Source organism: Amblyomma americanum, chromosome 4 (assembly GCF_052857255.1).
Source record: "Amblyomma americanum isolate KBUSLIRL-KWMA chromosome 4, ASM5285725v1, whole genome shotgun sequence".
Lineage (NCBI taxonomy): Eukaryota > Metazoa > Arthropoda > Arachnida > Ixodida > Ixodidae > Amblyomma > Amblyomma americanum.
The window spans coordinates 175,015,700-175,141,832 of NC_135500.1; the positions used below are offsets into that span (position 1 = coordinate 175,015,700).

The window sequence follows — 126,133 nt, forward strand, 5'->3', positions numbered from 1 at the left end:
TGTTTTATAAAAATAACTTTGTCAGGATTTGTGTAATTTGAACTCCTTGTCCCCCATTAATTGCAATTGTGTCATGCAGCTATTGCTTTTAAGTAATGACTCCATAACGCCTGCTAGGCGTGCACACTGCCAGTGGCGGCATGTGGCGGGGGGGGGGGGGGGGGCATCTTCCGGTATCTGTCTAAACACTCTTAAATGGCTATGTTTCTGTTCTTTAGGTTACTTTAGTTGTTTTCTGCATTTTCGACCGGGCCTTGTGCCATTCGCCACTGAAGTTGTCCTTGATCATTCCTGTGTGACGAGTAAGTGTTTTCACATGCTGGGAAGGTGTTTGCATCAGTTGATTGGTTTTTCTAGTTATCCCTGCAATGGTTTAGTATCTTAAAATAGTAGTTCGCCAGTTGCCATTTTAAATCTTCACTGCTTTTCCTACTCACATCAGTGCATACTTTTAAATGCTCACACAATATTTAAATGCTCACACAATCTTTTCATACTGTGAATCGCCACATTCATCCATGTCTCCTTGAAAACACTTTTTTCTCTTGATAAGTGTGCATTGCTTTGTCCAAAAAGCAAATTTAAGGGCATTTGTTTTTATGGCCCTGCTAATACGAAGATGCAAATATATATTCACTAAGTCTGTTATTCATACACTCGTTTAGAGAGGAGAGGGTGACGCGTCGCCGACCGCACTGGGGGCAGCTGATTCTAGTGACGCCACTGCACACCTAAGCACTCAAGGCTCCTCTATCGCGTGCCTAGTGCCATTCTGCGTGGGGAGTCTGAAAGGGGAACCCTTCTCCATGTGCCTCGTGGTCGTGTAGACTTACTATATTTGAAAATTTCACGCGGAGATGAGTAGCTGCGGCACCTCAAGGGAGCGGCTTGCCCTCCGTTTATAGACACTTGGGAGACAGCCACTTAGCAAAGCGCGATCCGATTCCATGGGGAGCCACTGCGCATGTGCAGATCGCCCAGACGACGCCACAAGGCGCCGGCCAGCTGTTAAAGCGTGCCTGCCCCGTCAGGACCAATCAGCGCGTGCACACTGGCGGCGTGCGGAAGCGGATCGAGGTATGCTAAATCTGTACTGAAGCACGCCGCCGTGCCAGTTACAGAGTGCACACTCCACGAGTAGAGAGGCTGCAGGCACCTGGCAGGTACAGACAGAGCTTGGTGCCATGCTCTGTTGCCTCGAGCATGCGCAGACCGGCTGCGGCATAGGTGCAGAAGCACACACTCTCAGAGAGAGGGGTACGCTGGACCAAAACCACATTCAGATTAAATCAAATGCTTAAATATTCGATAATGAAATATTCGCACATGCCTAGACTTAAAGGGCCCCAAATAGAACTGGTGCCCACCAGTTCACCTTCACTTCACCTTCAGTGTCGTTCTTGCCCAGGAGTCATGACCATGCAACTTGCCAGTGCAAGCACTGGCCAAGTGGACATAGAAAGTAGATGCAACCCATCATGGAGGATATTTATTTTCTTGTAAAAAAAATACTGTTTGACCACGATATAACCTTTCATACCTATGTACAGGAAAATGACAATGGTTCCTGCGTTATGTAAATGGCTAAAACAGCTGAAAGGTAGCAAGCATTGGCACCCAATTGTGCTGGCCTGGGCATCAGTGCCTAAGCATCAGGTGGATGAGGCAGGAATTAAAAGGCTAAAAAATAAATGCCACTGAAAAGGCTGCGAAAGCCATTCAGCAACAGATCACACATGCACTTCAGTTGCTGGCACTCAATAAAATCATGTTTCGCCACTAAGAATACGAGACACGTCATCATGACACTTCACGTTCTAGATGAAAATTGCACGCCATGTAAGGCTTTCAGTGATGGAGCGGAAGATACATGCAGGGAAGCACTTTGTTCACAACACACTTGATGGAGTCCGAGTTAGAATGGAAGTGTCGGTGAAGGCTTCCGATTTGCAACACAGTGGAACCTGCAAGATAAAAAAAGAGGTGCTGGTGTTATTTTGACAAGTCTCGAAACAATGGACACAATATGCTCAGTGGAGTACTTATAACGCAATGCAATTCATCGAGAGTACTTAGTTCTATACTCCAGAATGCCTGCTGCCAATTTTGTAGCAGAAACTAGACTAGGCTAGTCAGCAGCGCATTTCAGGTGGTCCGTGCTAGTCACTTCTGCACATGCGGCATAACCATGGCAACCAGCTGTGCGAGTCTGAGGTGTTTGACGCGCAGTCTCCGCGTGCGACGTCATCACTTAGCAGCGCACAGTCTCCGCGCACGACGTCATCACTTAGCTATGCGCCTCACTGCGCATGCGCTATGCTCTTAGCAACGGGGCCGCGGTGGAGGATATAAGCCGTGCAGCAGCCGCTCGCCTTGAGAGAAGGCGCAATGGAAGAGCAAGACGCAGCTGGAGGAAGGTGAAGACACTTGGCGAAACGTTCTTCACATACCTCGGGCGTCTCCTGACACGCGCTTAGCTCTCTGCGCTTCATTCTTACTTAGGAGGGCAGCCTCACGCCAGGCAATGACTTCACGGTCAGTAGAAGCAGCTTCCCGTAGGCTCTGAAGATGCCACTTGCTGTACACGCGGCCGCCAGCCGCGTCTTCTTCCATTGAGTCTTCTCCCAAGGTGAGCGGCCGCTCCGCGGCTTATATCCTCAGTTGCGTTGCAGCTGCTAAGAGCATATTGTATGCACCCTTCCCTTTCTCAAAATCAGCAGCGTCTAGAACGTTGTCAGTGTCAACGAACACAATGAACGCCGACAGCCTTCGCTTTGTATATCCTGGATTAGCTAAGCTCTTCCACATTCAATTTTTAATAGGCTTTGAGGTAACAGTATGGCTTTTGCGGCATAACAATACCCAGCGTTAGCAAACACCATAAAACTGGTGAATAACTTTCAACTGGCAACGTAGATAATATTTAATTATTCAAGCCAGACACCTGGTTGTAATCAGAGGCGTGTAGGTGCTGTGGCTGAACAAACTTCAGCCATTCGTCACGTAATTTGAAAATGCTGCACCCGCACTGAGCGCTCAGCGACGTTTAGCAAATCTCGTCACTCAGTGGTGCACGTACCACATGACCTTCTCTGCCACATCTCTGCTAGTGCATCGAGTTATTTTGTTTGAATAGTAGTTTTGGAAGTGAAGCAATTACACCTATTTACACGACTGTAAGTCGACTCGAATTCGACCACCTGGAATTCTTTAACATGCGCTGACATCGCACAGCACACGAGCCTCTAGAATTTCATCTCCATCGAATTTCGACCGCCGTGGCCAGGATCAATCCCGCGTCTATCGGATCAGCAGCCGAGCTGCCATAAGCACTGGGCCACTGCAGCGACTGCACTCTGAAAGGGTTCACTTACTTTGGAGATTTGAACTTCTCATGCACTGCCTGCTGAGGACGGCTGGGTGCATTGCAGAAGCTGCTGTACAGAGAGTGGATGCACTCCCGAAAGCTGCTCACTTCGTAGCCGGAGTAGTCAACCAGGTCCTGGCCCTGCAGGAAGTGGCACAATGGATGCAACTGACGGACAAAGACCTTTCTGCACTGGGAGGAGAGTGCTGCCATTAAGAGCTACAAATGATAGCACACCAGGTTGAAAGCAGTGTATTTGTGCCCACACAGTGCTGTGCAAGTTTTAAGGGGGGACACTGGTCTTTGGGATCAAAAAATGACCCAAAAATCAAAATGACATTTTTGGAGCCTATAGCTATTCTTCAACTCTACCAGTTTTCTCCTCCAGGAAATTTATATTTTGACCATAAAATTAAATTTAGATCACTGTGTGGGCTCAATTTGTGCAGGAGCAGGCGATTTAACACCATGAAAATTTTGGACACCTGGCTGTCTTAGTACGTCAATACCTGAACGTCTAAGACAGATAGACACGTCATACTGTTTGCTAAGGGAAGCTGAAGACGCAATATATGCAATAATTGAAGCACAATTGTTCAATCACGCTTCAAGAATTTATAATTTTGAAAAGTTTATCTATGCATGATATTCACACTTTTGAGTGCTACTGTTCTAAGTGCTGTAAAATTACTAATGAGGGTGAAATGAAAAAACGCTCTTTACTCGCCATACTATGTAGCCACGGGTTAAAATTTTTTATTGAGCCATTTTTTGTACAGAGGTCCTAATAAAAAACTAACTAAAATTAATTAGCTTAGAAACTAATGAATTAATTAAAAAGCAGTTCCATACTTGAAAGCAGTATAAAAAACTGAGCAAGGTGACAGTTTCATTAGGATTGGACTAAAAATAAGGAAAATAGGTCTAAGATCAGTGTACCCCTTAAGGGGTCAAGGCCTTTTCCATTTTAGAGCAGTTCTGCGTCGATGCTCCCGACAATGTGCATGCAATAACACTGAAGGAAAGGTGAAAAATAGTCAATGTCACGCAGTTATCTCAAAAGCAGGCGACCATTGCCCATTCTTGCACTAAACAAAATTTACTCTGATGCGAACAGTTCTTGCAAGTTTTTTTGCGAACAATTGACAATTGGAACTTAATTTAATTCAAGCATTTTTTCGGTCCCTTGAAGCTGAAATTTTTTCCAAGCTACATATTTGCCAACCTTTGGATGGCAACTATTTTTATTTTCGGTACATGCTCATTAGAGTAAATGTTCACACTTTAGAATTTGAAATTATATTCACCTTAGAGAAATTATGTCTACTGAGAGATGGTAAATGGGTACCGGTAAACTGGTATTGGAACTGTATGTATAAAAACGCATTGTCCAAATTGAAAGTTTCCAAGGTTCCTACGGCCAATCTGCAGAGTGGCTACGGCTTTTCCGCTCAAGGCCATAGTGTTGCAAGGCCAAGCAAGGAGCCACCCCAAGCACCAGGACTGTACGAGTCAACCATGCGCAGTTCACAAAAATTTGGATTTGTCACTTTCTGTGCACATTTCACTAAATGAAACTTTGCCCTGCAAGGCTTAACTGTGCAAACAACAGGGCACCATCACTGAAGGAGAGCATAAAAGTGACAAGAAATTGCTACTAGCGAAGAGAGTACAGTGGATGCAGTAACTCACCCATGGATGCCTGCCAAATGTGTGGTTGGCCAAGCAGAGTGCAGCACCAGCAATCACGCTGGGGATGTACTGGAGGTAGGGTTCATCTTCCAAGAGGGAGAGTTCACAGAGGTACTGCAGGAACAAGGGTGCATGCTGAATTCAGGGCAGCAAAATGTGGCGCAACATTGAAGTGGATGAAATGGTAATGAACGGTTTGCCTGAATACATATTTCGCCATACTTCAGCAGAAAGCATACAACTGAGTGGCCAAAGAGCTACGAACTATGAAAAGAAAGTGACAACGGCAGCGTTAGACAGGGAGAGAACAGAGTAGGTTAGGCCGGAAACAAGAGTTAAATACTATATCATACGTGGAAAAACAAGCAATCATTAAGAACATTAAAGAAAAGTAAGGATAAAAGCATTGACGTTTACTAGGCCACTACAGGTGTCTTGGTCATAACGGGATGAGAATTTCATCGGCTGTTTCTTAAAAAAGAAATAAAGGACACATAGGCAGGACAAGCAACATTGGGAGCAGACAGCCGATGGTCCCTTAGGGTTATGAAGTGGATTCCAGCAGAAGGTGAATGCAGTAGAAGCCGGCAGAGAGCAAGGTGGGCAGATGAGATGAAGTTGCGGGGATAGGGTGGGTGGAGGTGGCATAGGACAGGGCTAACTAAAGACCGATAGGGAGGTCTCTTTCCTGCAGTGGTCATAATTGGGCAAGACACTACAGTAGAATCTCAATGATGCGAATGGCTATGAGGGACGCCATAGTGGAGGACTCCGGATTTAGACCACCTAGGACCTGCCATTCTTTAATGTGCGCTGATATTGCACGGGCACCGTTTGTGTTTCGCCTCCGTCGAATTGTGGCTGCCGCAGCCAGGATAGCACCCGCGACCTTCGTATCAGCAGCCAAATGCCAAAGCCACTGAGACACAGCAGCAGATACAGAAAACTGATCCATTTGCCATCTTGCTGCTTGTGGTGTGCATCTTATGACTAGCAATTGCTAGCTGCATGGTACTATAGTCTGATACAACTCAAGAATGAATGGCCAAATGCCCCTCAGAGTAGCCCCTCCAGCATCTCAATCCGCCTCTAGCCTTGACCAATCCCTTCGAACCTGCTATAGTCAGATGCAACTGAAAGATGCAGCGGCTTTTTGGTTCGCATGATCCTGCTAGCGTGACAAAGCAGGGAGCGGCGCCACGATGGACAAAGGGGTCTATCCCCGACCATAGAGTGAAGGGATTATCCCCTTTCATCTACCATTCCCTGCTTGTCACGCCAGCAGGGTCTCTAGCATCGGCCAACACCACTGGCTGAAAGGGGGTCCTCCGACAGGGAAAAGCCGTTGGGTTCTTAAGTTGTATACGACAACAGCGTGAAATTGCTGTGGTGGCAGATGAAAGGGGAATAACCAAATCTCGACGCCATTGGCTGGAGTGCCTCCTTAGAGGGGAATCTGCCGCTTTGCTCGAGTTTTATCAGACTAGTCGCCACAACTAGCAATTGCGCAGCATGCGGAGCGCTGGCTCAGTCCTCAGGATGCGTATTGCACAACTGGCGATGGTATGTTCATGATGAGAGGGCGATGCGTAGTGCTTACAGGTGTGGTAAGGGTGCGCATCATTTGTAGTTGTGCTTTGTATACAATACACTTTGGCCAAGGAATTTTACAAATCCTTATTGTACCAAAATTTGCATCAGCCGCAATCGTGTCATCGAGATTCTACTATATTACGCGAAAGAATGGAACACTCCTGCTTGTGCCTGACATGCATGTACCTGACCGAGGAAGGTGACTGTGTCTGGACACTTGTTGACTCCAGCAAACCGCTGCAGAAAGTAGTAGACTGTGGGGGCAGCAATGTCAAATGTAAGCACTTTCAGGACCACTTGCTCCATCCGCAGAACTTGCTTCTTGGTGTAAGTGTCATCAGTGATGTACACAAATTCGCAGACTTCTGGGGGATAAATCTCCTCAAATTTTCTGCAATTCACATGAGAAAAAAAAAGCAATGGGATGGGAGAGGTAGTTAGAGGGGGCACAACAGGAACCTACTTATGTTACTAGTGCAGTAGCAATTGTGCTCGTCACATTTGCTGCTCTTACTATGCTAAACAAAGCTTTGGATAGAAGAAAGCATTGCATGTATAGAACACAGGTGCAGTACCAATACAGCCAATACACAAGCACGCCACATCTACATTAAATATTGTTACGGTACGCAGTAGCCAAGCCGTTTCGTTTCTGCTGCTGAACTAACCTCGTAATAATATTACAGCAGCATGAACAGTCAGTGTAGTTATGTCAACATATTACACTATATTTACTTTGGCTCTAGTCATAAACGTAGCTTAGAAAATGGTAGCCAATAAAGTAGCTGGACATTAGCCACTTGTTTGAAATTGTGCCCATCTGCTAAGGTGACTCACCAGCTATCAGTGAAGTAGCCAGAAATTTTGTTCAAGGGCGAAGGGGGGGGGGGGGGGGGGGGGCTCATAGAATTTGTGGAAGGATCAAACGAAACAGTAACAACTGCATTGCCATTGACAATGCCATTGTGTATTAGATAACACTACGAACTGTCTAGACAAGTGAAATATGTACTTTTTAAAATAAAAGAATGTACTTGTATGCCTTAAAAAACGTGGCAGGCATGATTACAAAACAAAGCTGAGAAGGGGACAAGACACAGGAGAGAAGCTAACAGGATGAGCTCGTCCTATCTGCTTCTCTTCTGTGTCTTGTCCCCTGCTCAGTTTTATGTCTTGTAACCATGTCAAACCAACTATCCCCTTATTCTTCACTCATGACAGACATAACTGATACCAATGCTTCCATGTTTTAGTATTTAATAAGTAAAGAAAATAGCACACGAAGTCTAGAACTATATCTGTCCGGAACCAGCAAAGCAGTGCATGCCGCTGATATGAAAAATGTAAAGGCCATGAAATTAGCAAGCAGAGGACAAATATTTTTATGAATGTTTGTCGTTCAAGAAAATGGGGGCTTCGCTGGGGAAGCCTCAGGGAAAAGTCTCATTGACGCTGTCCGTCGTTCCAGTGTACTGCGCAGCAGCAGCTGTCACCGGTCATGTATTGCGAGTAATTGCACCGAAATTTTAGCCGCAACAGCGAGCCATCGATAGGCCATTGAAAGTTTGTGCTAGGATGGGGCCCCTTGCGTTACATGACTCCAGGTGCATGGGCGTTGCCACGAATTCCAACCCGAGTTAGCAATGTTCATGCCAAAAGACATTAGTCTGAAAAATACACTGTAGGTGACAAAATCCAGAATGACCGGCGCCGGTGGTTGTTTTGGTCAACGGTGCGCGACAATTCGAAAAAATTTCGGAGGGGGCCTGAAGCCCCATAAGCTCGCCTTAGCAATCAAACTCTTGTCAGGCCTTACCCTAACGAAAATTAGGAAGTACTTTGTACATATTTTAGCACAAGCCGCTGGTGTGCTCGTGCATGAACCCAAGAAACATATCTTCCCTGGAACGGGATAAAAATATTTCGAATGCCAAAGCGCTGCATAATATTTTGGCCGCACCTGTGCAGGTGCGGCCAAACTAGGCTTCTGTTGCCATCACATCGTTGATTAGATGCATGTGTGTTTACTACATCAGGTGCAATGCAGTGAATGCGCTGCTTGTTAGCGCTGCCTACATCTGCAATCAAAAAGTATAAAGTTTCTTGTGTGGAGCATAAAATAAATGCTTTGCCAGCAGTCTAATTATTACACAATACACTTGTCATAAGCTTGATTAAATGCACTCTTATTGCTGACAACATGCAGTCTCTTTCTAGTGCCCGAGACCACTCGGCCACAGAACTAGCGTGGAGTAACACACATGCCTCTACTTTTTCACACGGACTACTTTCACACCTTTCACAGCGCTGCATTTGATGTATGAAACGAAGTATAGCACCAGTTGCTACCTTGATTTCAAAGAACATGAAAAACAATGAAAATAAAGCACATGCCATATCAATGGCACCCGACGTCCACAACGCATATACGCAGTCTTGCAGATATCACCAGTGGTAATTGCACTGTTCTGGCGCGTGTTGCACCCTACAAGTAAAAAGACTGAATCCAGTCCAAGTTCCAAGAAGCACTAAAAGCATGGATGTGATGGCACCAAAAAGAAGAGCATTTGCTGTGCCATTCTAAGTGTGTCTAAGCGAGCAAAAAGGCTGGATCAGTCTTTTTGCTGAATGGAAAGTGAGCCCTTGCAGATGTACGCACCCAGCAGAGAGAATAACAGTGAAGATGCTGAAGGCAATGACAAGTCTCAACGTAGAAAGAACACTTTTTTTGCTCGAACAACACAAAGCATACTGACCATGCCGTGACTGGTTCTTGACTGAAGCACGACAGACTATAGTTGGGAGTGTTTATAGTCTATGATGATGCAAGTTTTCTCAGCTGATCGTTGCGTGCACATACATTTTATGCGCACGTCTGGCGCCTGTGGACTATGTACCCAAGTATAACAGTCCTGCCTTAGCAGACAAAGTAAAGGAAATGCTCAGAGAAAAGAAGATATACACTGGGTGTGGACTGGATACCAGAAATTGTGGTAGCTGATGAGTGTCCTGTGTTTTCTATGTCCTCATCCTCTTTGCCGGTGCGAAGTTTCAGTGATGTTCGCTTGAGCATACTGCTCAACAGCTAAGCACAAGAGCGAGCGCCTGATGCTTTTTGCAAAAGCCTACAGCTGCAAGTGCCCGTGCATACCTGCAAGGATACAAGTGGAGTGCCTTGAACCAGTCCAAAACCAAGGCTGGCCAATAACAATGGGCAAAAAGGCATTGTGGCTAGAGGAAAAATCAATGGAGGGACACACCATTATGCACAAGTAGATGCAAAGAACACCCAGTAAAGTGCTGAGAGGAGAGGCCATGACAGACAAAGAACTTCAGCTCGGTACAGAATCAATGCTGTACTGTTTCACAGGAGTTTAACAATGTCGAGAAAGCTGCAGATCAAGCTTACGCAGCAATCAGGAGTGAGGCTGTGCCAACAAGTTGCAGCTTGGTGCGCTGCACTGACATGCTGGAGAGGAAGCGGTCCACATAGGAAACCGCAAGAAAGAGGGTTTCCTCATGCAGCTTGTATTCCTCAGCCACTTCAACAAGCCAGTCCACGAGGATTGTGCGCATTGTGGATGTGATGTCTGGCTGTTTCCGCATGTAGCCTGGCGTGGGAACCAGCTTCACCTGGAAGCAGAGGCATAGGAGTTGAGCTGTAAATGGAAGAGGCAGCCGAAGCACACGTGGAAGTAAGTGTCTCGGGAACAATAGTAAAAAAAAAAAACAGGAAGGGGAGGAGGGAGCTGTACACCTCCTCCATGCTGCAACATCACGAAGATGCGGAGGTGCTGATGTTAGCAGAGACTTTCGCACGGTAGGCAAAACAGGTTCCGCTCGGCCATGCCTACCGTAGCGTCCGTAGCCACCGGTAGAACGGCGTGGCTGCATCGTGCCCATGCACTGCAGAAACAGCGTGTATTGGCCAGCTGCGTCACTTTGGCATCCGAGCAGTAGCATAAAGAGGAAAATTAAATCAGCTTCGATAAGTTTTTCACAGATAAATACTGCAATAGGCCACCATATAAAGAAAGCTCAGTCTAGGCCTCGATCAACGTCGCCAGACTACAAAGGAGTCATAGCGGGGAAGATGTTGCGCTCACTTGCATATACAGCATGGTACACTTAAAACAGCGCAAGGAAAAAAAAAATCAGCAAATTCAGCTGCGCTGGTAATTACCACCCGGAGCCGTTTTGATGTGCATGTTATGGTCACTATTCACGTTACGGCAGCCGGTTCACTCGCAACCAAGGAATACGTTCTTGTTGATATCGCAGCATATTATAGCGTGTGGAATTTATACGAACACATAATGAAGCGTTCTTCGCATTTATTTGCTTGGGACTATTTACGGACGGCAGAATTATATTTGATTCATGTACAGAGGTCAGCTAAATTGTGTCAACCTTGCACGGTTACGTTTGTTTAAAACAGCGCACTTTAACGTGTGTGAAAAGCCACGTAAGTGCATTTAGCTTTTCATTGCATGTTGTGTCATAAGCTGTTCCATGAGGTTGAGCGTGACTGCAAGCTTGTCTGTAAGAAAACACCAGTGGGTGGGAATTGTCTGAGCTGCAGCGTTATTTGGTCTTCGTTTTTGTCATCGTATGAGAATGGTGGGCAAAGGATACTGTAAAGCACGCGGAAACAAATTGCGAGCAGGCTTTGCCGAGTCCAGTGCATGTAGTTTTGCAGGCGAGTGGTATTGTGCAATCTAAGCCGCTGTGTCTTTCAAACACCTGCGTTGCTCTGCAACAGATTCGTCAACTAACAGAAACTGTTGGGTGAAACACTGAGACGAGATACTGGGGATTAAGCTATTAAGCGCAGCGCTATAACTAGCAATGCACTGCAAGGCAGGTGTGTCAACAGACGGTGACAGTTCGTCTGCTCGGCTCAGACAATATCAGTGCTTCTCACTACTGTCCCAAGGCAAGATCATGCTGGCTAGTACAGCGAGTCAAAGACTGGCGATTTTATTCAATGTCTAGGGTAGAAATCAACGGCAGCAACGCTTTGTTTGCCACCAACAATGCTCAGTGCCGAGCTATTTCCCAGAGCACATTGTATGTGGTCAAAGAGAGCCCGTGTACTTCCGAGTGAAATTACCAAGTTCAATGCATGAACCACTCTTGTGCATAGAAAACCACCTACAAGCCTTGAAAACCCAAGCTCAAGACCTCCCCGTGATGCCTGCTCTGTGGTTTCTTGCCTACCGCGAGCTGCTAGCGACTGCTGCGCCACCTCATTTGTTTGCAAACATGCAGGAGGTCTATAAATAAGTAGCACTGACATCACATTGGCCACACTGTTTGTGAACCAGCAGCATGGTGAAAGCTTGTCCATCTGTCTAATCCACACACCAGGTGCCTTAGCATGCTATGCATGGCTGCACATCAAAGCACCCTTATGGTTACAAGCAAGCTGTCTACAGTGGAAGTCAAGGGGAGCTCCAAAAGTCATAGGCAATGAAGCAAATGCTCACGGCTACTACTGTGGACCAAAACTGACATGACCCGTTTGTACAGGATCCTTAAGTGGCATTTAATGAGGGCAAAATAGGACCAGTGGCCAGCACCAAAAGCTGCTTGTCCAGTGACTACTACTGGGCTAGTGTTGAACAAAGCTGTTAACATATATGTGTTGTGGCTCACAAAGATCAAGGTTTGGTTTTATAGTGTTTAATACCTGTGCTACACGGGCGTTTCGAATGCCTTCCAAACGAATGTCATTCGACTCGACTGCCAAACCTGCGCTGCTACACGACGTTTTGGACGGCATTCGGTTCACATGACATTCGAGTCGACGGAGCTCCGCAGAGACATTCGAGATTTTGGAATGCCTTCGAGGCGCAAGCGCGACTACTCTCTACCGCACCGTCCTCGCGCCATAGGTGGCAGCATAAGTTTTGAAGAGCAAATACGTTCGTTAAACGATGAAATTCTAAATAATATTTATATACACTACACGGATCTTTTCCAGAAGTTTAGTTAGCAAGCAAATATTTACCGCATACTCTGGAACCCATCGTAGGAAAGAAAGGCAGCCATTTTGGCCCTGTACCAGTTTTTTTCACTTTGTGCTGTTGCTTTTGCTGTCTTGTCTTTTTATTTTGTGTGCGTGCGTGTCTGTGTGTACATTTTAAGTGAGCTTTTTTTTTTTATTCAGTGAAGTTTATTACACTTTTTCGTTTTTTGCGACACACGCAGGAGATAGAGCCCAATGTAGCCAACAGACCGCACACAAAAAATGGCAGGGCTATGGGCTTGGGCCTCTGTTAGAACAGAGGTGTTTAATAATGAATAAATAGTAAAATTTATTAGAAATGACATTACTTTTGAAAGTAGCAATTTTATAGCGGACTGTAACTATACAAATTGTTGCTGCTATATTTGTTTAAAACAAAACTTGACAGCAGCAGCGCCCCTGTGGCTTGGCGGCAGAATACTGAAGCTTTCGAATGCTTTTGGAATAGTCGTGTAGCACCGCATGGGTCTGTTCAGTCCGAATGCCATTCGAAGTTTCAAATGCCGTTCGACTCAAATGTCATTTCAACGTACCCGTGTAGCAGAGGTATAACATCCCGAACTGACTTTGGCTATGAGGGAGAGACTCCGTAGTGGAGGGCACCGTATCGACCACCTGGGGTTCTTTAACGTGTACTGACATCGCACACTACACGGGGCTCTAGCATTTCGTCTATCGAAATGAGACCCCTGCGGCTGGGATCGAACCCGTGTCTTTCGGGTCAGCAGCCGAGCACCATAACCACTGAGCCACCGCGGCGGCTCACGAAGATCAAAGAGCAAGAATGAGCCAACTTTGCAGAGCTGTGGTGGAGCTGTTTGCATTTCATTAGGGTGGCTGGCACCAAGTGAAAGTATGAAGACGTCAAAGTGAGGCCATCTAGCAACTGCAGCTAGAAGAAAGCAGGAAGTGAAACTTGCCTCTTGTTGCCGCAGGTAATTGTAGACATCCTGTGCATATTCCTCGCTGGACTCTTGTTCCCGAACATGTGAGTAGCACATGGGCTCTAGAGTATGCAGGGATGTGTCCAGGACCATGGGAGATTCTCCTGTGGTTCAAAGAAGCCAGGAGATGGCAGCCACGCTCTCGTGTAGTGGTGTGAAATGCTTGCAGGCAACGTTCACGTGCAGCGCGGCGACTCACCTGGCCCTTCGCATTCCATGCGGCTGTCGGGCGACACAGGAGCCGCTGTGGCGCCGGCGGGAGCCGCGGGGAGTGCGAGGCACAGGGGTTCCTTCGTGGCAGCTGCCGCCACGACCACCGGACTGGCTGGTGCGAACTTTTTTTCGGAGGCATCGCAAGAAGAGTCGTCGGTAAAAATCTCGAAACGCCCAAGCGGGCGAGAGTTCTCGGTATTCGATGCTCCTAGTCGTGCCGACCTCCGGGTGGCCTTTGGTTGCTGCAGCCATGAATGGAAAACCGCAATTAGGCAATAAGCAACGCACTTTGTTTAAAAGCAAACGTCCAGTGCTGCAGGTGCACATCTGAAATTGCTATTCGCCTATATTCAGCAGAACACGAGCACTGGCGCCCCATTTGCGGCAGTCGGGACTAAAATGCACGGAGGAGGAGGGATTATGAACGGAAAATAAAGTTATGACGACAATGAACTATTTGACACTGAGCCTTAAACAGAAAAGGAACGGTCGTATTTTGGTGAGCAACATCAGGACCACCTGATTCTGGCAGTGTCAACTCCGTGATTCTACTCAAAAGCTCGCCGCGACGACAGTTCCGCCGCTAAAGCAGCAAATAATCAAATACTGAAGCTACATTGGCAGCCAGGTAAGTGACAGGTAAGTGAAACGAGTAGCAGGCGGCGGTGCATCGCTCAATACGGGAAATAATTCGATCCGCCACCAAGGCTTGCGAGTCCACGCCGCGCGCACATATCTATATATATTACCGTGAGCAAGAAAGTGCGAATAAATCGCAATTTTGGAACGAACAGATGCACTTAGCTGGCCGTCTCACGATATCCAGAAAGCTGCAAATGCACATGTCTTGAAAGGAAAACGAAGCGACAGCATAACTAATAACGTCCCAACAAAGACGACGGTCAGCGCTAACTACAAATTTTAACTACAAGTGACTCATAAGCACCACAGAAAATGTCAGCAACACGACCGGAGATTAGAAAAAATTAAGTCGACCCCGCAACACATGTGCGACTAACAATAGTCGCCGAACAGCACTAGCGCCGGCACATCGCCATACCTGTTTGGCACAGTCTCGCTTGGGCAACGGCTTGTTCTCCAGCGCTTTGTTTGTCTGGATGCAGCCCAGCGCCTGTCGCCTGGGAGCAGCTTGGGCGGCCTGCACAGAGGCGTCACCGGCTTTTGCGGTTGGCTTGGACCGCAAGTTAAAAGGCCTCGAGTTTTCGTCAGCGTAGCCAACGGTCGTGGTCGCGTTACGCCTCGCCATGTTTGAAGTGCTTCCTGGGGGCCAAGCTCGTTTCTTCGTGTCGACGGTACGCTAGTCGGAAGTCTTCAGTGGGCGTTGTCTTGCGGTTTCATGTGGCGGGCTACTTGTCGGGCGGTCGTTGGCTGCCGAAATTCCAAAGGCTGGTTTATCGGCCCCAAAAGACGACCGCTGTCTCAATACCGCAGCCACCGGCGAATGGCCGACCCACAGCTGAGTGCGCGAACGTTAAATCGTTAAATTCCCCGCGACGCAATTATTCTGGACGAATAGGCCAATCGCATTTCCGCTCTTTGTCACGTGAATTTTGCGTCACAACTTTGTGTTGTGCGCGTTTTTTGACCGCAGCGCCCTTTGCGGATTGGGCAAGCAGCATTTTGTGCAGGAACCCATTTTTTTTTTAGAGCGATGTTTATTAAACTTGTAATTTAATGAAGTGCGAGTAATCTAAATAAAATTTTGCATAACAGGGTTCAAAGATTGTACTCATTATGTGAAAATGTCAACAGCTTTTCTCAAAAACAACGTTGGTCTAGATGGATGGATGATAATGGCTTTATCCTTAGTGTCGGACGGCAGCTTTTGCCACCTAGCCAATGTCATCCCCCCCCCCCCCCCACCCACCCCAATCTCCTCACGTTAATTTTTTTTTCTCTCCAGTGCGCGTTAAACATCCCCAGGTGGTCGAAATTATTCCGGAGCCCTCCACTACGGCACCTCTTATTCCTTTCTTCTTTCACTCCCTCCTTTATGCCTTTCCTTACGGCGCGGTTCAGGTGTCCAACGATATATGAGACAGACACTGCACCATTTCCTTTCCCCAAAAACCAATTATTATTATTTCAGCTTTCCCTTTTGAAGTGCCTAATTTGACGATCTTTTTCGCAAATTCACCCCTCCCTTAACTTCACGAGGGTGTTGTTGCGGGCTAGTTGGTTTAAAGGGAACAGCGCAAACACAGGACGGAAAGAGGAACGTACAATACAGCGCCTGTGTTGTATGTTGCTCTCTACGTCCTCTGTTTGCGCTGTTCCCTTTTAAGCAGTTTTACCCTCGACTTCCTCCACAAATCATCTAACCTTCCCTTAGTTAAAGTAGAGTGAACTAGAAGTTAAAGCAACGCTTTTCTCATCCATTCGTCCGTCCGCGCATTCTTTGCGTCCAGTGTCCAGATCTGTCTCCTTTACCTCCTTTCCCACACTAGTATATTACTGAGCCCCATCGCCTTCGAGAGGGTAGAGTGTACTAGAATGTTTTAGTACACCCTAGAGAGGGCCCACGAGCTATGTAAACCCTATCCCTAATCCCTGCCCTCTTTGTCGTATGACAAATAAAGGCTTGTTCCTCTTCCCTCACCTGTAGGTACTCAGCCGTTAGATTTCGGGCTCTGTTCATCCATTTTGTATTGATACTTTTCATGCATCGATACTTGTATGCCTTTTTTTTGCTCACTTTCTTTCCTCCATTTTGGTTATTCTGATCGTATTGCAGTTCGTTAATTTCCTCTCTAACTTGGAACGACGACCAGCCCATGTCCCCCTGTACTCCCTCATTCGACGTGTTCCCATTTTCATCCAAGGCTATAACCTGCCTACACTTTTTTGTCTGATTTCTAGGCATGATTGTGCTCCTGATTTCATGCACAGGAACCTCATACAGATTATAGTTCCATAGTGCTCTATGCTTCATAATTATGTCTGAATTCGTTTCCTCTTTGTCCCTCATAATCCTTTCGTGCTCTTCCAGATGTTTTTTCCTTTATTTAGCCGTACACCTAGATACTTCTATAGTTCTTCACATGGTCAATATTAGTGTCTTGTATTTCTAGTGGGTCTCCACTTTCATCATTATGTACCATTATCCCAGACTTCTCTCTACAGAAATGTAGTCCCAACTTTTCCCCTCCCCTCCGCATATCTTGACTAGTTTCCCCAACCTATCCCGCTTGTCTGCTAGCAGTGCAATGTCGTCCACATAAATCAGTCCGGCTAGCAATTGATTAACTTTCTGGCCTCTGCATATTGCTCACATCGACTCCTACCTTACTATCCTCTAACCTCTTTTCCATTTGACTCATGTTTATCATGAAAAGTAGGGGTGATACTGGACAGCCCTGCCTTAGCCTACTTTTAATTTTAGCTGGTTTTGTAGTTTCTCCCTCCCATGTTGCCACAACCTCATCATCTGTATATACACGTAGTAGAAACAACCATGTTTCTATCTAAACCATATCCTTTCAACTGGCCCCAAAGCTTTTCCTAATTCAAACTGTCATATACCCTTAATGTCTAAAAACGCTATCCATTGTGGCCTCAGACTTTCCTCTGCTATCTCCATACACTGAGTTATAACAAATAGACCATTCTCTAACCTTCTGTCCTTTCGGAAACCATTCTGTAGCTCTCCTAAGATCTCTTTATATTCTGCCTGTTCTTCCATTCTCATTTGTACCATCTGCATTGCTAGCCTATATATAACTGACGTAACCGTAATTGGTGAGTAGGATTTAATGTTGTCCTTGCTTCCCTTGTTTGTATATTAGTCTCATCCCCTATTATTTTTTCAATGATCTGTTCTAATTTCGATTTGCTTTTTTGGCCTAGCATGCTAATCAATCTCATTAGTATGCCATCTGATCCTGTTGTTGTTCCTATGGGAACCTTGCTTTCCATTCTGTCCCACCATTCCCTTGCAGTCATCTTCCCAGGCTCTTCCTCCCCCGCCCTCCTGTAGTCATTGCTCTCCTTTATTTCATTCATCTTAGGCTCTGCAAATGTTGCTTCGATTGTTTATCTGATATATTCCTGTGCTTCCTCTCCTCTTTTCCCCTCCTGTGTGGTCAGTGAACCTTGCACCCCCTCTATCCTCTTTCCCTGTAACCTTATGTGCTCCCAAAACCTCTTTGCAGCATTTCATTTTTTTTTCCGCTTATCTCAGTCATACACCGGACCGACCGCTGCATTTCCTGTTTTTGGCATGAAGTAATGCCAATGCCTCCCTTTTCTTCTCAAGGTATTTTTTTTCAATGTTTTATGGGGGTTTAACGTCCCAAAGCGACTCAGGCTATGAGGGATGCCGTAGTGGAGGGCTCCGGAAATTTCGACCACCTAGGGTTCTTTAACGTGCACTGACATCGCACAGTACATGGGCCTCTAGAATTTCGCCTCCATCGAAATTCGACCCCTGCGACCAGGATTGAACCTGCGTCTTTCGGGTCAGCAGCCGAGCGCCATAGCCACTCAGCCACCGCGGCGGCCCTCTCAAGGTATTTATCCCATTTGAATCCACTTCACCTGGTGTGGCCCACCTTTTCTTTGCCAATTTCTGTTCTCTAGATGCCTTTTCCTTCTTGCTATGGCTGCCTTAACTTCTCTGTCCTACCAGCTTTTTGGTTTTTGTTTCCCCCTCTTCGTTCCCTAATTGATTTGGCACTTCTCTAGCTCCCTTGGTGAAAACGAGCACTGCCGATGCAATGTATAACCCATACAGCATGGCATTTGGCCCAAAAGTTTGTTCCTTTGGCTGCGTTGGTATCGTAGCAGTGAGCTGCTGTAGTTGTGAGCTGCAGCGGTGACTCAGCGGTTATGGTGCTTGGCTGCTGACCTGAAAGACGTGGGTTCAATTCTGGCTGTGGCAGTCGAATTTGGATGGAGGCGAAATGGTAGAGGCCCGTGTGCTGTGCGATGCCAGTGCAGTTATCCAGAGTCCTCCACTACGGCATCCCTCATAGCATACGAGTCACTTTGGGACATTAAACTCCATAAAACCAAATCAAGTCAGTTTTCATGGCTGTGCCATCATGGTAGTTCTTTCCTTCCTCGATGGATAGCAACAACCACATAGTTAATACTACACTAAAGAAACACTGTCATGAAACTTTCAGATATGCTTGTTCTTCTATGACATTGAGGGGTACAGCTGCAATGCAGAAATTGTTACACTTTCGCCACGGGAATGGTGGCCCGCTAAATGTTGCCAGTTGTAAATGATTGAATAGAGTCACCGCAAAGCTTCCAGAGACTCTGTGGTCAAGTACCTAGGAGCGCGACACATGTGGAGGAGGGTTGCAGCATTTCCAGAGGGCTTTAATACAAAGTCACTTGCGTGATTAAATTCTGCCTCCAATAGTACAAGCACCAAGATAGATGTTCAGCCTTTGTCAAAAGAGCCCACAGGTTTGCTTCAAAGTCTACTAGTGGGGCTCTCATAGCATCTGTGGAAGTCCTCACCTGCGAAAGGGAGCAGGACCAGAGTTCCACTTACATTCAAGATTTGCAATGCTAGGGATCCATAATGAGCGACATAGCATGGCCGAGAATCAAACCCCATTAGGATCAACTTTTGACAACGGTTCAGCTTAGCCTACTTGCCCGGGAAGTGCTTGCTGTTCCTTGTACACCTTTCTCTACAGCTGAAATTGTACGCACCCACTAGAATAAGTTCACCTACAGTAACACCCACAAAGCCTCTGAAAGAATTTAGCTGAACAGTGAAAATTTATTCACAGTCCACAAACCTGCAACACGCTGCAAAACTTGTCCCCCTCTTCCTTTGAAGCAGCATGTGAGGCGCGATATCACGATGAATGCAACACTGCACAGTGCAGCTTGGTAGCAGTGGTGCAGTACTCTTTTAATACACTGACGGATAATTCAGACAACAATACCCAATGTAAACATAGGAACAGTGAATGGTGTAATAAGTGAGATCAAAACGCATATATAAAATTGCTCCCCAGGATAGGTCTGAGTAAACAGCACGTGCAAAAAAAATTTGCGACGCCAAAATGTTTTATAACGTATACATACAAGAGCATGGTGCTTATTATGGAGTTATCCAAAATAAATCATTGCAGGGTTTGGCTCAAATTTATAGATGTGAAAAAACTTAGTTTCGAGTAGAGGGATACATCTGCAAGACAGGTGAAGAAAAATGGGTGTGCTTCCACATTCTAACCACTTCAAGCTGTGATATGAGTTCACACATTCACTTCAGCTCTTCATTTCATGATAAACTTCCAGTAAATAAGGGCTCCTAGGATGCATATCTCGATAACGATAATCATGATCAGAATCATTTTGTTGGTCATGACGCGCCTATACATGGTGCGCAATATCTTGCGACTAGTCGAGAGGTTCTGATCAGTCTCTTCGAGCCGCTCTTTGGTGCGCACAAGAGACTCCCTTTGAGTGCGCAGCTCTTCGGCTACAGCTGTCCCGATCTGGTCGGTTTCGGCGGCCACTTGAAACGTTCTCGCCAGGCTGTCCGTAGTTCGGTCCAAAGTTTCGTTCATCTGCAGAAGTCTGCTTCGTTGAGGATCACCGGCGCCGAAATCTCCCAAAACACTGGACGGGCTCAACAGGTCTTGTCTCGCAATGGTGACGTGCGTGACACCACCGGCCAGAGACGCTGCAGTCTTGTTTATGTCGTCCAGTTCCGAGCGATATTTTCGCGTCTTGGAATTCATGTGCACACGATACGGGTTCGGCGCCGCCCTAGCCTCATGCTCTAGCTCTTGCAGAACGCCGCTAGCTTGGTCCACTTTGCGCTGCACTTCACGAAGAAGAGACTTCTTGCTCTCGCCGATGCCGCCCCGTCCTTTGGCACTTTCCAGTTTGCGTCGTATTTCTTCCATTAGTGCCACAAAGTCCTCTTCGAGGTCCTCGAACTTTTCTGAGGACATTGCTAACCTCGTAGGCTTGAGCGAGGCCAAACGAAAAGGATAGGTACAACTCAGAACCACAGCCTACCATGCGATCACACAACACTCGCACCGAAAACACACCCAACGCAGGTCCTGTGACTATCCATGGCAATTAGCTTGCAATCAGTCGCATCATAAGTCAAGCCAAGTCAATTTAGCTAAAAAAAAATAACAATCAAATGTTTAGTCGGCTTAGCGCTCTTGAATGAACAGCATGCTGCTGCCCAGAAATACGTAATAAACACTTGAATTTATGAAACATTAATCTTACACTCTCGCCAACCGCTACTGAATGTTTCTTGTGTCAAAAATGTGTGCACAGTTTGCGCTTAAAAAAATAAAAACCACATCCAAAATAAGTCATATTCATACGCTATACCATATTCATAAGCGGAGTTTCTAGCGGTGAAACTGCAATAGTTATTTGCAAAAGATGCGCATATTTTGGAATGATTTTGGATGGCGTTTAAAAACGCACAGATCACTGATCTCCACTAGTCACGTGACAAAACGCAGAAAAGCAGCTGCTGCCATCTATCTCCAGCTGGTAGGCGCAAGCAAAACATCAACCTCCAGTGTTTCAGCAAAAGTGGATTGAGTTGTCGATCGTTGGGCGAAGTTGTGCCGCAGTCAGCTGAACGCCAGGACAGAAGCTGTCTGCACCTTGCCAGCATTTGTGATGACGCTTTTCAAGGATTCCTAGCCGCGCGATAATAGTCATACGTGTAGCTGCTTAAACCACTTAAAAGTTCCACCGTGGAGGAAACTGCACAGAACGAGAAGAGCGACCGATGGCTGCATCTCCAGAATCAAATATGGCAGATTTTGATGCAATCTACGAGGAAGACGACGATGAGGAACGGGCCAATGAAGACTCGCTCGTCAGCCTCGTGCCAGAGCCCGTGGTCATCAGAGGCGCGGGCAACATGACAGTGTGAGTAGCAGCCGAGTGTGATGCGCGGCTCTGATGGCTGCGCTCACAAAGAAAGACCCCCCACGGGGCGCGCGCTAAGAGAGCTGCCGTGACGAGGCGTTTCGGGCTTCATTGTCTTGAGAGTTTTTGGAAATCCACACGCTGTCGTCTCAGGTGGCGGGATGTAAACGCTTGTTCCGCGGTTCACTTTATCGTAGCTGTAGCGGAACTGAAGGGATGTCACTGTCGTGGTGGATATTAGGCTCAGGCACGCCTTGCCTACTCTAACCACGATCTGCATAAAAAGCAGCGCTCGGCACGATAGCAGAGAGAGAGATTTCACCGAATGATGAGAGATGAACAGAACGCATGATAGAACGCCTCGTGCTCCCCAAGCTTATACAGTTCTCGCCGTCTTCGATAACATGCAGCGTGCGCTCACATTTAATAGAGCCACATTTAATAGAGACGGGGCCCACATTTAATAGAGAATTCCCTGGATTCCTTCAGTTAAGCTTTGCGATATACAGGTTCCAGCGCTTTCGCCGTGTCTGTATGCATTGTTTGCCGCCTTCGGACTGACGTCACCTACCAGATCCATTTACCCATTTCACGTGTTGTTATTGATCAGCTGATTCAGCCGCTCGACATTTTTGTCTCGCGACAAGCCTATGTGCTGGCGGGCCTAAACCGGGCTGCTTCTGAACTAGACAGGACGGCATATCCAACGCGTTGCCGTGCGCAGCTTGTGCAGTCGCTACGCAGCCTACTGGCTCGAAGCGTAGTGGCGAACGCGTTACGATCGAGTGCGCGGTTTTACTGCTGTTGTTTTAACGATGTCTGCGTGCTCTGTTTACGCACGTTCCGCAGATTTGGACTCAGCAACAAGTTCGACACGGAGTTCCCGCCCACACTGTCAGCCAAGGTAAACAGTGGAAACGGCTGCTCTGTTTTTTCTGCGCGTACTTAGAGCCGGTATTTCTTCGCAAGGGCTTTCACGTTGTGAGTAATATCGACTACGAACACCCGTTGGCCGTCACGACTTAGTTAAGGTTACGCCTTTGGCTTTTACCACCCATTTCAGTGCATTTTTTTGCTGCAATTTTCTTGCAATACTTTTTCTTCATTCCACGTAAATGCCATTTGGGTGTTCATGTGCGCTGTCGACTACTGCCTAAGGCCATAAAGCAAAGCTGGCAGCATTTTGAAATAAATATACAGCGTTAGCAAAAAGTAATTGGGTCATGGTGCATTTATCTGCACTGGTCGTGTGCCTGTAAATGGAGCATAAAAAGGGCCTTGTGAGGCATATTGTAGCTGCATGGCATCTGCTGCTTTATTATGTGTAGTGAGTTCTCTGACTTGTCATGGCACTAGTTAGGCAAAAGTAAGTTGCTTAGTCAGTTGGTATGAGCTGACACAAAAAAGCTTGTGGCAAGGAAGTGTAGAACGAGAACAAGCAGGTTCACACACTTGCCACTGGGCTCTCAACTGATTTATTAAGCATCGCTACCTTATAATGCATGCACAGGTGGCTTGCATTGCTGCTGGAAACTAAACAGCAGCATACTCTTTGTTCTGACAACGGGACTTGTGGTAGCTTAGTGGCATCTAAACACGTTTGGTGTTTTGGCTGTTATGGCATTTGGCTGCAGAGCCCTAGATCACCGGTTTGATCCTAGCCAAGGTTTTAAACACATCTCGTGTGACATTTACTTATGTTATTTTGTCTACCTTGTCACTGCTCAGTTTTGTGAAGAGATTGTGGCTTTCATTGAGCAAACTTATGCCTTTAACCACTGATCAAGGCATCTTGCACTACATAGTTGTCATCATTGTCCTTTGTGTATATTTTGTGTGTTGTATGCGAGTTTCTGAATCTAATTGGCTACACCAATGGCATTGCTGTCTTGCCCTTCCAGTAGGTTGCTCAGTTATGGTGGCCTCAAGAACTTGCTAGTACCTATGCATGATCTTGTGTATCTCCAACAGTTGCTATGGGTGGCTGTAATAACTGCCAGTTCTTGTTTTTTGGTGTCAGCGCCAGTAAGGTATTTATTATTGCTGAAAATAACGGTGCCCTCAGGAACTTCTCCAGGGCTAGACTAGACACACTTTGAGCAGGTGTGCGTCGTATGTTCATGGTTGGAGCTCCTCTTTTGCTCTCTTGTGATGTCATAGGTTGGAGTGCCTTCTTTAAGGGCTCTTTGCTACTTCGCTCAAGTTGTATCTGGTTATACTGCTTTACTATTATTTGGTTGCAGTTATGTATGGCATTACACATGCTCACCATAAGCAATTTAAGTCTAGTTTGAGCGCTGCATAATAAATCAATTGTGAGTCCAGTGGAAGTGTGTGTTCTGCACGCTTGCACGCGCTTAATTTTTTTTTCTGGCCCTGTGAATTGTTGCCAGTGGTTTTTTCTGTGTCATAGAGGATTTTTACTGTCAATCACACAAGTTCAGCCTCTGTCAGGATTTAATAGGATTTAAGTTGAGGACAGTCCTGTTGCCATGTGCCAAATTTGTGTCATGCCCTTCAAGTTTCCTTGCTCAGTCAAATAGGTTTGTGATGCAGATACTTCTTTCCAAGTTTGTCAGTTTTGTTAATGTGACACTGGGAACATGGTGTCTCAGTTGAAGTCGATGGTCTCTGGTATGGTTTGAGCATTATATCAGTGTTTAGTGAAGATAGTCTGGTGTCATCCTGTCTATGCGCCCCGGCACACCTGGAGTGAAATGTTCTTTGCCCTTCACGCATGTTTCCAGGTGGCACCTGAAGAGTTCAAGGCAACCATTTTGCGCATAAACAGTGTTCTGCGCAAGACATTGCCGGTGAATGTGAAGTGGCTGTTCTGTGGTTGCTTGTGTTGCTGCTGTACACTGGGCTGCTCGTTGTGGCCTGTCGTCTGCCTCAGCAAAAGGGTGAGTGGTTAGGCATGGGACTAGAGCAGTGCCCCTCTGCACAAGCTGCAGCGGTGAATGACTGTTTCTAGGCCTCCTGTTTAATGAAAGGACACTGTATTTCATCGTATGCAGGTGTGTCATCTCAAGCTTTGGTTTCGTATCCTTGTTTCATTTGCCTGTTGCTACTTCAGTTCAGTACACAAATAAGGCTTTGTTGAAGAAAGCAGCTCTTGTACAATCTGAAGATGACCTTGCGGCAGTGGTCAGCAAGCTTCGTGTGGTCAGAAATTCTGCTGTGGATGCAGTTATCTTCTATCCGGGGAACTAGAGGAGTAAAATTAAGCAAAAGGAATTTTTATGGGGATTCAGGGAATAAGAACTGAAATAGTCTCATGGCGTATTTCATTTGGCAATGCGGAGCAAGTTTTCTTGCTCGGTGAAACCGAAGAGCACGTTTCAGTGGACAATTTGGATTCAGATTGTGATTTTTGACTGGACAGAAACAGTATGGTCCCTAGACTCCCTAGACATCTTGCTCCTTCGTGGCTCGCTGATTAGAATACGCCATCACTTATGCTGAATTGCTGGAGTTTTCAAGCTGCTGCAGAGAAAAATGGCCTGAAATTGGGGTTTCTGGGTCTGTTGGGGGAATTTTCAGTCACAGTATGGAACATATGGAACATCACTGTCTAGATGTGGAACTCTGTACTTAATTCAAGTGTTCGTGTTTGCTATGGTCCATATTAATTTAACTCAAGAAAGCAGTTGGTTAGAGCCACTGGTAGGTGCTCAAAGAGGTGCACCGCACAGGACATGACGCAGAATGCTGTTTTCATTCAGGTCGTGGTCAGCCCATCATTAGGTCATAAGACTTGTACCCCTGTGACACTACATTTCTCAAAGGCTTTTCCAGCAAAGGCATCTCTTTTCACCATAGGAGTAGCGATGCAGCTACATGGTGCGGCCCAAAGGTGAAGATTGTTGAGGCTTAGCGCCCGCTGTTGTGCATGAGATGGCTGAAATGATAGTTTTAAAATTAAAGTGGGGTATTCTATTCATTCATTGAGCTCGCATAATTTTTAAATATTATTGCTGCTGCCTTAAAAGAACTGCAACCTCAACTCTTGTCAGCAGCAGCAGGTTTTTTGTATTGCCTTGACCACTAGAGGCACTTCGTGTTGCTGCAACAGTTTTACTCTTTTGAAATTTGAGCGTAAAATACAAACAGCCATCCAAAAATCAAAACCAGACAAACCTTTTGTATACATATTTGTAAGATGTTTTCAAACATTGTTAGCTGCATAGATTTTTTTCTTTGCTTTTACTTTTTGACGTTGGACAATACTAAGATCACAGGTTCTTGAGTGCTGCGCCTTTGGGTTTCAAAGGTCTCGAATGGGTGCCTTCGCCTCCCATGCCTGTAGCAGCAAAGGCACAACATTTATGCCTTGTAGCTGCCCTCCTTGCGCCTTTGAACATAAGGACCTAATTCTCAAAGGCCTTTGAGGTGCCCGTGTGACAGGGGTATTACTGGCCAATGAAGTGTGGCAGTTTGCAATTGAGTATACTGAGATGCATGGTATTAGTTCTGTGCAGGTGCCAATACACGGCTAAGGAATGAATTTCATGGAGTGAAGCTAAAAATGCTCTCCTCAGATACGGGATAGAAAGTGTGAGGTGTCGCTTTCATTGTGCTGTTTTTGTTGGTCAGAATGGGCAAGGCTTGACCTTGTGCAGCAGAAGCAGTGCCTAGAGTGGTAATATGTGTTAATTGTTCATGTGACAGTTTTCATGGAGACTTTTAGAGCTGCTAAGGAGTGAATTTTTTGGTCTTGCAGTGTACTGCATATAAGTGTATCATGTTTGGTGATGGTAGTGTGTGTGGAGTCAACTTAGGCAGAGTAGAGAATTAAAAATGTCAGTCGATTTGGTAATGAGGCCAGATGCGGACATGTGCGCTAGCATGATGTCAGTTGTCGATTGGAGCTATGACCTACCAGGTGGTACCAGGCTACCGCCTAATTACCACTCTAACTTCTTCCGTTAGCTACTGTGCAAGCATCATTCGAATCACGCTCTCCTTCTAACCGCTGCTGCTCATTCCGCTTAGCTCGGTGCGTTTAGGGGCGGTGCTGCCTAATTAGCGCCCCCAGATTCTCGCCTGCTTACCACCGGCTACATTCTGGTAAGTAAGCCATCCGGTGGGCAGGTGAGCAGTAGCAGAGCGCCCCGGGTTCTCGCCTGGTTACCACCAGCTACACCTTGGCAAGTAAGCCACAGGGTGGGCAGGTGAGCAGTGGCGCAGTAGCACAGGGCAGGTACTAGGGCAGGTGTTGCCATTGGTGGGACTTGGGCTGCTTGGGTTGGGTTTTGACCCAGGTTGCTCTTCCCGAGCAGCCTCTCACGATTAAATGGGCTGCCCACCACCCAGTGGGCAGGTGAGCAGCCTGCCACAAAACCGGCTTCAGACAGACAAACACACAGCACCCAAATGCGGGGAATGGAAACTATAAGTGCTAGCGCACTGAAATATTCATTTTTATTAAAGGAATACTGTATTAAATTTCAGGCGGTCTAATTTTGTACTGGAATGAAAGCTAGCATTCCTAAGTTGACTGAAACCGCATCGGTTTTTTTGCATGAAACCAGCGGAAAGCACTCTTTCCTCATTTTTTCCTTGAACTGGTACATTTGGCGGCGCCCCGAACTACTGGTTCTCGGAAGCTGTGACATCGTACGTCTCCTTGCCTCCGTGGCCGGCCGACCCAGCCGCTTCGGCGTAACGGCGTGCTCCTGCTGCAGCTGCATGGACGCTACCCGCCATATAGGGACGCGCTGCGAGTGCCGCCGCTTATGTCCGGAGTCGTTTAAGCTCGAATTTGATCCACGCTGCTGCCAGACCAGCGAAGGGTGGGGGCGCTGAAGTATTATTCCACTAAAGGCTGTAGCAGTAGTGCGACGGGGGGAAGGGACACGCCATGTCATGCCTTCCCAAAGGATGCTAAGCTCTGAAGAATGGATCCGTGAGGCGCAGCTGGCCTTCACGACAAACCTTCTAGGTCCAAATTTTTATCCCGGCAGTTTAATTGACAGCGACTGCGACATAAATCTTTCTCAGTTGCAAATCCTCATTCCACTGAAACGACAGCACCTCTAACCTGACACTTTGCCGTACATAATGTCACATATACATGTGAGGGAGACGTTCTCGAGGACCTGGAGCCATGCAGGAGGAAGCGGTTGTTGTTGTTGTCCTCAATATCGCGGTAATGGCGGTCGATAAGCTATAGCGCAATTGCGCATGCACTGCATCGTCATCTTGCAGGTCAGCTGTGCGCAACCTCACAATAATACTAGGTGGCAATATTTCCCAGAAAGCATAAAACCGAAATCATGACAGTCGCACTTTAGCGAAAAGGGGACCTAAACTATACGAAAATTGCTGGTAACTTATAAAGAGCACTGTTTACTGTAAAAATGTGACTATGTAGCACATATTAATGCGCATAACTACAGAGAAGATGAAGGCTAAAAATGTTAACGCATTTGTTACAGGTGTATTTTCCTTGTCAGCAGACAGTTTGGAAATATTTTCACTGGTTACAATCTTTGCGCTGATTCAACCTCCGATGGAAAGTTATCGCGGATGCGAGACGGAACAGAAATGCTCATTATAAATGGTCTCGTCTCCCTTGTTCCGAATTTGCAGTACATTCACCAAACAGACCACCGGCAGGCAATATATATGCATGTTTGAACGGGCAGAAAAATAAATATATCACGTAACAGTGTTTTCATGCAAGTATGTGCAAATATAAGAAATGAGTGGAGAGGTCCTTCCCTCATGCCCGAGACTATCGGAAAATAACAATGTTGGCAATTTACGAACAGGCCGATCACGAGAATCTCTCGCCAGACCTCGTTTGCGGGAGCTACGCATGCAAGTCTGGCAGCGTAGTAACAATGCTCCAGTCACAAAAACTGCGTGCTGCATACCTTTAGAGCGTTAAGCTCTACTTCTCGCGTTCCGGGTCTCAGCGTATTGCATGATAACGCAAATCGTAACCCAGTGGTTGCCATGGTAACCGAGGTGGTTACATAACGGAATAAAATAACAGGCAGCGGTTTGATACCCGATCATCACAACTCGAAACTAAACTATGTGGATCCGATATATATATCCCTGTCTGGCAGGCGTCATAGTAGGGCAACTCAGTCCTGACATTCGTGTTAAATTTGTGGACAAACCGTTTGCCGCAGAATGTTTCGGATGATGTCATATGATTCAGCGTTTTGTACAGTTAGAGCCTAGCTTGTGGCAGTGATTCGGGCCAGCAACCTATGTTAGGTGTGTTAGCGCTCGATATTCGATCGCTAACGTGATATACAAGACCTATTTCAAAACTCCCCCTCCCTGCCCTATCCCAGCGCCGTGGCTGCTCTTTTTGCGTGGCTGGAGCAATGAATGAAGGTAATGCCTTGATTTACCTTCGGCAAAAGAAATCTTTTAATACCTAATTCAGGAAAATTTGTCTGGGTCATATCAAACTTTATTGTAATATCACAGCTACCACTGCAGGTTGTCTGACTCAGCGATATGTCATCCTCCAGGCTCATTTTACTCGGCGGGGTCCTAGCCGTGTCTCTAGTTCATGGTCATTTCGATATCTGAATGATATAATCGTTACTCCCACTGCCACTTTCGAGGCTGTAACTTTCGATCTGTTTCACGTTTCCATGCCGCCAACCCTGAGCTTCCAGGTGCGACAGCTGAACTGTTGCCAGCACGCTGCGACGGGAGCAGGCCACTGCGAGACGTGTGACGTCGCGCACGCCTCCTGCCTGGACGGGCAGCAAATGGCATGCACATACAAAACCTGCAAAATAACGCCATCCGCGCAAAAATGCATGAAATAAAGACTGCAACTTCAGATAATCGCACCTTCTGAATCAAGTTTCATCGATTTCACAAGAAGTTGTTATTTAATGCAGTATCCCTTTAAAGTATTTGGTAGCTTCAACATTTAAAGCACATCACTACAAGAAGTGGATAAAATATTTCTGTTTCACGATGGACATTTGATATAGGCATTTGGGTGTTGGAATAATCTTGTAGTCTGCGAGTTTTCAGTAATTCTGGAAATTGCATCCTGCATGAGTCAGTGAAACAACTTATGTTCTGTATTTTAAAGCTTATACTACTATGTTATGTGCTTGTTATCTTCTAAAACCCTAAAAAATGACGTTATGTGCCTCTTGCACTGCAGCTGCTTGTATTGAGTGCAGCCACCCATACAGAAGGTACGAGATCCTGAAACGGTTACTTTTACTCACACTGCAATAACCCTGGCTTGAAAGGAATATAGACACAAAGTTTTCTGTGTGTCAGTGTCCTGGCCATGGAAAAGTTTGTACCAGTGCTGTGTGAATAGTATTTCTAAGCCATTTTTTATGACAAATTTCTATTTTGATCAGCTCCAGTGCACGGCTCCTGCATGACTGCACTGAGCCTGCTGCAGTGTCAGTAATCACTTCAGCTCAAACATCTCTAACATGAGGGGAAGTTTGTCTGTTCACGCCTCCCCTACGCACTGATGAGTTGCCTGTCAGGTCTCATGTCACCTGTTTTTGGCAATCAGTCACAGAGATGTCACAATTTTTGTTCTAGTTGCATTACATATCACTTTATGTTGATATCTGCATGCATGAAAATGTCAAAGGTGCTTGCTAGCTGATATTGAAAATCATATTAAATGACACTCTGCTTGATGCTTGCAATTGAAACTTGCTGGATGGTGTCCCTATATACTAAAGAAACAAATATTGTTTGCTTGTCTTCTAAGTATTATATCTGTGCTCTCTTAAAGAGGTTTTCTTACTCTTTTGGGCAGTTTTTCTTTTTGACCTTAAGTTGACAACTGCTGCTGGAATATACATTGACGTCGCTCTGAAGGAAACTGTGAAGGTGAATAGCATGAAAAATTTTTGAAATTAGGGCACTGGACATTTCCAGAGTGCATTAGGGCTTAATTAGGGCACTGGACATTTCTAGAGTGCATTGGAGCTTCTATATGTGCCTTTGTTGGTACTGTCCAACAGTGCCACAGTATTGTGTACAGTATAGTTGCAGAGAACAGAACACTACAGCGGTGCGAGGCTACTGCTTCCGGCTGCGTAATGTTGGCGAGTTCATCTGTGCATCTGAGTGGGCCTGCACTTACAGCACTGTTTGTACCTTTGTTGCTTTGGGGATTGGGCCTTTTGGCCTTGAGGCATCGTTGTTCGTAGTAGTAAGAAATATGTGCACTCATTTGTGTTATGTCAGTGGTTGTAGTCATTATGTCTGTTTTTCTTTCACAGACGCGGCACTCAATAGAGAAAGTTTTGGATTGGGAAAATAGCCATCTCTATCACAAGGTAAGTTGACAGAGTGTAAGGATTTTATGTCCGCACTTTATTGCCATGCTGTTATGTGTAAGGTTGTGAAATTTGCATAAAATTTCAGCAGACTGCAAAATAAATTTTGGAGGGCACTGAAGACTACTTATGTGCTTTGAATGCAAAAGCGTTATCTCATCGTGAGCTCTGTTGGGAGGTTCATTAAAGATTCCTTCCTTTCTAATTGCACACCTACTCATTAGCATACAGTCGTGAGGAAATGCATGCACTAGGTCCACCTTTTTTTCCGAAGAAGTAGTGCGGTGTTGGGGCCTGCGGGTTGTGTGGTCACCTCGCAATCTGAAGGCCCTTGGTTTAATTCCCTACGCCTTCGGTAGGAATTTTTTTTTTTATTCTTTGCTGTAGACTTCACTACCTTATGGTCTACTGCTGACATCACGCGAGAGCATGCTAACATGGGCGACGATGGACACCTGCTTTTGTGCTAATGGGACATATAATGTCTTCACATTAAAAAAAATTTTCTTCTCATTGGGGGAGATATGTCATCCTACAGAAAGTCGTATGGTTGCATCACCTGAAGAAAGATCAATGCAGTGTTATGTTAACAACTACTGTTAACAACTACTGTAAGGTTTTTTTTTATCAAGTAACCCTATGCAGACTGCATTTCGGTAATCTCAGTTCAATGCCACTCTGAAATCATGACAAAGTTGACGCCAAAGGCATCACCAAACGAAACAGTGTCGGAACTGAGGCTGGAAGCATTGCTGAAATTTTTATCAGAAGTGTGCTCACGTACCGAAAAAAAAACTTTTACCGGATAAAAAAAAGTTTTCCGCATGCACTGAGCCAGGACTCGAACCAATGCCAGGGCACCTTTAAGTGAGCAGCTAACATGGCAGTGCTTTAGTTTAGATATTTTTGGCAGGATAGTTTGCAAATTTTTTGTTGGGTGTGAGGACTATGGGCACACTTTGGTTGTGTGGCTATAGTGTAGTCTCCTGCGAAGGTCACTTAGTGTATGACATTTCTGCAGCTTGGACTACATTGGAAGCTTGGGAAACAGAGATGCGACTCCAACAGCATGATGGAATATGTGAGTGGTATTTTTTCATCTTCAGTATACTACCAGAGTTAATTCACCTGCCTAATAATACTGTCTATTGCTTGTGCTGTCATGCACATGGTATGATGTTTAACTGAAGTTCCTTTTTTACTTGGTGTTGTGCTAGAGCCTGGATCACTGCTTTTCACAAATGTTTTCTGTATTCCTAAAAAGCTGAAGCTAGGCAATTATGGACTTTCATTCCTGATATGGTACAAAGCGAGAATATGTGCACAGTCTAACTATGTTATGGTGGTCGAACTTGCATTAGAGGCCAGGTAATGATCCTAGTACCTAAATGAAAGGGGACAAAAGTTTTGTGTTTTACATCTTTTATTACACTCAAATGCAAAAGCACATAACTTTGCCTTATAAGGGCATTCTATTTGGTAGTAGGCCAGTGAAGTCTGCTAGGAGCAATAAATAGGCTTGAGACAAATGCACAAATTGGACTTGTTTCATTGGCACTTGTACGAATGTGCGTGAAGAAAAAATAAAACCTTTGTGGAGGAACACTTGATGCAGGTGTAGTTCATATGAAGCAGGTTTGTGATCCTTGTGCTGGGGCTGATTGACATGGCTCCTGTCATGCTAATCCTCTCTGTATCGTTCCAATTTTATACTCGATCTCTGTAGTTCCTTGCAGCTCGACCAAAGCTGTGATGAGTGCAGAGGTGATGTTCTGATGCTGCAGAATGTAGTGCCAGTATAAAACGGGCATATAGGATAGCTTAGGCTGAAGAAATGGCCTGCTTCATAGTGTACTTGTGTCAAGCGCTGTTTCAAATCAAGCCTTACTAGATGCTCGCGTTACGTATGCTATTTCCCAAGTTTAGTACGTGTGGTTGTCGCGTACGCTAAAATGTTTCCAAAATGGTGATGCCCTTCGAAGCAGGATCGCTCGCTTCAGACTGGATTCGTCATTGTTACTACCGTTTTCAGTATGTTCACTGGCTATAAATGGGGCACTGGGCATTCGCTCCATCTTATATCGCCTATAACAAAATGTATGAGTGATAAATTTGCCTAGATTTTTGTATAGAGTGAAGAATCTGCTGCTTCAATTCCTAAAAGGGAGCATTGGTTTGTTGACAAAAATGGTTCCTGTTCTAACAGCCAGATGGTGCCACTAGGCTGGGCTTATCTATGCGTCTGTTTGCATACGCTGAACAAAGTTTGCAAATGTGTCAAATTGCTTAACGTCCCAGAAAATGCTTGCCTCGATTTAACGAAGTCTTTAAAATCTGCAGTTTACTTTATAATACTGAAATTTTGCTACATCGAAATTAGTGTTCTAGCATGTTAAGAATCCGTCAAAACACGCTGCGGATAGCTTACGAAAAAAGCCTTTATTTGCAATTTAAGTGGCCCATTACGTCTGCCTTTTCTTTGCCAGCAGCAACGGCATTACATGCACCTTGCTTATATGTTGTGAGGTCGCGATCTTCCTCAGCACATCTATCGCACTAACCATCTCGTGGGTGATGGGGACTGATAGATGAGGCCGACAGAAGAGGATTCCCTACTCCAAATACGTACCGTGGTGATGGGGACAATGCACCTGTCTTGAGTTTTGGTTTTGTGGTCATCATCATCCTCTTGCAAGGGCACGGGCACACCTCCGCCGCCGTGTAAGGGCACACACCTCTGCCACTGCTGCGACCTTGTGGCTGTCAGCAGTGTCTTCGCGGCGGGCCATGCCGTGTCCACCCTTCTTGAAAAAATAGCAGCGACGGTACACAGTGACTTAAGGTTGAAGCCCGTCTCTGCCAGGGTAGCAAGCCAGCATTGCTGCAGCACCACTAAACTTCAGTCTGGGTTTGCAATCGGGAAAGAATACTGTCAGTTGACTGATATTTAGTTATGTGAGGAAAACAGTCAAATAATGACATGAACCTGTCAAGACTACACAGGCGCTGTAGTCTTGTCACGCTCATGCCATTATTTGACTGCACAGACTACACAGGCGCTGTAGTCTTGTAGAGCTTGAATTGGACTTGTTTCGTTGGCAAGTGTGAAAGAACCGTGCTGGAAAGGGCGCATCTTCTATTTTCATAGTTTGCTTATGATTAGTGGCATCACAATTAGCACTGGAATGCCTTCGGCAATTGTATTTATGGCAGGCAAGTCTAGAAAAAAAAGGCACTTTTATATGTATACATTGCACTTGGAACACAGTTTCCACTGTGCCCTGTCATTCAGTCATAAAATATTGGAGGTTTATTTGAAAGGGGGGGTCTTGGAGTTGAGAAATGTACAGGTCGCTCCATTATGAAAGGGAACGCATGATAAGCATTCCACTAATGATTACTCCGTAAGTGTGACAAGTAGACTTTTTTATGTTTTGTGCACAGTTTCAGCTGGGTATGTAATAACCGCTAGACATTCTCAATTTGTGAACAGAAATAACAGAATTTATTCTGGTGCGCAAACCGACAGTTCCCTTAATTTTTGGGGCTACCTGCTCTTGTAGAATGCCGTTTCAGAACCATCAAACGAGGGAAAGCTTGAGCTTATCCCTTCACATTACAGGGTTTCTTCACAATGATGCGGTGGCCTCTTGCAGGTGCTGCTCATAGAGTTTATCCCAAAACTGGCCATTCATCGGCCAGACTAAAAGCCGTCCGCACATCACTGCATCTGGACCAAGGGTTGGAGACGAGATGGGCGGTATCAAGAAGGTAGTGCACCTGCAGTGAATCTCAAGAGGTGGACGCTGGAATAACAGTGTGTGAGCCAAAGCGCCTGCCGGCACGGGCTCTGGCTGGGGCTGTGGCAATGGACGTGGTCCTGGGCTAAACCGAGGGACACCACAAGCTGCCGGATTGTATCTGACTGTAAATGCAGGAGAGGTGTTTAGGGAGGCACAGAGCGGGCACAGACTACTAGGGTTCTGGAGGTCCATCTTTCTCACTTGGCCAGTCGTGTTTTGCCTTGAAGGCGCGCAATGCCCAATATAAGCAAGAACAACAAGGTGGCATGCCAAAGGAACAGCGGCCTACTGGCGAGTTAGGCGCTTCGAAAGTGCGTGTCACCTGCTACCATCACCTGATCAAATATTTACATCTCAGCACTGCTGTTGAGCCGGAATGCAGAAAGTGGCGACAGGCACAGAGCTGGAGCCATGATTTGGACAGATGTGTTAGAGCCGGAGACGGACAGTGTGTCGGAGCAGCTTGGCGAAGACAGTGAGGTCTGTTCGTAGTGGAAGAAATTGAGAGGAAAATACACTGGTGCCTTTTCACCAACGTTAAGGTAACAACCACTGTTCTACTTCACCGGTGCCCGTAGCATGTTATTGTTATTGTAGTCAGCACTGTTACTCTGCAGCGAGCACATGCCTTCATGTACTGTTCGTATGCTATTTTTCTCTCACAAGTGTTGTTGTAAAACTTCGGTGTTGCTAACAGAAGTGTACAGCATAGCACCACTGTGTAAGCAAGCTTAGTGGTGGCATGCTTTGTGGAGTTTGCTTTCAGCTAAAGCATTTATTGTTGGTAGCGAGTTTTATTGCGCTCTTCAGTGGTGAACGCTTGTCTCAGAGCAAGCGGCGATGTGATGAAGGCAAAGCGATTGGCTCGCTCCTGTGTGTATGTGCAGGAGTATGATGTATGCACTGGAGTCAGGGCTGTGCAAGACTTAGGGCTGTATTAGTTGTGGCACATGAGTGCACCTCACTCTTTTTTATTTGCAGCATTTGCATTTCACTCATCCTTGTCAACTTCACAGAGAGCAGTCAAGCTAGGAAACATAATAGTGATAAGTAGCATGCAGAGTTATAGATGTAGCGGGCATGCACGAGCATCAAGCGCTGAAAATGTACAGTAGTACTCTGGTATGAAACTGATCATGCCTGCATGCTTTCTTGTCCGCTTGTCCAGTTTTCTAGAATTTCGATAACCCGGTAGATATAGTCAGATATGTTAACTTCTTTGTGCAGTTCCATTTGTGGAGCTTAAATCTAAGTGGAGGTCAAAATTGGGGATGGAATAAAACATTCGGTGAGTTTGACTGTCAGATTATAATTCAGTTCTGAGGTTCAAAACCAAAGCAAATGGCACTTGTAGCTTACTATTTGTCCTAGGGGACAAGGTTTGGCTGGTTGCGTGTTACGAGATGATGTTATAATTGCTCTTGTGCCAGATAAGTAATTCATGGAAAGCACCAGATTGTCATCAGTTTTTGGCATGTGCCATTTGGTAGATCACCAAACAGAACCACTTGTAAAAGAGAACAATCAACCCTGAATTAGGCAATGTAAGGGCTTGTTTGGCCTGCCGTCATATGCATTTTTAAACTGAAATGAACTCGACATTTACATTCAATGCTTGAAGCAACACTATTACTCAACTTATGTTAAATTATTAATGATGTGCATGTTCAGGTACCTGAGTTCATGTTCAAGAGTACCTTTACATGCATGTGTGCTTGCTGTGTGTTGGCGACTCAATGACAGCATGCGAGCCGAGAAAGTTTGCGTTTCTTGATGAAGTGTGACCATATGACCCATTATTCAGGATGCTGGTCACACTTTTAAAAGTTGGCATGGAGAACACCAGAAACTATTGTTGCCTATGGAGGCCTGTGCTGCTTTTTTGTTGTAACATGCAAACATGGAAGCGAATAAGAACACTTGGTTCGAAAATGTTTTAACTAATTAGCCACAGTAATGATACCTTAACAGACACTAACTTAATTGGGCTCTGAAACTGTACTAAATGAGCCTTGTGCATGCGCCGGAAAAACGCACAAGTAAAGCGATGTCGATTCCACTTCCATTATCGTGTGGCACTTCTCTGAGCTGAAGGGAATATACTGAGTGTTGTGGTGAGGGCTGTGAACCAACACAAAATTACACTCCTGCTGCGTGCCATTGTTTCTCTTTATGAACATCGCATAAAAATATCTTAAGATTGCTTCATTCAGGGTTCCAGGATTGGTTTTTTGGGGAAAGGAAATGGCGCAGTATCTGTCTTATATATTGGTGGACACCTGAACGGGGCCTTAAGGGAAGAGAGAAACGAGACTGAGAGAAGAAAGGAAGAAAGAGGTGCTATAGTGGAGGGCTCCGGAATAATTTTGACCACCTGAAGATCTTTAATGTGGAATAATTTTGACCACCTGAAGATCTTTAATGTGCACTGACATCGCACAGCACACGGGCCCCTTAGCGCTTCACCTCCATCGAAACGCGGCCACCGCAGTCTGGTTCGAACCCAGGTACACCGGATCAGTAGCCGAGCGCCCTAACCACTGAGCCACCGTGGCAGGTTCGGCGGGGGATAATTTAATTTGAATTTAAGGTTTTACTGCATTCATTTCGTATCCTCACTTGCCATAAAGTTTTCTAAGAGCAGCGTGAGATGACAGAACAGCGCAGAATAATCGCATAAAGACGAGTATTTGATCGATAAAAATCCCACAATTTTGGTAGATTACTTGCCACGGCCATTAGCTAAATGGAAGGCTGCATACTTGCTGTACGGTCCGAGGCAACATGAGAATGAAAATTCATGTGTGGGATGTGCAGACACCACTGATCACTGAATGACTGCTGTAGCAGTTGAAATGATGCTTGAGTGAAAAACCGAGCTTTTAACGTACATTGCCTTGACATGACATCGACAATAGCACACATTTTCCTTGCCGCCTCATTTAAATATTGTATGATAGTTGTATATATAAATTACTCGCCACAGCAACACGCACTTTGCGTGGGATGGGCGGGGACCATTGGGCATCCCGTGATTTGAAGTACTTGAAGGCCAATGTACCTTACTACAATTGCATAAACGAGCCAAAGCTTTGGTGATGCTCTTGAGATGCCCTAACCCGGTTTGCCTCTGTATTTATTGTTGGCACAATTTATCTTGTGATCTGACTCGCTTGCAGACCTATGCATATCAGCAAAAGTGTCGAGCTGTTGTGTACTTTTTGCCTTTGTGTGCTTGGATTAAAATTCCATATAATGATGTAGCTGCTTTATTTGTGGTTTATATTTGGGGGGATTTGTGCATGCACCTTTACCACTGCAGGACTTGTTTGCTGAAGAGGGCATAACTGAGGGTTGGTTACGCGCACTGGTGCCCTATGCCTTTTGTTTCGTAGCTAAGCGTTATCAAGGCTATGGTTTGATCACTTGGTTCCTGATAAAGCGTTTGTCAATGCATGTGGCTCATGAGCAAAGCTGTAAGCATTAGCCCATGGGCTTCTGAAGCTGACAGATCTACACCCACTGGAAGCAAAACCATATCAAAGCCATCGAAATGACGGCCTATGGTTTTTAAGTTTTTACAGCTGTCCTCTGATTGCATGCTATATTGACTGTTGGTTGCTTTTCCACTAAAAAGCACCGGTGGTTCCTCTTTTTCAAAGTGTTTTTGTTTGCTTGGCTTGATATTTGTAGTTGGCTGCTTTCTAGAGTGAGAGTTTTTTTTTACGTCAGGGAGCAAAGGCGGTTCTTCTAATCGGGAAATAATGGACATTCCCTGTGACAGTGGTGATGATGAGAAAGGACCCCTGAGGATGAATCGAAATTGGCCTCTGTCAACAGGATGCCAAATTCTAATCACAAGGAGACCACTCTCACTGACAATGTAGCTGTTATAAGCCAGGAAAGGCCAAAAAATGAAATACAGATGTTGCAATAACCAGCCAATTTCGCAAATAGACTGCACTGATTTCTGGGCACAGGTCCCAGAGGCCACCACTCTACACTGCCACTTCAAAACAGTGACAACCCATCCTTCTTGGTATGAAAATCTCGAGTTTGATTAGACTAGCAGGAAGATATTTGCTGTTTTGCAGTTTGTGTTGTTTTGCTGTCTCGCTGTTGGACAAGTGTCAGTATAGCCAGAAAGAGCCAGAGAACCAATTTTTAGTGCGAGCATTAATTGCATGACACCGTCCTAAGTGTTCCTTTAAGCCTTTTAAGCACAGTAGCGAATGCGACTTCAGTGCGCTCTGATGTTGAAAGCAACAGCAGTGATTTAGAGCCACCTAAAATCGACCTTCAAGATGCAAAGCGTCCGCAGTAGCAATATGGCCTCCGCAAAACTCGTGGATATTGCTTTCGGAGTGTAAATATTATTTTTCAGTCCTTTTCAGTAACTTCCTAAATGCCTACTTTTTATATACAAATAAATATTCATTTTGTACCTGCTAACCTGGCCAAAATTAAATCTGAATGGAAGGCCCCACACGACTAAAAGAAAAAAAAGGTCAGTAGGCTAAATTTTATTGCCATCTACGTGGTGGCATTTGTCCAAATTTAATGGCACCAACTTGAATGACAGTAGCAACTTAAACGAGTTCTGTGAGATTTGCTTATCTTGAATTGGCTTAGTTTTAATGTGCAGATTACTGAAATCAAAGCATTCAGTGAGTCGGACACAATGCTGAGACATAGCTGAGCAGCATCACAATGTGTAAAAACCAGTTAAGGTGGGGAGGAGGGTCTTAGAAAAAATTTATTAATGAAGTCACAATTATGAAATCTTCAGGGTACATGTGTTTTTGCTTTCTGATTCCTAATATGTCATTTAGTTTTATGTAAACAAGTCCTCTGCACTTGTGCAATATGTTCTGTAATGTTTTGCCGAGAGCGTTAATGAAATTTTGCTGTAGGGAGCTTACTAAATTGCATGCCATTGGTTTCTCTTGAGATCAAGCTATGCAATAAGGGTAAAATTATCATCCTGCCTGTCACAGAAGTTCAGTTACACGATTTTGAAGTTGTCATTTAAGGAACAGGAATACAAATTTTTCTTCACGTTTGTGAAGTGGCAACTTCAAAATCCTGGAACTCAACTTCTATGATAGGCAGGATAATTTTACTCTTATTGCGTAGCTTGATGTCAAGAGAAGCCAATTGTATGCATTCTCACAAGTTCCTTGCTACAAAATTTCATGAAATATCTTGGCAAAAAGTTAGATAACTTACTATCAGAGTTGTGCACGGGCTCGGGCTGGCCCGAAAGCCGGGCCCGGCCCGTCCCGTGGGCCGGGCTCGGGCCATTTGGAGATTCTCTCGCTCGGGCTTGGACCGGGCCCGGGCCAGGCTTTCTATGTCTCGGACGGGCCAGTCGGGCTCCCCGATCTCGACTGCGTACCTTATGCGAAAGTATGCTTGTCGTCTCGCATGTAGGTACAGCAGGAAGTGCGATGTATTTATTCATCAAAAATGGAATCTACAGGGACAGGAGAAAAGTACAAACGCTAACAAAAGGCAAATAAAATTTAAATAAACTGATTTTCCTGATATTGTTTCTTTTTGTGTCGGCGTCGCATTATTGCAGGTCAGGCCCGGGCCGGGCCTTAACCCTGCCTAAGGCCGAGCCGAGCTGGGCCGGGCGAACTCGGGCTTCTTTAGCGTCGGGCCGGGCCGGGCTGCCTGTGGTAGTGTAGGGCCCGGGCCGGGTGCAGGCTCAGAATTGCGGCCCGTGCACAGCTCTACTTACTATATAAGTGCACAAGAACTTGTTATATGTAAAATTAATTACATATTTGAAATCAGCTCACAAACATACATATTCCCTGACGTTTCCATAAATATGACTGCATTAATGAAGCTTACCTCCTTAATGGTACGAAAATGCCAACGTTTCTTGTGGATTTGCAGATAAGAAAAGTGTGGCATAGTGAGAGTGAGATATCTTGAATTTGGCCGTGCATTGGTAGCTATATATTACGCAAGCTGACGCCTTTGCACACCTGGAGCTTGAGCTGGAGAGATACTGTAAAAGGTCTGTCATTCACTGTACATGCATAAAACATCATACGTACTTCAATATATCTACCACCCAGAAACACTTTCCTTGCACACCATATTAAACAGCTTTTTAAATGTGGTCTTATGGGACTGGCTGCAGAAATAATGCCATCAAGCTGGTTTAGTGCCTCATACCTATGCCGCATGGGCACAGAAATTGATGCGATGCAAGTGCATAACCGTGTTTGTGGAGTACTACCATGTGGACTGAACGCCATTTGAGATTTTATGACTTTGTTGCAACTCATCACCTACAAAATGTGTCCCACCGTTCTCATTACTTGAGTGTAGTGGTGTACTTATTTTTCTTGAAAGAGCATCCTATCAAGAAACAACCTGTTGAATTTAATGACAATGCATGAAATAACGTTTCTGATGCAGCAACTACATACTGCCAATGCTTAGCTTATGGCTGTTGCTCCGACTTGCCTAGTGCAAACAAGCACATTCGAAACCTTGAACTGTAATGAACAAGGGTGTTACAAATTATTGGCTGTATCGAACTCTTCCTATTTAAAAAGGAACACATGCAATCTTTATTTTATTTATCAAACATGGTGGGTCATGAAATGGATGTAATACCAAACACCCTAGTGCCAAACGTTCGCGCTTTCATATCGCACTAGTGTTCTCACTTTGTGCTTGCCTAGAGCACCCCGGAAGCAGTCGCATGAACAGTTGTAAACATACAGTAGCCGCCTTGCGCTCAGCATGTTGGCAGCCACAAGGATGGCAAAAACAGCGATCGCTTTCGCTCTGATGATTGTTTTCTGTGCGATGAGGCTGTAAAGCGGAAAAGCCACCCTAGCTGGCGGTGCTGTGTGGGGAAGCCAACCTAACTAGCACTCATTTTTTTTTTCCTGCCTCCGGAATTGCCATGAGTGCCTTGGAAACCATGCTGAAACTTCGGAAAAGGTCTTCCAGTTTCGTAAGTAAGGATTGTCCGAGTTGCTATCCCGTCACTGGCTAAATTGCGCTGCTCTCGCGTGTGTTTCTGAGGAACAATTTAAATATTTTTTTCATCTATTTGCTATCTATTTGATTTTTTTATCTAATTGCTAGAACGGGGTTAGGCTGTAGGTATGAGCAATAGTGATGGGCATTTTAAGCCTATTAGCAACATATTATCCCCATGAATAAATTTAAAGTAGTTTAGTTGTCATTGTGATATGTAATGAGAATATATCTCGACTTGTGGAATAGATTCCAAAAAAACAGATGTGAATCAAAGGTTTGATTAGGCACTTGGTGCCATTTCTTGTGATCATGTGTAGCAGGGATATTAGGCTCCTGTTTTGCTTGTGTACCACTGATATAAGTCGCTTCTTTAGTTTTGCCATGCATACTGAGGAAATTTATTATTCATTTGGAACATAAGCATGAAATGAAGAACAATTGAAAAGACGTTGCGCCATGTTTATTTCAAGTCGTTGACAATATCTGGAAATGCCGTTGACAATATCTGGAAGAAATAACTTATTTTAGTTCATTGCAACACAGTGTAGCTATGCACAAAGGCATACATTCTGTACTTGCAGAAGTCTATGTGGGGTGCTTTACCTCTTCGTTAAAGGGGCTCTGAAACACCTTCCGAGAGGACATCAACTCACTCAATCAAAGAATTGTGTTGTCATGAAAACCTGAGGCAAATAATACACTTTTACCCACAGCAGAGAACCCACAATCGCGCGAAAGTTGTCGAGCCCTTCCCGCCGACTTTTTCATGCTTGCACCTTTCTAGTCGCTTGCACCTGCGTATACAAGTTGAGAGGTGGCTACTAGTTGGATCCTTTCACATGTCGGGCAGCTACCATGGCCGCAGCCAATAAGCCGCATAGCTCCAGCGGGTCAGGCAGCTCCACAGTTGAGTGCTGACCTTTCAGCGTGCAAAAAGTGATGAGAGGAGAGGAAAAGGTGTGAAGACACTGAAATTCAAATTTTGACTACAGTTTACTCGGCTTCTACAAAGCGCATTAAAAAAATTCTAGCTGCGGTGTGCTTTAACATTCCAGGCATACCGCAACTTTATTAGAGCCCCTTTCAGAGCCTCTTTAAAGCGTTCAGTTAAGGCCAGTTCACAAATGCTTGGGGAAGTCTTTATTCATGGCTTGCAACAGAAAAGATTGCACTGTGCAGGGAGACAGCACTGCCAATCTTTGAGCAATATTTGAAAGCCAGTTCACCATTTGAAGCACCTGCAAAACACAGTATATTGTCTTGACGTTGAAGAATTCTTGAATACATTTTGTTGTACACTAATGCATAGCTTCCATCAGAAATAGCTGGACTATTCATAACAGCACCAGTGAAGGAAAACTCCTGCAATACTTCCAGCTCAGCGATGACAGTTAAAATGATCTGATTCAGTATACGTCACTGCACTGTTGGCTACTGCACTAGCTGTTTACAATTGAGCTTGAAATGTTGCCTAAGAGTGCAATTGAACTACCTTCCCAACCAGTCGAGTGCATAGAACAGGGCTGAACAGCACTCTGCACACCCAACATCTCGCAAGTCAACTAAGTTTGGTCTAAGAGCAATGAATTTTTTGCTGTCATTAGCCTGGCTACGCCCAGTGTAATACAAAGACCTCTTCCATATTCAAGACCCACTGAAGCACAGACCTGCACAGATGGCATTGCTCCAGCGCGCACGTTCTAGCTCATGTCTTTTGCTGCTAGGATAGAAACAATACTGGCGGTGTGGTGCTAATATATACCTGTTGGGAAAATGGCCTTTGTTATTTTATTTCAGAGGACATTTTTATTGTTTGTCGATGTGATCATCATCATCAATTTATGCTGGTGCTATGGTGCCGACGAAGTGCACGAGTGCCATAGGGAAGATTTATTTTGCTGTCCAAAAGCGGAAACAGTTGCCATTGTGTTTTCATTGCTGATATTGAGAGAGCAGAGAAACGCAAAGTAAATGTGCTTAAATAGCACACTTAAAATAGTAGACGATGATGATGATCACAGCAGACGAACAGGGAAACCGAGCGCCTTCAACGACCTAAAAGCTAACGAAAGTTTGCGCACGCTACTCTACAGGACCATGCCATCTGTGCAAGTCTGTAGTTCAGTAGGTCTTGTCCACAATCCTCGTTAACCCTGTCCTGTGCCAGCTGCATTCGCATTTTCACTGTAAGCTCTACAATCTCGTCTGCCAACTTGACTTTCTGCTGCTTCCTGCTGTGCTTACTGTCTCTTGGAATTGGACCATTGTTTATCTGTTCTCTGTGGTACATGCTCTGCTCATGGTTGTCATTAGCTCAAATTTGTTCCCTGACCCACCCTGCTCTCTCCCCACCTCTCAACATTACCCTCATAATTTAAGTTCACCTTTCCATAGCTCACTGCAGTGTGTGCAATTTAATTTCAAGGCTTCCCTATTTTGTGCATTCCATGTGTGACTCATGGAAAAGAAAGTAGGCATGGCTTGTGAGATGCCTCTGTTCTAGCAGTGACCTTGGTACCATTATCACAAAAAGCAACATTTATGCTTGCAACGTTATGCTGCATGTGCGTGGACTACTAATAGAAGAAAGAATCATATGAAAAGGCATGCTTTAACATTCCAGGCATGCCGCAACTTTATTAGAGCCCCTTGAACACAGCTCAGTTAAGGAGAGTTCACAAATGCTAGGAAAATTCATTCAAGGCTTGCAACGGAAAAGATTCCTTAGGGGGTGGAGCTTCCTGACCTACCGGAGCTATGCGGCTTATTGGCTGCGGCCATAGTAGCTGCCAGACGTCTGAATGAATCTAACCAACAGCCACCTCTCAACTTGTATACGCAAGTGCGAGCGACGGAGGAGGGTGCGAGCGTGAAAAAGTCGGCGGGAAGGGCTTGCAAACTTTTGCACTTGGTTTCGCGTAGGAATTGACTACAAACTGTTCAATGGCCCCACAACTAGTAACGTGAAGATGAGAATACATGAAAATTTCAAACCTTGAAAAGCTGCAAATCTCTAGGTGCGTGTGACAGGCTTGTTGCAGGTTTCAGCTCTGCAATGTGATTCAGGAGCTGCTCCAGGTCGTATTTACTCAGAGCAGCTAATGTAGCACTCCAAAGAAGCCTCTCTGCCTCAGGTAGAGCTCTGCTCTTTGTGTTCCGGAGGTGCTCCAGCATTGCATCCTGAAGGGTGAGCCAACAGAGATCAGGTACTAGGCACACACTGGCTGTCCAAAAGGCATAGGTAATTATTTCTTGTTTTCAGTTTAAGTGGGCCTCGCATGGCCTGCACAAGAAAAGACAAGCAAGATGAATTCGTGCCATCCAGAAATTTCTCTAGCTTCGACCTCAGTGTGCAGCCTTTTTAAGGTGAACCTGTCTGAGACGCTGAGATACTGGCTTGTTAAAGATGCAGCATACCTAAGAACAAATTTTCTTTTTTTTCTGAAAAATTTGGGAGATGTGGCGATTGAAAACCAAATATCGGATGCATTTGTTGCATTAATGTGTCCATTATGCCAGTAAATACAATATTCGAACGTAGGCTATGTGAACATAACCCATGCCTTTTAGGGGGATGCAGCGTTCTTCAAGCATTCTATTTTTTGATGGATATTAGATGAACATGTTTTTGCACGTTTATAATGCTCCCAAAACTACATATACAAAATTTCTGCATTATATTTCAAGAAAAATTTTTCTTTTCTACACCTTCTGGAAAAGCTGAAGACAATGAAATGCAGTAGAAGACTGGTTTGACCTTCATTGGATTTCTGAATGTCTGTTTGGAGTCAAGACGATCTTAAGACTACTGTTCTTCCTCAACACAAACATTTAGTAGTCATCTTTAGTGGTAGTGTTGGCAAAGACGAGTGTGGCCTAAAAACAAAATATCATCAGAGTTCATAATTTGTCAAACTTAAAAAACTATATTTTCATTGTATTTAGTGCAGTTCTGGGAGTGCAACAAAAAACTGGGTCAAAATAGACGAAACATTCGTGCAGAAATCCATCCCACAAGGATTGCAACAGCCCAGAAAAGTATCTAGAAAAACGCTTTCAAAGTTGGGTGCCACGTTTGCTTCTCTAGAGGGCACCAGGGTTTCAGCCCTAGGTATTTGTATCACTTGGCCGTGGACTTCCTTGTGTTTATTTCTGCGAAAAATCAGCAGATGTTTTGTGGTGTTTATTTCTTTTTGGGAAATTCGTGTTCTTTGGCTAGTTGTATGGTTGAAGTGCTAAAAGCGGTGATTATCAACTTTTACAAAAGAGGTGATAGGCGCAAGAGCATCAGTTTTCTTTTTTTTTTTTTTACAATCATTGGTGCACACACTGTGCACAATTGGTTGTACTAGTAGGCTGCTAACCTTGTATGTTGACTCAATTATGTTAACGTTAACATCATCCAACTTCGAAAATGCTTGTTCAAAGTTAAACTTGAGTTGTTAGGTGCTCGAGAAAAAACGGTAGTCGCACGCATGTAGTTTCCAAAACAACGGAGCGACGACTACAGCACTGACACCATATGAGGGCCAGTTTTGACCTCGGGCTGAACCTTCTTCAGGCTGCATTTTCGCCGTACTACAAGTCTGTAGACTTTTTGGAGCGCATGAAATCCTCCAGCAACACTGTTTTCAACACTGGTCAACAATTTCGATGTCTTTTTAGGGGTCACCTATGAACTGCAAGTCAGTGTTTAAGCAACTTATCTGAACACCTTGTAGAAGTAAAAAAGTTGAAAGTTATAATCCTAGCTCCTGAACGGCCATGTTCATTAGGCTGCCCATGCATCAGTGTCCTTCAGCAGGTGCCTGATCCCACTTCTTTAGCACGGCGATAAGTTTCACACCAGGGAGAGGATCTTGTAAAGGAGGTTCTTCTCCGACTGAAGCGCCTTTGTAACCTTGGGTAATGAAGGAGATGTCTCGTATAGAAAGGTCATTCTCAGAAGTTTTTTAATATTCTAGTTTAGACAAGTGCCTTGATCTTTTGGCTCCTCCCTCTGACAGCATCAGTACTTTTGAGAAACGACGAAATTTGGTGCTAATGCTTCACAACATCAGCAACGGGCTGATAGAAAATCATCATGGGGGCTAACTGTGAAGAGGCTACTTTGTTCAGGACCTAATAAATGATAGACAGCATTGAACTTAACCCTGCAGTTCCTGGCAGCTCTCCATGAAAATCATGAATGGGGACTCTCCACAGAGGCGGCTAATCCTTTTGCCCATGAGCTCGGCCCGATGCGAGGTTTTATTTGCTGTAGAATAAAGAAAATGTTTGATGTATTGGTCAGTAAAATTTGTACTGATGACAATACACCGTTTTGTACTTTTTTTAGAACAAGTGTCAGTCCTTGATTGCCGATGTCTGAAACCCATGCAAGACAAGCTTGCGTAGTGAGCCAGTTGCTAGGGGCAACTGTGGAGGAGGAAACTTTTGCTCTTTGTGTGTTTGCAACTGTGCGTGGAAGTGAGCTGAGGCACCAAGTTTGAAGATTAAAAAAACAAGCCTTTCACTGACCTCAAGACAGTGCCGTAGCCAGGTGCGCCGGGTGCCTTTAATATATAAGGAGTTCAAAAACTGCCGATTTTTTATTGTTTCACGCGATATGCAACATTGTCGCAGCTGATAAAACAATTTTTTATGTTACTTCCCTGTAGATTTCAGCAGTAAAACTTTGGGACAGCATAGGAAAGGGATCATAAGAGCAGATTCTTAAATTTTTAGAAAATCGAATCTTTCGCCATTTTTCGCGATTTGAAACTCGTGTCCCTGTTTAAACTCCATCATACGTGGTTCTCCGACAGGGATTAAGTTGCAGCTTCTGCATGAGTAACACTATACGCTATGCCACATCATTGCCCCTACCTACATCCAAGAATTAGATTACGTAGCAAAAATGTTTACCCTGTTGAAGGCAATGGCGGATGACTGCTGGCTGTTCAAAGCATTGAGAAAGTTGGAACATGCAGGCTTGTCTTTCCTAAGCTCTTTTATGAGCAGGCTGTCTGTAAAGAACACAGTAAATGTCAATATGGTTACTTCTCTAACCTGTACTCTGGCGTCTATCTTCTTGAAATGTAAAAATCTGGCGGCTCTTGGCTGACTGTGCATGCCACAGGCAAAAATTAAGAGCTCCACCAGCCCTCGAGTAAGAAAAATCACAGTTAAATGCCTGACTAAACTAAATAGTTAAGTTGCTCATGAAAAACTTGGGAAACAGCTTTGCCCTCTGGTCTAACTATTCCAAGCATAACACAAGCTCAGAAGTGCCCTCATTATGCAGTTGCTGCACTGAATTGTACAAAATTCAATTAATTAACAAGAAGAGCTGCTATGTTGTGGCAGATCAATTAAAGTTCTGCTTTAACCTCTCAATTTTTATATGAAATGGCAAAATTTGAACATACTGAAGCATGGTTTTAATAACTGTACCTGTTGAAGTGCTTGGCGAGCTAAAAAACGAACACCTTAAATAAATACCTCGGCTACTGTGACAGTTGCCAATATCTTAACGAAGCAGTGTCACAACACACTCAAGCTTAAGACAATTTTGTCCACTGCAACAGGTGGAATCGGCATCCAGTAACAGAAGTCAGCAGAACCTTGACATTGCATTTGTTATTGATGCTACAGGTAACAAAAATATAACGCCTTTATTATTTTCAAGGAGAAGATAAAAGGGCTGTGAAGATAAAAGAAAAAAAAGGGATGCAGTAGCCATCTTAAACTTGGTGGACACCTGAACCATGCTGTATGGGAAGGGAAAGGAGAGAAATTGTGCACATACTCAACACATGCAATGTATGGGTAGGTCCAATTCTCTAGTCTTGAATTCTGCAATTTACGGCAGTTTCTTGCAGATCTATACATGTCAAAACCCTCCATCTGTCGGACTCTATGTTGAAACTATTCTTTCGAATGCAACGTTTTGAATCCATAGTGATCGGATAGTTACATCTATTCGCTCTTTTCCTTATATTCAGATTGTGCCTATGTGCTCAGTTAATTTTTATTTCTCACCTTTAGTGTCCGCAGCTGCGGATCTGTTTGAATCTGGCATAACCGCTTGATGTAAAAGATTTTTAAGCTTGGCCTGTGCTTGCTGCAGGTTCTCATGCAGACATTGAAATGCCAAGAGCTCTTGCGTTCCAAGGTTACAGTAGAGTGCATACAGAAGCTCCATGCGGTATGATGAGGACAGTGCTACTGGTACAAGATACAGCGCATACGTCTGGTTCACAAGCATTCTGGAACAAAAGAAGCAAGGAATAAAACAGTAGAGACTTCTAAGGGCATGCTTATAAAATGTGATAACAGTAAAACAACAAGACTAACAAAAATAATATACTTCTGATTTGTGTCAAAGTTTCGACGCTATAAACAGCCAACTGAGCCACCCAAACTAGAAGACGTCCATGCATGTCCATGCTCATGGAGGAAGAAAAACTTGGGAAAGCCCCTTGGTATAAAAGCTGCACGCTGAAAACTGTGCTGAAAGTCGCATGCTTTTACAAGGACTACTGGCAGTCTTTGGCCGCCGGCGCATACAGTAGTAATGCTAAGCACAGCGGCGGCGTCTGCTGCGTTGTCTGCTGCACATGAGCAAACACGCTGAGACAGCAGCCAAGCAGGGGAAGCCAGCTTCAGAAAATGTGAAGTAACCACCTTCTTTTCTTTCCTTCTCTATGTCCATGCTTATCTGTAGAAATGTGCATTGAAAGAGCATTCGTTTTTACAGACCAACTTCAACTCAGAGGTACATAAAGTGGAAGAACCTGTGAAATGAGGCAGTGGAAAATTTTTGCAGCTGCTCACTTCTGCACAAGCGAAATGTGAGGCCAATTCGTGACACCTACTTGTTATACCTATTCCTGGTTATAGTAACACTGCTGCATATACTTGCATGCACTTCTCAGTAATCTTCGAAGGTACACAAGGAACTACCCACACATGCCTGGGCAACAACTGCTGGCCTTGTAATGACCACTCTCCAGCAAGAAAAAGAAAGGAGTTAAGAGGGAAGGCAAGGAAGGGCGAGAGGTGATGGTGTTCGATGTCTATGACAATGGTATCCTGTTATCCTGTAAGCCCTAGAGGTATGTACTCACCGGTCATGGGCATTCTTCCTCTTATGCACTTGGAGGATCATGTTGGCAATCCTCCAAACAAGCTCCCGTGGGCAGGATCGCTCAATGGCCATGCTGCTGTACAACTTTCCAAGGCAAGAAATGGCTTTCTCACGAACTCTAGCCTGAAAGAGAAAGAAAATGAAGATAGTGCAGACTTTGACATTTTTGAAGTAGTGCTGATGACAGTTTAAGATAAACATTTAATGGGCAGCTTTTCCACCTTCACTGAAACGTGATTAAGAAACAGAATTTTTCCAATGCTCGTTGGCAGCGGCTTGGTGAGCTGCAAATAATATGTGATGTGAAGCTTGGACGATAACAACTCTGGATCTTCACAAACACCTGCAGATCTTTATGGAAGGCCAACCCACCCCCTGTGCAGGTGGAGTTCTTAACGCCTCCTGATAAGCTGCTGCTCTTAAGCTGCACTAATATAATCTGGGCAACGTGTGTGGAGGACCATGTGGTCAAACTTTCAAAACACAGAATACTCCAGAACAAACCACAAGATTTATAAATACAGGGCATCTTGAACACTGAACATGACAGCCAAAAATGGCTTATAAAAAAAAAGTTTCATAAGAGCAGGAGCAGAAAAAAAAAATTGTTAGTGTAAGCAGTCATGCAAGAATGGCAATGTCTTTGTGGTGCTGGAATGGTAAATCTAGATTAAAAACAATAACAGCAATGGTGGTGGTGGGTCAAAATTGAGCAATAAGTTGCTCTTGTGCAGGAAGCTCGGATGAATCCCTTCTGTCATGCATGAAAGCAGTCAATGTGGTGGTCATAAGCAAGCAATTTAATCATGATAACAATAGTCTGAAGAAAAAACGAATCCACCTACCGAAGCAAAGTGAGTGTTAGCTTCAAGGAGAGCAATTAGCTGATCTGTGATGATTTCTAGGTTCCTCAGAGCAGCCTCCGTGACCAACTCTGTGACAAAGTACCTGACAGAAGCACTGCTACTTGGCTGTGTTCGCAATAAAGCATCTGCAACAGATATCAAGAACAAAAAGTGTCAAGGCGTACACAGCCACATGAAAAGACTGACAGTCTCGCTGGTTGCTCTCAAGTTTTCATGCACTGATCTATTTTTCACTTGATGTTTGGCTCACGGACTGAAGGACTGCGTAAATTGCTCATACATTTTATACTTTATCTCGTGTATTATATGAATATACATTATCTTGCCTCAGCTGTTGGTAGGTCTGCAAGAAAGTGGCATGTGGATGCACTACTGTGCAGCATTTCTTGTCCAGACCAACTCTGATGCCAGAGTCAAATGCCACATGGTGGGCCGGCTTTAGAGCACATGAGTGGCTGATGAGAGTTTTAAAGAAAAAGTAGAAAATGCCATGCTTTTCTCAGCAAGAATTTCCTTCCATAAAATTCACAAGTTTACGCCACTGTTTTATTTTTGTGGCCTGGTGCAAGAACTGGATCTGTCCACAGGATCAAAAATTGCAATGTCTGCACATGTGAGAATGCATGCGTGCACATACATGCATGCACATACGCAGAAGGTACTTGGGTTAATGCATGGTTTGTGTCTACCAGTTTATCACAGATATGTATTTTATGCCTTGGCTACTAAATTTAATGTTGCAGTGACCACTACATACCAATCACATCTGCAGAGAATTCACGCAAATCCAGGAAGCTTGCAGTCTCTTTGAAACACATGGCTTGGATGCGAAAGCAGCTGTCGGCATATCTGAATAGAGCATCATCACAAAATGTGCAGCACAATTATATGACTGTAAGAAGAATTGCATGCTTTGCTATTCTGCAAAATTCCTTGAGAACAGGCACAGCAAGGCTCAATTAAATTTAAGCAACATTTTTTCTGTGACCGGCACTGCCACGCAAGAGCTTATGGCTTAGGTTTGTGCCATGCCTAGTTATGAGTGCAATAGCTGTAACATTCTTTCTCAGTTTCAGAATGCTGTTTCAGAATGGGTTCCAGAATGCTGAACTTGATGAAATTTACAAAAAAGACACCTATAGAAGGCATTTATTTGCATTCTTAAAGCTAAAATCACCCTTAAATTAGCTTGTCACATGAAAAACTTCTTTTGCCACTTCAATGTTCTTGTTGCACCATGTTGTATTTAGCATCAAGGAGGTGTCGCATCATCAAATAAGTAATGCGTGCAGGAAAGAACAAATACCTTACATTAAAAGGTGTAAATGCTGAGTGGTAGATAATACATAACATTTAGTACATACCGCATAGTAAGTACTGTATGCAGTATGTACGTACCACACACACACACACACTCCATACATGAACAAATAACGGTGTGAGCAGCAGGAAAAGAGATATACTATACTGGTACTTCATCTCCCTATCAGAATGAGCACCATTTTCACTCAGTTGTGCTTCTTGTCTCAACCTTTCCCTGCCTTTCCATTTGTCTTTCTATCTCTCTCGTCTCAACCTCGCTGCTTTCTGTGCCACAAAGTACTAAAACCGTCATATACCACAGATACATGCAAGCAAGCAAGCAAGCAAAAAATAGGGGTTCATTCAGAAAGGTTGTTCCCCCGGAACCAAGAAACTTGGCAGGTGCAGATACCAAAGTGAGGAACACGGATAGCGATCATTCAAGTGAACAGCTTGGCTTTTGGCTCGCTGCCATTCACATACATACACTACACATTCCAGCAGACAGTGAGGCTCTTAAAAGAGAATTTCACAAGCACTGTAACAAATGAATGATCTCCCAATGCAAGCATGCCTCGCACTGAACCAAACATGATAGCACCGGTAGCAAAGCTAAAAATTGCACCATGCAGAAGACAGTGCCAGCTAAGTTTGTGCAGCCATAGTTTAGTAGTTGTCCTCTTGACTGGAAATTGTGCGGTCTCTTGAAGCTCAGTTCATGAGCTTCAATGAGGTTGTAATGTAGCAACCCACTATTTTTGCCTCAAGATGGCGTCACTATATTCTGCAGTTTATATGACACAAGCCTTCATTCACTTTAAAAAGTGCTGACATCACATGATCTCCAAGCAATGCTTACCTTTCCAAGTACAACCTACAAATCCACCTAGAGCCAGGAGCCAAATGAAGGGATCTTCTAGATGCCAAGTAGGCCACTGACTGTGCAGCCAAAAACCGTTCCCGAGGGTCCCGAGACTGCACACAGAAAGGGACAGGAAGAAAAATTTGTGCAATGTGCTGCATTGTCCCTGTGAGGTACAAAATCCTGCCATAGTTATCAATGATAGGTGGTTCTTCACACAAATGGCTTCTCCAGTGTCCATATCTGCATACATCAGAAAGAATAAATTATTTTCTAAGCAGCTGTTCAAGCTAAAATGACAGTAATAATTGCGTTTAGAGATATTTTAAAATTTTGCAACTGATGGAAGGAAGATATTGATTAGGGTCCCAACAATTTAACAAACAGAAAATTAAAAAAAAATTGAGATAAATATTTGTTTCGAAGCTATGAAAACGGACTGTGCCTGCTAACGGATTCAGACAACAATGGCATCTTGAATATTTATCTGCAAGGTGTACCATTATTTATAAATAAGACTCATGTCAAACTTCCTAAACAAATACATATAACAATTACATGGCATCAATTTCATTTGGTCTGAATGTGTTGGCAAAGCCAATTTTAGAACAGTAATATATTCAAGTTTTCATTATGAACGTACATAGTCATAGAACAAAAAGTCAAACTGTTAGATGGATTTGGTGCTAATTTTTAATGCAAATTACAGGTCCAACTGGAACTTGGCCCAAGCACACTCTCCATCCTAAGTGCACTGCACACTCACTGTGCTCCTGCTGAACTTGCATTGGAAGCAGTGATTGCTGAAGTAGTAAACAACAACAAAGGGTTTTGTTGTTTACTCCAACTCCAAATCCATACGTATCTTTGAGCCTTCAAAAATGAGGGCTCGACATCAAGATGGCCTTAGTAGCCTCTGGGCCATAAAACATCAATTGTCATCACCATCATCAAATGCTGCACATATGTGATACCTTGAACCTAGTTAAGTAAAAAATTTGGCTTAACTTGATGTCCTGTGCAACTTATCCAAAGCTTTTAGCTGGAGCAAGTACAACCTCTACCTGTCTTATCAGCCTTCCAAAGGTGGATAATGTTTTGGATTCTATCACAGCAACAAGTTAGAAGAGCTTGATTCTATTAATAGTCCAAACATATATATGGTGGTGACAATCTGTTCTTCTGTGCTTGATAAATACTGGCTATCATAATGTAGTGACCAGGAGGTATTTAAAGCTTATAGCAGTTGGAAAATGCAACCAAGGGATAAAAACTAATATGATTTTATAGCTCTATAGGAACAGAGTTCACGATGTTTTGAATACTAAAGGAAAGCGGACACCATGAGTGGCTCTGTCACCTCAATCATTGCAGCGAGTTGGCCAAAGGCAAGTGATGTGGCCTTGGGACAGATGCGAACCACTTCATCCAGGATGTGCACTGACTTGGCCATGGACATTCCATCGGAGCTTTCCGATACAGCACCTTGTAGTAACTGCACAGTTATGGTACGCACTGTAAAGTAGTGTGCTGCATGACACGCACGCTGTTCTCTACTTAACAGCAAAAGTCGCCTCAAATGCTTTTGAGAAAAGACTCGGGACAAACTTGGGCTTGCATCATACTGCTCACACAGCAGGTGACAGGAGCTTTCCTGAGGCATAAAATAAATGAAGTCCTGACCCCAAAATATTAATTATTTTTAGGTTCAGTTGCTGTAATTTGGCATGCCTGTATTTAAAGGTCTATAGTCACCACATTTTTGCTTATGTGTTTCTTCTATCAAATTATGCGTTAGACATTAGAATACATGAACAACTGCATGGTATTTGCCTACGGCCGCTAAGTAATTCATAAACGATTTTCTTTTCTCATGTTGTTTCAGTTTCATCACCTGAATGATAGCTGGGACGTATAGTTCACACTTTGGTCACGTGAGGCATAAAAAAAAAAGGCAATATAATTGCTGATATGTCATTTGTTGTCATTCCAGCTTCTTCAAGCAGGCTGGTTTAAGTGTTGTAGCGAATTAAAACTACATATCAGCATTTATACTGCAGGTTTTTTTCGAGCCTCACGTGACCTAAGTGTGAACTACACATCGCAGCCATCGTTCGGTTGATGAAACCGAAATGGAAACAGCATGAGAGAAGAAATTTAATTATAAATTATTCAGTGGTCGTAGGCGAATACCATAAGGTGATCCATGTATTATAATGCCTAATGCATCATTTAAAAGAAGAAAACGTGCAACTAAAATCAGGTGTCTATAGGCCTTTAAATGCATTAACAGTTTGGCAATTTGTGAAATGTGCACATCTTCAAACACAGTATCGAGGACAGAAAAAGACAAAAAGCAGCAAGCATGCATATCTTGGGACTATCAGAGGTGGCTCATTCATGACTCTTTTTCCACCTGCTCACTCGCACACACACTTCATTGATTCACTTTGCACTTCACTTCACATGCACATTTCATTATGTTAAGATGGGAAATGTCTGAACAAGAGCGAGTCTGCCAACATAACAAAAATAAAACTGCTGTGCTACCCTTTGCACTGCATTTAAAGGTACGGGCCCTTATTAGACACTAAGCTAACATCTCTAGTGAACATTACAGGGTGCCTCCTCATCCTCCTCTCACTGGAATTTTCCTTTTCAGCATTCGACCTAACATGCAGGTGTCATTAAAAAAGAAACTGTGGTATTGTTTTTACTGTAAGACAGGCCTTCGGCTTTGTAATCTTCAGAGGCTGGCGCTTAACGAAGACGACGACGAGAAGCGCCGAACGCTCGGTCCCTCTTGCGTGCTCTGGACTGACGGTTGCCTCTGGTCTGTGCCTGGACTGTACCGCTGGTTGTTTGCGACGCTGTCCTTTGCAAGACGTTCCTTATTACATTACTATTGGTAAAGGGCAGATCATTCATTACCTGCACTGCACCAACACACCCTACTTCGCACCAGGTGGCCTCTGTGCCATAAAACATTAATTATCATCATCATCAAATGTTTGCTTGCCAATGTGAACCCAGCATGAGTAGCAGCTCACCGCATCGATAGTCTCCTGCACTAGCAGAGATGAGTTGCGGACCAACTCTTTTGAAACAGCGTAGCAGAATGGCTTCTTCTTCTGAAATGTGAGCAGTATCAAAATTGTAAATGGTTGAAATGCAAATGCACAAACGAAAAATTAGTGTGAATGAAGTTTTGTGCTTTATTATGTCCCCAAAATATTGGAATCAGCATCATCATTGTTGCATACAGCATTAACAAATTCAGGAAGCATCGCCGATGATTTTCTTTGCAGGTATGTGGCTGCAAGCACTCAGGTCATGATCAGTTTCAGCCCTGTAGTGCCTTTTGCATCATGTACAATGCAGACACTATGAGTGCCTGCAGATCTAATTTCTGCTTGTGAAAAAATATCACACCTGCACAGTATTACAAAAACCACATTTTGCCAACACATTTATGAAAACAGAGACATAGGGTAAGCTTCCAGAGATGTACAGAGCATGCTGAAAGATCTCTCATTGTAATAGATAACCTTCCCTGCAAAGAAACTTGGAACTTCAGTGACCCCACTGAACCATCAGTGGGTGACAATGATTTTGAATTTTACTATTGACTTATTGTGTGCACTTGAGTATGCATGTGCAGTTTAATTTCTTCTAGATGCTCAGAAACTAGCCTAGTTTGCTAACTTTAATTATACAGTAACGCTATTCAACAGACCTACATTTTTGTACTGCAGGGGTCAGCGATGAGGAAATTCTTGAAGTTCAGAGTTTCTACCTCACATTTTTACATTGCACAACAATCATTCTTTAGTATGGCCTTTACTCTACACCAATAACTTTAAATTAGGCAGAATGAATACTGAATTATGACTTCAGAAGAACATGGAAAACCATAGCTCTGTTTTCTACATAATCATATGCATTGATATACTAATTTATTTACTACATTATTTAGTAGTACGTGGCACAAAAGGCCGCACAATTGTAACAGTCAATACTAATGTTAGAATTTGCATGCAGAACAACAGACATGATAAATTTCAGTTAAATACGTTACTGAATGCTCCAAGATGTACCCGTGGAAAGTGCACATATTTGGCTTCAGGGTGAAGGAAATGCGTTACTGGCTACATCCAGTGAGCTTTATATGTATAAGAATGCATAAAACATGCTTTCTGCCACCCTCGGTAACTAACAAATGCTGTCAGTGACTATACAACAACGTCAGCATGCAGGCATACATATACTTTTTTTTTGCACAACACTATTTGCCAACTCCACAGAATGCGCTTGATAGACAGAAATGTAAAAAAAAAAGGAGGCTTACAACCATTCACACCTTTAAAGGAGGAATCAAATATGCAAATGTGAAGAACAAGGTCTTCTCCAGTGGCTCGAGGTTGTTCAAAATTGGTGACAAAAACTGCCACCCGGCAGAAATAAGGTCAATGTTGTGGCTGCAAAAGTAAGATGCAAATTTACAGACTCAGTATTTTAACTTCAGTATATCAAGCTGAAATTTGCTGTCTGAAAAATATATGTGTGTCTTAGACAAAATTTCAGGCTCATGTCAGGTAAAGCTCCATCAATTAAAGTATGAGACTCCATCCACGTAGTTTAAGAGATGCAGGGTGAGCTGAACGAATCCACCTTTTTTCTATCTTGCAGTGTCACCACATATACACATACATCATTACATAGTCTGTTTACACAGTTCCCATTGTATCATCAACACTTTATTTCAAGTTTATGGCAAATAAAGGGTCAATAAATGTAAAATAAGTTATGCAAACACTGGTTAGAAAGCCAAAGAAAATGCACGGACATGTTACTATCATTTTTTCTCTTGCTGTTGGAGCAAGAAAGTAAGCAATAATTGAGGGATAGCAGACAATTTGACAAAGTAGAAGGAGCAGCTAGGTACATGCCACTGGGAGCATGTTGGCAACATGGGAGCCAAACCCATGACCTCTGCAGTTGCATGCGGGGCTCTACCAACTCCACCGCAATAGTGGCTGTATCCACTTCTATTTCTGAAGGTATTTATGAAAGTATTCACATGAATACCTTCGAAAGCAGAAAGGCCGGGAGTTTTCTCCACAGCTCGGTAGGCAAAGCACATGACATGTGGAGGTAATGAGTCCAGCTCCCATTTCTACTCTGCCAAACTATCTCCTGTTGAAAATGACTGCTCAGTTCCTTTCCCTCTCTAGTTACAAGGACGACAACAACAAAGAAACACTGATGGCAATATTTCCAGACACCCTCTTAAAGATTTAGCATCCTAACATTCTTCATCCTAATGAGCTCCTCATCTCTCTATACTTGTTTGCTCGAGACCAGAAGTTGGATTTTGCCTTTGTCATGCAGATTCTTTCACGCATCATTCGTGTGGTGATCCCTATCATCAGAGCTCAGGGATGTCGGTGCTCCCCGCACATGCCAATACCAGAGAAACCAGAACTTGCTTCAACTCTGCAGTCATTGTTCCGCTGGATCATGGAGCTCCCATTATGGAACATTGCAAACTACTTCAGCCCTGAAGAGCAAAACTGCAAGCGACGTCACCAGCAGCTGAAGCTATAAAAGAGCAGCGTCTGTCTGCGCCTCTCTGTACAACTGCACGCTCTAACCCTTTCGCCTTTGTCATGCAGACTCTTCCGCCCATCATTCGTGTGCCGATCCCTATCATCAGAGCTCAGGGATGTCAGTGCACAAAGCACCCTGTCTCCATTGCCAGTTTCTAGAGATCTACGAGGCTTTGCATCTAAGTGTACTGGGCACAGACCCAACAAAAACAAATGATATTACAACTTCTGGCACATCTGCATTTTTCACATTACAATATGTTGAGACTAGCAGATTGGAACATTGATTTTAACTGCAAAGAATGCTGACTGAAATGCATTCTTATCTCTCACCTAATAGCATCATAAAGAGCAACAAAGAGGTGGTGGACAACGGTGCCAAACTGAAGCATTTTGGGGTGCAGATCGCAAAACAGTTTTCCATGTCCCACTGTCTGCAAGGAGAGGAAAGTTTAAAGGCATGACACACCAGGAAAGAAAAAGGAAGTGTTCGCATAAGTACATTGTATACATATATATGCTATTTTCAAAGCGAAACGGGGCTACAACAAACCAGGGATGAAATTAGAATGGGCACCATGGCCATTAACAAAGAAATGCACTTATTGTAGGTTTTCAGCATGCAAGCGAATGAATGAACACGTTCAGTATAGTATGTGTATACTAATAAATAGCTTTCAGCAAGCTATCAGTGATCAAATACATCAATGTGGAAAGCAGCATTCATGAAGAATTTAAGCACACTGCCGCTACACTGGGCTTGAGAGAACCACTTGATGTTAGAACACGATTTCTTTATGTTAAACATAGTATTTCACTCAACACAAAATCGGGGCATGCAGTCAACGGTACCATAATAAGGCGCATTTAAAATTTCTGTTCAACTGAAAAGGAAACATGTGGAAGCACTGGTTATTGTAAAGGGACACTTAGAACTCCATCCAATTTTTTTTTGTATTAAATCGATTGTGTGGATTTTTCTTGCTATATTTATGCTTGTTTGACAGCAAAAGACTCGTTTATTGCTGAGAAAAGTAGATCTGAAATTGGAACATTTTTTTCCTGCCACTAGATTCAAACTTCTGGCATCAATACTGAAAAGGACCCTGTGGCGGTATAGCCTATCCTTAGAGATCTGCATGAAAACGACGTTTTTTATTTGCATGCAAGATCCTACAGTGCTGTCAGGTGTTACAGTAGGGGGATAAATAATGAAAAAAAAATAATTACAAAAAAATGCACTGCAACACAGCAGTTTGGTCGCAAAGATAGCTTGCAGTGGTGGCATCTGTATTTCAGTTTCCAACCATTTCTAGTATGAAAAAGCTATGTTCTCAGTGATATTAGCAAAAACTATGTTCTCAGTGATACTAGCCTCTTTTTCATTACACTCACCAATCCTGATACAGGACAAATTTAAAATGCCCCTTTCAAAAAGTACCCGCACATGAATGTTTTTGGCCTGTTAACATAAAATGCCACTGCTGCCCTTGAATCGGCATGCTTTTGTTTTTAAAAAAGTTAATTGCAAAGGAGTAAAGATGCACGTGCCTTGAATAGTTCCCAGCGATCTTCAAACAGTGGATCTGTAGAGTTGCCTAGCATGGCCAACTGATCAACAAGAAACTGCAACACATCCTGAAATACAAATTTTTTCATGAGCACGGGGATTTTGCATGGGATATCAGCAGAAGCATGCTTCTGTAATCAGCAGATCAGACATTGATCCAAAAGAGCCTTTGCCTAATGAATAAAATCTGCTTCACTTGGAGCCTGCCATAATATTTGATAAGAGAACTGTACATATCTGCAGCGGTTATCTTTCACACATGCATTTCACCATGATTGCATACTGTAAAGTTTCAAAGTGAGACTAGCTGCCATTTACAAGTCTTGCAGACTAAGGAGGAGAAGGAAAGGCAGGGAGATTAACTGGAAGAAGAAACCGGTTGCCTGCACTGCACTGGGGAAAAGGGAAATTAGAAAAACAAGTGAATTTTGTCAGTGTATAAAGCACGATTCTAATCCTGCATGTTTTATTCAACAAACCTGATGCGAAACCAATTCTGCATTAGCCTAATTTACATGCTTGATTCACAGAACATACTGCCAGACACTGCCACATATACAGCACAGGCATCAAACTACCCTGCAACAGAGCAATGAATATGCACCACCCCTTCAATCTCTCCGAAGTAAAATTCAAAACAAGATTCTATTAATACATGAACCACAGTGAGTAATCTCTTGATAATTTGGAGTTGGGCTAGTTGGTGTCAGATCATGTCGAGAATAGTGCTGACACAGCATGTAAGCATAGTTTGACACAACACGAGCAGCAACAACACGAGCAGTACTGTTTTCTCAACATAAACAGAGGGGAGTTTTTCTGTCTTTTTATGTTTATTGGGGGTGGGGGGGGTTGTGTAATATGACAACCGAAAAATATGTTCCACAACAGCTAACATGTGCAGACAGATTCTATAGAGAAAGCAGCAAGTGGTGTATCTGCACCGAATGGGATGGTTTGATTCAGTTTAAAGAAACAGCTGTGAATCCACTCTGCAACAGTGATTGTGCTTTGCTCTCTAGATTTCATGTGGGTGTTAATGAGTGATTACTCCCTAATACAAGTCTACTCCATCTTGGGGGATTCACCTAGAACACTGTACTACATAGAGTAACATTACTGATGAACTTCCTAGAGCTCACAAAAAGGACAAAAACGTCAGACAGAACATACAACATCTTGCAAAAATTTTTCTCTGCAAGGGTTACCCAAACCAATCCAACTGACCACAAGGCTGCCACGGCTGTACGGCACATTGCTGATTGTTGAAAGCATGATGTGGGCGTGACAACACGCTGTCATCAGCTGGACTGCTCTGCTTTTGTGCGAGAGAAAGCCAGTGTCACTGAGTAACAGTGCAAGGCCGCCGACCCAACCTCTCTCCACTCCATCGCAGTCACCAGGCAATGCCAACTGCTTACATTGAAGTACGCAGGTCTGGAAGAGAATCGGGGCAGACTAGTAGTTACCCGTTACAGGGCAAAAAAAAAAAAATGCACTGGAGAGAGTCCCTTTTGCCACAGCCAAAAGAGGTGCAGATAGAAATACAATCAGCAGCAATGAATACACTTGACCCTCATGAGTTGGTTACTTAGCAACAGAACCATAACCTGAAAGCAAAGTAAGCGGTAGCAAAGGGCACATATACAGTCGACTCTTGATAATTCAGACTTTAAGAGGACAGGAAAGTTGCTCAAATTATGAGGAGTTCAAATTAAGGGGAGCCTTTTTAATACCCTTGATATTGATGGGAGTGAAGTCTCAGTTCAAATAAACCAAAAGTTCTAACCAAGCAAGTTCAAATCAAAGCGAGGTAGTTATGCAGATTGCTGAAATGCGCACATTATTTGGCTTTTCAGACACCAGTCGCAATCTTGGTAATTATCAGACCAGTATGGTAGCAGCTGAAATTACATTAAGAAAGTGACAGGTGATAAAATAGCACAATACAATTCTCTGGCTGAGTCCTCAAAACTGCATTTTCTTCCTGGCCTCATCATATGTGAGCACATCAGTGAATGATAAAATAATGGTGGTTCCTTTGACATACTGATATCGAGAGAAGCCCATTCATATATTTCTTGAAAACTGCCCCACATTCCAGCCAGTGAGAAAAACAATTTGTAGCTACTTCACTGATGAGGTCTCCTTTTAACAAGTCTGATAATAGGTTATTACTGGAAAAATTAAAACTTGATGCTGAACTTTATTAGTAATCTTAAGTGCGGTAAACGATATGCACAGAGGCTATAAAACTGGATGAACTCTTAATTTAATTTTTTTTTACAATGGACTGCATTTTCTTCAGAACAAATATAACATAAAGCACCTCAATAAACAAAAGTAACTGGAGCCTTGTACAGTGTGCCAGAGATGAACTGGCACTTTGCACCACTAAAACTGAGAAGTTTGTCAGGCACAGCTTCAACAAGAGCGAAGCAGGGTTTCCATCTGAGCTAGTAGGTGGAAATGACCTTTCAAAGAAATATAACTGAGTATAATCAACTACAAGTATACTACCTTATTTTGCAAAAAGGGGAAAAAAATTCCATTGGAACAGTGCAACAGTATGTTTTGTCTTGTCCAGAGGTGTGCTTTCACTGCTGGACCACCAAGAGATTGATGCAGCAACGACTACTTCAAATTAAATGACAGCTTTGAGCACTCAAACCTCTTTACAAAGCATTACATTTGGAAAGATATAAATGCAACTGTATTATAAAGAAACTGGGCCACGTACCCGGAGCTGTGCTTCTATGAACTCGGTGCTTGAAGTGCTGTCAAAGGGCTTTACATAAGGAGGGTAGATCATGCTTATAATCACAAGGATGGCCCTGCCAAGAGGTCCCTAGAGCCGCAACAGAATGAACAGGGCCAAAATATGTAACAAATGGACACTTGGCAGTAGTTCCCAATAAGCTAAATTTTTACCTTGTTTATGCTAAATGTCTGCCAACATAATACAATGAAAGGAACTAAATGCTACTTTTTGTACCGGAAGAACTTGGCACTCTTCACATTGCAGCTGGTATGATTTTTTAATTTCAGTTATCGAAATGCAAAACAAATAACCAATGAACTTTCTGCACTCTGAGAACATGTGAAAGGGATGGAAACTCCTTGATGAAGCAGCAGAATGACCCTAGTCATGACTCATGAGAAGCACAAGAAGTGAATAAATGAGCACAGCCATACTTGCAGATAGCATTATATGTTAATGATAGGGAAGCGCTACTCTTGGTTGGGTTTCAAGAAGAGAGTCTGGAAGCATCAAAAAGGCACCATGCCATTTCCTTGCCTGCTGCCAATTTCTCTGGCACCAAATCAGTTTTCAAGTATTGCACGTCTTGTTTGTCATCAGCAGATGTGGCCACATTTTTTTTGCAATGTGTTGAGGTAACAGAATGTAGATCGTGCATTGAACAAATGGGAGAGGAAAAGGGCAGAAAGGTAAGCCTTCTCTGTCATTTTCTACAAGATGCACTTCAAGAGACTTATTTGTGACCGAAGGTGTTGACAAGTTTTTGTGCATTTCATCCCAGCAAACTGTAATTGCACAGCAGACATGACATGCAGACGAGGCACATGGGGGTCATCAATGCATTTGCAACACCATTTTTAACTAATGGTTTTGTTGGAATTTTTTTTTAGCTTCTGACTTATTACAAGGGCCATCTGTGCTACTGCACTGTGAAATTAAACAAGCTGCTGGGAGAGTTGGTTCGCATTTTTGGACATAACTGTATTTATTTATTTATTTATTTATTTATTTATTTATTTATTTATTTATTTATTTATACCATAAGGACCCCTTCAGGCATTACATAGGAGGGAGTCAACAAAACAAAACGATAACAACAAGTACATAAGTAACTGTAGTGCAAAAAAGACATTCACCACACCAAACAGGTCAGACACACAAACTTTAAAGAATGACTACGGCATGCACTTATCTGCACATTGCAGAGAATGTGCTTGTGAGCCACACATCTGTAATGGCAAGATTCCATGCAAAAGTAAAAGCGAACTAAGCCACTGTGAGAAGTTTCCCACATAAAGAATTAAGTGGGGTGCTGAGTGTGAACGAAACATTGATGTACATAAATCAGTATTTGACCAATTATCTACTGTTTGATGAGATGTTCACTGTATCAGACAAGGTGTTTGCTTTGGGTAGCATACTCTTCTATTCAGTTTTTTTATTACTTTTTTCTGCATGTTTGCAAACATAATTAAGCTACACACTCATCAGGTATGCTTTTGAGCAATGAACAGCTGTGAATGCAATGTCCATCCTTGTGCCATGCATCTTTGCCTGTAAATATTTTTGTGCAGCAGCTGCCTGAAAATGTTCAGGCCCGATCACACTTGTCTACAGCACTCAAGCAGTACGTGTGCTGTGAAGCTAACGAAGTGAAATCCTGTTATGGCTGCTCTGCTAGGGGCAAGGTGCTTGTGTCTGCACGGTTTACATGTCTATTTGGCTGCATTTGAGAGCAAGTATTATCAGTGAACGCCAGTACCTGCTTTAGAATTTCGCTTCATTTCCCCCACACAGTACCACTCGAGAAGTCTAAGAATGATAAGGCTGTCTACTGTTCAATACAGTGCCATATGAATCCCTCATCCACCTGGTACATTTAATTTTTGTTTTTACTACATTATTGCTCATTTTTCTTCTCCGGCATTTTGTGTTCACATTCTCTGCTTATCTACAGTCTGCAAAATATCTTTTTTTAAAATGAAATGGTTTCATTCACTGCAGACACACACTCTCTTAGTGAGCATTCTGCACGCACGTTTACAAAGATTTGCGTTGACCTATATATTTGCACTGGCCCTTCCCATTCTTGACTCTTGCAGAAGGTGACTGACTACAGCTAAGCACCGTGCTACGTACAAAGAGTTTCAGTTTTGCTACACAGCATCAAGACCGTTAGCAATGCACAATGAAAAGCTTTAAGGCATCTTGTCATCTTCATATTTGCATATGAAGAGGCACGGTTGTGGCGGCCGTAGCCTGAGCACTAAATAATTGGTTTTGAGGAAGGGGGGGGGGGGGGGGGGGGAAAGGTGAAGTAACTTTCTTTGGCGAAACCTCGAACCGCGCCATGAGGGAGGGAGTGAAATAAGGGGGAAAAAAGCGCTGTCCTGGAAGGCTCCGCGGATTAATTTCGACCAACTGGCGCTCGAAAGTCTTTAACATGTACTGACATCGCACAGAACATCGCACACTGCAGCCTCAACTGAAACGCGGCCGCAATGGAAATTTGCGACAGGTCAGTACATATAAGCTGCAGTCAAACAACGCGCCTTTCAGTGAGTATTTTTGCCTGAATTCCTTTATTTTTAACCACAGCCAAGATAGTGGCAGGCTCGGAAAATGCTGGCATACGATGGCAGCCCTGGGGGTTTAGGTTTTGCAAGCAAGCAGCGCAATACACCACTTTCCTCCCTCGCGCCTCCTCAGCAAAAAAGATGAGCAGCACGCGCGGGCACCAGGAGATAAGCGCGCCTGCCGCGCTGCCAAATGATATATGACGCAGTTTGTAAAAACGAACGCATGCTTTTTACCTTGTGTTTGCGGTTTGAAGAAAAGCGAAAATGATTCAAATGCCACGGGGCCACGACCGTGCAAGTGCTGACAAAGGTTGAGAATGGCTGAAAAGATTCGGTTTCGTTTTTCCTTACGCGAGGCGTAGCCTAGAGTAATTCGAGCGCTTGATAATTCTGAAGGTACCTTCTTAATTCATAACCATTTTTTTACACACGATGGCGAATTTTTGTCATCTCTTCTGTGAGTACTAGTTCCGCAACTTTACCGGCGCTCAAAGAAAGCTACCACGTGACAGCTGCTGGCGCATGTCTCGGCCAGTGCACCAATCGGAAAGAGTGCTTCAGAAAAATGCGGATTTTGTTCTCTGGGACACGTTTTGGGACGCAGAACCAGCACCGCTGTCACGTGGAGGCTTTTTATAGTGTGAGTTATCTTTTAAGGCCGACAAAACAAAATACTACTTTAAGTAAAGGGGACCTCGGTGCAAACATATGTCAGCTGTTTTTAAAGGCGATCTATACTTCTTTGTTCCTGAAGCCAAAATTAAAAGTTAGCTAATTAGTCTTTACTAGTTATGTAACTTTGGAGAACAACAAAAACTGCAGACTGTAAACGCGACTCTCAACAGCCCTCAGCTTGGTTTCACTGGTCTGTAACCCGTAGGACACCGCGTCTCTAAAAAGTTTGGTTCAGCTGAGACGCCCCAAGTGAATTTCAGTGGCCATTTCGCGCTAAATATTCCTCACTGTAACGGCGCTCAATACTTCCGTACTCATTCGACGCGGCAAGAAGAAACAACTGCACATTACCCGCTCTGTCGAGCGTCGTAAAAAATTGAAAACTAAACAATTTGACAGGTTTGCCTGTCTGGATGGCTTTGACGACTGATTAGAAACTCTGCAAAGTTTTTCGTTGGAGACTTGCAGAGTTTATTATAACTCGTACAAGCTGTGCGGAAAAGTGTCTCCGCCTCAGGTTTTTTTATGTGGCCAGGTGAACGATGTCACGCAGACCGCGGTACGCCGGGCCGCTGAGCTGCAGTATGCTTGCTCGTCGAGAGTTTCCAAGGTCACTGAAGCTTCCCCCTTCCTCAAACCTCCTCCCTGCTTGCGGACCTCTGCGAGCACACTATGCTTCTCGGGTGCTGTATAGTTTCCGTTTTCGTTGCGCGGTCGCATGCTTTGGCCGTTGAGGCGCCTTCGGTCTGCTTGGCTGTATCGACGTTTCGCTGGTTTCACAAGGTCGGCATTAGGGATAGCGTCGGAAAACGAAAGCGCAAGTCACCGGTGACACGAACGCGGCCGTAATCAAAGCGGTTGCATCGAGTGTGAAGTGATGCCAGACAGCGAGGGACTTTGACAAAGCGCGTTGTCCGCAACCCTCGTCTACAGAGAAGCAATCACCAACACCGTCGCCAACGGCGTGAGGCTAATATTGCTCGTCGTCGCAGCATTTGAGAGCCCCTTTCAAACGTTTTTTTTTTTGTAGTCCTTAGGTGCGGCGCACCCGTTCTACACAAGATCGGAGTATCTTGTAGTGGGTGAACCTCCGCCCACCTGCCAAATTCTACGGGATTCAATCACGCGGAGGCCCAGGGTGGGCTCCGTGCAACGGCTGTCGCCGTAAAGCGACGGCGAGATAGAACTAAAAGACGCAGTTGGAAAGGCAGCTGCCCTCCAGAAGCACCACCAACCAGCCACCTCCCCGCCCCGATAAAGGTGGCTGCCCACCTATCCACCCACCTCCCGCCCACCTTCAGCCCCCAGAAAAATTCTGTCGCGTGCGTGAAGCCTCGGTTTAGAGTAAAAGCGTGAGTAAAAGCATCAAAGTAATCATAGAGGGTAAATGCAGGATTGTCGCACCAGATGTCTGATCGTCCCATATTTTTTTTCCCCCATGAGCGCGAGACAAACCTTCGCAGCCTGAGGGGATGGAATGTCCACGGACAGAGTCGCTAACGGTTTCTTTGACGACGCTGGCCTCCTCGTGCAGTCGCATAGTTCTTTGCTTAGACTATTCGACACAATTTCAGACATTATCAGTGTAGGCTAACCTTGCCATGCTCCTTGACACCAACACTGCTCGCACTTCACTTTCAAACGGTGATCGTGGAGCTTTTTTTTATATCGGTCTTGGTGTACTGAGTGGCGGGGAAGAATGTTCCTTTGTGGTAATGCGAACAGCTGGGGTTCTGGGAAATGGTGATGCTGGTTGGAGAGTTTAGTAACTGTGGGTAGTGGGTGTGTGTTAGAGGGGGGGGGGGAACTCTAGGCGTGTGTCACGCACTGTCTTCCAGACATCACAATCCGTCCCTAGAGAGGGGGTACAGGGTTGGTTTACTTCGTGTTTCCTTTTTGCGCTAATGAAAGGTGCAGTAACCTTCTCACACCTCGATGGACGCCTCAGCAAAGCCGTGAGAGAAGGGGTGAAGGAGGGAGTTAAACGAGGAAGAAAGAGAGGCGCCGTAATGGAGGGCTCTGGAATGCTGATCACCTAGGATTTTTAAAGCGAAAGCTTTACTGCCCGCGAACTTGCTATTTCGCCGTGGCGGTGCTCTGAGGAGGCACATGACGTCACAACGCGCGCCTTGCCGCGGATATTTCTCTCTCTCTCTCTCTCGCTCCCTAGTCACTACAGCGCATGCGCCACTAGTAGCACCGAGCCACAGGTGTTCCGCCGCTGCAGAGCGCCGCGCCTTTCCTCAAGAACCAACTTTAATAATAATAATTGGTTTTTGGGGAAAGGAAATGGCGCAGTATCTGTCTCATATATCGTTTGACACCTGAACAGCGCCGTAAGGGAAGGAATAAAGGAGGGAGTGAAAAAAGAAAGGAAGAAGAGGTGCCGTAGTGGAGGGCTCCGGAATAATTTCGACCACCTGGGGATCTTTATCAATTTTCAGTTTTCTTTTTCTTCTTTCCCTCCCTCCTTTATTCTTTCCTTTACGGCGCGGTTCGGGTGTTCACCGAGATATGTGAGACGGCTACTGTGCCATTTCTTTTCCTCAAAAACCAAAAATAAACAAGTGAGCCGACGGCGTTCATAGAATTCATTGGCGTTGACAACTTTGCAAAGGCCGTTCATTCTCACCAAAGGCACAACCGGCTCCGTGGGTCGGTGGAGACCTCAATCTCGCTTTCACGTACATAGTGTTGGTGTCCAACTGCAAAAGTCTGCTTTCATTGCGTTCCGCACACTGGATAGGCAGCGTGCCCTCCCTGCCACCCTGGGAAGTGGCATGCAGTTAATGGTTGATCGCGAGAGATTGATCACCAAATGAACGCTGCGGCCCAGCTATTGCTGCAGTGCCGCATGTCAGCCACAACGCTGTCAGCGCTAATGAATTCAGGTTCAGGTGTCCAACGATATATGAGACAGATACTGCGCCATTTACTTTCCCCCAAAACCAATTATTATAACACATCTCTCTCTCTCTCTCTCACCACCGCCACATGTATCAAAGCACGAATGAGGCGTCCGCATATCCAGGGGGGGCCCCGCCGCGGTGGCTCAGTGGTTAGGGCGCTCGACTACTGATCCGGAGTTCCCGGGTTCGAACCCGACCGCGGCGGCTGCGTTTTTATGGAGGAAAAATGCTAAGGCGCCCGTGTGCTGTGCGATGTCAGTGCACGTTAAAGATCCCCAGGTGGTCTAAATTATGCCGGAGCCCTCCACTACGGCACCTATTCTTCCTTTCTTCTTTCACTCCCTCCTTTATCCCTTCCCTTACGGCGCGGTTCAGGTGTCCAAAGATATATGAGACAGATACTGCGCCATTTCCTTTCCCCAAAAAACCAATTATTATTATTCATATCCAGGGAGCCCTTCCTTTCCTCAAAGCCATCGCCGTCTAGAACATGAACACAGTGAACGCCGACATCTTTCGCTTTGTATATCCTGGATTGGCTGAGCTAATCCAAATTAATTTGAGAATTTTCTTCACGTACGCTTACTTTGCACAGCACACCGGCCTCTTAGCATTTCGCGCCTCCATTGAAATGCGCCCATTGCGGGCGTGATTTGATCCCGTGTCTTCATTCTCAGCAGAGGAACGCGCTAACCAGTGTCACAACAGCGGCTGGTGGAGAAGTACAGGGCAGTGAGCAGTCATGGTGTGCGTGTGGGGGCAGGCTAACTGTGTAGGGTTATTGGATTTAGTGTTGAGATTTTATGGCACCTAGTAGTAGGAGGAGGAGGAAAGGCAGGGAGGTTAAATGGACTATGCAATGAATAAAAAGTCGTTTGTAACTGTTTTGAATGCTTAGAAATGATGCTAAGAAGCATTCACACCAAGTATGAGTCTTCGGAACTCAGCCGGCAATTTAATATGAATTAAAAAAAAACCGTGTTTTTTAAAATTCGCGGGCTGATTGATGTGCTCGTAGTGACCGATTTTGAAACTAAAATTGTGAAAAGAGACGTCACTATTCCCATGACGTCACCAGGCCACCACACGCTGTCATTCGCTGGAGCCACGGCAGCCACGACGTCACGGGCACACTTCCGGTAGCCGTGAAAATCGTCTGCTCGTGCCGCCGCGCGACCCTCTCGGGCAAGCTCGAACCAGGGAAACCATACGCCATACGCCTTGAAACCATGCGCCTTGAAACCATTCGCGCGTATGGTTTCAATTTTGCTCTGCCGCCTCCTTCTGTCGGGAGTTCCGGAGCCGCTCGCAGTGGCTCGCCGAGTCGCTACTGTCGTCGCTGGCGTTCAGCCGGTACGGCGTGAACGCATTGGGCTCGATGCCCATCGCGGCCGTAAGAGCGAGCCGTCGCGCCTCGAGGTCAGGGTCCATTACTGCTAACTACAACAGACGACAAGCAAAGAAACCCGACGCGCGCCGCAATCACGCCGCCGACGCTGCTGCCGGGGTGCTATAGGAGCGACGACCGTAAGTTACAGAAGGAACGTCAGCGGATGACGTATTCATGGGCGGGGCCCAGTCCCAGAGCTGTTTCCTTTATTTTTGTCTGGTGCCCGCGTGTACGAGTAGAGTGGGGAGAGGAGCGTAATTTTTAATCGTCTATATCTTCGGTGTTATTGATGCTAGCTCAAAAATTCTTGCGTTGGGGTGACGAGTGATGAAATGCCTATCTCTCGTCTGCTTTACGTAATCTCAATTAATTTATTTCAGGACGACACTCATGCACCTTCCGCTGTAAAATTGGATGGAGTTGTCTTCTCGGCGTCCCTTTTGCTATGTCGCCCGCCAGGTATGGTCCGTGCGCACCTTTTGAACTAATCTAAAGTGAGTATACAACAATAAATATATTTTTCACTTCTTTTGTTGAATAAAACATACGGACACTTCGCAATTATCTACCCGTTTCTATTTGTCGGGGAAATGCAATTGAATTAGCCAGAATAGAGTGGAAAGCTGGGCGAGATGGATGGTATTTATCTTCGAAGAAGCGCGTGCGCAACATGAAAACGTTGGAAGATGAACGACACAACGCGAGCGCTTCACATGGGGTCAGAACTTCTATTCTCGTCTATCGCGCTTCGTCGAAGGTGAATTCCATCCACGATCCCATCCAACTCGCCCAGCTGTCCACTCTACTGCAGTAAATTTCTGCAACAACAAACTCCCATATTTTCAGTCCGGTCTCGTTGACCACACTTGATTACAGCCGTCTGCGCCGTGAAGGCAAGGACTGCACGAGTGTAATGCAAGAATGTGCATTACACAATTTTTCCTATGTGAACCAGAATTTCTGACCCTATGTGAAGCGTTCGTGTTTTAACGCGATAGCGTTAAGGGATCCCGTGTCGCCGAAAATCCGGAGTCGTTGGCCATGAGCGAAAAATTCACGAAAAATTCCCGGAGAAGCAACCTAGGTGGCAGGTGGACCACCCATGTCACTCTAGCTAGGGACGTCATCACAACCTGCCTACGAGATTGTGAGCGAACTGCCTACCGTGGCAGGTGACAGTTTGTTAATGACTGGTCGCGAGAGGCTGTTCGGAAAGAGCAACCTGGGTCTTACAAGCCCCACCTGTGGCAGCACCTGCCATCGCAGGGCAGTGACGCATCGCTTAACCGCTGCACCGCTGCGCCAGCAGGGGTACGAGGACTCCCATGGATCTATGAATGTAAAGTCGAGAATGACCGATTCCGCAAAATTGGGCATTAACCCATTAACACTATCGCGTCATACCTTTAAAGCAGAGCTTTAAGTGTCACATCTGTTTTGTAGCGATAGCTACATTACGGTAGCATTTCGAGCCTTCAGCGTGGCGGTGGCACGTGACCAGCCACGTGGTGCGGAGCAGCTGCTGCTGCCGGCAGCGCGGCGCGCCGGCGAAACAGAGTTGCAACAGCTGTGCGCATGCGCCGTGTCAAGTGGGACGAAGCTGAAGGAACGCCCAGCGAAAAGGAGCTGCGAAAGACTGACTTTGCAATTCCACTGAGCAAGTTCCACTCGGCCAGTTGTAGCTATCGCGTAACTCCAGGTTTAACCAGAGCTAAACCACCGTCAATCTTTTTTGTCGTCTATCTGCCTGTGTTCTCATGTTTCGCTTCTTCGAGCATGAATTTAGCAAAATTGTGTTCCGCGCCACACCTGTTGAATTCATGACCTCAGACGCTGAGATAATGTAAGTGGCACCGCCACGCGCTGCTGTCGTCGTCGATCACATAGCTTCCTTAGTGCACAGATCTGCTCGTAAACGACACAAGTGGGTAATGAACTGAACAAAGTGCCGCAGTGCTAGCACAGTGCAGGGGCTGTGCTACTTGCGCAATGCATTCCTTGAACTTTGTCGTGAAAAAAAAAGGCTTTTTCAAGAAAGTTTTCCCATTTAAAATTTTTTGCTAGGGCGGACCCCTCCTTTAAATCTGCCATTGTTCTCTGCTGCTTTCCATCTAGAGGAAGTCCACGCATCCAGACTCAGGTTCGTTGGCTGTAACGCGCGTGTTCAGAGCAGCAACTGCCGGAAAACAATCTCCTCAGCGGCAGCAGTTGCTTTATTTACTGCAAGGTGGGGGTATTCTGCGCATGTGCACAGCACATAAATTGAAACACTCGCGTATTGCATCGACATTCTTCGAGACAATTTCCACCATATCCACGTGCTTAAAGTAGAGTCTAGAATGCATAACGCAGGAAGACAAAGGGCAGTGCCTCGGTTGTCAACTCTCGCACACATACCTCGGAGAGAGAAAACCTCGACACACAACGCTCACATGTGATTCCGAATCTTCAAAGCAGCCCTTATACCCAAGTTTATGCCACGGCAGAATGATTTTGCACCACCACAAAAAAGAAAATGTCTTGACCTCTGCAGTCACCTCGACAACGAAACGAAAAAAATTGAAATTTTGTCCCCATCGTGTTCGTACTGCCCGACTTGCACCAACCACTTTAGAATGGTCGTGTTAGATCTAAGCGCACCCCGCTTGCACAGTCATGGGTTCGGATTGAAGTGCCCGGTGTTCCGGACTTTTGCACACTACTACAGCGGCAGACACTTTGGTGGCGCTCGCTGTTCATGTCTGAAAACAACTAGCTTCATGCTGCTTCTTCAGCCATTTTTTATGACGGACCAAAAACGTCGAAGTACCTTCAGGCTCGCCGAACTACCTAACTGTCATGGGCACGAGCATGAACGTGTTGACGATCATGCACACAACACTCGGTTCACAGCGCTTAAGGTCCGACAACGCAATGAACTCGGGCTTCCGTGGTTTGACGCGCTCGAAGATCTCGTGCGCCACTTCGGAGAAGTCGCAGCATGGGAAGTGCACCTCGACGATGCGACGCTTGTCCTCGTAGAGGTACTGCATGTCGTAGACGGTGATGAAGCCGTCGCCGTCGAAGTCCAGGCAGTGGAACCAGAACTCCACGCTCTTGGGCAGGCCCTTGTTAGACTCGACGGCGTGAAAGACAACGAAGTCTTGCAGAGCCATCATCTGGCGACCGTTGTACCTGAAATAGCCGGACGCAGAAACTTAGCTCCGCTTAAGAATTGTCTTACCTTTTCACCAGAGGTAAACGTACAAGACTCGCAAACCGGCGACATTACAGCCTACACCAAATGCTCGATGCGGTAAAGGTCCGTTAGTGCTATCTACTTGTGAACAATAGCTTAACTGTAAGCGCGATCGAAAGTTTTTGCAGCCGCCGCGGTGCCTCAGTGGTCATGGCGCTCGGCTGCCGATTCGAAATACGCGGGTTCGATCCCGGCCACGGCGGTCGAATTTAGATGGAGGTGAAATTCTAGAGGCCCGTGTACTGTGCGATGTCAGTGCACGTTGAAGAACCCCAGGTGGTCGAAATTTCCGGAGACCTTCACTACGGCGCCCCTCATAGCCTGAGTCGCTTTGGGACGTTAAACCTCCATAAATCAAACGAAACCAACGTTTTCGCGGTGAACGTGCACAACACTTCGACGCCTTCAGATAGGTCGGGGCAGGCCAGGCTCGTCCTTCAATAATATATTTTTGAACTTGCCTGCAGATTATAAAACTTCTATGCACATGAGTTTTTTCTTCTCTGTAAAAAGAGCATTCTCGCTCACAGCTCAGATTATTAGGCCTACACGGGTTCTGCAATTAAGAGCCCTTAGAAGCAAACACCTTGAACTGTGTATTTTTGTCAAAGGCTGTACATATACCTTGTCGAAAGTATGCACACATGACTGCTTTGTATTTATTTATTAGATGCTGCCAACTGCCTCTTGGCAGTCGGAGCAGGAGTGAGTGGGTGCATCGAGAACATTGGTGAGGTGAATTTTAAAAGGCCAAAGAAACACAAAAACATGTGTTTGACAGGCAGTCATGAGAAATTAGCAAAAAACAAATCGAAACTTCGAAAGGCTGACGGCGATAAATACGTAACGCACGATATATACAAACAAAACAAAAAATAGTTTCACAAGGAAATACGCGCTTCATCACAGATAACGTGCCGCAGTCTTAACAAAAGATTCAACAGAGGGCACGTCAGCAAAATTATACGGTAAGGCGTTCCACTCAATCGCTGAAGCTTGTCGCGGGGCGGAGGCCTGATTAATTAAGGTCTGATACGCGACAGCACTAACTCCCAAGTTAGGAGTAACAGTGGTCCTCAGTGCATGCGTAAACCTTTATGCCAGGTACAGACCGAAACGACCGCTCTTTAAATTTTTGGGAACCGGTTTAAAAAGCTCGCGCAGCCGCTTTCACCGTTGCACACAACAGCCCAGTAAGCAACATGGTGGCGCCCAGCGAGCGTTTGTTGGAAAGTTCTATTTTAAAACTCAACCAGCGCTCAGGAATCAGTTGGAGTACAAGTATGCGTGTTTCTTATTAATCCTCATTTTGCCAGTCGTCTCCGGTCCCAAATTATACCACTGAGTTGCCATAAAAATGATTAGATAGGCTCGCGCTATTCCACATTTGCGGGCTGACTCCACGCTTCCACATTTTCGAGTATGCTTGCCTCTTGATGACCGCCGAACAGAGGATTCTGTCGAGGCCGCGGTTGGTGAAGGCGCCTCCCTGGAAGTTGCGCAGTTCCTCCGGGCTCAGCATGCCGTCCCGATCGCGGTCGAGGCCCTCGAACATGGCGTACGTCATGTAGAAGGAGCCGAAGTTGAACGCCTCCATGCTCTGGTCCAGCTCCGAGGACTCCTCCATCCAGCGGAGAGAGCTCAGCAGGTGGCTTTCTCTGGAGCCATACGAAATATGGGGCAGGCCGCGATGAGGTTTCCTTGAGAAAAGTGCCCACATGATTTTAACTCATGCGTCTCGACCTTCTGGTGGCAAGAGGGCGGGCCTGGGAGTGGATCCAGTTATGGTGTAGCGCGGACGGTTGATGCTGAGCGCACGCGTATGCTTACCAGTGCTTATTATGGCAGAGAGAGGGCAGGAAGATGTGCTTCTTGACAACACAAAGTTGTGTTGTTTAGCCAACGGGAGCTTAGCCAAGGGTAAAGCAGCAGACGGGGCTAGTTGGTTTTGCACCTTAATGAAGTGGCAGTGCACAAGCAAACACAGACAGAAAGAAGGGGACAAGCGCCTGCCCCCTTCTTTCTGTCTGTGTTTGCTTGCGCGCTGCCATTTCATTAATAGCCAAGGATGTTTAGCCAACGTTTCGACACGAGGTCAACCCAATTTGTACCTGTCATGCCTGCAGTCGCAGCTTCTCATGCTAGGACCCACAAATTTTCAAGCCCACGTTCGCTTTCTTCCTCCCCCCTGATTTCGTTTGCTGAGCCGATGTTTTTCGTTATCGCAGTTTTGCAGGTAAACCGATATAATCCTTGTTAGCAACCATCCTGCTCAGAAAAGATCTTCAAGTTCATGCTCCGCATCCTAAAACCCTGCTCACCCCCCCCCCCCCCCCCCCCCGGGACTTCCTCATCGGAGTGAAGGCCCTATTCAACGACAGCCAATAGTGAATGATTTGCCCTGATGAAGACGAGTCCTCTTGTCGAAACATTGGCTAACACCCTGAGGCTCCCCCCTCCCTTGTTCACTGAGCGCTTAACACGGTGAGCAGGGTGGGTTTATTCACAGAGGGGAGAGGTCGCCCTTCATTCTCCAAGTTCTCGTGTGTCTTATGAATAGGGGTTTGGCTTTTCGGTTTTGATTTTTGAGAAAACGGTGGACTTTTCTTCGATATGTTTATTCCAGATAGTAATTTTGTTTTCTTTACGGCGAATATTAGTTTTTTATCGGTGAAATATATGATGTCCCTGCGCGGTCAAAAACGACTTAGCGTTTATTCCCCCCCCCCCCCCCCCATCCCCCCTTTGTTTTAGAACGAGAAGCTCGTGTGATAGCAACTAACACAAAAATGATCGTAGGAAGAACGGTCCTTGCATAAGAAAGTCGTACAGTTGTAACAAAAAGTAAAAATGTCGAAGTTACACGATGGGGCCGTGATACAAAAACGTGAGTGAAAGTTTGGTTCTTGAAGCTGTTGTCATCATTTGGTTGCACTTTGCGCTACAGAGGACGTACTAACGGAAGCGGTGTAACTTCCACTTAACCGTAGAGGAAGTCATAACAAGGCACTTTCGTGCCATTTATGTATGGTTTCGTGTTGACAGTTGCTTGTTATTGTTCCAAAAGTGGTCAGCGGACTTTCATGCGGGACAGAAAGCTACTTAACCGAGCGACGGCCCTAAGCCGGTGAGCAGTCTGAGCAGACAGCGTTATATTTTTGGAACCTCCCCATCCGAAACGATGCGTATAAGTTCGCGGATCATTGACTAAAAGCTCACAAAAATGCTACCAGACTAAAAAGGCACCGTTGTGTCGCCGCGTTTCTGGTTCCAGCACTTTAGTAATTTTCTCCTGTGATCCACTTGTCATTGGTACTGAACAGGCAGCCAGTCTTGACATTCACGCCAGAAATACTGACCTTTTTCGGTTAAAATCGAATTCCGGAATATGAATTCGGCGTACTTTTATCGGTGTTTTTAGGTTTAAACCGATAAGTTCAACCCCTACTTATGAATAATTATCTCGTGATGGATTACTCCGGATATTGTCAAACGCCTTCCTAAGTGTACTATCCGCACAGCATCTGTCAGACAAGTCTTGGCGGCATCATTTAATGCTGCTACGTATACTAGAGAACAAACACGGAGCACACTCGCCTAACACAGCATTCCAGCCCCAAGGATGCATAGTTTCTAATTGCGCGTACAGAAGACATCGCTGAGGCAACAACGTTGCCAAAGAACGGCAGCTTTAACGCAGCAGTTCCGAGAAGACTAATCATCAGCACACGTATAAGAGCGCCGCAATTCGTATAACGTTGAATCTCGCAGCTTGTTAAATGCGCATGTAAGACCTTCAGCCAGGCAATATTTCGGCGCAATTAGGCTAATGTGTCCACGTTACCACCCTAATACCTGCGCGCTAATGCTTTGCCACCTGCGTTCCTGGCAGAAGGGGCGCGCATTTATACCTGGTATCGATTTTCAGAGCTTACGAAGCGTCTGCGCGTGCTGTATGCTCTGATGGGCAACAGCGTAACCGCAGACGACGACGGGGAGCGTTAAGCTGAGCACCGCCTTCTCGGGTCGAACCGATATACAGACGTGCAGTGTTTATCACCTTGCCACGAGGCTTAGTGCCGTCAGGCATAGTTTCGCAATCGGCTGCAGACTGCCGAGACTGCTGCAAGAAAGATTCACGCGGTAGCTGAAATTGGATATATCTAAGTATTACATATATTTCTCTCACCTTTTGTTGGATATTTTTCAAGAAAACATGCAATGAAATGAAGTTAGCAACGCAGTAACCTTTCATATTTCTATCATTACTGGGCTGGCACAAAATTCTTAGTGATTTTGGCCAGAAGAAACTTAATGTGCGTGATTTCTTATTAGTAGTTTCAGCATGAGCCCCAGAAAAAAAATTGCTCTACAAAGGCAGGCCTCAATAAACTTGACACTGTGTTCGACCAGTACTGTAGTCTCCTTGTCCCCATTCTGTCTACAACTCCTTTTTCACACCTGTCGCCGTCAGGTGGGCATTTGCCGTTTTCTGCGCGCGCAAGCGTAGCAGGGGCGGCAGAAAGTTGGGTGGACGGATGAGATTGTTTGCGGGGATACGGTGGCCGCAGGTGGCAAATGACAGCGTTAATTGGAGAGACACGGGAGAGGCCTTTGCCCTGCAGTGGGCGCAGTCAGGCTGATGATGATGATGAACTTACCTGAAGTCACGGATGCTGAGCATGTTCTTCCAGGAGCGAGACGCGTGGAAGAAGTACTTGGTGAGCGCAGTGGCGATGAACGGCTCGCGGAACTGCGGCGTCTTCTGCAGGAAGCGCATGTCCGGGTGCATGGCGAAGAAGTCCTCGAACAGCGGCCGCAGGTCCTCCTGTGTCAGGAAGTCGCGGTCCTGCGCCAAGACGTGCACTGCGCGGGAGCTCTCTTCCGGGAAGTTGGCCACGAGGTGGCTGTAGTACCTGCGGAGGAGCCGTTTGAAATCAGGTGCAGAAGTGTCAACCTTTGCGGCTCTCTCCTCGGGACTAGCGTATCGAAACCGTTCGAAGGTCTTATGTCCCAACATTTTTTTTGTTGCTGCAACCTTAAGCACAGTGAAGCCGAACACACATGCACTGACACCATTCCATGTGTAGCAGGGTTCAACTGTCAATAGAAGTGCCTTTTTCAGGTATGGGACGCACCGATATATATGCATTTTCTCGTTGCCACCTGCGATGCTCACCCTTAACAAAAGATCCTGGTTCTGCGTTCATCTTTGCTTGCGATTGGTCGCCTCATGACATCGACAACGTGCCCTCCGAACAGCGCAATGACCCAGAGAGTGCCCGAGTTCTAGCCTTCATATGAACTCCGTCTCCATGCCACGCTCTCCGTATGCAGGACACTCGGTCACCAAGTGCGCCTCTTCAGCATTCGCGATGAACTGCTATATCGCCGTAACTATGTTCATGGCTCGAGATCTATGCCCAAACATATATATGCGCCTCTTAAATACGACCCCCTCCTCCTTTCCTCCTCCCCCCATCCCCTGTCTCCTCCGGCCCTTCCGCCAGTCCGCAAGTGGCCCTCTTTAAATCAGGCGTCTTCGTCTGCGTAACTAATGGCGTGGCGTGTATCGCTTGTTTCTTTGTCAGTTCATTCGCTCCTGTTCCGTCTACCAACGTCCATAGACTGCCTTTCGCCATTCTTCCGCCACAATACAGCCATTACCATTCCTTGCTCGACCATTCGACTGCGTTAAACTCGGTTTCTGCGGCTCACCTCCAACCACTTTAGCTGTGAACATTTAGGTCATTATGACAGCCGCTTACCTCACGCGTTGCGCACGAACGTTGCCATTTGCATCGGTGAATGATATTGCATCTTTCATTCTCCAGGTAAACGGGTCTTTTACCTCACCTTTCGTAGACAAAGAAGAAACACCTTGTGCCACGGTGATCTGTGACTAAACCTGCCCTTGCGCAATTAAAATCCATTGTCATCAACAGCACACTTCACAATGTGTATCGAATTAGACCTGCTGGTATCATCATCATCCAGCCTGACTACACCCACTGCAGGGCAAAGGCCTCTCCTACGCCTCTCCAAATTAACCCTGTCCTTTGCCAGCTGCGGCCAAACTATCCCCGCAAACTTCTTAATATCGTCCGCCCACCTAACTTTCTTCCGCCTCCTGCTACGGTTGCCTTATCTTGAAATCCACTCCGTTACCTTTAGGGACCAGCGGTTATCCTGCCTTCGCAGTACATGCCCTGCCCAAGCCCGTTTCTCCCTCTTGATTTCGACTAGGATGCCATCAACCCGCGTTTATTCCTTCACCCACTCTGTCCACCTATCATTTTTTTTTCCATACCTCGGTGCGTTGTCCTTAAGCTGAGCCCTTTTCGTTGGCCTCCACGTTTCTGCCCCGTAGGTGAGTATCGGTAAGATACAGCTGTTGTATATTTTCCTCTTGAGGCTGGTGTAGCGGGGCACATACACACCTGCAGAAGCGCTCCTTGGTGACGGGCCTGTCCTTGGCCCCCCCGGCGGCGTGGTACAGGGCCGTCTTGAAGTAGCCGGGCAGCGAGCAGGCCCTCGCCAGGGGCGCAAAGTCCTCGGGCCCCAGCACGTCTCCGGCGATGTCGTTGAGCGCGAGCCGGAGCTCGCGGCAGGCCATCTCCACCTCGAGCGGCGATAGGGGCCGGCCGTAAGGGAAGTAGAAGAGCGGAATCACGGGCCCCCCTTCCTCAGCGGCCGACGACATCGCCAGCGCTCATGGCAGCCGCTGCACACGGGGACTGACGCCCGCGCCGCCACATTTAAACACAGTTGGAACGCCGTCGCTTACGTGAATGCGACAGAAGCCGACTCCAGTCAACTTTTTGAGGGAAAGAGCAGGTTTTGAGAAGGAAAAGCGTGACTCGTCCTCTACTCTCTTCCTCGAGGTTTTCGCATTTTCCCTCAAAATGTGGACTGATGTCGACTTCTGTCGCATTCATGTAAACGCGGCTACTGGAACGTCGTTTACATGAATGCGACAGAAAGTCGTCCCGAGTCCACTTTTTGAGGTAAAGCGCGAAAACATCCAGTGAGAGAGTAGAAGATGAGTCGCGCCTTTCCTTCTCAAAATTCGCTCTTTCTCTCACAAAATCGACTCAAGACGCATTCTGTTGCATTCATGTAAACGCGGCTTGGGCAAAGCACCGCTGGTGAGCGAGACTCGAGCGCGGCTGCATGGGGCTGTTCGAGAACTGTGTGGCTTTCGCGTCGCTTAGAAAAAGTGGTTTAATGTCGAAATTATTCCGGAGCCCTCCACTACGGTACCTCTTCTTCCTTTCTTCTTTCACTCCCTCCTTTATCCCTTCCCTTACAGCGCGGTTCAGGTGTCCAACGATATATGAGACAGATACTGCGCCATTTCCTTTCCCCCCAAAACCAATTATTATGAGGAAGGGCGGTGTTGTGCATGTGAAGGTAATTCCTGTGCACTCGCAGTCTCTTTTCTGAAAATCAACCCCGGCAAGCCAGCCAGACATTTGGATTGAAGCCTTCAGGAGCTCTGCGTGAGAAACGCTTAATGTCTAAATTAACTTCGCGAAAAACGCTTATGGCGGAAAAAGAAACGTATACGAAGAAGGTAGAAAAGATACCCCAAGCACAGGGATAGGTTACAGGAAGACCGGATCGTTTTGGAGGGTCATTGGCCTCGCCGGCGGTTACGCTACGTATGCGTAGGCATAAAGGTTAGATCAGTGCAAGCAGGCTCTGAACGTCAGTGCGAGAGTCGAGACGTGTTTAGTAACGACCGGAGTTTTATTGATAGTAAGAGGGCGAGGCTGCAAATCGTTCGTTAAAAAAAATCGAATCCAAGCCTGCCAACAATGCGACTGAAACAGGAAAGTCAAACGACCAACTGCGAATCAAATAAAAATACTGTGAAGGGTTATAGAAGCTGAAGAACTTGCTTAGCCGGTCGTGGACGTAATTTACAAGAGTTTTCAGACGTTGGAAAGGCTAGTGATTTGTTAAAGCGTCGAAGTACGTAGTTAAAAAGCTGTCAGGATTGGGCGCTGGAGCATCGCGCTTTTGTAATACGTTTACTGCTGCAGTTCAGTCTCACACTAACACGATAACTCAGCAAGATAAACAGTCCCTGAAGCTAGTTTGCTGTCTTTGTTGCAGTATTATTCTGTGCTTTTCGATAATCTTACTTTACGTATAGTCCGTGTACTGTAGAATTTGCGTTATATATATATATATATATATATATATATATATATATATATATATATATATATATATATATATATATATATATATATATATATATATATATATATATATATATATATATATATATATATATATATATATATATATATATATATATATATATATATATATATATATAATGCAACGGTACTCTGTTAACAATTTTAAATTCTGAAATATTTTTTTTCTGTTCTTATAAACGTTTTTTGAATGCTCTCTTTTGCTATCAATTTTACTGATTACCTGCATAAATGGAACTTTTTTGTAAATGTGTAATGAGTTATGGAAATCTCTTCTGACGATTAGCTTTAAAAAAAACAAAACAAAGAGACCCTTGTACGACCTCTCCTGCGATTGCACGACCAATCTCGGTACTTCTGTTCGGGAAAGAGCCATGTGTAGTGAGTTTCGGGACGGAAGTTAGCGAACTTCTAACTTGTGTCCCACCGTATTAAGGACACACAAATTTGATATGAAATCTTGCCGATTTGCACACAGGCACAAAGTTCTATTACGCATAATCGTCGAAGGTATACGCACCTGTGCGAGTGAAGCCCCGCAGGAAAGCTTGAATGGAGCGTTGACGTGGATCACCCTTTCGTAGCTGAAACCACAGTCATCCTTGAGTACATCACGTGTACTAAATCTAGACGTCGACGGGACAAACCACTATGACGACAGGTTCGCCTCCTCATGACTTCGAAGAAAGCGCGCAATATCTCGTCGCACAATGCGTTACAGTGAAAACGGCTCCCTGCGCTCATCGCCTTCTCGCGTCGCAAGGGTAGCGGCAGCCTAGCAATAACTGCACGTTCCCATCACCCTTCTGCTCGGCGCTGGCGACACCCAAGCTGGCTGGTATACAATGCGGGCCTAGAATCGATTCGCAGCCGTGCAGGAAGAGCGTGAAAACGGTGACGAGGCAGCAGCGAGATGCATCCAGCTATCAACGTGACTCAACTTTCTTTTGGCGGTGTTTAGGGAAAACCACGGAGCGTTTAGCAGGCGCCTCAAGGCCACCGCCGACGAGCGAGCTCGAAATAAGAGTGCGTCCACTCCCCCGCCGTCGCGACGATTATTTTTGTGCGACGTGTACGATTGCGCGGTGTGATCGAGTCTCGGTCTGCGCCTATCCCTCCAGCGCCACGTTGTGCCAGAATGGTGCAGCATTACGGAAGGCAGTCAGGAGAGTGAACGCGTAGCATCGTCAAGTGCACAGCGCGATCTGAGACACGCGCACTGTATAGACGAACAAACAGACGAACGATGACTAAGAACTGAAGTTTATTACGTAACATAAATATACACGTGACGCCGAGGGATTACAGGACACATGCGCCGAGATAAAACATTTATCTGAAGAATTTTTCGCATTAAACATTTTGTTTCACCTCGGCGCGTGTGCTCTGGAATATCTTTGGCGTCATCTGTGAATTTATACATAATGTCACGCAGTAAACTTCAGTTGCGAGTCAGCGTTGGTCTGCTTCCTCGTTACTGTGCATGTCTCAGGCCGCGCTGTTCGCTTCATGAAGCTTCAGAACCAACTAGCCTGCCAGAACATCTTAACGAACGCGTAACTCATCCCCGATTGTTGCCCCGTGGTTCATATATTCGTAGTCTGCTTCAAGGAAAAAAGAAAAACCATACTTTTGATTCTAATGGCTGTAAACCTCGGTTGTGAGAAGTTTAGTAGTGGCTGACTTTTGGTTAATGATGTCTAAATCGCTCGTGGTTCTTTGCTTTTTTTTGTTTTCTTTCAGAAATAGTGCATTTAAATCTCAGTACAGGGGAGTCTTGACTTTTCTCCAGCTTCCAAGTGGCCACCGCGCTGGGGAATTGAATCAGCGACTTTCGTGTTCAGCACCTGAGGGCCGTGTTGCTGTGTTGCTATCGTGGCTGGCGTCTCCAAGAATAGTCAGGTCTGTTCAGGGTGGAGTAGATTTCAACTGAAGGGTTCAGTGGAATCTCGTAATGAAATGGTTTATAACGGAATAATGGATATAACGAAGGAATTACATTTTTTTTGGAAGCTCGGCCGTCAACACGGGCTATAACGAAGCTACAGCTACAACAAAGTAATCGTCGGGACCCTTTAAAATTTGTTATAACGATATTCAACTGCAGTTACTGTTAACACCCACATGAGCGCAGTAATACGGCTTAACATCCCATCTTAACACGGCATCCTTCCCAAATGTGAAAAGAGCAGAATGAAGCTACAGTGCGAGGGAACTGATGGTGACTGAAAGGTCTTTTGTACGCTAGCTCTGTCCAAGCTCGTGCTCTAATTTCCTCTGGCAGCTGCAGCGAACTTTTTAGCACGCCTCGTGTGGCTTCCACCTTTCTGCACGGCTTTATCAAGGCGGCTTAAAGACCATGTTTTACGGTACCAGACATTTCCCCAAGTCATCAGCTGTTGTTTATTTTGCTGCCGACGGGGTCATTTCGTCGCCGCCGCATGTTGAAACAGCAGGGTTTCCGGACCCGGAATTGCACGATGCGATTTTTCTTTTCCGCGCGCATGGCTAATGGAGGCCGATTTCGCGAACGATGCACGTTTAACAGTTCTGGAAATAAGAGACGCTGTGTCGCGTCAAAAAAATGTGCTTCTGCTGAACGGATGCAATCGTTGGTTCTCGCTTTGGGAGTAATGTGTGAGGTATAATACATGCTCGCGCACAGCGTGCATACTTCACTCTGCTTGCACGTGCAGAATGCTGAAGACCGCTTGAATTGGAACTCGTGGTTTATTATCATTTATGCATCAATTTCAATTGCCATTAGCTATCAAAATCAAACGACAGGAAGGGTTAATAGTGAGAACGATGGCACTATAGGATGATTGAACACATGGGCTGTCTGTGGACGCACATTTATGGGCAACTTTTAGACAAGGCAGTTGGGGGTTGGGACGATTCCAGGTGCTGTCGAGTTTATGCACGCACGGAGGCTAAAAGGTGATGCCTACGCTTTTTGTCGCATTCGAATGACCGCCCGGAGTGTGCGGTAGCATGCCTCGTTGGGGCAGAAATGAGAAGAGGAATACAATTTACGACACGCCCAAGTTGTATAGAAATCCAATTTGGGCGCGCATTGTACAGCGCACACTAATTGCGATGTCGCAGCCTCGAGCCCTCATATACGGTGCGTTTTTTTTTCTTAATGCAGAGTTCGATAACCTAGAAATGTCATTTTTGTTGGTGGTATGACATCAGTAACTTTCTCCCTTGGCTTGCATGTTATGCGGATGAAAAGTCGCCTAGAGTCACGTATTGAATTACAAGGAAGAGAGGGTGATATGAAACAACGTGTTCCAGTGCACTCGCCTGGATTATGCGAGTCCTGGTGGCAGGCGCCAGAAGTTGGGCTGTTGTGGGCACTCAGGCGACGGAAGTGAGCTGTGCGAGACACCGCCTCCTTGCGTTGGTGTCGACATATAGAAGAAAAGGGAGGAAATAACGACAATAGTGCTAGACTAACGCTACACTCCAAATGTGGATTTCACCTGTATGGGAGTAAAAAGGGAGTTAGTGGTCCCTTTTATAAATGGGAATTTGCTAGAGGACAGCTTACTGTCTCTTTACTCTTTTCTGTTAAATAGCGATACTCGCTGCTGTGCGTATCACTGTCATCGGAAAGTGGGCTCAGCTGAATGGACCGGCAGCAGGTGGTTAGGTTGGAGAGAGCGCGAGCAGCGAAGAAATTATTACAGCTAACGGCCACTGGGGTGCAGCCACGTATGCCCGCCGAGGAAAAATGCGCGCATTCCTCAAATGCTTGAATATTTGAAGAGAAAGTCGCCGTGGTTCGCGGGATCAAACACGAGGCCCCCCAAGAGCCTCCACGTACGAAGCTAGGCAGCCTCGCTAGCAGAGGGCGCGGTACGAGGCCGATTATGTCAGACGTCTCGAAGTGAGAGCTATATTCTAGATCAATAGCTTAGAAGAAAGCAGCAAGGTGAAGACGGTGTTTAATGACGTAATATTTGCAACTATGCACGCGGTGAAACATCGACGTTAGCAAGGCAGGCACGAAAGCGCCATTCTAGGGCTTAGCACACGGGTGCATTGCTCACGGATAGATGTGGCTTTCGTGTGGCTACTGCAAACAGGAGCGAGAGAAACGAGCTGCAAAAGAGGTGGCAAAACAAGCGAACGCAACCGATAGGAAACAGGAAGAAAGGTAGGAACCAAACTACGGGGGCGGCTTACCCAGGCGCGCATTTACAAGCATGAAAACACCGCTTGTCTTATTTGCTCGTACTCTGTTCTTTGACTGCAGACAGTGTCGCCTTGACATTCCAGTCAAACAGCGTTACGCATACGCGTGGACAACACGAGGTAATTATTACGTCATGTGCGGTGCAAAGTAGTTATTGTTTTGTTGCTAATCGGTATCCTTTTTTGTTCTATGAACAATGAGTCACACTCCACACGATTACTAGTTGCGTATGCACCCGCCTTCGAACAACCGCAAGGCATCCGCAACTTCACACGCAGCAAAGTTCACTTGGGACCTCGTTCTACTGCGAGCACTGCGCCACACACGCGTGGCTAGCCGTCGTCGATTGCATTCGGACTGGCGACGCTGTGGTATTAACGCGTCAGCCGCCCTCGAGGCCTTTTTCATGGGGATGCGTCGACTAATCGGATGGTGTCCTCCGAAGCGTGCTTCTCAATCGACGATGCCCTCTTCCAAAGGTCCCAATATCATTGTTTCGCTGCGCCGGGGACGTTTGGGGGTGCACACCCTGTCGCGCTACAACCATGCACCGCCGTGAAAGCTAAAGCTGACATTCTGCTTATCGAGGCCCGAACCACCAAAGGCGTTCGCGTAGGAGAACGGTTTGTGGCTAATCGACGCGGTAACAGTCGTGTGGTTAGCGAGGGGTCGATCGTAGGCAAATCGCGAACTTCCCTCGGCTCGGAACAGCTTCGCGAGTGGAGCCTGTGATTAGACGGAGCCGGCCGCAGCTTCCGGAGCGCTGCACAGTTTTAACGAGGCAGAGCGCGGGCGGATTAGAGCTCTCGTCCCTCGAAGAATCGGGCTGCCGGCGCGCCGCACAGCGCTTCCGTGCACGCCGCGCGGGGGTCCCGCCCAGCCGCGGTCCGGTTTCGGCGCAGAGGGCTCCTCGTCGCCAGTGGCCGGGCGGACGCCGGGGCTGCTTACCAGTGTTGCAGAGAGCTGGCTGCTGCTGGCGTCGCTGTTTTTTCCCCAAGGGCCGGGCATGGCAAAGGCACGCCGGCGCGAGGCCCAGACGGGAGCGCGCAGCACGTTTCCTCTTTTCCCAGCCCGACACTTTCAACGGTGGCGCCGGAAGCTTCGTTTTCTTTCTCTCAGTCGCACACAAGAGAAATGGCTTGCCTACGATTAGCTAACTCTTCCGGCCGGCCTCTCGACCGGTCCCCATGTTAAAGCTTTCAATTTCCTTTCTCTCCCGCACCTATGACGAGCGCGTGTTCGGACGTGAAGCGTTCATGTGTACTTCCCCGCATTCGTTCTGCAGGCCGTGAGAGAACGGTTTTCGATTAGTCCTTCCTGCGAGGAAACGAGGCCGCTTTGCTTTGGGACCTTTTCTTTAGCGCTATAACATTAGAGTTATCATTACGCCAGAATCTCGCAGATATCCGATGTCACGAAATTCGCTGATTGGTTGAGAGAGGTCACGTCACCTTGTTACGACATCATAGATTGCTTACCGTGGTGGCAGGTGGCAATTAAATTAATGATTGGTCGTTAGAGGCGACGTGACCTTGTGACGTCATCACAACCTACCTTTCTGCTCTGGAGTCCCTGAAACAGGATTTTAGCATACTGTGGTCGTTGATCGCAAAAGCATTCACTTCCAGCGTCCGTGCATTGTTTTAGGCGCACGGCGAAAAATGCTTCTTGATTATGCAAGGTCCTGCAACCTGCATTAACATGCGCTGGTAATTTTGTTTTCTTTTTATTTCATTTTTAAATACTGCAGCCTCGCATAATGTTCTGACAGCGTCAGTTGCGATAAGTAGACCCTGCGACTTTGTAAAAGCCGGCACGACGTTAAAGGCGGGCTGTCGGTGCTCGCAGAGCAGCGAACAAGAAGCTTCGAAACGTGGAAAGCTGCACTTTGCGTATCAGTACAGCACTCTAATTTTGTTTACAGAAACTCTTAATGACGGCGTTCTATATAGAGTCTAACCACAGTTACCAATAAACACAGTAATCGCCAGTTCCGAAATAACATTTTGTGTGACTGTGGCCAGAAGGCAGTAATGAAAGGCTGGCACTGTCCCGAGTAAGGCATACCTATACGCACTAACAAAACACCCATCTCAGTGCATGATAACCTGTGGTGTATTAAGAATCTTGCCTTGCTACAAAAGGACTCTCACTTCACCACTCCCTTACACGAACATAAGCGGAGTACTGCAAAAAAAAAAAAAACAAAAAAAAACAAAGAACGCTTTCACCACCCCACAAACCTCAAAACACTCTAAAACACGAATACGCCCCTATGGGAGTAAAAGCAGGGTAAGCTGTCATCTTATAAAGTGGAGTGCGCTAGAGGGCGGCTTACACCGTTTTTACTCTTTTCATGTTTGGAGTGTAGGGTCGACGCCATCGCCTGGCGCCAGCTCCAAACTCTCAGGTACCCGAACATTTTTCACAAGCACCTTTTCCACCTCACGTAATACCCCGAAAGCTGTTCGCGGTGCAGCAGTCCAAATCCAACACTCTGTCTGGGAACCCACAAGGAAACCAGACATCCATCTCCAACCTTCGTTCTCCTCTTGGGAGGCTGCCCTGACTGGCTGGGAGCCGAGCGACCAGCAATCGCTGATCGAGCGGGCGCACCAGATCGCATCTGCCACCGGGGTCCTGAATTGAGGACTTTGTCCATCATGGAAGGCTATAACGATATGCCGAACCCTGCAGCAGGTACCTAGGTCTAATCTACCGTAAATCCCTTGCCACTTGCAGACTACCAGACGACTGGAAAATCGCTAAGGTATTGCCGATCCATAAATCAGGCAATACTTCTTTGGTTTCCAACTTCAGGCCGATATCACTCACTAGTACCGCATGTAAAATACTAGAACATATAATTTCAAAGCACCTAACAGAGTTTCTAGAGTGCAATAACTTATTATCGCCTCATCAGCATGGATTTCGCCGCGGCTTATCAACAGTTACTCAATTAGCAGAAGTTGTGCATGTCCTAGCTTGAAGTATCGACAAAAACAGCCAAACTGACATCATATTACTCGACTTTGCTAAAGCCTTCGACTGCGTATGCCATTCCAAACTAATCGTAAAACTACGCGGTTACATCGGTGATGGGGAACTTTTGGCTTGGATTGAAGATTTCTTGTGGCAACGTTCCCAACTCGTTTTGTGTAATAACATTCAATCTGGAACGGTACCAGTCACATCCGGAGTTCCTCAAGGGTCTGTCCTTGGGCCACTGCTGTTTCTTATATTTATTAATGACATTACCACCGACATTACCTGTAACGTCAAACTCTTTGCAGACGATTGCATAATTTACAGAGAAATCAGAAGCCATCAAGATCATGCCATACTTAACAGAATATTGCAATAACTTTCGGACTGGTGTAGTGATTGGCAAATGTCAATTAACAAAGTCAAATCTGTAGCAATTGCAGTAACTAGAAAAAAGTAACCATAAAATTTCTTGTACAAAATCAATGGTACTCCACTGGCCTTCGTCAATGAACACAAATACTTAGGAGTTACATTAACTAACGATCTTAGATGGGGCAAACGCATTGACAACATTACTTCAACTGCATCACGAAAACTGTTCTTTCTTAAAAGGTGTCTCCGTCTTGCGCCAACACAAACTAAACTCTTAGCTTATAAAACGTTTGTTAGGCCTGTACTAGAATATGCTAACACTGTTTGGTTTCCTCAGTCTGTAACCAATATTTCGCGACTTGATAGAATTCAACGTAAAGCGCTGAGGTTTATTCACAACAGATACAAAAAAAACGACTCGCCAACACAACTAGCTAAAATCTCCAGGCTTGAAACGCTGTCAACAAGGGCAAAGCGCGCGCGACTAAAATTTCTTTATCAGCTCCTTAATAACACTTTTAAGATTGATTCATCAAAGTACATTTCACTGTCACTAAAACGTGCATTAAGAAACCAGCACGCGTATACGCTAACCGAATATCCTTATCACAGTGACACCTTCAAAAATTCTTTCTTCCCGCTAGTAACAAGAGAATGGAACCGTCTAGACGAATCCATAACTAACGCCGATTCATTTTCAAATTTTTGTACCGAACTAGAAGCCGTGTCTTAAAACTAGAGGAGTGGCTAGAAAGATTTTTCTGCATTTTTGTATATTTTAAGGAGTACACGACGTGTTGTGCCCATGTTAATGTTCATGTTTGTTGTGCCCATGTTAATGTTCATGTTTTCGAACGAGCATGTTTTTTTCTTCAGTTACTTGAGCAAATATGTCAACTTCTTTTGAGTTTTTTTTTTCTGTGACATGAACTGTCTAAATTATAGCTGTCTTTCGCACAGCCGCTTTTAGAAATGTTATCCTCTGCTGTGATACGTGTTATGCCCACCTGCTAAGGTCTCAACTAGAGACTGGCAGTATTTCAAATAAATAAATAAATAAATAAATAAATAAATAAATAAATAAATAAATAAATAAATTTTTAAAATGCGAAAACATTATATGGCTCATCCGCAACGAAAACCGGCGTTGGCGTCGACCGGCAGCAGTGGTCCCAAATATCCCAGGTGACGTCACCATGGTATCAAATAAAATTAAAATTTCTTCCGAAGGTAGGGGGAATGGAACCAAGGACTTTCAGACTGCGAGGCGAGCAGCAACCCATAGGCCACAAAACAGCGTTACTTCTTGGCGAGCGAAGGTGAACCATACATATGCGTTACCTTACGGCTGTGGGCTGATGAGTAAGTGTCTCATTAGAAAGAAGGAGAAATTGAAAAAAAAATCAAAGTAAAAATAATTTTCGCATTCAACGCACATAAGTAGTCGTAAGTGCCCTCCGTTATTTGCCTACATACCTATCTCACTTTTCCAGGATATATAACTACCAAGTCACTGCGTCGGGTTTAAGCATGATGCCACATTTTTTTCTCCCTATGGGTATTTTATTGAGCGAACTCGAACTCTTCTCCTCTTCCCGTCCCCCAGAGCAGAGTAGCAGGCCAGATATTTTTCAGGCCAACCTCTCTGCCCTTCCTATCAATAAACCCTCTCTCTCTCTTGTCAGCCACCACCAATGCAACACAGCACAAACAAAAGGAAGAAAAACTCACCGAACGGTTTGATACCCGGTTATGTGAAATTCCGGTAAAGCTGTTGAGCTATTTTGACTTTGCGATATATTGAATAAATAATTTGAGTTAGATATGCATATATATGCACAATTATAGACCACTTCTTTATTTTCCACACTCATTCTTGAGTAGCGCTCTTCAATAGGCCGCTTTGCGCGCAGGGCGCCGCCGCCGCACAGCCTCTCCTCGAGCGGAGCGGTTCATAATTAGCTGCCTCCGCAGACGGATCGTGCCACAGTCCATTCCTCTAACCAACAGTCTCAGTTACCACGGTAGCCATGCACCGTTCTGCTCCCTTTGCTGATTACGCAGACAAATACCTTCGCTCAAACCAAATAATCACGCTTAACAGCAGAGAATGAATTGTTGCAATATCTTGCACTTGGTATGCATCCCGAGCGACTCGTCTCGTGATGAGGCTTAACCACGGAGGCTTCGCTGCTCTGCTCATTGAACGAGACCTCCCTTCAGGATGCACAGTTTCAAGGGTGTTTACTATCATATTCAAAAGCTGTCGCCTGCAAAAAATGTGATCGCTTATATAGATGCCATGAAGGGCTCAGGCTGAGGCGCCTTTGTTCTGTATGTCGAAATTGTTTAACGAACAATTTTGTTGTCTTTCAACGAGCTGCCAACCTTTTCGTAACAGTGGAGATATTGAGCGCGGCCGCTGTTTAGCGCTTTGAGTTCCTCGTCCTCTACCTATAGAAGAAAAATTCTGCAGGCTTGGAAGTCTTGACAGGCGAGCCCGCATTTTTTCGAATCCGGGAGCGAAATGTGGAAGCGATTGTTGTTTCTAGATATGCACATTTGGGGGCACCAGACGCTGATATATTACGTGTAAGACAATACTGTACAACATATTCTGTCATGGCTAATATCACTTGATACTGCATGGAGTAACCTGCACAGGCATAGCAGGCTGATATAAAGCGGCCAAAAATTGAGGTGCGGGATGCACTCTACAAGCATTCATTATCCTGTCTCAAATTTACGGCCAACTGGGTCGTACTTCCAGATGTAGGCGCACGGGGCAGTCATGTAGGATCACGTGACTTTGAAGTTACTACGGTACCTTCGACTAGTTATAATTCCTTTTCCTTGGATCACTTGTTCACATCAAGAGAAATAAAAAGAAATAAAATATTACAAAACAAACTGCCGCGGCAACTCAGCAGCTTCAAACATGGGGCTGTAGCCTTCGAGTGAGCTAGCTGGCAGGTCCATCGCGCTGTTCCCCTTCGCTTTTCTGCAGTGCTGGGCAACGTCTCGACGAGTCGAAACGGACCGTCTCCGGCAGAGATGAGTGCTCAGACACGGTGTTTTCAAAGGAGTAGAACGGCGAAATCAGCGGCGAGCGCACCTCTGGGATCGGCGGTGCGCTGCCACTTCGCGTCTCAGGGCCTGCGTTGTCCGTTAAGGCAGTTGCATCGCGCGCGCCGTCAGGTTCCAGCAAGATCGAAGGAATTCGGCAGAAAGCGCGCCTGGAACCGCTGGCCGGACACAGGTCGGCAGCTTCCAGTATCTCCTGGAGCAGAGAGCCCGACGACGACCGGCAGAGGCTCGATCGGCGCCGTGGTCGGTAGAACGGCGGAGGGAGCACCGGCTGGGCGTCGGCCGTAGTCTGCGAGACGCCGCACTGGGCGAATGGCGCTGGCGGCGGTTCGAGGGGCACCACGGTCGGCGAGTTGTCGAACGAGACGGCCCGAGACGACGATGTGCTGCGCGTAGGGCGGCAAGGAACGTCTCCAGGCATAACGCTCGCCTCTTGGGCGGCCAGACGTGGCAGGAGGATGGCGTTGTAAACAGACTCGAAGCTGGGCTCCTCCAGCGCACTGGCCAAAAGCAGGTGCCGGTGTCTGAGGCCGGACCCGCCAGCTGTGTTGCTCTGCCTAAGGGACGAGGCGCTCAAAGGGGCCCAGAGGTCGTCACGGCTGGCGCCTTCCGGAAGACAGATGGCAACGGAGGATTCTGGCAAGACGACAACGTTTTGCGAGGACAGCGGTCCTAAGAATCGGATGGGCCCTTTTGCAGGCTCGGCCGCTGCCGCCTTGTTGGAGAGGCGACGTCCTTGGTCCGGCCTACTGAAGGGAATGGTGGTCGCGCCCACCGACTGGCTCCGGCCTCGACGGCGTAGCTGCACATCCGCTGCGCCAGATGAAGTGCTTGGCTGATCGTCTGCCACCGGCGTTGATAGGGAACCTAAAGGAAGTCGTGAGTTCAGGACTTTCTGCCTACACGGCGTCTCAGATGGTGTAGCGCCAGTGACCGAGGCATGTTCGAAGCTGGTGCGTGAACACAACGTCTCCTCAGATTCAGCGAGAACGCCTTGACGAGTCCCTTCCTCGCATTTTTCATCCGATGGAAGCACCTGCGAGCACAACGCACGTAGCGGCGGCACGCTGGACGCTTGGGACAAGTGAAACGTGATGAGGTCTTTTGAACTTACGACAGGGCAGTGAGCCACGATCAAATCTTTCAGCGTGGGAGGCTCACAGCTGGCGCCCTCAGACTCGCGCCTTTCTTTTCCCGACGGTAGAGCATGACATCGGGTGACCGTATCCCGGGTGGATTCAGGGCAGTCTTTTGCCAGGTCGCCTCCTAACAGGGTGCAGCTGCTTGATGCCACCGTTCGCGGCTCAGCAGACGTAGATGGATGCCCGTGGTCCTCCACATGAAAGAGCACATATTGCGTTTTGTCGAGTCTGGTCGCTGATTCGGGAGCCGTCCGCTGCGGCGGGTGCTGCATGAGGCAGCACTCGTTGCCAAGCATCAGCACCTTCTCAACGCCCGCGGTCCACTGTAGGTCCGTTGTAGCAACGCGAACGCCATCGAGTTCGTGAACTTTCTCCTGCTGAGGCAGATGAAGTGTGCCTGGATATGGCGTAGGCGGCTGAGTCTGAATGCCACAATCGCTTTTAAAAGACGCCCGCTGGCGAAAGTTGTGCTTTTGGACCATGGGCGAGGACGCAGCCTGCGGCTGCATTAGGATGGCTATGCCGTGATTCGCCTCGTGCGTTGTGGCCGCTGTGTTCTGCTCCGACCTTTTAGGTTCAACACGGTCATTGGTGGGGGCGTGTGAAGCATTGGAGGTCGAAGAGAGGAACGTCGGCAGCTTTGTTTCGGGCAGCGCTATAGGGCCATCTACCGAGTCGTCCTGGACTGCACAAGCTCCGGGCGTACTTTTGAACGCTTTCTCGCCCTCCAGTGTTCTTGCCGGTGCGGAAGCCAGGCATCCGATGTACGGCGCCTTTACGGAGCTGGCGCTCGTGCACGTCTCGACAGCCTCATCGCTTCCGACGCCTGCTCTGGAGTCACTTGCTGCATCCTCGGGAGAAGAGAGCTCCATGGCAGCTGCGTCAAGGTCTTCGTCGTTCATGTCATACTGGCTCGAACTTTGCAACACCTCTGTGTCCGGTGGTTTGGTTATTGCGTCACTGGCTGTTTTTTCATGCTTTGAATCGGCTGAAAGAAAAAGAAATTAACATTAATTTCTAAGAGCTATTGAAAGTACGCACTGGAAATATGCAATGTGACAGAGGGGGTACTCCACCCAAGGCCTGAAACAATTTTGTAGCGAAAGTTACACTGGCCACGAACTCGCAGTTTCGCTGTGCTCGCATTCCCACCGTGGTCGCACCGCATCACGTGACCAACCACGTGACTGGTCAAATGATCAACCGCGTGACTAACCACGTGACAACAACTAGCCAGACAACCAGACTAACCTGAACTTGCAGTCAATATTAACCAAGGCTAACCAAGCTATGCCTTAGCTTTCGCCACGTATATCCTCGCATAACCGAGCTAAGCCACTGCCAATTTTTAAAAAATAGCCTTTTGAGTTAGGAGACCGCCTTTTCGGCATAGCATTTTCAGCAGTGTAGTACATCGGAATACGGCTAAAGCGTGCTAACTAGCAGGCTCGTGAATTAACGAATATTGAATCGTTAACTTTTTAACTATTACTGTTAGGCTCCTTACCTATTGACAGGCGTGTATCCAGCCATAAGTTATATCCATATAAGTTTCTAGAATGTCAAAAATGCGCTATGGCCGAAAAAATTATGCCTACATCGTGCCAAAATGCATGCGCTTTCGAGAAGCTTGCAGGTAGACACCTCTCCCGTGCAGATGACTGGTCGAAATAGCCACCACTTGTTGGGACACAGCGCCAAGGGTGACCACATTTTCCAAATCCTAGAAATTGATATGGGTATTACTAACGGTGGGCTCTACACATGTAAATAGTTAAGGAGCCTAACTGTAATAGTAAAAAGTTAGCTATTCAATATTAGTCAACCAGCCTGCTAGTTAGCACGCTTTAGCCGTATTCCGATGTATTACACCGCTGACAATGGTATGCCGAAAAAAAGCGCTCTTCTAATTCAAGAAGCCTATTTTTGACACTAGTGTGAAGTCTTAGCTGAAACACCCTGCGTGCTCAATTGTACTGATACGTGGCTACAGCTGCTGTCAGCAAATCGGCCTAATTTTTCATGCTGTTCACACGAAACGGCAGTTCGTGACAGACTCATGCCTGACATTTCGACCAGTAATAACACGGCGTACGATAAACTAGCAATAAGATTTGCACGGATAGCTGCTCCATACTGATGAAAGGTGTAACTGCGCAAAAAGGGTTAGGATAACATGAAGGAACACACACGACACTTGGAATAGCGGTTCTAAGTGTGGCGTGTGGGTTCTTTTTTGTTGTTCTAACCATTTCGCGCCGTTGCACCTTTCATCAGGATAAACTAGCCGCAGAAGAAATAGAGAACGATCCATTGCACAAACAGGGATTGCACTAACTGAAGTCATTTGTCGCATAAGAACGCCTTATAGAGAACCTGCGCTGAACAGGTAGCATGGAATTATTCCATTCGTCGACTAAAAACAGCTGCCGTCAGGCGCTTGGGCCGCTGTAAGCGCGAGAGCGCATTCTGAACAATTAGAGGCCCGCGTTTGGCTGATAAAATTCTTCGGCTGGCTTCGCTCCACGTAGCCCAGATAGCTGACGCACGCCACGTGTGGAAGACAGAGCGAAGCAGCTGAAGCCAGTAAGAGCATGAAAAGCACTGCGAATGCGCTGAAAGCTGCTTGGTCCTTTCGCTAGAGTGTGTGTTACGGCGCTGCAATCATCGACATGGCAAACTTCAGCGCAGGTTCCTTATTTGTATCTAGCCCTAGTCGTCCCAAGTTGCTTGTCCCGTATGTAGCCAGGCAGCTGGCCTGTCAGTTGAGTAATGTTTGAGTTGCTTGCAGCTCGAAGAGCAAAACTTGACCGCACTCAGATGAGAGGACTCAAGATTGCAGGTAAGCCTCTTAATTTACACGTGCGCAGCGCAATGCGGACGCGTGTGTGTTGCCGAAAACTGGATGAGAATCTGGCACGCAAGCTGCAGCACGCATTTGAGCAATAAAAAGATCACCCTCCATAGGTCGACCGTAAAACCCAGATATTTTCGTGCCCCTTTTCGATAATGTATGAATGACAGTGCACGAGACAAGTGCATAAGTGTTGTAGCGAAACGAATTTTTCATTTTAACGTTGCTCGGCTTGCATGGGCAACCTACTGACCTTTTGGTTCGTCCTTGGCGATACTTGCCATCTCGCTTTCCAAGCTGGCAAGGACCTCCGCGAACGGCCTTTCGGCGAAGTTCACTGGTAGCTCAAAGTTATGCGCCATGTACTTGCGGTACGCGCTCTGAAGTGACAGTGACGGCGCTGTTTCCGATGCTACGGACGACGCTGATGCCTGCTTGCGCAAGAAACTCCGGAGACGGTCAGCAGCAGAGAATGTCGGCGAGCAGACTGTCGTTTCATCTTCCTCCTTGATAGAAAGCTCTCTAGTGGCTGGCATCCCCTCAAAATTGGTCTCAGGAACGGGAGAAGCTCCCAACCGGATCGAACCTCTTCTGTCCTGGGGTGAATATACGGTGATCGACTCCGGAACTTTCTCACTCTTGCTGGCACACTTTGTATCGTCTGCAATTTTTAGGTTGGGTCCGGGCACAGGCGAAGGCTGGTCGACAGCGACGAAGTTTAGCGCCGGCCGCATTTCGCTCAACGTGTTCTCAATTATCTCAACCCAAGACGGCCACACCGCTTCTCGGACTGTGATGGAGCGGCAGGTTTTGCTGCGAACGTTTGGCTGCGCCGACAGCTTGAGCTCAGTCCGGTGATCCGTAGCATTCGTATTTGAAGCATCTTTTTTCTCGGAAGGATGGCCTTCAGTGACCTGTTCTTCGCGCTGATCTCTGAAGCTCGCCTGGAACTTGGTTCCAACGGGAAGCTTCTGCGCCTCTACGCCTGGTCTGATGTCGATCGCGGTAGTGGAAATGGGCTCCTCTGCGCGGTCGAGGTGGGGCCTGGCGCTCACAGGAGCTTGTCTCTCTTGGACTTCACCAGGACACGTGTGTTCTGTCGTCGACAGAGGCTGCGCGTCTGTCTTCGTGCTGTTTTCAAGAGATGGGGCTCTTACGTTCTTTGCATGTTTACCGATCAGCGCAGAAAGAAGATTGGCCATCTCTCCAATTTCTTCGATTCTGATTCGTTCGGCTTGAATCAGGTCGGGTGTTCTCGCGTTAAACCGTGGACAGTCGTAATCCTGCAATAGGCTTACTTCAGAGCAGGGGACTTCAGCCGCTCTAGCTGGCGTCGGCTGGTGGCCGGCCAACGTACCTTTTATGATCTCTTCGCTGCTGGTCAGACGCCCTTGCTTCAGACCAGTACGAATTTCTAGTGTTGAATCTGCTTCTGAACAAGCCTCTTGAAACTCGGCAACTCCCGTTAAGCTGACGCAGTCTTTCTCGTCCGGTCTAGCGTCCCGGCTTTCTTCAGCGTTATGGAGGCAAGCTCTAGGCATGTCTCTGCCACATTCTACGGAAACAGCGCCTCGCTGAGCGCCGGTTTCCTTGGCGTTCTGCTCGCTCTGCTTCACATATCGCACTTGCGCTTCAGATACGCTGTGTGACTCTGTCGCGTTAGCGTCGGCCTCGCAAGCTGCGTTCCTGGCGGGCGGCGAGAATAACGTTCGCTTTGTCGAGTCACGTGGTTCTCCTGCCGGCGTGTACTCGTTCCGATCCTTGCTAGAACGTTCGTCGCAAACCACTCGCTTCACAGCTGCCTGCGCTGCGACATCGGTCTTGTGGGTTACGTTTAACATTCGATCACCCGATGTTGTCCTGTTGACAGGTGCCGGTGTTTCCCGCTTGTTACTTGTTGGCTGGGTGGTAGCGTTTCGCTGTTCCGTAGGGTTAGTGGCCTTGGAGAAGCCGTGGACAGCTGCGGCCGTTCCAAACGCCGTGTCTGCACGCAGCGCGCGTCGTATTAAGGCGTAAGACGTCGTTCATAAGTTTAGGTTTCGCCACGACATCTCATTATATTTTTAACTTTCGCTGCATTGTTCAGTTGTGAGTGCAGGAGAGAAGCTGGCTGAATTTGTATTACGGATGCCTAGTCCTTACAGAGTGGCAGAGACGCATTGTATGGTGGGCTAAAATTGAAATGCTCTGCGTGCTCTACCGGAGAAAAAAAATGCAATCCATGCTGCGATTTTCAGTGCGATGCAGAAAACGTGCGCAGTAAAAATCTATTACTATGATTCGGTACGTTCGTGATTTTTTTTCATCTTGGCGTATACAGTGGCGATGTAAAACATCTTTTAGCAAGATATCCCGTTTCGGAGTGTCACTTCGTTTCATTGCGTTCTTTTCTGGAAGTACGAGATTGAAATCTTACACTGTAGCGAAGTCGTTTAATTTTTGTCTAACGTTTATGGCACTCTTTCTGTCTTGTGCAGTTTAACCAGATATAAAACTCAAGGCAAAAATGTCACGTTCTGTACGTGTCGACTGTAGCAGTTTGCAGCGGCCTTGCTCACATAAATTCGATAAAAAAAGACTCAAGACGTTATAGGCTTTCTGGCAGCAGCTGCTCTTGATGACAACTGACAAGGCGGACTAGGAAGCACCGACATACCGGGTGTGCGGACGATCTGCTGCCTTCCGAAAACCGCCGTCGGTGGCGGTGCCGGTTGTCGCAATGATGAGTTGCTGTGCCCAGCAGCAGCAGCTGCAGCTGCAGCTGAGGTGGAGGCCGACCTGCGCGTTGACTTGGTGGTGGCTGCTGTGGAGAGGTCTTCGCTTCGGCGTCCCGTGAAGAAGCCCCGCCGCCGTCGCTTCAGCTCCTTCATAAACGAGTCGTCCGTCGACTCGCACGGCGGAGGCTCGCGCCTGCGTATCGACACCACCGGCGGTAGGCTGGGCTCCGTGCGGAGGTTGTGCCTGCGAGAGTAGCGACCGAGGCACGTTGTTGTAGGCCACATAGTTTCCATTATTCTTGCTTATTCAAACTGCGCACATAAAGCGCACTCAGCGTTTCCAAATACAAAGAAAGTGAGAATAATGAGTGCAAAAAGAATAAGTGCATCCACTATGGCGCATTTTTTGTCTTTTATAGCGAAACGTAAAATTGTTACGAAGTGGGCTCATAAAATGCGACACACGATGCCTCCGCCTCCGATAGCGCGGACTTCGTAGTTGCTTGTTCCTAAACAGCTTCCTGTTGGTTTCTGGAAATCATGCGGCACATTCACCAAGTAGAGAATTCACCATGCTTTTTATTAAGATAATATGCTGCGAAATTGGTGCCTCTTTTTGTACGTACAGACATTGACGGCATTTTGAAATAAGGGTTTCTGGGGGCGCCTTCAAGTTTTAGTAATTCCGCACACTAGTTTCGTTTTCATCACTAGGTATTAAAACGAGGAAACAGCAAAAGAAGTGATTTACAGCAAAAATAGTCTCGGCTTCAAATATTACTTTGACGAAGCCAAATTTGAAGTAGCTTAAGATGCTCTAATCATACAAATAAGGCATAAAAATTGAATTTTTGCACATCAGTGTTTAGAATTATCCACTCCGTGAAAGCAAAGCACTTCCAGTAAACATTTCTTGCTCGGAGTGAACACTGCGGAAAAATGGCCATTAAAATTTTTTGTACTTTGTATTCTCAAGCACTTGCCACCATGAGGTTCCTTGTGATTATAGAAGGGCAGTCTGTATACATATTCACTGACATGCCTGAAAGCGCGCTGTGTGGCACATTTATTATGAGCGAAACGAAGAGTTGCTTTACTGTGCATGCAGCAAGTTTATTAAAGGATTGCGGTTATGCTATCCCCCGCCCGTTCCCAGTTTTCTTGCTTGTTAGTTTATATGATTTGCAAGCCATTATTTGAGTACATCATATCGCAAAACACTGCTTAACTAAGCGCAGCAAGCCCACTTCCTTTATGGTGAATTCCAAACGCAGGCCCGGAGCGGTCTGCACGCTCTGTGACAGAGCGCCTGAATCCGGCGCAGAGTGCGCAACTTGAAATTGCGATTGGAGTACACTTGCTCTGGCTAGAGCATGCAGGCCAGAGCATGTAGGGCGCCGCTATCGCCGCTGAAGAAGAACGTCACGCAAACTTCCGGTCGGATCCGCCGATTTCGGCGGAGCAGTCCCGACTGCTCCACGGAGCAATCTCGGCTCGGCAACCGCTCCCTGTCTACGAATGGAAGACGTGATCCGTGCCTCAGATCTGCGTTTGGAATACAGTTGCTCCGAAAAGAGCAGGAAACGTTGCTCCAGAAGTGCTCCAACTCTGCGATTGGAAGTCACCATTAGTTGACTTGTCCGCCATGCCGCTAAATTTGTTCTCCATCGCAATAAATGTATTCTCCTGCGGACATTCGGTGCATCAAACGCTGTCGATGCGTAGCACCTGAGTAGAGAAGAGACCATGCACGCACCTTCCCCTCCGTGCTTGGACAGTGACTACGACCTGCTCATCCCTGCTGAGAATCCTCCGCATCTGCTCGTCCTCGGGCAGCAGCAGGTGCATGGCAGACGAGCTGTCGTGGTCGTTGCGTTCCGGCTTCGCGACTGAAGAGGATCGCAGAAGAAATTCGGCGGTAAATAAGAAAACAATATCATTGCCGAATAGTTCGACTGAGCTACGTCACTACCAGCTAGTAGCCTCTGAGTGCAGTTCTGAAATCTCAACTTTGCGCAGTAGGCGGGATGTCGGAACTATATTAGGAAGCAAATGTAAAAGAGATGACAAGATGTTTGTCTGGCCTTACATCCACAACAGAACAGGCAAATGCGAATTTTGGCGTCATAAACTTGGAAGCTCGTTCATAGTGTGTGAGCGAACCGCTTGAACGAGTGCTGGCGTGAAAAGAGGGATTGGCGAGTGTGAGAATGCTTTCTTGCTGAATTATTGCTGTCCTTTTCTTTCATACCGTCTCCGATGCGGCTGTAGACTTGTGCTGTATGTGGTTTTCCTGTCGAGGATATAAGCCTTAAAGCAACTAGGCGGGCATATGCATCCTCTGGCTTGCATTACGTGATGCCTAAGACGTGCCTTGGAACTAGCAAAAATAAGGGTAATTTGCTGACGTTTTATGTCATATTCGGACGGTGGAAGTAAAGAAGAGACGACGTAATCCATACGTTCTTCTAATAATGCGAGTAAACATCGTACAAGGTAAAGACCTGCTAAATTAACACAACACCGAAATTTGAGCATCCAGTCTCGCAAAAAATGACCTTTTGTTAGGCTGCATAAATATAGGCGCACTGATTAAAAACCAGCGTATTGTCATTGTCGGAACGCCACAATAACCCCAAAGCATCGCCATAAAACCAGCAGGTTAGATTTTGAGCACTAAGACATCGCTTTGTGCCGGTACCTTCACACCGTTTAAATCGAAACCCATTCACTCTAACTAATACTAATTATCCCTTCACTGCAGCACGCTTCTCAGCGCGTTTGCAGTGAGTTCGTTCGTTCTCCCTGGACAGACGTAGTAAACAGGCTCAGCGACAGAGAACCTGGCAAGCCCTGCACCGAGACTCACTGTTCTCGCGTTTGTCCTGGCCGACCAGATTGTGCTCCTTGAGCGTCCTGTGCAGCGGCGTGTCGGCGCCCTTCCTCGGCAGCTGCTCCGAGGACCCACTCTCCAAGAGGGACGGAGAGGAGCGCTCGACCACCGAGCAGCACTCGTGCAGCGTCGACAATCCCGCCTCCTGCGGCAGGGCAGCGCGGCTTTGTTCGCAGCTGCGCATTATATCTCGAGGTGTTTACATGCATGTGTTCGACAAGACGGTGGCTAACTTAGCTGTCTGGAGCTTGCTTGGTTGCAAAGCAGCAGTTTAAAAAAAAAAAACACTACGACCAAGTAGCCGGCACTTTCTCCATATTTTCATGCTTATTTCGCCGTGTTTCTTACTGTTTGAGTAAGCACAAACAAGTGTCGGTTTCTGGTCGCTAACGGGACGCGCTCCTTTGTCGCCACCGTTTCCCTATGTCTGCCAATTTTCAAGAAATTCCTGTTTCGTTGCCATCTCCTGGTATTGCTTAGCGGCGACCCGTGCATATCTGAACGGGACACTTGATTCGGTGATGATGATGATGATGAGGAACGTGTGGACGACTTGCTTGACTTCTAAGGGGACAGGGAATATTTAATGCAGCGTATAGAAGGTTTCATTGATCTAAAGATTAAAATAAGAAATTCACTCATCCCTCTGACAGTCTTCCCTTCTTAAAAAAAAAAAAAATCCGAGCTCCTAAGAGCTTGCATTCCCCCCCCCCCCCCCAAAAAAAAAAAAACTGATTCCTTCAGCTTTTCTTAGACCATTTGCCCTCATACCTTTCGGTTTCACTTTTTAGGTGAACCCTGCGATCTCCACCGTGAAAAGCAGCAGTTTCTCTGACATCGATCGTTTTATAGAAATTGGATGGATGGATGGATGGATGGATACGGCTGAACCCTTTACATCGGGCGGTGGCTCAAGCCACCTAGCCATGTCTTGTGAAATTTTACTCCTGTCTTGCTTTTAGCCACCAATCAGATAACCTTCGCTTGGTTACTTCTAACCTCTTAAAATCCACTTTCCCTTCACTATCCCTAAACCCCAATGCCTTGGGTAAGTCAGCCCCGCTGCCTTCCACTGTAGGGTGAAGCCCTTTACAGAAAGTATCAAGTGTTCAGCCGTTTCCTCCTCCTCTCCGCACGCAATGCACAAAGTGTCTATCTCCTGGTACCTGACTCTATACTTCTTAGTCCGCAAAACTCCAGTCCTGGCCTCAAACAACAAAGAACTTCCCCTACAATTATCATAGATATTTTCTTTGACAATTTCCTGTTTAAAGGTCCGGTATGCTTCTAGTGCCGATTTCGTCAGCATCCCTGTTTTCCACAAAGCTCTCTCTGTTCCTTTAACCTTTTTCTTAACCGATAATTGCTGATTTGCCCCCTTACTGCTGTCCAGATATCTGCTTGTCAATTTTCTAGTTCGCTTTCTCCATTTCGTGTCAACATTCTTTATATACAGGTATCTGAAAACTTTCCTAGCCCACCGCTTTTCCTCCATCCTTCTCAATCGTTCCTCAAATGCTATCTTACTGCTAGCCTCTCTGCTCTCGAAAGACGCCCATCCCATATCACCCTGTACCCCCTGATTTGGTGTATTGCCATGTGCTCCCAAAGCTAACCTCCCTACTCCCCGTTGCCTAATTTCCAGCCTTGCTTGAACATCTGGCCTCATACACAGGACCGCATTCCCGAAGGTCAGGCTAGGGACCATCACCCCTTTCCAGATCCCTCTTACCACCTCATACCTATTGTAATTCCACAGTGCCCTATTTTTCATGACAGCTGCATTCCTAATAGCTTTATTCATTACATATTTTTCATGCTCTGTCAGATACTCAACACTGTTATTTATCCACACCCCAAGATACTTGTACTCATTCACTACTTTTAGCACGAACTCCTGTATTCTATGCTCGCCGCCCTCTTCATTAAATGTCATGACTGCAGATTTTTCCTTACTATACTTGAAGCCTAATCTATCTCCCTCTGTACTGCATATGTCTAACAACTTCTGCAGGTCTTCCTTGTTGTCAGCCATTATCACTATATTGTCCGCATATATTAGTCCCGGTAATGTCTGTTTAATCAATTCCCCTTGGTGGAAGAAACTATAACTAATCGGTTATTTTCTCCAGAACATTAAATAATTTTTGGTTGCTAATAATACACTAATTACCTGTTAAAAACAGAGGGACACCTAATTCCATTATGTGTTTGCAATGCTGCAGCATTTCAAGCTATTGATGCATTCGCCGGAAGTGACTGGGGGGCTTGTGAGACCCAGGTTGCTCTTCCCGAACAATGCTATTCCAGCTCTTCCCGTACGCCACCTGTCACTGTTGGCAGTTGGGGGCTTCACACAGACGAACCCGGTCTGGTGACGTAATTTCTGGGCTGGTCACGTCATGGCCCTCCAGCCTGCGTAATTTTTACACTCTGGTGACGTCAACATCCGCCAGCCAATCAGGATTTTTTCAACGACATCGGACAGTCGCCGTCGGCTTTTTACTCCGGTGAGGCTTCTGTGCCATTATAGTAGAGGGAACTAAATCAATCAATCAATCAATCAATCAATCAATCAATCAATCAATCAATCAATCAATCAATCAATCAATCAATCAATCAATCAATCAATCAATCAATCAATCAATCAATCAATCAATCAATCAATCCATCAATCAATCCATCAATCAATCCATCAATCAATCAATCAATCAATCAATCAATCAATAATTAATCATTAATTTATGTCCTTAGAAAAGGAGGAGTACGGGACTAAAACTTCGGAGAGCTTGACAAGGTCCCGACCCGTTGCAAGTTGGCATGACAGCAAGATGACGGCCAGTCATACACAAGAAATAAAAAAGCATCACAAAGCAACGGGTAATACAGAGTGAAACAAGACGGCAAGCAATCAGACAAAAAAAGGGTAATACAAATAATCAACACACATAGGCAACAGTGGTGAATAAAATAGGAGAATAAAAAGGCATGGTCTAGTCTTGCGAATAAATAAGTTCACAAAAACGTTTAATGCGAGAGTTTCGGTTTCTGAGGGATCAAAATTTTGTTGCTCTAATAAGTTTAACAGCGAAGTTAATGTATAAGATAAATATTGTTCATCATAGGAGGTTCTCGGGATGGGTATGAACCACATTTCTTTATGTCGGGTCTGACGAATATATGACCTGGTACCGCTACAAGGTCGCAGGCCTCTTACCTCGTGATTGGCTGCCTTGTGGCTGATGTAGCGCGGCGGGTGCAAAGGCAGACTCTGCTCGCTCATCGTGCGCAGCAGCCTGACGTCGCCGTACCCTACCCACTGGCCGTACTCTTCACTGCCTTCGCAGGGCCGACCTGTGGCTGGAATGTGCGTTGCCGACGACGAGGAGAGAGTGTCCGCGTGAACGCTGCGACCCACCTTGGCGCTCAGGCTGTTGGAACGCTCGCGCTCTCGTAGCATCCTGCACCCAGCATCCACAGTTAGCAGATACACGAAAGGAGAAGGAGCAAACGCTTTACAAATAACCGCGCAAAAAAGGAAGGGTGCGAATAAATGAAAAGGAAGGAAGGAAAGGGAGAAATGAGGAAAGAAAAGAGGCTGGAGTGAGAGGGAAGATGAGAGAGGAAGGAGGGGAGAAGGAAACCAATTTAGCATGAATGGTTCGAGTATTTAGCCATTTGCTATGCACACATAATCACTGTACGTTGATGCTCGCTGCATTGTGGATGCCAATGTTCTCTTGATTCTCACTGCCTTATCTGGGAATCATATTTTTGTCGACATGAAATATGCGCTACATCTGCAGCTTCAGTACTTCCAAATATGCACTGGATTTGATGGTCCCATGTTGGAATTTTAAGCCGCGAGATCGGCGGTTCAATTCTCTTCTTGGTTAGCAAAGCCCATCTCCTTTTGCGGAGTCAAGCGCGAGGCAATGCGGGCATTATTTGATGTCTCTTGTTAGAGTGATCAGAAGAGAGAATGCTTGACAGTTCTCACTTCACCTATCAGCTTATTAATGCTGAACTGTCCTCTATGAGATGAGGAACCGTGAAAAAAATTCCCAAAAAAGAACGAGATCTTCGAATTTTATTTGCACAGAATGTTTTCCGCTAAACAGTCAAGTTTTCTGACTGTACCTAAAGTGAAAACTTTGGTTTAAAAACCTGAGAAGACTGTACACAAAGCAAGATTCATTTTTTAGTGCTTCATATTCCCGGTCATAATAACAGTGTTGACTATAAAAATTAACAGCATTGCTTAAAAATGTTTCGCAGCTCTAATAATTAGCACACAAAACCATAACAGCATGTAATATTCTTTGCGAATTTCTATACAAGACGTGCCATTATTCCGGTCGCGTTTAATTTAAAGCTCTCCGAGGCATAGACTGCGCTAACACTGCATAGCAGAGTAGCATTTATTCCTTAATTGTCGCCTCTTGCGTGTAGCTTAATACAATTGCGAAAATAAAGTAAGGCTGGGCCAGAACTGTCACAGCTTTATTTGGCTGCATGCTTTGGCTGCAGAGGCGCTCCAGCATTATATACCCAATTTACGAAGACACATTGTGAGAGAGCTCGTTGCTGAGCTAGCCTGTGCAGTGTTCTGTAGAAAAAAAAAGTCACCAAGCGACGCCGATAACTTTGTTTTCTATTTGTGACTAATTTTCCTTTATTTTCTAAAGAATAATAACGCGTGACTTACTTTTGATATACATATCCTCCGACAACGATGAGGAGTGCCAAAGCCAGCATAACGCTGATGGCGGTGGGGAAAATTCCAGCGACCGGTCCAGGCGCTGAAAGTGCGATTTAGGAGGCATGGTTTTTTTCTTCGGGTGATAATAAACTATTTCTCTATTTTTACGAGCGAGAAAGCCAACAAATATTTGCTATAAATGCTATTTGTCATATTTACTCTAATATCTCGCGAGCTTTCTTAAAATTAATAATAGAAGCAAGCAATTATCGCTCACTGCGCACCCGAATCTCTAGTATCGAATAGCTTAATCAATTTATACTGTTGCAAACCGTCAAAAAAAAAAACGACCATCTTGTTGCAGTCGTGGTCGTGTTACATTCGGGTACATACAGTAATAATGCGCATGCAAAAAGTCAAGGAAGTTCTTTTGCATTAACCTTGATTTGTCTCCAGTTTTCAAGACGGATATGTGTTTTTCCCATTTTGAACCCTGCTTAGCTCTTTATATTTCCAATGCCATGGGTGCCCAAGGCATTCGCTTTACACATTCGCGATGGCTCGCGGATTCTATCTCGGCTGCGGCTACCGCATTGTAATTGATTTAGTATGTAATTACGCCCGTGCATTGAATTTTCTGTGCATGTCTAAGAACCCGGTTACCGAAATTAATCTGAATTTTTTCTATACGGTGTACCTCGAGTCGGTGTTGCATTGAGATTTAAAAATTCATTGTCTTAACCCGAGCTTTGATTTTTTTCTTTTTGAACGAGAGCTGCCATAACCCCCCCCCCCCCCCCCCCCTCCCAAGTGTGCAGTCTACAGCATGGCGCTCAATCACGCCTCGGATATACAGGTTTGCAACAAGGCAGCAACAAGTAATCAAAAACTTGAGGGGGCACTTAACCTCTCTTTGTCCGTGTGTTTCTGTACGCTGGAATGGTGTCACTTAAGCTCCGCATTAAGTACGACGAGATAGTGTCAAAGGGTCCCTTCGGCGGCTTGGCGTCCTCTTTGCGTCGGACTCAGCAGGCGCGGATAACATTCTTTTATTTTTTCACCATCACATAACGCTTAACCTGACCTTAAGAGTAGAATGCGATTGCTTTAGTACCCTCCCACTCAGGTACTCCTCCTCTGTCACCTAGATTCTGCCTACATGCCAATATGTGCAGAAATGGTCATTCTACTTTACATCCACAGATCAGTGGGAGTCCTCATACCCCTCCTGGCGCAGTGATGCAGCGGTTAAGCGATGCGCCACTGCGTCGGCAGGAGGCTGTTTCAAACAGAGCCACCGGTGGGGCTTGTGAGACCCAAGTTGCTCTTCCCGAGCAACCTTTTGTGACAAATCATTAACTTAAACCTGCCACGGTGGGAAGTTTGCTTACAAACCGGTTGGCAGGTTGCCGCCTGCCACGGTGGGCACGCGGCACAATTTTTCGCTCAGCGCTCCGACGACGCCAGATTTTATGCAGAGCAGTAGCCATAACGCTGCCGCATTAATATCATAGCTTCAAGAAATAAGAGTTTTTATCTTATTCACAGCTGGCAGCAGCTGTCGAAGGTATACGATATTTTTTTGTTTAATTGTCCCGTTCAGCAGAAAACTCGGCGTCGTCGTCATCTGCTGTGGCGCCAGCGCAAGTGAAAAACACCGAGAAGCAACCCTAGGTGGGCCACCTAGGTCACGTGTCCTTATGACATCATCACAGCTTGCCCACCGGACTGTGAGCGAACTGCCTACAGTAGCAGGTGGAAGTTGAATTAATGGTTGGTCTTGAGAGGAGCAACCAGGGTCTTGCAAGCCCCAGTGGTGGCTGCGCTTTAACTCTTTCCTTAATGTCGGAAAAATGACTGTTTTTAGAAGGTTAGAGTTTTTATTTCTCTGATATCTATTGCGTTTAAAATTTAATGAAATACACGAAAAAAAGCTACATAAAAGTGCCTCTTGGCATTCAAGTTAAAATAACGAATAGACCGTTGTAACAATGTTTCATTTGTCAAACACAAGATTTCAGAAAAAAATGCAAACATTTAAAGGCACGCTTGTATATCAGAAGAATAAAGTGTTGAAGAATTTGTGAGACATTCAAAATGTTTGGAATTCTATTGGCCACTAGTGTGAAAAATTCTAAGTTCCATCTCGAGCAGTATTCTCGCTACAAAACAATAACTGGAAGCCCTGTAGTGGGGAATCGGAGCGCGGCCACCTGTTTTTACGTCGTCGCCAATGTCAGAACGGAATCCCGATGAAGGGCCAGTACCTTCGGGTTCGCTGCTGCTTGGATCGTTAATAAAATATTGCGCGGACGAAGCGGAGTCGCGAGATTTGCGACGGTATAGAGCGCGTGTCGCGCATGCGGAGGCTGCGAAGCGGCACTGGCGCTTGCACGTTTTCAGAGCGCGTTAAAAAATGGCCGCCTCGTAGGAAAAAATAAAAACTACATGGGAAACAAAACTTCTGTTTTCTAACTACAAGCCAGACGCGCAGCGTACTCGTAAGCTAAGCGGAAAGATCCGAAATCTGTGCGCGAAATTATCGGTAACGGGCTAACGATGCTCCTTGGGCGCGGTAACGAACAGCCGCCTGTCGTGGCAGTGGCGCGTCGCTTAATCGCTGCACCGCAACGCCAGCAGTGGTATGAGGACTTCCTGCGAGCTATGAATGTAGGGAATGAGCAATGCCGCATATATGCGGCATTAACCCATCAACGCTATCGCGTCATACCGTTAAGTTGGAGCTTAAGTGTCCCATCCAGTTTTGGTGCGAGAACACTACCTCACGAGGTCAAATTGCTGGCTCAGCGAGTTTGTGCGAAGATTGACTTTGATCTTGGCCAAACCAGAAATAACTATCGGTGCGACTGGTATTCGAACCCGCGTTGGCGCGAACAGATCAGCTTCGCTGGTAACTGCACGAGAGCACAGTGCTATCGCCGATCACGTCTCGTGTTAAACTGCAACACTCTCTCGCACTGTGCATTGCACATCGTTGTCTTCATCAACTAATACGACAGTCGAAGTAATGTACACAACCTCGCGCTGTGCATTGCACATCGTCTTCATCATCTAATACTGCTATTGAACTGATATCGTCGCCAGACGTGCCAACGATCCAGCAGAGGAAAACCATAAGCCTAACAGATTAAACTAAGCTAAAACCCTAACGCTCTTTTTTATCTGTCATTCTAACCTGTTTTTGTTTGAAAGTGACATTCCAATGTTATTTCCACATACTTAGGCTTGCACCAAGGCGTATTAGAATTAGAATGTAACTTGCCCTCGGGCGACGAACGCATTTTAGGCTCGAAGCTGCTTGCGACATCGCATTGCGCTTTCACAGAAGCATAAATCCACCTGTTGGAGTCGACATTTTATATCACAGCATTCTCGATAAACCGCTTGACCTTAGTTGACAGAGTGGGGAAGCTCTGCTGGTCTAGAGAGGTCAACGTGAACTTACGTATTTGACAGAACCGCTCCGGTGTCAGATGAAAGGGTGGCGAGCATTTACATAAAAAGTTGACGCATTGCACATTAGGGTTATTGTAGCTGCATTCCTGGTCGATGACGCAAGCTTCGTGGAGCTCCTTTGCTGAAAAAAGAGATGAATACATGCCGATTCAGCAATACATTGCGAAATAGTGATTAGCATCGAGGAAGCGATAACAAACGTAAAATTTGAATGAGTAAAGGTTGAAGTCTTCTTTGCTTATTGCTGACTCACCTCGGACGCACTTCTGCACTCCGCCTTCATTGACGTAAACGGGCGTCGAGGGAGCGCAAGCGCACCGGGACTCGCTGTCTCCATGTCTGCAAAAACGCGCATCGGAAGAGTAACGTGCAAGGCCTGCTAAGTGCTAATTGGTTAACTGTTAAGAACTAGTCAGACTGCTTCGTTAGAGAAGTAGTCTATTTTACGTTAGTGAAAGCTTGCGTGCTTTAGTTTTAAATCTAGCACGCCCACCGAGCGAAATGGACTGTTTTGTCGCGGGAAGGAGCGAACAAGTCGTTAAGTTTGCTTCTGCATGCAGCAGTACTGCTTAACAGCAAAGCACGCTTTACAGTGAGCCCGTTTTTTATGTTTCAGGTGTAATGGGTGACCGTTGTTTCAGCTCAGATTTTGGCCGAACTCAAAGACAACTAAGTTCCCGATTTTTACTCATTCAAGACGGTAGTTGGACTCCTACATGTGGGGTGCAGCTTATTAGCTAAGTTTGCAGCCTCCGGTGTGATATTCGCTTTCCCATCAAAATGGTGTTACTTGTGGGTCATTTCACGTAAGGAAAATAACGAAATGATTTTATTTTTAACGTGACTTTCATTTTTAAGCAAAAAATCTTAACGACCATCTCAACGCTCCCCAGCCCCCACATACACACTTTCTTGCCTGGCACTTGTGTCATGCAGTGTAAGCTGGAGCAAACAAACTCCCCGATGCGAACACTGGACACTAAATGATGCGTCCATGTGCTGGCACATATACAGGGCGTGGTGATGCCAAAACTCATTGTCAGCCTTACAAAAGTTTACCCTAGAACAGTGAACGGGGAAAGTTACTCATAAATAGTGCATAAAAGCAGAGAATGGGGTATAGTCTATGGAGAGATGAGAGTTAGACAAAAAGAAAACACTCAGTTTCTGAACTGACTGTTTTGTTGGCTTTCATTAGGAGTAATGCTACAGTCAGTTTTATAACTTTCTGAAAGCGTAAAATAAATCAGACCATTGAAATATTTCAGTGGTGGGTTCCTAAGGTATGAACGCAATCTTCAATTTCACCAAGCATGGCCGCAGTAGCTAGCGGAATAAGGAAAGCGTGCCCAACATGGAGGAGGGCTGAAAGTGATCTAGTACTGGTAATTCGTGTCGCTTCAGAACAATTTAATGCCCACATTGTGAATTCGGGCTTTTATTGAGACCGATAAACCAGCGTTCTATAGTTATTTGGGGAGGGGAAAAAAATGAAGGACCATTTGCGGCACATTTGCAAAAAAAAAAAAACAATTTTTGAAAGAAACGTCGCGACAAGAGCATTTTGATATTTTTGTTTGGGCTTTGAGAAGTTTTTCCCGCAGTAGAAGACGCAATATTGTGAAGTTTGGCTATATGATGGTGTGCTCCTCGCAGTAAGAATAAAATAAAAATAACAAAACGATAGATACCGTTATAGTCTCGTAAACAAATGAATAAATAAGCAGCAATGAGTACGTCTTTAAAACCAACGTGGAGCGCTAAACGACATACTCTTCGTTCTGTCTTTTTAAAGGAATATTTTCAGGCTTAGAAGAGAAATACGGTCGGGCCTCGTTATAACGAAACGGCTTGTAACGAAGGAATGACGATTCCCCTTGGGAGCTCCGTCATTACGGGATATAACGAAGCAATCTCCGGGCCCGTTGAACTTCATTATAACGAGGTTCAACTGTATATATATTTGTTACTTTAGTACAGGTGTCTCACCTGATGCAAGCAAGCCCGAACAGCACGTTGCACTCGTTTTCAAGCGAACAGATCGACCCGTAGCCTGGAACGTCACTGGTGCCTTGTCTTCCGCCGAAACCACCGCTGCCGCGCCTCCGCATGTACGTTGAATGGTCGGCGTCGGCTGCGCGTCAAACACAGGGCAATTCTTGGACTGGGTCAAAAAAAAAAAATAAGCAAGTGCCGTTGCAAAAAGGCGGCCAGTGCGTCATAGCGCACTTTTTAACGCGATAGCCTTAAGGCTGCCGTCGTGCAGAAAATCCGGCGTCGTCGGCGTCGTTGTTGGCACTGTGAGCGATAGATAAATAGGGTGCTGTAGGGCGGCTGAGGCGGCCATCCCCGGAGAAGCAACCTAGGTGGGCCACGCAGGTCACGCGACATTGTGGCTTCATCACAACCTGTCCATCGGATTGTGAGCAAATCGGCCTGGTAGGTTGGAGTTAATTAATGATCGATCGCGAGAGGTTGCCCGGAAAGTGCAACTTTGGTCTCACAGGACCCACCGGTGGCAGCATATGCCATCGCAGAACAGTGGAGCGTCCCTTGACCACTGCACCATTGCGCAAGAACTGGCATGAGGGGTGCCAGGAACGTATGAACATAGAATTGAGAATGGCCAGATCCGCACGTAGCGCCATTAACTCAGTAAAGATATCACGTCGTACCCTTAAGGCGGACCTTAAGTGTTCCCTCCAATTTCTTTTACCTACTTGTTCAGCCTTTACAAACGGCGTCCACATTCATGCTCGCACGAGGAAGTTGTAATTGCATGGTGACTACTTAAGGTGCAGGAAAGCTGAAGTAGTTTTAAGTGTACTGTACAATGTCAGTGTTTTGTAAATGACGTCGACGTTGCTACCCTGCTAGCCTTTTCTTGGCGAAGCAGCTCATTCAATAGCCGACGCAGTATATGGCACTGCAAGCGGGTATTCTAAGGATGTAGGTTCTTGCCACGTGAAAAAACTTTTTTCGTTCTTTCTTTTTTAATTCATCTCTAATATAACCAAGTTACTTGTATCTGATAACAATTAAACATTGATAACAATTATATTAGTTATGTGAACCTGCACTTTCCTTCGTTTCACTGACTGTGGACGTTTGTGGTCTCTTGCGATTCCCTGGCACACGGCGAAACAAATAAGAGAACCCAGCAGTCACTGGCTCCAAAAAAATATTGCAAGCAATCGCTAGTGTTCTACAGAGATAAATAGGCATTCTAAACTTCTACAAGTGGGATAGCTGGAAGATACCAGGGCAATAAACGCCCCGTCAGTTGGGATCAAACCGACGATGCTCCCATGGAACTTGCGGTGCGCCGCCTATTATGTTACGGCTGTGAGAGTTACCTCCTCTGTTTTGATGCCAATGCAGCCATTTTAGAAGATGACGACGCATATCGCGCCGGATACTACTTTTTTCGCAGCGTAGAGTTTTGGTTGATAATAGCACGTTCCCCCTCCAAAGGGCACTAAGTAAAAGTGTGTGTGAAGTTAGATAGAATAGTGGGACCTCACCAATTGGAGTCTATGGACGGTCTGCAGATAAACGTTTCGAGCCGCTGCTTAGATTGTCGACTGCAATCAAAGAAGTGCTTGAAGGTTTGTAAAGGCCACTGTGCACAGAAGACGTTCCTCCTGCACTTCGAGCTTAGATACTGTAATTGGTGTCAATTTTTGCCCACTGCATTATGGACCATTGTAACCGCAGCCGCAGCGGGTGACCTAGCCTAAAAGGAGTTTTAAATACATGCAGAGTGAGAATCTGCCGATGGTCCTTCACATCTGACGGATTCACCATTCACGATTGAACGGCAGGAAGCTAATTATTGGTGCTGCGCGCAGGAGAGGTAGCCGGGTTGGTTAGATTATATTGAAAGAGGAAACGCGGACATACCTGTGTTCGAGCCGCTGCGGGTGGTCGGCTCATCTCGGGGAGAATCTTCCCAAAAATGGAATGGGTCCCTCGCACTGGGCATAAAGAACGGCGCATGCAGTTAACATCGAGGAGGCTGAAAAACGTCCATGCATATTAGGCAAATATTGTCGGATGTCGACGTCTTCTTTCTAACGATGGATATGTAAATTAGTCCTGAGGAGGCGTACGGACTTCGCGACCGTATACATTGTGAAAAAAAAAATGTTTTTTACTCTCAGCGCTTTAGTAATTCTTGCGCTGAACTAGTGAATATGTTAAGCCGCACGCCTTCATTTCTCGCACACGCCGCGCAATACTTGGGAAGTGCACATCAACGTACAACTGGTAACAAAAAAACTTGACAAGAAGCTTGTTTGTCTGGGAATTCTCGTAAAAACTGTTTATAAACATCAACTGTAACAGGGCATCAGCTGAACTCTGCTTAAACAACCATGCCAGTTTTAAGGCAGGATTCGCCAGGTCTTTAAGACATGCTAAAAGACATTTGCATTTTTGGGTGTGGCCATATTTTTACTGGGCTGTTCCAGCAGCGTTCTGACTGGCGTATTTCATACAGTCATCTCCGGGGCATGCGCAGCACAGTAAAGCACGCACGCGCGCTGAATCAAGCTGTGAAAAGAGAAAAGTTCTATAGGCAGCAACTTGCTAGGTCTCCATTTGAGCTTCACGAAAAGTACCCCTCCACCCTCCCCTTCGGAAATAGAATATAAGAGAGGGAATTATACTTGGGCTGCTGTGCTGACATCGAGAATCGAGCAGTGTTACTCTGGAACGAGAACTGTAGTTGACTGGTTGTGATGAGCGCAGGACTGACAGATGGCGCCACACGTGCGAACAGCCAAAACACGCTAGGGACTGAAACGCGCAAGGGACTGGAACGCGCACGGGACTCGATGGCCGACGCCGATGCGCAGAAAAAGTGCGTCCCGGTGGCTGCGATGTAATAAATTCAGTTATGTTAAGCCCGTCTTGGCCTTGCCGCTCGGACACGACATGGTGGCAGCGGTGGGATGGACTCAAACTGGTGAAGAACGGTGCGTGATACTGCAAAGTAGTCGCGTAAAGAAACTGCGTCGCAGCGGTCACCGCGGAGCTAACCCTAACGGGAGGAAGTTGACGGGAACTGTATGGCAACGCCGGATCCTGCCCATTCAACGACAGCTGTACTAGCGTCGGAGCCTCAGCAGCTTCCACTGAATCCGTCTGTGGTCCAACTACCAGGGAAACGATTTCCGACGACCTGAGGACTGGAAGTGTTGGTTCACAAGATGAGAGCGGTACCACGTCATCTCATGTTTAAAAAAGCAGGATGCCGAAACACAGGTCAACATGCTGATCTAGGCTATGGGTCGAGAAGCAGAAGATGCTTGGCTTCGTTGAGACTTACGGACGCTCAGAAGCAAGACTACGACGCCGTCATCCGCGCGTTCACGAAACACTTTGTGCCTCGCACGAATGTGGTATATGAAAGGGCCAAGTTCAACCAACGAAAGTAGGAAGCTCACGAAACCGTCGACACTTTTGTCATGAATTTGTACAAGCTGGCTGAATCATGTGAGTACGGCAGCTTGAAGGAAGAGCTCATTCGCGATCGTCTGGTGGTTGGACTGATCGGCATAAACCTCAGGGAGAAGTTGCAACTGAATGCAGTACTGACCCTGGAGACGGCAACTCTGACACGGCCAAACTTCAACAGAAAGAATTGCGACCGCAAAGTCAGTTAGATATCGCAGCAGTAGAAGTAGTCCGTGGTTCCATGCACCGAGTAAAACCTAAGAGACGCCCGCTACGTGGCAGTCCAAATCAACGAGACGGAACCAGCAATTGCAAGTGGTGCAGCTCAGGTACGTGTCCACACTACCGCGCCAACTGTCCAGCTGCTGATAAAAAATGCTGGAAGTGCGACAAAAAGGGACATTTTGCGTCTGTTTGCTTGCCCACGAAGTCTACCGGCGCGAAGAAAATCCACCAAGCCACCCTCGAAGAGGTACACTTGAGAGAAGTCACACACACAGCCGGTTCCGAACCATGTACCATTACTGCGACGGTGAACGGCCAACCTGTACTTATCAAAGTGGATACAGGGGCCGACGTGATGGCTATTCCTCTTAATGCTTGTAAGAAAGCGCATATGGGATCTTTGCAGCGATCAACCAAAAAACATTTGGGACCTGGCCGAGTCAAGATTTCCACTGCGGGACAACTTGAGGCAACCATAGAGTGGAACGGACAGTCCACCCAGCAACAAGTGTTTTCGATAGACAACTTACACTGGGGACTTCTGGGAAGACCGGCAATCAAGCCCCTGAATGTTCTGCAAAAACTTCTGGAAGTCACAGAGCCAAAAGACAGTAAGGTAGAAGACTTCCTGACTAAGTACCCAAAGCTAACCCTAGGCCTAGGACTTATCCGTAGTGGGTACAAGATAAGGCTGCAACCTTGTGCAAAACCTCATGCCATAACCTACCCGAGAAGAGCACTTCTCCCAATGCTGCCAAGTGTTAAATGCGAATTGGAACGCATAGAGACCCTCGGGGTGTTTGAAAGATTGACCAAGCCACAGAGTGGTGCGCACCGATGATGGTTGCAAGAAAGAAGAGTGGAGAGCTGAGAATCTTTGTTGACTACAGTGGTTTCAACAGCTGCATCATCAGGGAAAGAGTTTTGATGCCTACTGTCGACGAGTGCCTGACAAAACTAGCTGGAGCCAAGTGGTTGAGCAAGCTAGACGCAAAAGCAGGCTACTGGCAAGCTGAACTAGCACATGACTCGCAGATGTACACTACATTCCTAGCGCCATTCGGAAGTATAAATTACTGCGATTGCCTTTCGGCATAACGACGGCACCTGAATTCTTTCAGAGAAAGATGCTAAGAGTGCTGGAGGGCCTGGAGGGTCAATCCTGTCTTCAGGATGACATAATCGGGCTTGGAAGAACGCAGGAACTGCACGATTTGCACTTACAGAAAGTACTCCAGCGGCTTAAAGATGCTGTTATAACTCTGAACAAAGAGAAATGCGAGTTCAGCAAGATTCTGTTATAACTCTGAACAAAGAGAAGTGCGAGTTCAGCAAACAAGAAATCAAGTCCTCAGGACACATCGTCACGGCTGATGGCGTACGGGCTGATTCTGAAAAAGTCAGAGCTCTTATTGAATTGCCACCACCCACTGATGTTGCAGAAGTGAGGTCATATCTTGTAATGGTCGCCCACCTTGGCAAGTTTCTTTCTAAACTATCACAGCTCACGAAAGCACTTCGGGATCTGTTTCATCATGACGTCGACTGGTATTGGGGCAAGGCACAGCAAGATAGTTTTGATGCTATTAAAACAGCCCTTACAACAACACGAATACAGTCATACTACGATCCCCACTGCCCGCTTACCGTGTCAGCTGACGTTTCTTATGACCTAGGGGTGGTCCTCCTACAAGAGATGTCGGGACAACGCCTACCTGTCGCATATGCCTCCCGCTTCCTCTTCGAAACCGAACAGTGCTATGCACAGATTGAAAAAGAGGCCCTGACAACCGCGTGGGCCTGTGAGAATTTTCGTCCTTATCTCCTTGGATTACAATTTCATTTAGAAACGGACCATAAGCTCTTGGTGCCACTACTGTCGTCGAAACGATTGGATGAACTCCCTCCACGCTTGCAGTGCCTGCGAATGAGACTACTGGAGTATGACTATACAATTTCCCAGGCACCAGGAAAGGAGATCCACACAGCTGATGTCTTGTCACGCGGACCATTAGCTGAGAGGGGCTCCAGCCATTCAAGAACTCTAGATGCAGCAGTCCTAGAGTATGAATTACGATGGAACTACTTCCGGCATCCGCCGACATGCTCGAAAGGATCAAGACAGCGCAGGACCAGGACCGTACGATAGCTAGAGTCAAGAGGTACTGCTCGACGTCCTGGCCTAAAGGAGTGTCGCTGCCATATCCTATACAGCAGTACGTCACTGTCTCACGAACTTGCATGTATGCGGGGCTTTATCCTCAAGGGAAACCGTATAGTTATACCACCGAGTTTGCAAAGTGAAGTGCTTGAACGCCTGCGCACTGGCCACCAAGGCATAGACAGATGTCGTGCTCGTGCCAGCCTATCTCTGTGGTGCCCTAGCATTGGTCAGCACATTCAAAACTCTCTATCGTTGCTCAGTGTTCCAAGAGTACCGAAAACGTGGTGTTGAACCACTACTCGACACTCCGCTGCCAAATTATCCATGGGAGGTGGTTGGAATAGATCTTCTCAGTGAAAACGGACAGAACTACCTTGTAGTGGTGGTCTACTTCTCAAGGTTTTTTTGAGTTGAAGAAGCTGAAAGGGACAACGACTCACGACATCACGCAAGAACTCGAAGACATATTTTATACATTTCGGGCACGTGCTCTCATCCGATCGGATAATGGACCTCAATTTACCTCTGCTGAATTCAAGTTATTTACTCGAGAATGGGAAATACGGCACATCACAAGTAGCCCGTACTATCGCCAAAGCAAGGGAGTGGTAAAAAAACCGTACAAACTGCAAAACGGCTCCTCAGGAAATCGCCGAACATCAACAAAGCGCTATTAGCTCACCGTGACACGCCAGCTCGCGAAGGTTACTCCGGCTGAGGTGCTCATGGGGCGCTGAGTGAGAACCGACGTGTCAGCTGTGTCAATGGAGTTCCGACCGCGTTGGAACACTCGCCCTTACCGGAATAGAAACCATGTGTACAGGGCAAAACAACGCATCGACTACGATCGACGACACAGGGCCTGTGAAAGAGAACGCCTGCTGCCGAGCACTGCAGTCCGCATCCTCTACGGGCAAACCGCAAGCGGGATAACTCGTCGCACCAGCAGTCACCTCCAGCCTCTGCAACCGCAACCAGGAACGGTCACGACAAGAAGCGGACGCGTCGTCAAACCTCCAAATCGCCTGGACCTGTAGCACAGCAACTCTCGTAAAGAAGGGAGGGTGTGGTGAGCGGCAGGGCTTACAGATGGCGCCACATGCGCGAGAAACCGAAACGCGCAAGGGACTGGAACGCGCAGGGGACTCGATGGCCGACGCCGATACGCAGAAGACGTGCGTCCCGGTGGCTGCCATGTAATAAACCCAGTTACGTTTAAGCCCGCCTTGTCCTTACTGCTCGGACACGACAGGTTGGTTGACTGGGGCGTTTTTCAGTATGCCCCAAAGGGTAAAGAAGCTGGAGTGAGCATTTTGTGCCTTTAACAGGAGTTTCAGTCTGTGTCACCTTCAACAGTTAAGTGATATTCACCTAGGGTTCAACAATCGCACTAAAAACAGCACGAAAACAACAGAGGTCGGGTGTTAAGCAAGACTCACCCCAGGGATTCGACTTGGCGGGCGGCCGTCTCCGCGAGCACCCACGAAACCAAGCAAGCGAAGAGGGCGTAGCGACGACTCATGCTTCTTCCGGGCCGGAGCAAGGGGACAGGCTTCTTGGCTATTGGCGAAAGGAGACTGGCGAGATTAGCAGCCGGCGGATGCGTATATGGCTTTCTTCTGAACGTAGCAATGGCGCCGCTCGCGCTGCACGCCTTCGGGCACGCTACGCGGGTTCTTCTTCCTCACACACGTGCCGTTCAACAGCACGCGCCTCCGCTTTTCCATGTTTGATGCACGTCCCCACTAGCCAACTGAGTTGCCCAATTTTTTAGGTCGTCCTATGCTTGCCGCATGCAATCTGCAATGTAAATAGTCACCGCCTGGTTATCGCCAATCCTCCTTGTGGGTATGCGCCATTTTGTGAGGCAAACAACAACAACAACTTCGGTAGCGTGCGTTTTATGAGCAAAGAAAGACGTGTTTTCTGTTGAACAGGAGTAATTACATCAGCTGCGTCATCCAAGTGAGAATGAACACAGGAATAGTCAGAAATTAATAAAAACAAAAGCCCGCAAATTTCGAGACTACTCAAGAAACGAGGCGATATCATGGAGGCGGTGACAAACGTGAATTCACAAAGTGCATCACTCTTTCATGCTGTTCGAATTCAAATTACGAGGCTCCTGCGTAACCAGGAAAAACTACACCCAAAAATTCTAAACAAGCCTAATTTTTTTTTCGCATATCGTAAGATTGCACCTTAACAGTCCCGCGGATCCTCTTTGCGACACGCAGTTTTTCTGCTATTTATTGTAAAAAAAAAAACTCACGTCATTGATTTTACACTCCGTGTGCAGGACAAACTGCAAAAGCAAGGGTTCAGACGGGTTCAGTGGGTTCAGACGAAAAAAAAAATTGTGAACGTAGATGGGAGTTAATAAACTAATTTGACCCTAAAACATCGGATGATTTCACGGCCATTAATTCCAGGACTGTAGCAGAACTGAGCCCACGGCCAATATTTGATCTTTCTGTGCGGGGCGTTTTTTGAAAACGAAGATGGTGGCATTGGCTCGTGCACTTGCGGCAAGTCGCGAGAAAACAAAGACCTCAGGTCAGTGCTGTGGCATGTTGCAAGTTGCGCGTCCGCGCCGTAAGTGTCGCCACGGTCGGAACGATTGCAGCGATCCTGGTATCTGGCGGCTCATGTGTTCTAGGTTTCCATAATGGAATTTATTAATTTTGATTTTTAGAACGATTGTCACTGATATTGCAATGCCCAAGATGCCTAAAATCACTTTTGTACATCGATTGTCACTACTGATGTTTCCTTTAATAAACTGTTCTTTGGAGAAAACTATTTACGTTTTTGGTACTCGAGCGAGCGCCCTAAGCAGCTGCTAATCAGCCGCGCTGGCCGCGCCGCTCGCCACCATGCACCGTGCTGCCTCAACAGACACATCGAAATGCAAAAGCGGGTAAGCAGATGTCGTAAGTACTTAGGAAATCAAGCGGGAATGCAGCGCGGGAGCAGCAAGTCACCAGTATTTACGAAGCTTGCATCGAGCTAGCGGCCGCCAGCACCACGAACGCGCGAGCAACCGCCCGCAACCAGCCGGGTAAACAAACGCCGCCATATTGGATTTTTCTGGATTGGCTTGGCTGAGCTTGTTTCAAAAAGTTTTGAGCAATTTATGCCTTTACCGCCAACTCCCAGGCACCGCCACCGTCGCATTTCAAAATCGTCCCCATTGGCTCTACGGGAATGTCACACCCTTGCCTCAGGTGCTGTCGCGTGTTCTGCATTCCACTGCCTTCGCTAGTGTTTGCGTTAAAATGGTGAGCCGCCTGCTGCCTTTAGTTCTTATATGACCACACCGCTACTTCCTTCTATCACGTGCGGCACCGGAAGCGTACATTATCTATGTCATCGAGCGCGTATGATCTGGGCTCGTATAGGCAGCCGTGGAACTGCTGAGGTCCTCGATCGGCTTCTGAGCGTTTATTTACGTTTCTTCTTTGTACAACACAATGAAGTTGCTCACGGGCTTGGAAGCTTCCTTTATCTAATGCAGTGCATAAGTGGGTACACAGTTCTGCATCTGAATGCGGCGGAAGCGAAATGCTAAAAACTCTCCCTTACTGAGACGTCCGTGCACTTTATAGAATATAAGTTGTTGAAATTAATCCTTTCCTGACGAGGTTTCTCAAAGTGGTTGCCTGCTTTGGACGTAGTTAATCTGTAATGCCATGTTCCGTTTGCGGTCTTGTTTTCGCAGTGCGTGCCTGCCACCAGTCTTGCTGTTTGCTGCTTCGTGATCACGTCGGGTCGAGTGGTTGCCTTGCAGTATGCCGCACTTCAGTGAGTTCTGCACTGCAGATGACACAGCTGAAATATAATCGGCCTAGGGGAGTGCGTACCTGTATCAGTGGGCACGAAACGTACTTTACAGTCTTATGCACGTTATCGCTTTACGCTGGCATGAAATTTCGCGACGCGTTATCTTAGGCTTCGTCAGGCATGAACTCTCTCCTCTGGAATTTCACTTTTACGAAAGTGCGCAGATTTCGGGATGCCCGAGAAGGCTCGTTTATGCGCCACTGGAGGTAGACGCAACGAGATTGGAGTATACGAAGCTCGATCAGAGAAGGAATTAATTCAGTTGAGGAAGCACAGAGAGTGCCACAATTAAAGTGTGAGGGCTTTTAAAAAATGACGATTATTCTTCCGAACTGACAGCAAACCCATTATTGTTTATACTACAGTTATTTTCCTTTTTACCGTCCAGTGAATTGTACACAGGAGTACTGTTAGAAATGAACAGAACGAAGTACTGATGAGAAAGTGCGTTGACGCGCGATCGCACATGTGCGAGCTGGTCGACGGCACATCTTCGTCGCAATATGTGAATTTCCGGTGAAATGCAGGGTAAGCGCATATTATCATTTCGATAAGTGTTATTAGGAGACGATTAATTAACTAAAACTGCCTAATAATAAGTTACAGCACGAGACAACATTTTCTTTCAGTTTGACGCGACTTGTAAATACTTGAAATTTATTTTGTCAATCGCAAGGGTAAGAACTCATCGGGCACCTCCCTTATTAACTTTAATGAACTTTCAGGCATTCTGCGGCGTAGGTATCAAACAGAAAATATGTCACTATGTTTACGTTACACTAACTGTTTGGCTACCTAGCTTTCATTGCTTAACTTTCATTTTTCAGCGCAACTGTTAACGCGCTTCCAGGATGCGGCGGTTTGTCACTTTAACTAATCGAGCGCTGCCTGACGATGCATTTACGACAATGTTCTACAGGCCTCTTCCGATGGACGACGAAGACCGGGACAGTGGCGCGCGGCTTCCGGGCGATGCTACCAGGTCCCAATGGGAAGACGAAAACGGTTGGTTCGAGCAAAACTTTGGCAACTGTTACGGCCAAGAACTACATGCCGGATGTTTCAGTTTATTCGATACAGATTTGCTTTAAAGGCCGCGCAAGATACTTCGGTACAGTCTCTGGCGGCGAGTTGTACACTGCGGGTAATCCCGTTATTGTTTCTCGGCGCAAGATTATATCGCGAAATTTAAGGCTCTCCATATCGAAGACGAGGTCAGCTTTAGCGATATCGAACCTGAAAAACATCTGCTTTTGAAAACTAGTTAGGCGGGCTTTCCCACAATCCACCTGGATCAAATGGCGTCAGTTGAATATTTACAGCAAGCAGTACTAATGCGGTTCATGTGTGTATGGCGTATATTGTTCTGACAATGTTTCTGTGGCGGCACCACCTGCTTTGACTCCATTTCATAAATGAGCAAGGGGAAAATGTAACGGGCGTCTGAATAAATTTTTTTTTAATGCTCGGTATCTCGAACTACGTTGCCAATTGGGAAATTTAAGAATTGGGCTGGCGGCATTCAGTTTCGCCATATAGACTTTTTCCCTTAGAACCAAAAGTTGAAAGATTAATAATTGGTTAATTTTACTAAGTCGTGTTTTGTTTACAGTCTATCACGCATATAATATCCGCCCTGCCTTGCAATGCCTCTGAAAATACCGCACCAGCGTGTCTTTTAAGACTTAAACAAATTTGTATCGAATAATATTAAACACATGGTTTATGCTTCTTTGGTCAAAAGAAAGGTGTATCCACAACGCAGTCCAAATTGATTTACATTGAAGCACTTTCTTAACCGTACTTGATCGAACTACTTTGGAGGGAATATAATACAGCCATTCTTTTTCTATGGTTCCGTTAGGTTCTTTAGTCCGTTTCACCAAGTGGCCGATAGCAGGAACATCCGCGCAGACGGCGCAAGTAATAAAAATGAAACAAGACTGGAATAAGATTTTATAACCCTCATGCCCATATGTGCGATTTCGAGGCGGACTCTATCGTGCTAAATGGTATGACTGCTCCAAGTGGGGAAACCGTGCAGGTTTGACGTAAGGGTCTAGAAAATGAGAGTCTCTTGCGATACTTCCGTGCTGTGCGTATGCTACGACTGCAGCCTGTCTGATAGCCTGAAGAACAAAAATTAACAGGGACACCTGATAACATTATTGGCGGGAAACTGTTTTTTTAGGAAAGAAAATGGCGCAGTATCTGTCTCATATATCGGCGGACACCTGAACCGCGCCGTAAGGGAAGGAATAAAGGAGGGACTTAAAAAAAAAGGAAAAAAGTGGTGCCGTAGTGGAGGGCTCCGGAATAATTTTGACCACCTGGGGATCTTTTACGTGCACTGACATCGCACAGCACAGGGGCCTCTAGAATTTCGCCTCCATTGAAATTCGACCTCAAGTGAAGTCATTCTGGCCAATGGGAATGCTCCGATTTGTTGACGTCACTTGCATAAAACCAACGGGCGTATTTTAACGCGACAGCGTTAAAGATCTCGTTACCCATAAAATTCGGCGTCAGTGTTGTGAGCGAAAAATTGCGAGCATGACTCTGGCAGGTGGTGCCCAGAGAGCAACCTAGGAGGCAGGTGGGCCGCCCAGGTCACATGACCTTGCGGCGTCATCACAACCTGCTCACCGTATAGTGAGCAAACTGCTTACCTACCGTAGCAGGTTGCAGTTAAATTAATGATTGGTCGCTTTGAAAGAGCAACCTGGGTTACACAAGGTCCACCGATGGGAGCACTTGTCATCGCAGGGTAGTGGCGCATCGTCTAACCGCGGTACCACTGCGCCAGGAGCAGTGTGAGGACTCTCAGGGATCTGTGAATCTAAAGTATAGGATCACCTTCTGCATATATGGGAATTAACCCAGTACGCTATCGCGTCATACCCTTCAGCTGGAACTTAAATGCCCCCTCCAATTTTTGCGACCGCAGGGCGTCTGATGTTATCGCATTCATAACGACGAGACACTAGTGGCGGCAGAGCATGACTGCATACTTGGTGACGAACGGCACTTGACCCGCAGTGCACGGCAGGGGTCAGCAGGCGGCCCCGTGGATGAACCTGTTCGCTCCCGCACCGGCGGGCAGTAAACAAGGGCCGCCGTTGCTCGGTGCGTCGCCATCCCCGCCCCGAGGCCCGGGCCCGGCGTCGGGACTGGAAGACCCTGCCCGCAGGGACGTCGGCATGGCGGGCGCTGGCTTCGGCTCTGCCTGTGGGCCCAGCGAACGCTGCAGCAGCTCGCTGGGACTCGCATGCCTCAAGTGAGTCACACTACTCTCCTATGCACAGAGACTTCTCTGTGGAGTAGTGCTTTCAAAAGCAGATTTAGATTTGATGTGGCACTTGCAGCTTCACGGGTTTTTACTACAAGCGTGTTCACTTGTGTGATCATTGTGAAGATGATATTGATATTCATATGAAAATCGGCGTTTTGCTTGAGAGTGAACAGTATGAGGGCATGCTGCAATGCGGAGAACATTATTATCTTGAACGAACAGGGCTTCGTAAAATTTTCCTAGAAAGCATTCCATGCACCCTACATTAGACCCTAAAGAGTTGTCGAGCAACTCGTTTGAGCTGTCAGACGACCAAAGTCGGCCAAAAAGCACTCAATTCATCCGTTGGACACGGTGGCTGGTCATATTAAACTGTAGTTACTAGTCATAATGAATTTGCGTTAAATATTCACGAAAACATATTGAACTGACGTGATTGTTTTGTTTAACAAATAGCAGCACTTTCTGCTTCTGAATGCGTCAGGCACTAGCCGTAACTTTGCGAGGCGCTCGTGACAAAGTGGCATTCCCAAGTCCGTGGAGCACGAAATGATGGAAGCCTATGGTTGGCGGGAAAGAATGGTTTATTCGAAAAACTTGCACAAAGCTGTTTGCTGTACGTTGTTTGTTTTTTGTTTGGTAGTTGTGACAAGCAAACTAAACGTTCTCGCAATGCTTATCGAACCCTGCAATTCAAGAAATATCAGTTCTGCTCAGAAGGGCGAGTTC

General features: G+C 46.0%; 6 protein-coding genes across 8 annotated transcripts; 1 reads left to right on the forward strand and 5 right to left on the reverse strand.

Annotated features, from left to right (window-relative positions):
* Positions 1-1,747: 1,747 nt before the first annotated feature.
* Positions 1,748-15,319, reverse strand: LOC144128697 (G2/mitotic-specific cyclin-A-like). Its single transcript, XM_077662325.1, has 8 exons — positions 14,901-15,319; positions 13,827-14,082; positions 13,604-13,731; positions 10,062-10,285; positions 6,839-7,043; positions 5,060-5,173; positions 3,375-3,508; positions 1,748-1,964 (listed from the first exon to the last, which is right to left on the reverse strand). Exons 1-8 carry the CDS (start codon positions 15,105-15,107, stop codon positions 1,916-1,918), a joined length of 1,317 nt encoding a protein of 438 aa, XP_077518451.1. The 5' UTR covers positions 15,108-15,319; the 3' UTR covers positions 1,748-1,915.
* Positions 15,320-19,578: 4,259 nt separating this feature from the next.
* On the reverse strand, positions 19,579-20,919 carry Vti1b (Vesicle transport through interaction with t-SNAREs 1b). Its single transcript, XM_077662327.1, has one exon. The coding sequence runs from the start codon at positions 20,785-20,787 to the stop codon at positions 20,104-20,106; it is 684 nt and encodes a 227-aa protein (XP_077518453.1). The 5' UTR covers positions 20,788-20,919; the 3' UTR covers positions 19,579-20,103.
* A 411-nt stretch (positions 20,920-21,330) lies between these two features.
* Positions 21,331-38,110, forward strand: LOC144128700 (cysteine-rich hydrophobic domain-containing protein 2). Its single transcript, XM_077662328.1, has 6 exons — positions 21,331-21,742; positions 22,592-22,646; positions 24,490-24,645; positions 30,988-31,044; positions 32,066-32,125; positions 34,701-38,110. The coding sequence occupies exons 1-6, from the start codon at positions 21,600-21,602 to the stop codon at positions 34,749-34,751; spliced, it is 522 nt and encodes a 173-aa protein (XP_077518454.1). The 5' UTR covers positions 21,331-21,599; the 3' UTR covers positions 34,752-38,110.
* Positions 38,111-42,227: 4,117 nt separating this feature from the next.
* LOC144128698 (sister chromatid cohesion protein PDS5 homolog B-B-like) lies at positions 42,228-65,882 on the reverse strand. The gene is made up of 16 exons (XM_077662326.1): positions 65,776-65,882; positions 62,942-63,049; positions 61,429-61,638; positions 60,183-60,269; positions 58,965-59,065; positions 57,383-57,500; positions 56,073-56,153; positions 54,383-54,517; positions 53,020-53,135; positions 51,616-51,707; positions 50,838-50,983; positions 49,973-50,115; positions 48,885-49,111; positions 47,769-47,869; positions 44,856-45,041; positions 42,228-42,366 (listed from the first exon to the last, which is right to left on the reverse strand). The coding sequence occupies exons 2-16, from the start codon at positions 63,011-63,013 to the stop codon at positions 42,322-42,324; spliced, it is 1,860 nt and encodes a 619-aa protein (XP_077518452.1). The 5' UTR covers positions 63,014-63,049; positions 65,776-65,882; the 3' UTR covers positions 42,228-42,321.
* Positions 65,883-72,943: 7,061 nt separating this feature from the next.
* On the reverse strand, positions 72,944-87,278 carry LOC144130453 (serine/threonine-protein phosphatase 2A regulatory subunit B'' subunit beta-like). Of its 3 annotated transcripts, none has more exons than XM_077664373.1 (7): positions 87,137-87,278; positions 85,294-85,365; positions 82,505-82,568; positions 80,194-80,490; positions 78,415-78,669; positions 75,184-75,411; positions 72,944-73,689 (listed from the first exon to the last, which is right to left on the reverse strand). In XM_077664373.1, the coding sequence occupies exons 4-7, from the start codon at positions 80,454-80,456 to the stop codon at positions 73,341-73,343; spliced, it is 1,095 nt and encodes a 364-aa protein (XP_077520499.1). In that variant the 5' UTR covers positions 80,457-80,490; positions 82,505-82,568; positions 85,294-85,365; positions 87,137-87,278; the 3' UTR covers positions 72,944-73,340. The 3 variants fall into 3 exon arrangements, with proteins under 3 accessions (XP_077520499.1, XP_077520498.1, XP_077520500.1); XM_077664372.1 differs by having other exon boundaries at positions 85,294-85,384; XM_077664374.1 differs by lacking the exon at positions 85,294-85,365.
* Positions 87,279-91,972: 4,694 nt separating this feature from the next.
* Positions 91,973-107,037, reverse strand: LOC144129917 (uncharacterized). Its single transcript, XM_077663976.1, has 7 exons — positions 106,950-107,037; positions 105,459-105,702; positions 102,218-102,386; positions 101,105-101,237; positions 99,288-99,592; positions 96,885-98,615; positions 91,973-94,765 (listed from the first exon to the last, which is right to left on the reverse strand). Exons 1-7 carry the CDS (start codon positions 106,997-106,999, stop codon positions 92,511-92,513), a joined length of 4,887 nt encoding a protein of 1,628 aa, XP_077520102.1. The 5' UTR covers positions 107,000-107,037; the 3' UTR covers positions 91,973-92,510.
* Positions 107,038-126,133: the final 19,096 nt, after the last annotated feature.

What these genes read in the sequence shown, in the direction of transcription:
- LOC144128697 (XM_077662325.1), bottom strand. Translation starts at nt 15,107, where the DNA reads ATGGCGAGGCGTAACGCGACCACGACCGTTGGCTACGCTGACGAAAAC. An exon ending in AGCGAGACTGTGCCAAACAG is followed by an intron (nt 14,083 to 14,900) that starts GTATGGCGATGT and finishes TCATGGCTGCAG; the next exon opens with CAACCAAAGGCCACCCGGAG. An exon ending in ATTACCTGCGGCAACAAGAG is followed by an intron (nt 10,286 to 13,603) that starts GCAAGTTTCACT and finishes CTCTGCTTCCAG; the next exon opens with GTGAAGCTGGTTCCCACGCC.
- Vti1b (XM_077662327.1), bottom strand. Translation starts at nt 20,787, where the DNA reads ATGTCCTCAGAAAAGTTCGAGGACCTCGAAGAGGACTTTGTGGCACTA.
- LOC144128700 (XM_077662328.1), top strand. Translation starts at nt 21,600, where the DNA reads ATGGCTGCATCTCCAGAATCAAATATGGCAGATTTTGATGCAATCTAC. An exon ending in GGCGCGGGCAACATGACAGT is followed by an intron (nt 21,743 to 22,591) that starts GTGAGTAGCAGC and finishes CACGTTCCGCAG; the next exon opens with ATTTGGACTCAGCAACAAGT. An exon ending in CGCCCACACTGTCAGCCAAG is followed by an intron (nt 22,647 to 24,489) that starts GTAAACAGTGGA and finishes GCATGTTTCCAG; the next exon opens with GTGGCACCTGAAGAGTTCAA.
- LOC144128698 (XM_077662326.1), bottom strand. Translation starts at nt 63,013, where the DNA reads ATGATCTACCCTCCTTATGTAAAGCCCTTTGACAGCACTTCAAGCACC. An exon ending in TGTAGGTTGTACTTGGAAAG is followed by an intron (nt 51,708 to 53,019) that starts GTAAGCATTGCT and finishes TGCTCTATTCAG; the next exon opens with ATATGCCGACAGCTGCTTTC. An exon ending in CCGCCATTGCCTTCAACAGG is followed by an intron (nt 45,042 to 47,768) that starts GTAAACATTTTT and finishes CTCACCCTTCAG; the next exon opens with GATGCAATGCTGGAGCACCT.
- LOC144130453 (XM_077664374.1), bottom strand. Translation starts at nt 80,456, where the DNA reads ATGTCGTCGGCCGCTGAGGAAGGGGGGCCCGTGATTCCGCTCTTCTAC. An exon ending in CTCAGCATCCGTGACTTCAG is followed by an intron (nt 75,412 to 78,414) that starts GTAAGTTCATCA and finishes GTATGGCTCCAG; the next exon opens with AGAAAGCCACCTGCTGAGCT. An exon ending in TGTTCGGCGGTCATCAAGAG is followed by an intron (nt 73,690 to 75,183) that starts GCAAGCATACTC and finishes CGGCTATTTCAG; the next exon opens with GTACAACGGTCGCCAGATGA.
- LOC144129917 (XM_077663976.1), bottom strand. Translation starts at nt 106,999, where the DNA reads ATGCTGGCTTTGGCACTCCTCATCGTTGTCGGAGGATATGTATATCAA. An exon ending in ACAAGGCAGCCAATCACGAG is followed by an intron (nt 102,387 to 105,458) that starts GTAAGAGGCCTG and finishes GCCCTGCCGCAG; the next exon opens with GAGGCGGGATTGTCGACGCT. An exon ending in CCAGGACAAACGCGAGAACA is followed by an intron (nt 101,238 to 102,217) that starts GTGAGTCTCGGT and finishes GATCCTCTTCAG; the next exon opens with TCGCGAAGCCGGAACGCAAC.